General features: G+C 31.9%; 3 protein-coding genes across 4 annotated transcripts; 2 read left to right on the plus strand and 1 right to left on the minus strand.

The window, feature by feature from the left end:
• Nucleotides 1–15,931: 15,931 nt before the first annotated feature.
• On the plus strand, nt 15,932–34,744 carry LOC134725989 (L-xylulose reductase-like). The gene is made up of 7 exons (XM_063590338.1): nt 15,932–16,055; nt 19,280–19,377; nt 20,719–20,873; nt 22,596–22,638; nt 25,562–25,726; nt 32,033–32,141; nt 34,591–34,744. Exons 1-7 carry the CDS (start codon nt 16,004–16,006, stop codon nt 34,692–34,694), a joined length of 726 nt encoding a protein of 241 aa, XP_063446408.1. The 5' UTR covers nt 15,932–16,003; the 3' UTR covers nt 34,695–34,744.
• An 8,456-nt stretch (nt 34,745–43,200) lies between these two features.
• LOC134725990 (kelch-like protein 20) lies at nt 43,201–46,621 on the minus strand. The gene is made up of 2 exons (XM_063590339.1): nt 46,570–46,621; nt 43,201–45,083 (listed from the first exon to the last, which is right to left on the minus strand). The coding sequence occupies exon 2, from the start codon at nt 45,060–45,062 to the stop codon at nt 43,629–43,631; it is 1,434 nt and encodes a 477-aa protein (XP_063446409.1). The 5' UTR covers nt 45,063–45,083; nt 46,570–46,621; the 3' UTR covers nt 43,201–43,628.
• A 3,910-nt stretch (nt 46,622–50,531) lies between these two features.
• Nucleotides 50,532–96,427, plus strand: LOC134725991 (E3 ubiquitin-protein ligase TRAF7-like). 2 transcript variants are annotated; one of them, XR_010108617.1, is made up of 22 exons: nt 50,532–50,669; nt 54,091–54,148; nt 56,534–56,613; nt 61,082–61,216; nt 61,441–61,533; nt 63,237–63,276; nt 63,894–64,071; nt 64,304–64,379; nt 64,647–64,705; nt 65,335–65,552; nt 68,042–68,115; nt 68,516–68,570; nt 69,106–69,158; nt 69,450–69,518; nt 69,934–70,056; nt 70,683–70,799; nt 71,253–71,369; nt 72,464–72,583; nt 74,995–75,126; nt 93,312–93,431; nt 95,007–95,130; nt 95,190–96,427. XR_010108617.1 is itself a non-coding variant. In XM_063590340.1 (21 exons), exons 1-21 carry the CDS (start codon nt 50,625–50,627, stop codon nt 95,016–95,018), a joined length of 1,974 nt encoding a protein of 657 aa, XP_063446410.1. In that variant the 5' UTR covers nt 50,532–50,624; the 3' UTR covers nt 95,019–96,427. The 2 variants fall into 2 exon arrangements, 1 of the variants encoding a protein (XP_063446410.1); XM_063590340.1 differs by having other exon boundaries at nt 95,007–96,427.
• The last annotated feature ends 10,602 nt before the right edge of the window (nt 96,428–107,029 follow it).

Here is a 107,029-nt window from a genome sequence, read left to right on the forward strand (position 1 = left end):
GTTTATTGTTCAGGGTCTGGCTGTAATAAAGATGTTTCAAAACTGGCATAGAGTTTTCAAGAAACTAGCTGGTGTAAAGATGTTTCGAATCTGTAAAGTTGTCTAGAAATTGGCTGATATTAAGATGTTTTGAAAATGATGTTCTGTTTTCAAGAAGCTAGCTGATGGAAATATGTTTAGAACTGGCTGTTGAATAGATGTTTGGAAACTGATGTAAAGATGGCTAGAAACTGGCTGGTGTAAAGATGTTAAGAAACTGGTTTAAAGTTGTCTAAAAATTAGCTGGTGAAAAGTTGTCTAGAAACTGGATAGTTTAAAGATGTTTCTAAACTGATGTAAAGATGTCTAAAAACTGGCTGGAATAAAGATGGTTATAAACTGGTATTAAGTTGTTAGAAACGCTCGAATAAAGATGTTTAGAAACTGGCTTGAATAAAGATGTTTTGAAACTGTTGTAAAGTTGTTTAAAAATGGCTGGAATAAATATGTTTAGAAACTGGTGTAAAGTTGTCGAGAAACTGACTGGTGTAAAGATGTTTAAAAACTGGTGTAAAGTGGTCTAGAAACTGATGTAAAGTTGTCTAAAAACTGGCTGGAATTAAGATGTTTAGAAGCTGGTGTAAAGATGTCTAGAAACTGTCTGGTTTAAAGATGTTTAAAAACTGTTGTAAAGTTGTCTAGAAACTGGTGCAAAGTTGTCTAAAAACTGGCTTGGATAAAGATCTTTAGAAACTGGTGTCAAGATGTCTAGAAACTGGCTGGTGAAAAGATGTTTAAAAACTGGTGTAAATTTGTCTAGAAACTGGTGTTAAGTTGTCTAAAACCTGGCTCAAATAAAGATGTTTAGAAACTTTTGTTAAGTTGTCTAGAAACTGATGTAAAGTTGTCTAGAAACTAGTGTTGAGTTGTCTAGATACTGGCTGGTGTAAAGTTGTCTAGAAACTGGCTTGTGTAAAAATGTTTCGAAAGTGTAGAAATTGCTGGTGTAAAGATGTGGGGAAACTGGTGTAAACTAGTCAAGACACTGGCTGGTGTTGAGAAATTAAAAAAATGTTGTAAAGTTGTTCGGCGACGCGTGTCAAGATTATAATAGGTTATTTAGAGGCTGGGGTATAGATTATCCTTTTTTTGTGGAAGACATCTTTAAAAAGAGAATAGATACTTTAAAAGGCAATTAATCGAGCTTGTTTCCATTGAAGATCAAAGGTTTAATCGGAGGATATGCTTAACATAATTTTTAGCCGACGTTTGTTGCTATTCCACTTATCATTTTGAGAATAGGATCAAAGGCTGGATCGTGACTGATATATTCCAGTACAGTGGCATGCCTTGCTACGAACATAAGTTCAGTCTGCACTAGAACAAGATGGGATTTTACATATGTATTTCATTACATGATGAAATAAGGAGATGTGATAATAAGACATCTTTCAAATTGAAGATAAGAAGATTGTGTCAACATAAGGCCATCAACAATAAGCAAATAAACTCATCATAAATACCAATGCTAGTACCATATAGTAAGCTATAAAACACCCAATGTGACAATATTTGGAACAATTAAAGTAACTCAAACAAAAACCTTATTTAGGACAAAATAATAAATGAATACAAATATGACAAGTGACAAACAACGAAAACTTCTCAAGTAAAGTTTCACAATTAACGATTCACATACTGCGTTCATAGTAATGTGCATACATAAAGTGTAAATAGAGACACAATGTACATGCTGTGAAAATGGTAATGTGTGCACACAAAGTACATGATGTGTTAATGGTAATGTATACCAACAAAGTACATGATGTGACAATGGTAATGTGTACAAACAAAGTACATGATGTGACAATGGTAATTTGTACACACAATTCATGATGTGTAAATGGTAATGTATACACACAAAGTACATGCTGAGTAAATGGTAATTTATACACTTAGAGTACATTCTGTGTTAATGGTTATATCAAAACACAAATTGCATGCTGCGTTTAAGGTAATGTGTACACATAAAGTACATGCTGTGTGGATGGTAATGGGAAGACAACAAAGTACATGCTGGCATAATGGTAATTGTACAAACAAAGTATATGCTGTGTTACTGGTAATATGTATAAATAAAATGCATTATAATTTCATGGTGAAATACAAAAAGTACAATTATTCCTTACACCAAATGCATTGGTTCTATTGCAAATAGTACATGTATGAGAAACAAATCAAACCACAAAATCTTAACATGGACCAATGATCAATGAAAATGATGTCAATGTCATATGAACCATTTCAGACGGACATATACACATATATCTTTGATATATTTCTTATAGTATCTGATAAAAAATTCACAACAACACGTTTAATTAATTCCCAAGCGCTCTTCTGGATTTATCTTCTTCAGGAACGCTCAAAGCCAAACATTTGAAATCAAAGATATGTTTAAAAGAGGGACGAAAGATACCAAAGGGACAGTCAAACTCATAAATCTAAAACAAACTGACAACGCCATGGCTAAAAATGAAAAAAAGACAAAAAGAAAAACAATATTACACATGACACAACATAGAAAACTAAAGAATAAACAACACGAACCCACCAAAAACTAGGGCTGATCTCTGGTGTTCCAGAAGGGTAAGCAGATCCTGCTCCACCTGTGGCACCTTTCGTGTTGCTCATGTGATAACAAATCCGGTAAATAGTCTAATTCGGTAGGTCACATTCATTAAATGGAAGGGGATTGTAGTTACGACGTAAGGAACATATCCGATATCATTTGTGAAAGGGTTATTCCATAACGGTCAACCAACTCGTGATGGCGTCCGTCAAATTTACGAAGGGATGATTTCAACTTCACCATTTGGAACTCTTGGTTTAATAGCTTCCTTGTGAGCAGCAACCCTCTATCAAGAAAATCATGATAGGAAATGCAATCACGGGAATATAGTATCAATTGGGAGATATATACCCCGTATGCAGGTGCTGCTGGAATGTTGCTACTTAGAAATGGAAAGTTCACAATTGGAAAGCTGAAATCATCTCTTGTTTTGTTTTCAATCGAACCTCATTGTCAATTTCTAGATGTAAGTCAAGATGTGAAGTCGACATAACTGTTTCTGTAGTATCCTTTATCTCTAGTTCAATGGGATAGATGCGTTCCACATAGTCACCAAATTTTGAATTGTTTAGTGAAAAAACATCATCTATATAGCGGAAAGAAGAGTTAAGGATATTGCTAACTTCTTATCTTTCTTCCTAAGAAGTTCCTGCATGAAGTCAGATTCATAATAATGAAACAAGTTGGCAAGTAGAGGGGCACAGTTTGTTCCCATTGGAATGCAGACAGTCTGTTGAAAAACACGTCCTCCGGATGTAACAAATATGTTGTCAATCAAGAAATCAGGCATCTTGATAATATCAGTTTCAGATAATTTTTTGTTTGAATCAGAGTGATCCTTTACAAAGTAGGATTTATCCCCCCCTAAGACAAGATACTTGTATCTACGTTGGCCATTTTTTTTTATGAAGCAAAGCAATACCAACTCTTTTAATTTGTCTTTTAGTTTGAAATGTGGAATACTTGTGTAAAGAGTAGAAAAGTCAAATGTGTTAATACTGTTACAAGATGAAAGAGAGTTAGATTGTAAGTACTCTAAAAGATCTTTGGAACTTTTAAGTATCCACATCTTATTCACGCCACCTCTAGAATAGACAGTTTCACAATAACTTTGAAGCCTGTCTTTGATTGCTAATAAAATAGATGTTAATAATTTAAAAAGAGGTTTCGTTGAGCACTTGGAAGACCCAGCAATATACCGTTGTTTGTAAGGACACTTATGTAGTTTAGGTATCCAATACAGTAATGGAAAATCCAGTTCTTCATCTTTGGTTGAAATTCCAAAGGAACATAGAACAGACCTATGATTATCCAGGGATTTCCTCTTTGGTAAGTGTCGTGAGGGTATATGTTGAGTTTCCAAGTGAATTGTCAATACCTAATTCGTTTATCAAGCAGTTAATGTAATGACTTTTAAACACAAAAACGATGTTATTTGGGGTTTATCTGCGGGGACAACAACATAATTGTCATGGAGGTCGGATAGGTGTTTTGCAACATTTGGGTCTTTAAAGATTGACGTAGCATGGGCATTGATGGACCCATTCAGTTTCTTTATTCTGATTTTTATCAACGGCCTCACTGCCTTAATCCATTTGGAAGGAGTGTCTACGTCTTTCTTCTCGCGCTTAGCCCATTGCCTGGCATAATCCTCGACCGAATCCATCAAAATTTTAAAGTTGTATTTCCAATCGATGGATTTAGGCTCACGATATTTCGGACCTTTCGATAACACACTTCGTAGAGAAGTGTTATTAACAATGTTGAGGTCATCGGTAATTACGTGGCCAGCAGGATTATATGTGAATTGGGAACTAGCACAAGTGCAAACAGGAGGTTTAGACTTGAAGTTGTCAATATCGAGATCCTGCAAAACGTGTTTGTAATTGAAAATTTTAGTTGCAATAGGTTTGGTATAGGTATAAGAAATGATTGGTACAGACTGGTCTTTGAAATAAGGAGGTATTTTAAAGGTATATGAATAGTATTTCCATTGAATGGCTCTACATCTCCTTTGTTTATAATAAATAGGATGTGATATTTAGTTTAATTTGCAATTAGATCATAATTTGATGGTGATAGAGCTAAATTGCAAAACCTGATTTTTCCATCAGAGAACAATTTAAGGTCTTTCCACCGAAAAACAATGTTTTTTAATATAGAAGTTGTAAAATTAAGTGTAAAAGGTCATTTCAATCGTCAAATGATAGCATATTGTATGCTGATTCCAAAAATATATGGTTTCTATACAATATTTTTTAAATAAGGGAAATAATTTATTACTTCCAGTTTGAAAAATGTCACTTCCATATTTTTTTAATATTTCCTGGACACTGATTCCAAAAATATCTTGTTATATATACTTTTATATTACTGAAGTACAAAAAAAGCTACTTCCGGTTTACTCAAGGTCACTTCCGTTTTTTTCAAGCTTAATAAATGGTTTGATACCTTTTGCCAAAAGTCGAAAGGCTTTATCATGTATATATATGAGGTAAAAGCAATGGTCAAAATCTAGAACGTCAATTAAGATATGACCTTGAGATCAAATCAAAAGACCATAGGTCTTTATAATATTTGGTTAATGAGTTAAATCACCAAAACCGTATTTTAAAATACAAGAGTTGAGAAAACTCCCTTTTATGTTCAACGTACCCTTTCAATCAAAATTTACGTGTTACGACATGTCGCAACTAACAATTTAGTAAAAACGTTTTGTTGATATCTTATACGGTTTTTGTTAATAAGTGAAAATAAGCCAAATTCAAAATTAGAATATGCCCTTGACCTTGACCTTGACCTTATTTTCCTTTTTTTTTGGACCAAGGACATCAAATCGAAAGAACCTAGGTCTCTATCACTTATAGTTTACAAGATAGAAATGCATATCACTTATATCAAATGCATAAGGGGAAATACATCTCATATTGCTTCGGTCAAAAAAGGACAAATTATGCGAAGAATATAACGAGCAATTTTATAAAATAAATTTGTCGTATTCTTTTACGGTTGCGAAGGAGTAGTGGACACAAGGAAAACCGTGTTTGGGGAGATAACTATTACAAAGAAAAGTATTCGGTTAGGCAGGGTAAATTTCAAAAGCTCATAAACTGTTTGATATCATATACCAAATATCTTGCGACGTATTGACTTAATCCACTTCGTCCCATGGGGGACATAGGGCGACTACAGTAGCTTTCCATCTTTTCCTGTCCTTGGCTAGTTTCTTTGCTTCACCCCATGTTTTCCAAATTTTCTGAAGATCAGATGTTAAATCTCTGCGCCAGGTGGAATTTTCCAATCTAGTGCCTGTCTTGTTACATCTGTGTTGCTTTCACGTAAAGTGTGTCCAATCCCTTTCCATCTTCATGTTGTTATCGTGCTTTCTATTGGTTCTTGTCTTGTCCTTTTCCACAATTCTCTTTTTCTTGATTGGATGTTTTCATCTAACCCACTTTATGTACTGATAACACTTCCAAGATATGTTAATTCACGGACATCTTCAATTTCTGAATCTCTCACTTTGGTTTTGTTAAGTTGGTTTGTGTTTACCCTCATGGATTTTGTCTTTTTTGCATTTATATACAGTCCTACTTGTTTTGCAGTTGTTTCAAGGTTGGCTTCTTGCTTTTGTGAGTCTTCATAGCGATGGGAAAGCTGGCATATATTATCGGAAAAGTCCAGGTCTTCAAGGCATGACTGTAATGTCCATTTAATACCCAAAGGAGTACTGTATAATTTCCGACTCACCCAATCTATCACTATCAGAAAAAGGAGAGGGGAAAGTAAACATCCTTGTCTGACATCGGTTGATACAGGAAATGGATGGTAGAGTCTCTGCATGGCTCACTTGGCATGTAAACCCGTCATATAGCTGTTGGATGACAAATATGTGATTTGTTTCGGGTATTCCATAATGTCTAAGGATGTTCCATAGTACTTGATGCTCTAAACTATCAAAGGCCCTCTCGAATTCAACAAATGTTAAGTATAGGGATGTCTGCCATTCAATTATTTCCTCGATGATGATTCTTCATGTGGCAATTTGGTCAATACATGATCTCTCTTGTCTGAAACCGGCCTGTTCGTCTCTTAGTAACTTACCAACATCTTTTTATACCCCCGCTTTCAAAAAAGGGGGGTATACTGTTTTACCTCTGTCTGTCAGTCCGTCCGTCCGTCAGTCAGTCCGTCCCATGAATATTTTTCGTCGCATTTTTCTCAGGAACTACAATACAAGGATTTCTGAAATTTGGTTTCAGGATTTATCTAAGTCATTTATACCGTGTGATGCGTTTTCAGATTGATCACTTGACAACTTCCTGTTTACCGAACACTTGTATGATTTTACACATGATAGCCAAGTTGAAAATTTTCGTCACATTTTTCTCAGGAACTACAATACAAAGATTTCTGAAATTTGGTTTCAGGATTTATATAAGTCAGCTATACCGTGTGATGCGTTTTCAGATTCATTACTCGACAACTTCCTGTTTACCGAACACTTGCATATTTTTACACTATTTATATTATCCACTTGCGGCGGGGGTATCATCAGTGAGCAGTAGCTCGCAGTTTCACTTGTTTAACCTCTGTAGGATGATAAGACATAGGACTTTGCTAGGAATGGAAAGCAAAATAATTCCTCTCCAATTGCTACAGATTGATTTGTCGCCTTTCTTTGGTACTTTAATAAGGATTCCTTTACAACAGTCATCAGGTATATGTTCATCATTCCATATTTTGTTAAGTAGTTGGTGAAGTTTATCAATACATATGTTATCCACTGCCTTTATAGCTTCAGGGACGTATTGCGAAACAAATATTTATCGCAAGTACAAAATTAAGTGGAAGAAAAACAAATCAGAAGAAAAACAATAGGTATTCTCACAGAAAAGTGGAAAGCCCTAATTAAACACCACTGTCTTAAATGGAAAATAAAAATACATTGAAAATAAAAGTAATCATTTCATTTGTTAATTTCAGTATAGTGCTTTCAGCGTGAAACTGAAATTAAATAAACCACGTTTAGGTCTTTATTATTTTTTTAAGTCAGTTACCTGGGTATATTACTAGAAGAAAATGATCAAATATTTTATTAATCAATCAAAGATAATAAAAACTACTTTATACTGTAGTGTCTTATTTTCTTGTCGTGTATTTGACGAAATATGTCTTTTCTTTTGTATAACCACAGATACAGGTTAATTCTGTAAAACCAACTGCTGTAATGACGAAGATGACAAAAGGACAAGAGCATACAGTGACAAGTTTACTCGAATAACACCGATGGGGAGGTTTGCTGGTAAATATACTTAACCGAAAAATGGAAAGGTTTATTCACAGTTGATCATATTTCATCAATTCGAGGTACAAGAACAAAATATAAGTAAAAGCAAACCACTTTGTTTTTTGTTCTTTTAAACTTTATGATAGTTTAGAGAAATGAAGGTTTAAGATCAAATAAAATGTTATCTAAATAAACGTTGTCAATGATTTGAAATTTGAACACTCTTTCCATTCTATATTCTATGTAATATTCTATAGTGATATATTTCATATTTATCGTTCAAGTTATGACCCATGATTACAAGGAATTTTAGACTTTCAACCAAATTTTGAAATGGTTCTTAAATATCCAATACCTCCATTTTATTGTTGATCTTAAACACCATTTAAACTGTTTATTTAGTGCGTTTGTGTTTATAGCTTTTTTTGTTAACCTTTTCTAGATAGTAGGCACTTCAGTTTTGATGTTTATCTTGCTTTGTGGATTAATGAGGTTTGAACGCCGGTAAAAAAATATTGATTCTAATTTATCAATTAACAGAGGGACGAAAGATACCAAAGGGACAGTCAAAATGTGTTTTCAGGAATACTTTTTATTTAATTTCGAGAAACTGTAATAAGCATACATGGTGACCAATTTTACATCTTCAAAAGGTTAGCATAACCGTTACTTTAAAGTGAATCCTAGTATGATCGAGTTATTTCCCCTAGGTAGTTATTTTCTTTTTGGATACTTTCAACTTTTTTTTAGCTATTGACGACTTTTTGTATTATTCAGCTAATATTCTTATTACAGAAATAAAAGATGTTGTGAACGCCGTAGTATTTTTACTGAGTGACAAGAGTGACATGATAAGTGGGGAGTCTCTTCGTGTCGATGGAGGAGTAGGAGTATACTGAACCAGAGGGTGACGAGAGAGGCATGACAAGTGGCGAATGTATTAGTGTCGACACAGGATTAAGAGTAAACTGAACCATGTGAACCAAGGCTATTCATTCTGCATTGACTTAAAATACCTATAATAAAGATACATCTTACAGTATAAAGTATGTTTTAGCAATCCTATCGTTTTGCTCAATATTAAGAAGTAAATAATGTTTTGGAGCAAGGTCAAGTTAGGAACATTTTTTGATGCATTTAATGTTCCAAATGAGGCCGCATGCATCCGCCTTTTTAATAACCTAGAGAACTATTTTGAACTCTTGATTTACATGACTTATTAAATTCAAGGGGATAGATATAACAGCAATCAATGACAACCACTGAATAAAAGGCTTCTGACTTGGGACAGGCACATATACAATGCGGCGGGTTGTACATGTTAACGGGCGCAGAACACTTTTTTCAACATGACACAGTGATTTTAAAGCACAAAATAAGATCATTAGAACAATTTATAGATATAAATTAGGATTGAATTATCTGATCGAAACAACACTGTTATATATGACAAGTTTATTATGTAAATGTCGTATATATAAAACATGCGCTAGAGGCCTTGATCGAAATAACAAATATCCTATAACTAAATCTGACAGTGACCCAAGACTTTCCATTTATTCATCTTCTCCAAATCCTGAGATAATGAGACATGTCGTAACTATTACCTTGTCATATCTTAATAAGAAAAAATATAATTCCAATGTCACTGCGTTGCACTATCACAGGACAATAAAAAAATTTTTTTTTATCTTTTTCAACAAACAATTAATAAATTATCAATATCAGCACTTATTTTCGAAAGTGTCAAAGACAACGCTAATACAAATCTATTATATCAGTTTGATAAAATTTTGGCATGAATCGTCCACATGAACATATTATAACAATCTGTTGGGGCGAAAGATACCAAAGGAACGGGAAAAAGTCTTACCACGTAGTCGGATAAAAAAGGCCAAAAAATGACAAATTATGACACAAATCAAATAGAATAACCAACAAGAAAAAACTAATTTCTGACCAAATGATAAATACAAATATGATAGTCAGCAACCAATAACCATTAAAGTACAGTTTCATAAATAACAACTCGTATAAAAGACAGATGACGTTAAGGGCTGATCTTAGAGTATTCACAATTACTAGTACCAAAAGCTACTAATTTGTCGCTTGAATCAGTTAATTAATATGAAGTAAAATATTTTTCTCAAAAATATACTTCGATTTAAACCTTTTAAACAAAGCACGTACTGTGTGTTTTTTGTAATATGTACACTTAAAGTATAGGCTGTGTTTTTGGTACTTTGATATAGGAAGATGTGTTGTGAGTGCCAATGAAACAACTCTCTATCTAAACAAAAATTAAAAAAGTAAACCATTATAGGTCAATGTACGGTTGTAAATTTCTAAATAAGAAATCAACTTTCTCACAGGAATTAAGATTATTTTCTCACTAAAAAAAATATACCACGTTATCCGATTCGAATCTGTAAAGGGATCTGAATCCCACGGACCAAAGAATAAAAAATAATTAACGGTCTGGAAACATTTTTCACGAATGATTGTTTATTCGTAGGAATGAGATCCAGAGTTTTCTTGACTAATGAAACCGTTTTCGGACAATTGCCGTATTTAAGGTAGCCTTTACTTATGTATGTCTGTTTTTTATTTGAGAAATGACAAGTTAAACAGTAGATAGTATCATTTTCTAATTATGCTGTTTCCCATAATATTATAATAACCATTCTGTCCTCATATGACATTTAAATTTTCTCCATTACATAAATGACGTCCCACTTAATTTTTCAAGTATACAGATACAGATAATGATAATATACAATGATTATTACTGTATATAATTATTTACTTTACATTTCATATGTAATTTTTGTTAAGCCCAAATCAGTGTCAAGGCATTTTTAAAAATATAATAATCATTTCCGATAACTAAAAAGTAAAATCACAAAAATACTGAACTCAGGGGAAAATCAAATCGGAAAGTCCCTAATCACATGGCAAAATGAATGACAAAACATATCAAAAACGAATGGCCAACAACTGTCATACGCCTGACTTTGTACAGGCATTTTCAAATGTAGAAAATGATGGATTAAGCTGGTATGGGTTTCTTCCTCCATCTTGGATTGTAAAAAACAGAGAACCAAAGGTCAATATTTTCTATCAGGTTAGCAAAATTTGATGCAGGAATGCATATATTTAATGTGAATTTTCATTTTAAAGAACCAATTAATAAGAATATAACTTTTAAATAATAATATTTTGCAAATGTTTATTATTTTTGGTTGTTTTTTATTATTTTAAATTGGCATTTTAAGGGATGGTAACTCTGAAACAGTGCATTTTCTGAAGGATTCTACATGGAATTTTCCTATTTTGCACTTTAGCCGGGAAAAACTTACGGTGACCCTATCTTTTCTTTTGATATTCTCAAAGCACTGTCTGAAAGCTATCTTTTCCTTCAGTATTTAACAATTCTATCATTTTGTTTAGTTTCTAATCACAAAATGGTGTTTTTTCCTGTATAATCCATACAAAATTTGTCATTTTGTCACGTCCTGTAGCTCGAAAAAATGCGCGGTGACCTATCATTTTTATGATATTTTTCAACATTTATCAATAGATACTACGTTTTGGCAAAGTATGAACAAATTCTATCATTTTTATTTTAGACTCCAATCCCACCTTTAACCTGGTGTGTCTTACATAAGTGACATATAGTACGTAATGTTAATGTAAATATTTGTAAGTATAAAGGATAAAGTCCAGTCCATAGTATTACTTTCCGAAAAGATACAGTCTGTAACAGTGGACCTAACAACTATGTTTAGAACTTTTCATAATGATATAGTTAACAAGCGGTTATATGGTGAATGTTTAAATTAATAATAATTATATTCGAAATTTTGATGTTCCTTTCCAATACTAATAAGTATGATTACTAAATTCAAAAACTACACACATTTGTAGATAAACCAGCATTACAAAGGTGGTCAGTTATGGAAGAGAATAAACTTACCCCCTCCCCCCTTTTCCCCGAGCAACTTAGGGTACTACCGGATTTTGGTGAGGTCCGTGTTGGTTTATGTTTAGTTTTCTATGGTCTGTTATGAATAATGTGGTTTGTCTTTTGTTCGTTCTTATATCTTTTGCAATGTTGTTTCGAGTTTGTCTTCTGTTTGGTATCCTCCACCTTCACTATACGGGATGATTTAATATCACGTAAGTTAAACATTATTATGTAACTCTTATATAAGTGAAAACGTCTTTTATTAATCAAATTTGAAAACACATTCAAAAGTTTAAAAAAAAAATATTTATGTTGTTTAGAAGAGACCTGTCTTCTATCTATACCCAAATATTAACGTAGACTTTCAACTCAGGCTATCATATTTTACAGATTAAAAAAATTAAAGACCACTTTTATGATTTGGACAAAATCTTGACTTTAAAATCTGTCATTTGCAATAAGTAAATATTGCTCTTATCAGAGTCAAAAAACTTTTTATACAGTTTTTATTGATAATGTATCGTTATTACTATGTTATGTACTAGTTAATCTTCAACGATAAAACCCCAGACCGTATAGTCGGCTATAAATGCAAAAGTCGGGAAAGAGATCATTTAGTCTGTCCAGAATTTATATTTAAAGAACATCCGAAAATGTATGCAATGGATGGCCGTGCATTGAGTGCATCCCGTCAGTATGATATTATTCTATAATATGTCATTATGATATATTGCTATTATGAATTACAATATACGTTGAACCACAAACGTCAAAATCATTCAATCGCATATGTTTATGCTATATGTACAAACATGGAACATATTGTGTTTATGTAATATAGATGTAAGAAGATTTAGTATTTAAACATTCAAACGGGAAAACCACCATGAACGGTCTAATGCATATAAAACAGAGAAACGAGACACACTTATGAACCACATCAACAAATTCAACTACTGAACATCAGGTACTTTTAAATGTAACAAAGTACATGGTCATTGTAAATTTCTGAAATAGAGACTCGGAGAGTACAGTAGTTCTTCACAGAAATGCAAATACTTTATCTCCATAAAATAAATCACACGAGATACGAGATCCGTCGAGCGATCAATAGTTCCCGAGGAGCAATTAAAAAACGTGTTTAACGATTGGTAGTTTAAATCTGGAAACGGTTCTCACGAAGCTTAATTGCATATTTTATTCGTGGGAATCGGATACGTAGAGTTATCCTGAATAAAACAGTTTTGGAGAAATGCACCATATTAGGGACGCTTATCATCCGCTTATCTTTTTTGATTTGCAAACCAACAGTAACATCATATAATTATGTTAAATAATAGTGTGATAGTCATTTTGTCATCATATGACATTTAAATATTCTCTTTTTAATAAATGTAGTTACCCTTAACATTTCAAGTATACAGATAAAATATGATAATGATGATTGTATATAAATATTTCCTGAGTAGTTCATATATACATATTTGTTCTTATTCCAAATTAGTGTCATTGCATTTTTAATCAGTAAATATATAATAATAGTTGATATAATAAATAACTAAGAGTTGGTGTTACATAAAAAGATGGATACAACACATACTGTAAATATATATATATTTGTAAAGATACAGGATAAAGTCCAATCCATAGTATTACTTTCTGAATAATACTGTCGAGGCTCGAAATTATCGCTAGTCCGGTGGTCAGAGACCAGAAGATTTTGTCAGCTGGTGGACCATTTTGTCAGCTGGTGGACCAGCAGCTGACAAATAATAAAAGTAAAAGTAAAAATACCTACGAAATAATTTAAACGACACATGAGGGTTCAAAGTCTTACAACTGATCAAATTAATAAATATATATCTGGTGAGCGTCCTTCAATACAACGCAAAATGTGGAAATTTTGAAAGGAGTTTCTAGTAAATCGCCGGACAAAATAAGTAAAATAAGTGACATTTAAAAGAAAGATCGGAATTGATTTTTATGAAATTGACAAAAGGAAAGGTAAATGAATAAAATATCCTGGAAAAAAAAATTGCGAATGGTTAAATTATTTAGTCGATCACAATGTACCGAATAGTATGACATGTAAAAAATGACAGACCTAGATAAGAAATGTACTTTTGAAACATGATCTTCAAATATAAGTTAGATTCTGGACATGTTTATGAAAAATCAGAACAGCATAAAAATTCATTTTTTCAGAACCAGTATTTGAAGCAGGACCAGAAGATTTTTCAGTCAACTGGTCCGGCTGGCCAGAGCACTAGAAAGCTTAAATTCGACCCCTGAATTATACAGTGAACTTCAAAACTGTTTAGTTTTAATAATAACTTGTCTATCAGTATTGTGCAGCTGGATTTATGTTATATGTTGAAATCCATAGTAATTTTAGTAGAAAATATTTTGGCCTCGATCATCTTTGAAGAGGCATTTATTGTTGGTATGCACATATAGGGCAGAAAAATTAGTACCGTTAATATAATTACTTCCAATGTAGAATTGACGCCTTTGCTGATAAACTGTTAGTCCCCGAGGAACTTCGATACTGTCATGAAAATACATATTAATTTAGTTATTCAATATTCAGTTACAAAATGTTAGAATTTATTTTAAATTAAGGAATGTATCTTCCTCATGCAAAAATCTGATGCCTAACCCGGCTTTGACTATACTTTGTGTACTAGTGTGGATTAAAGCTCTTCATCTTTTAATAAATAAGCTTTTGATTTTCAAATATTTTAATCTCGAGCATCACTAAAGACATTTATTGTCGAGATACGCATCTGCTGCAGAAACATTGGTTAATGTTATTGTCAGATGTGGAGCAGGATATACGTACCACCCCTTTCCGATCAACTGAATTGAGATTACGTTTGGCTTTTGGTGCTTAGTGTTTTGTTTTCTATGTTCTTTTCTGAATAATTGTTTTTGTCTTTTTGGTCGTTTTTGAATTTTTGCAATGATATTTTTTAGTTTGTCTTCGGTTTGTGAGTCTGATAATTCATTATTTGCTTCCACCTTTTCTATACGTATTGATTCAATACAAAGTAGGTTGAACATTATTAGTTTACACATATTTAAGTGACCCCAATGTTAGACTTTGGACGCAAGTTATCCTAATTGACAGATTGTAAAAGTTCTTGACCCTAATTTTGACTTTTATCATTTCGACAAAATATTGACCTTAAGGTGGTATGGGTGTCATTCGCCATCTTGGATTGTAAAAAACAGAGAATCTAAGGTCCAAATTTTCTATCAAGTTAGCAAAATTTGATGCAGGAATGCAGATATTTAATGTGAATTTTCATTCAAAAGTACAAATTTATAAGAATATAACTTAGAAATATGAATATATTTACAAGTGTAAATTATTTTTGGTTGTTTTTGAATATTTTCAAATTTGCATTTTAAGGGGAGGTAACTCTAAAACAGTGCATTTTCTCAAGGATTCTACATGAAATTTTCCTATTTTGTCTTTTAGCCGGAAAAAACGCACGGTGACCCCATCTTTTCTTTTGATATTCTCAAAGCATTGTCTGAAAGCAATCTTTTCCTAAGTTATTTTACAATTCTATCATTTTGTTTAGTTTCTATTCACAAAATGGTGTTTTTTCCTGTATAATCCATACAAAATTTGTCATTTTGTCACAACCTGTAGCTTGAGAAAATGCGCGGTGACCTTTCATTTTTATAATATTTTTGAACATGTATCAATAGATACTACATTTTGACAAAGTATGAACAAATTCTATCATTTTTATTTTAGACTCCCATACCACCTTAAAAGCATTCCTTTGCATCAAGAAAATATCGTTTATATCAATTTGATTCTATTCCTTTGATAAAGTTTTTTATAGGTTTGGAGTTATTACTTTGTTGTACTAGTTAGAACAAAATTTGTTTGTGACAATTTCTAATTTTTCTATAATAACTATATAAATAACCAGAGAAAAAATTAGAATAAACATACTTATATACTCACACCACATCTTCCTATATCTATTATATAATTTAACTCAGGGACATTGTTACGTCTAATGATTTTGTTTTACTGCCATGATTGTGGAGCATGCGTGTGACTGAAACATATAATTCGCTGCGTTTACAAGTTGAACTTCGATAAGTCATCAAAATGGAGTACAAACTTGATGGCAAAAGAGCTCTCGTTACAGGGGCTGGAAAAGGTTTGTGAATACACTACTTAGTTTTGGAATATGATTATATATTATATAATTTTGGTCCTCAATGCTCTTCAATTTCGCGCGTCACTTTTGTAGACGAAACGCCCGTCTGTCGCATATACAAAATATCAATCCTAGTAGCTATGATGAGTTTATTTACAGGAACATAAAGACCGTGAAATGTATGTGTATATACAATATTCGATTGCTTATTATACTGAAATACAACGGGAATCGCAAAAGGTTTATAAAGAGTTACAAAGGGCTATGAGATATGAACAATTGTTTAATCCTAGGCATAACACATTTGCTGGTTTCTGAGTATGGCAAATATTTTTGAACTAGCTTTTAGTAACTGTGAGTAATCTTAAATGGGATTTTGTTTTGTGTTTTTTGTTGTTACTTTTTATTTGGTATTACTGTTGCATCGTTTTGACATTGTGGTGGAGGATTTTACGTTTGCAAGAATGTTTGGCTCAAGTGCATTCTTTGGGTGACTGTTCCGGGTCGGAAATTCACAGTTCTGTGGATGTTAAAAGTTGCTTTCTGTCATATATTTTATCGTTTATAGTTTTTTCATAGGAAAGGACTTTGGTTTTCTCTTATAGGTTGTTTAACATTTGTCGCGTCGGGACCTTTTGTTGTTGTGAAAGAAAAGGTCAATTGAACCATTCCTTACTTATCTATGCCTATGGTCTCTATGTTATTATATGCTGATGTTATTGCATTGATTGCACCTGCTGCAGAGAAACTGCAAAAGCAGTTGGATATTTTAAACAAGTGGTGTGAAAAGTGGAGATTAACTCTAGATAAAAACAAAACCAAAATTATTCATTTTAGAAATAAATCAAAACTAAGAAGTAATTTTTTAAATGTGGTGAACGTTGTCTTGAATATAGCTTGTTATAAATATCTTGGTGTACTTTTGAATGAATTTTCAGATTATTCTATAATTTCCAAAGAATTGTATAAATCAGCTAAAAGGTAAAATCACAAAAATACTGAACTCAGAGGAAAATCAATTTGGAAAGTCCATAATCACATGGCAAAATCAAAAAACAAAACGCATCAAAAACGAATGGACAAGAACTGTCATACTCCTGACTTGGTACAGGCATTTTCAAATGTAGAAAATGGTGGATTAAACCTGGTTCTATAGCGCTAACCCTCTCACTTTAATAACAGTCTCGTCAAATTCCGCTACATTTACATGATGCGTTAAATAAACAGTCACAATTAAAAAAATAGTCAAAATATGGGTACATCAGTCATCATCGTATAACAATTTAACAGGACACAAACACATCTACTATCTACGAACACATGGATTGATTTGAGTGTCTGACGTCAGAAAAATTATATACGTCACATAAATTTGTCGTTCAATGTGCATACAATAGTTATCAAAAGTACCAGGATTATAAACAATTTTAAAATTTACATAGGCAATGAACGCATACAGGGTTAAAAAATCAAAAGTATGTAAGAATAAATTACAGAAATAGACCGAGATTCACACTAGTCCAAAAGTTATACATAGAATTTATGAGAATCCAAAACTTTTAAAAGGAACAATTTAACAGGACACAAAAACCTATCTACGAACACATGGATTGATTTGATTGTTTGACGTCAGAAAAATTATATACGTCACATAAATTTGTCGTTCAATTTGCATACAAACAATTTTAAAATTTACATAGGCAATGTACGCATACAGGGTTAAAAAATCAAAAGTATGTAAGAATAAATTACAGAAATAGCCCGAGATTCAAACTAGTCCAAAAGTTATACATAGAATTTATGAGAATCCAAAACTTTTAAAAGGAACAATTTAACATGACACAAAAACATCTACTGTCTAAGAACACATGGATTGATTTGAGTGTCTGACGTCAGAAAAATTATATACGTCACATAAATTTGTCGTTCAATGTGCATACAAACAATTTTAAAATTTTCATAGGCAATGTACGCATACAGGGTTAAAAAATCAAAAGAGCTCTAATAGAGCTCTTGGTGTTATTAAAGCAAAATTTTGTAAAACTGGTGGTATGAATTTTGATGTATTTACTAAATTATATGACACTTTAGTCAAACCAATTTTTACATATGCTTCCGGTGTATGGGGCATTAATATACATAATTGTATAAATAATTTGCAAACCAATGCTTTTAATTTTATCTTAGGCTTAAGCAAAAGAAGCAGCAACTAAGCTGCTAGAGGTGATATGGTTTTTTTTTATCAGGTAATGCACTACTAAAAGTTGAAGTTTTTAAATTATGGAATCGTCTTAAAAGAGGGACGAAAGATACCAAAGGGACAGTCAATGTGACAATACCAGTAATAAATGTAAAAAGGTTCATACCTGGGCGATCAGAAGAAAATCGTCATGGGATTATAGAGTTTTACAGTTAGCTCGAAAATATAGTTTGATTATAAATGAAGAAGATGAAATTAATATGAGTAATGTATGGGACTCTACAAACTTTTGAAAAAGAATCTTGGCACCATGAATTATGGAATTATAAAAATAATATCAATGGTAATAAATTAAGATTTTATAGATTGTTTAAAACTTGTATTTGGTACGGAGCCTTATGTAAAGGTAGTTAATAATAGATGCCACCGACGTATTATGTCACTATTTAGAGTTCGTTACAACTTAAAGTTGAAACAGGTCGATATGCTAGACCACCAGAACCTCTACAAGACCGTTTATGTATTTTTTGTGATAGTTGCCAAATTGAAGATGAAAAACACTTTATTTTTAATTGTTGTTTTTACTCTGATATCAGACATGAATTATATGCCAAAGCCTGTCTTTAAAATGTTGATTTTGAGTATTTATGCGATATTGTAAAACTTCGTTATCTTATGTGTAATGATAATATGGTTCCTCTTTTAGCTAGTTCCCTTTATCATATGTTTTATCGACGAAAACATGTCATCTAGAAATTATATATGTTTTTTTTTATTTTATTTTTTTATTTACGAAACACTTTTTAGATGTAACAAAGCTGTCCTTTTATGTATGTATTATATGTTTGTTTTAATGATAGTGTCTGATAAGTCGTTTTCGGCTTGCATCCTTTTACTTAAATGTTAGGTTCTTATGACTTTATGTATATATATATATTTATATTGTAATGGATGGTGACACTTTAACAAAAACAATCTTAGCTTATCTAATCTTTTTCTATATATAAGTGTTTTCTTTTTTTAGGAATCGGTCGAGGAATCGCCAAAAGAATAGCTGAATGTGGTGCTGAAACTTTCGCACTAAGTAGGACACAAGAAGACCTTGATAGTCTGAAAGCAGAGGTAAATACAGTTCATAAATATTCATTTTAAGTAGGACACAATTAGAATATAACAGTTATTGTTGTTGTCCTTTCGATTGATATGTTTGAGCTTTTGATTTTAACATTTGTTTTGGGACTTTCCATGTTGTATTTTCCTCGGAGTTCAGTATTTTTGAAGCAGAAGTCTGAAAACAGAGGTTAAAAAAGTACACACTCAAAAACATTTATTCTAAGTAGTACACACGAAGACCTTCATAGTCTGAATACAGAGGTAATATTCATTAATATTCACACTAAGTTATGCACTAGAAGACTTAGTGGGAGAGGTGTCTCATTGGTTTCACATCTTCTGATATCTACTTGATAGTCTGAAAGCAAACACAAATACATTCACATTAGTTAGGACACAAGATGACCTGCATATTCTGAAAGCAGAATTAATATACATAAAATGCACACTTAATAGGACACAAGAAGACGTTGATAAAATGAAAAGCAGTTTCATACTCAGAGGTTAATAGTTAGCAAAGGTACCATGCTTATAATATGCAAAGATATCTCAGAAGAAATACAGATAGTGTGGCATAAGAGTTAATGTACATGGCTTGAAATGAGGGCTAATGTACAGAAAGCCTTAAATCAGAGATAATATATGACAGCCTATCATTACGAGAGGGTCACTCTCACGTCAAAATTTAGGTGCTAAGTAACCTATCATTATACAAGTCGGTAAGCAGAACTTTAAATTCAATCATACTGATTTTTGGATACTAAGTGCACGAAATGACGTTGATTGTACAATATGGTGCCGATGGAGATTTCATGCGACGCATATCAGCCTCCCGTAACCACACACACAAACACATGTACACACACCAATCTAGGTTATATTTCAGCCTCCTGTAAACACACACACACACTCACATATCTAGGTTAAATTTCATCATTATTGACTTGTCCGAATCTTGAAGAAAAGGTGACTTAAAATTGTATCAAGTGGTATGAGGATAAATCTCATAAAGAGCATACATTTCAGATCATCAATTAGACGTGTCTCTTTCCAAATACAGGGGGAATGTTAAGTAGCAAATTGCAATCAATGTAATAGCATAACTAAAATCATACCACAAAAGATGAAAAATGGCATTTAAAATTAGTAAAAGCACACACCATGAGTTTCACCCTCAATAGACTCATACTTCAATATTTTGCTTGGTACATCATTGCTCTGTTGATTACAGGTACCAAATAACAACATAATTAACGTGGACCTACAAGACTGGGATAAAACAAGAGAGGAAGTCAGTAAGATTGGTCACATAGAACTACTGGTTAACAATGCTGGTGTTCTCTATTTTAGGTACCCAATATCAACATAATTAACATAGACTTACAAGACTGGGATAAAACAAGAGAGGAAGTTAGTAAGATTGGTCATATAGACTTACTGGTCAATAATGCTGGTGTTGGCAGTGTATTTCCATTCCTCGACATACCAAAAGAAGAGATAGATAGGTGAAAATATATACAGAAATAATTACTTTACAGTCTTCATGCATACAGATATTTGTTCTGTGTGTTTGTGCAGTTTTGATTTCTTTACAGTCTTCATACAGATATTTGTTCTGCCTGTTTGTGCAGTTTTGATTTCTTTACAGTCTTCATACAGATATTTGTTCTGCCTGTTTGTGCAGTTTTGATTTCTTTACAGTCTTCATACAGATATGTGTTCTGTCTGTTTGTGCAGTTTTGATTTCTTTACAGTCTTCATACAGATATTTGTTCTGCCTGTTTGTGCAGTTTTGATTTCTTTACAGTCTTCATACAGATATTTGTTCTGTGTGTTTGTGCAGTTTTGATTTCTTTACAGTCTTCATACAGATATTTGTTCTGCCTGTTTGTGCAGTTTTGATTACTTTACAGTCTTCATTCAGATATGTGTTCTGTCTGTTTGTGCAGTTTTGATTTCTTTACAGTCTTCATACAGATATTTGTTCTGCCTGTTTGTGCAGTTTTGATTTCTTTACAGTCTTCATACAGATATTTGTTCTGCCTGTTTGTGCAGTTTTGATTTCTTTACAGTCTTCATACAGATATTTGTTCTGCCTGTTTGTGCAGTTTTGATTACTTTACAGTCTTCATACAGATATTTGTTCTGCCTGTTTGTGCAGTTTTGATTACTTTACAGTCTTCATACAGATATTTGTTCTGTCTGTTTGTGCAGTTTGATAACTTCGATGAAGAAAACAGGAAACTGTATGCCATACCCGTAGCCAGGGGGGGTTCGAGGGGTTCGGACGAACCCCCCCTTGAAAATTAATAAGCACTGTTAAAGTCGATGTTCTGTTCGAATTGTGACTGTTAAAGTCGAGTTTGTGAGTCAAACGAACCCCCCTTCGGAAATTCCTGGCTACGGGCCTGTATGCATTAGATCTCTCTGGAAGCCCCCATGATTTTATTTAGAAAACAAGCAGCATGATTTATATCAAAACAATTTATTAATGTATTACAGCATAACATAAGAACAAAGTATAACAATCATTGAAAACGACTTCATTCATCAAATTGATACAAAAAACAAAAACCTCTAACAAAAAACAGCGTTGACGTTGAAGGGTATTTATAAATTCCTAACAAGACACAGTATCCATGTTTAGCTATATTAAACACACTGTCCTAAGTGTAAAAAAAGTTGTAGTACGCATGTATATATGACAAACTGTTTCATATCTCTGAAAACGAGCAACATTTACCAACACTAACTGGGAGTGATATAAGGTACTCCGTAATGTACAGCAAAACCTGCTTTATATGTAATCCTTACAAAATAAAAACATAACAACATGCCAAATAAAACAAAACAAACATAAGAAATTATAAATAGAGCCTACACATTTCCCAATCATTGTCAATCTTAAATAAGGGGATGGACAAGACGCCCCCAACTCCCACTTTCTTTCCCCTTACTTCTAGACGAAAATCAATAAATTTTCGCCAAAATATCCCAATAACTACCTCTCTTATTTCACTTTCCACCCCTAACTTCCCCATTACTCCTGCTTCCCTCCAACTGACTCCAGCTTCCCTTATCCCTATGACCCCATCCTAAAGATAATGATAGTTTAAGGTAAAATGGTATAGGCTACTTTATCTACAATCCTTTTGCTTTCAATTTTATATTCTGTCATTGATACTGATATTGATTCTCAGTTAGAATTCATTTCCGCATTGTTTCAGGTTGTATGATATCAACGTAAAAGCAGTGTTCAATGTTTCGCAGGTAATTATTATGACCCGCAAACGATAATTTCCATTTCCAGGGCTATTCGTAAGTTCATTTGGCTGTACCGTATCAGATTAAAGTGTTGTTCGTATCAACTTGAAGATTAATACTAATGTTAATTATGACTTGACACTTTTGAATTGAAACTTAATGTGCTTTATGTTTTGAATACTACCAGGACTCGATATCATTACGTATTATGTTGTTGTTTTATATCTGTTACTTCCTAAAGAAAGTTATATGTAATATGTTTACTAATGAGATACGGCACACGGCGTATGCAAAACAAATTATTTTACATTGTCTTATCGGGCCTTTTATAGCTGACTATGCGGTATGGGCTTTGCTCATTGATGAAGGCCGTACGCTGACCTATAGTTGTTAATTTTTGTGTCATTTTGGTCTTTTGTGGATAGTTGTCTCAATACTATGTGAACGAAGCACACGTCGTACACGAAACAATACTGTGTGGACGTGGCTCACGCCGTACACCAACCAATACTATGTGAACGAAGCACACAGCGTACACCAAACAATACTGTGTGGATGTGGCTCACGCCGTACACCAACCAATACTATGTGAACGAAGCACACACCGTACAACAAACAATAATGTGTGTGCTTATCACACGCCGTACACCAACCAATACTATGTGAACGAAGCACACACAATACACCAAACAATACTACATGTGTGGGTGTCACACGCCGTACACCAACCAATACTATGTGAACGAAGCACACACCGTACACAAAACAATACTGTGTGGACGTGTCACACGCCGTACACCAAACAATCATATGTGAACGTGGATAGAAGATATATTATTTTTTACATTTCATCTACCTTTTTTCATTTATATACATATTTTCTTATTCTTTCAATAAGAGTAATCGTTAAACTAATTTCAAATCTTTTTTATTACTTAGTCCATGTAAGTGACATTTATAAATAATAGCAGAATTTGGGTGTTCGTCAATTAGGCAGCAAATAAACTACAAAAACAACTTATGAGTTGTATGGGTCAACATTAAGACTTTGAAAATTGACATATTATGACTGTATATACATATTATACAAGAAAGTAGTATTCATAACTTGCTGTTGTATATTTATTATACATAGGCGGCAGATCCAATCTCCCATACAGACAGAGTTATCGTCCTTTACTCCTCAATCTCTGTATGGGAGATTGCGGCAGATCAGAATAAACAATGTCATAAAAATCAAATGTGTTGTATATGATTGTCAATGAGACAATTACATTAGCGGTGAAGCTATTGATCACTGTACGATCTACAACAATGATGAAAATCCAAAATATATATAACTTTACCAAAAAAGTCTCAAAGCCTGTTTTAAGCTCTAAAGGGACTAGAAATCCTCAAGTCCTTGTATTGGTACTTTTCTTCATTTATTTGATCATTGTATTAAACCTATAATTTTATATGGTTGTGAGAACTGGGGCACTATTAATATAACCCCTAAGAGAAAATTATCATCTCTCTTTGATATATTTAAGGACTGTGAGTCTGAAAAACTTCACCATAAATTTTGTAAATATATCCTTGGTGTTACTAAATTGTGCACTAATATAGGAGTTCTTACAGAACTAGGAAGATATCCTCTTTACATAGACATGTTAAAACAAATCTTCATGTATTGGCACAGACTTGAGAATTCCCCATCAAACCTACTGAATAATGCATATAAGGAGTATATGCATTTACATAACTTAAACAAAGGTAATAATTCCTGGTACACTAATATACTCTTTTATGGGGAAAAGTTAAACTTTAATTTGGCTTATTGTAAAACCCTCAGTAAATATAAATTTAAAAAATCTCTTAAACAATGTCTCCGAAACAGTTTTCTTGAGACTTGGAAAGTAACCAGAGATTCTTATTTACAGGATAAAGGTAAATTGAGTACTTATTTCAAATTTAAATTTTCATTTGGTAAAGAAACCTATCTTTCCTCTATGAATAATGGCAATTGTCAAATTCTTAATAAAAGGTTAAGTAATCACATATTAAGAGTTGAAACTGGTCGTCATGAACGCAGGGTAAATATGTCAGGTAAATTAGAGAGTATTCCAAGATGTGAAAGACTTTGTCAATATTGTAATTTGAATGTGACTGAGGATGAACACCATGTTTTGTTGCAATGTCCTCTATATCTAACTTCAAGAACCATTTTACTTGATGATTTATTTATGGAATATCCAAAACTAAGAATACTTAATTCGCAAAACCTATGTATATGGATTATGACAAATGATGATGATAATTTTATTGAAAAATTTTGCAAATTTTTAACTTCAAACTTAGAAGTTAGAAATAATACTGTCAAGTGAATTAATACAGGTTTTAATGATAATATTTTGTGAAGAGTTATCTTTCTTTTGCTGAACTGACAATGTCATATATATATGTACTATTCTTTTGTTTTTATATGAATTATATTATAATGTTTAATTTCATATTATTTCTAAACATGTATTTATGTTTTGTCTATTATCATTTATTTGTTTGTAATTCATATGCCTATGAGGGCCCTTTGATTAGGAAATAAACATATTTGATTTGATTTGATTTGATATAGTCATCAACAAAGGTCAAGCTACTTCACTGTAATTTACGGTAGATTTACGTTTTAAGTTTCTATACTCGAAAACATCTTCGAAAAGCAGAAAACTCCCTTCCCCTCCTTCCAAAAAAGTTTACCGACAGTATGTCTGATTTTACATCTTTTACATGCTCTTACTTTACCGAGTACAAGGATGTCCTACACCAGAGCGGTAACCTATAGAAAATCATAAATAACAGAGTCAAAAGTTGGTACTATGAAAATAGTATATTTAGAGTATATAAAACGACCAAAAGGGGGTTGGGAACTAAGATTCTATTCTTGTTGTAGGTAATTGCCAAGCGCATGATAGAAAAGGGGGATGGCGGCTCTATAGTGAATATTTCCAGTATACTATCAAGGACAGCTCAGCCTAATACCAGCGCTTATTCTTCTACAAAAGGTGCCATCGATAATATGACCAGATGTATGGCTCTAGAACTTGGACCCCATAATGTAAGCTCAATAACTGTAGTATGGCTCTAGAACTTGGACCCCATAATGTAAGCTCAATAACTGTAGTATGGCTCTAGAACTTGGACCCCATAATGTAAGCTCAATAACTGTAGAACTGACTGTGTGTTTTATACAGCAAAAACAATTATAATAGAAATAAGGTGTTATAATGTTTTACATCCGACGGGGCACATTGAGGTGGGGTTTTTCCTAGTCTAAGAGTAATATATATATTTGAAAACAAGGGTTACATGAAAACAACATGTTTTCAAGGGAGTCAATTTGTTGACTCATTAGATTTTCTGTAATCTTATTATTCAATAACCATTCATTCCAGCTAAATACAGATATATTTTTTTAACCCATTTCAGAATTGAAACGGAAAATTAAAGATTAAAATATAGATTATAGTAAAAATTAATGCTTTAAGTAGATTTTATAATATAGGAAATATTGGAACTCTTTCATCAAAAGGGATTGGAACGGGATTCTGTATATTCACATGCTCTGTATTTCTGTCCCTTCTCTTTAATTTTCAAACCCAAATGGTTTGACAAAACAATTATTGTAAACAGTAAATAGTGACGAGGGCACTAGCAAACATTTGATTTAGGCAAACTTAAGTAAGAGAATGAAATCGAAAAGTTAATCATAATTGAGAAAGGAAATGGGGAATGTGTCAATGCGACAACAACCTGATTATAGAGCAGTCAACAGCCGAAGGCCACCAATGCGTCTTCAATATATCGAGAAACTCCCGCACCCGGATGCGTCCTTAAGATGGGCCCTTAAAATATGTATACTAGTTCAGTGATAATGGACGTCATACTAAACTCCGAATTATACACAAGAAACTAAAACTAAAAATAATACAAGACTAAAAAGGCCAGAAGCTCCTGACTTGGGACAGGCGCAAAATTGCGGCGGGGTTTAACATGTTTATGAGATCTCAAATTTCCCCCTTTACCTCTAGCCGATGTAGAAAAGTAAACGCATAACAATACGCACATTAAAATTCAGTTCAAGAGAAGCCCGAGTCCGATGTCAGAAGATATAACAAAAGAAAATAAACAAACTGACAATAATACATAAATAACAACAGACTACTAGCAGTTACCTGACATGCCAGCTCCAGACCTCAATTAAACTCATTGAAAGATTATGTCTTCATCATATGAATATCAGGCAAAATCCCTCCCGTTAGGGGTTTAGTATCATACTACCATAAAATATATGAGAAGAACATAACCTGTATCATGCCAACAACTGTGGTTTTTTTTAAATAAATGTGTTTAGTTCCGATGCAGAGACCCTATAAGTAATCAATAGTAATACCAAAATATCCAATCGTTAATGACCCGACAACAGTATCGTAACTATATCCTTTCTTGATAAGTCTGTTTAAAGGTTTCGTAAGCCTTTGAGGTGAATACTGACATTTTTGTGCTTTGTAAAGAATATTACCATAAAAGATTGGATGTGAAATACCTGAACGAATAAGATGTATGCATATTGAGTTATATTTACGAATTATTTTCTTTTACCGATGATAGAATTTAGTAAATGTTTTGACTAGTTTGTGATATAAAAAACGCTGAGTAATAGTTTTTCAGTAGTACATTAAAGGAGTATGTTCGATAAGGTCCTAAAATGGCCCCCTGTTTTAGCGTAAATTTCAAATTCAGATTTATCGACCAATATCACGATAAATTACAGCTAATACATTGACTAGCTAGAATATAAACCATTTTGTTGAAAATTTTACGTTTCTGCGTTTCATTATGTCGTCACAAATTGTACTCATATTGATTTTTCACGAAAAAATCAATACAAATGGGTAAATTTCCATAGATTATTGGACAGGAAACATAGAGCGCATACGTCGACAACAGAGATCTTTTAAACTAATGTTTGTGAAGACATTTAACATGTCTTCTTTGAATCTTAAGCTTGTTGACGCCTGCGCTCTATGTTTCCTTGTCCTTCATTTGGTTGAAATCTAGCTGATTTTGTCAAATTTCACCAAAATCCCTTATTTTGACCTATTTTAGATGTAAAAATCAACGTGTTAGAATTAAACTTGGACAAAAGCAGTTATGTTTAACTTTCTAACATGTCTTTCACACAGTGTGGGAACGGAACTGTACGGTTTTCTAATAATTTGGTCATTCGGGAGACTGTCAAGCGGTGCTCCGACATTCGAAAAATAACAAGTTGCTTGATGGAAACTTTGGCGAACTCTTATGTTCCTATATAACGTTTCTGCTTCAAGTTTTGATAGCTAAAACATTCTTTATGTAAATATGAACCAATAAAATAATAAGAAAGATATATGCATCGAAACGTTTTCCTTAGAATGGTGGAGCTCCGTGTAAAACAATCAAAATGGTCACACAACAGCGATCAAAAATGTCAAATAAACATCGAAAAATCAATGTTTGCTACCTGGATTTTCACATGTACCTTTTCTGAAATATAGTCTTACCTGTCTGAAAGTTTCAAAGCCATTGTCCCAGTAGAAATCCAAATATATTCATTTTCTCCATGTCGGATATTTTCATTGACTGTACAATCACTCGCAAGTTGACTGTAATATCACTCGGAGCCTTCCTGCACAATCACTCGGAGCTTTTCTTTTCATCGTTTGGCCAACTAGACTACTGTTATATGTCAGTTTGGTATGGCAAGTCGTTTGGTAAAGTTAACATACTTTTATGAGAGTTATCTCTCCTTAACCAGTCTTTGGTGTATTCATGCGGATTGCATTCCGTATTTGTATTATATGTTAGTTTATGTTGTTCTCTTGATTTATTGTTACTATACGATGTGGATGTGTTTATGACGAATATAGAACATTATTAACTTGAAATAGTTATATTATTTATGCCAGATTACTACATAAAACTACTCCGAAAGGAGGGTAACCTACTAAGCCTTCTTATGACTTCACGGCCCAGCTAGCAAGCAAGCTAGTCAATGCATTTTGTTGTAAAAGTTTCTAGTGGCATATTAGTCCAAATAATTATGACGTCTGGCAAAAAATAAAATAGCCTTGCCAGACGTCATAATTATTTGGACTAGTGGCATATGACTAATTATAACTCTTAAGTAGATAATGCTAAATAAAGGCAACAGTAGTATACCGCTGTTCAAAACTCATAAATCCATGGACAAAAAACAAAATCGGGTTAACAAACCAAAACCGAGGGAAACGCATTAAATATAACAACGACACAACACCGAAACGCAACACACACAGAAACGGACCAAGCATCAGACAAAACACCACGAGAATAACAATTATAACATGAAAACCAAATACATGAATTTGGGATAGACAAGTACCGTGCCACGTCTTATCTCAATATCTCAAAAATAAGAGAAAACACAAACGACTCAACGTTAAAATGCAACACACACAGAAACGAACAATAGTATAACAATGGCCATCTTCTTCTGCCACATTCATGATCAGTTTATGTTTTCCATGATACTTTTGTCATCTAAATATTTATTAAAACTACTGCAATCCAATACAATATATGTCTGGTATGATTTTTCTCTCCTTTTTCTGTTACGATTTTTGGTATTGTTATCGATTTTTGTTTTAACCTAAATTACACACTCAAAAGTGTTAATGATTTTTGAACGTTTTATTTGAATGGCTGCAGCCTGCATTAGCGGATCTGGTATGTGGGGAGAGGGAGTTTTTGGTGGTTGAAGCCTATTTTTTTTTTCGATTTTTATGGTGTTCCGTGGAAACGCGGGATCCGCACCTGGTCTGATATCGTCAATGATAGTATGATGATCCGATTATTCATCTGATTTTTATAGTTTGGTCTTGTGCTGTGATAGTTTTTGGGAGAAATGAGCGCACACAAACATTTTTACCCTTGCCAAATTCTTTATGTACCTGTTTTAAGTCAAGAGCTCGTAGTTCAGTGGTTGTCGTTGGTTCGTGTCTGTCATATATGTTTTTCGTAAATTGTTTTATTATGAATTAGGCCGTCAGTTAAATTCGAAAGGTATTGATTCTTATTTTTCTTTTCGGGACCTTTTATAGCCGACTATAATTGCTTAAATCCATTTATTTTTTAACTTTGACAATCATATCACATCTCCTTATTTTTATGTTGAAAATATAAATGTGGTTTGATAAAATGTTGTTTTCCCTAAATAAAAACAACTGTTTCGTTCGTTTGTCGGATGCTATAGTTGGGAATATTAAAAAGTTCCTGAATCGTGACATTGATATAAAAAAAAAATGTTGAAGAATTTTGTGTTTTCTCTGTCTTTCAGATAACAAGTCCTCTCCCATCCTTGATAAAATTTAATTTTACTGGAGCTTTTTCTACCAGTAGCTACATGTATAGCTTGTAATAAACAGACATCTCATTTGTAATTATACCACATCTTCTATTTTAATATCATGTTTATTGACATATACGTGTCTTTTCTTGGGTCAGTGGTTTGCTACCACAATTCCACATTCGAATTCCTTGTTATACCAAATTAAAAAGTGTTGGGTATGTGTAGATACACCATAAGAGAGGCTACATTTCACGATTAAGCTTTGCTTTGAAATTTAGTTCATCCTATGGTGTATCTACACATATAGCCAATCACTTTTTTATTTGGTAAATGACATTTGTCAAGTTTTCAACTGATATCACAGGAAAGAAAATGTGTTACAATGTAGTTTCTTGCTAAACGTGTGAGGAATCTTACATGACCATTTTCAATCTTCTGGTAAACCAATCAGAGGGTCGATATGGAACTGTGGTGTATGTGTCGATTCCCTCACACTTTTTCAAACAAACTATGGTACATATCAAGTTACAATATCCCGATCCTGTGCTGAAAAATTCTTTGTTGTATTGTTCAAATATGTATGTATTATTTTTCTAAAATTGCTGGTGAATAATACATTAAGTAAAATTAAAAATATGCCAATTAACTTTCCAGAGAATCTTTTCGGTATATATAAATATTTATTTTGTACGAGGATTATTTTCATTTTTATTTAAGATTAGATTCTTAACATATTTTGTACTGTCCTTTTCTTTTTGTCTTGTATACTTATTCAGTGGTTGTTTGTTTATGTGTTACATATTTTCGTTCATTTTTTGTACATAAATAAGCCGTTAGTTTTTTTAAGTCGTTTTACATTGTTATTTCGGGACATTTTAAAGATGCGGTATGGGCTTTATTCATTGTTGACGACCGTACGGTGACCTATAGTTGGTAATGTCTGTGTCATTTTGGTCTCTTGTGGATAGTTGTCTCTTTGGCAATCATACCACATCTTCTTTTTTATGTGTAGTGTACACGTTTTGTTTTTGTCTTTGATATAGTCACCTTAAAAGGGTTCCTTGATATAATCTTAATTGTCAAAATGACTGGTTTTGTGCTTATTTTCACTTCAAATACCATAGATGAACAAATAGGACAGCAATAAACAACCAATGCAATGCATATGCAATGTATTTAATAAATTTGGCCAAGCAATTCTACAGGAAAGCTCCAAGTGATTTACAGGAAGGCTCCGAGTGATATTACAGTCAACTTGCGAGCGATTGTACAGTCAATAAAAATATCCGACATGGAGAAAATGAATATATTTGGATTTCTACTGGGACAATGGCTTTGAAACTTTCAGACAGGTAAGACTATATATCAGAAAAGGTACATGTGAAAATCCAGGTAGCAAACAATGATTTTTCGATGTTTATTTGACATTTTTGATCACTGTTGTGTGACAATTTTTATCGTTTTACACGGAGCTCCACCATTCTAAGGAAAACGTTTCGATGCATATATCTTTCTTATTATTTTTCTAAAAATGAATCATTAACTATAGGAAATGAAAAATTATCTCTGTTATCATAAATGTTTGTATTAACATTTACATGTAGTAACGACATTATAGTCTTTGTTATTCAGTAATCACTGATTCGTAAATAACGTTGGTGGAATAAAACATGGACAAAAAGAACGACTTTAAAATATTTAAAATAAATGTACATGTGTACCATAAAACTGGATACCACCACACACCCTGAAAAAACATACGTTGAGAACGAAAACCAGTCTTTTTTTCGGGTAAATTGCAGTCAGGTATTTCAGCGTGAAACCGAAATTGAATAAACCAATTATTGAGTCAACTGGGTATATGTTCGCCAGAAAATTACAACAAAAATATATCTAATGACTTAACCAAAAAAAAAGAATAATAAATTACTTCATACTGTAGTATTGTATTTTCTTGCATTTTTTTGGCAATTCACTCTATTCCTTTCACCATAGATTCGGGTCAATTCAGTAAACCCAACTGTCGTAATGACGAAGATGGCGGAAGGACACGAGCATACAGTGACAAACTTACTCGAGAGAACACCGATGGGAAGGTTTGCTGGTATGTATACTAGGGTTTATACATTATGGGGAGGTTTGCTGGTATGTATACTAGGGTTTATACATTATGGGGAGGTTTGCTGGTAAGTATACTAGACAGAATACCTCATGGGAAGGTTTGCTGGTAAGTATACTAGACAGAATACCTCATGGGAAGGTTTGCTGGTAAGTGTACTAGACAGAATACCTCATGAGAAGGTTTGCTGGTAAGTATACTAGACAGAATACCTCATGGGAAGGTTTGCTGGTAAGTATACTAGACAGAATACCTCATGGGAAGGTTTGCTGGTAAGTATACTAGACAGAATACCTCATGAGAAGGTTTGCTGGTAAGTATACTAGACAGAATACCTCATGGGAAGGTTTGCTGGTAAGTATACTAGACAGAATACCTCATGAGAAGGTTTGCTGGTAAGTATACTAGACAGAATACCTCATGGGAAGGTTTGCTGGTAAGTATACTAGACAGAATACCTCATGGGAAGGTTTGCTGGTAAGTATACTAGACAGAATACCTCATGGGAAGGTTTGCTGGTAAGTATACTAGACAGAATACCTCATGGGAAGGTTTGCTGGTAAGTAGACTAGACAGAATACCTCATTGGAAGGTTTGCTGGTAAGTATACTAGACAGAATACCTCATGAGAAGGTTTGCTGGTAAGTATACTAGACAGAATACCTCATGAGAAGGTTTGCTGGTAAGTATACTAGACAGAATACCTCATGGGAAGGTTTGCTGGTAAGTGTACTAGACAGAATACCTCATGAGAAGGTTTGCTGGTAAGTATACTAGACAGAATACCTCATTGGAAGGTTTGCTGGTAAGTAGACTAGACAGAATACCTCATGGGAAGGTTTGCTGGTAAGTAGACTAGACAGAATACCTCATGGGAAGGTTTGCTGGTAAGTATACTAGACAGAATACCTCATGGGAAGGTTTGCTGGTAAGTATACTAGACAGAATACCTCATGGGAAGGTTTGCTGGTAAGTATACTAGACAGAATACCTCATGAAAAGGTTTGCTGGTAAGTATACTAGACAGAATACCTCATGGGAAGGTTTGCTGGTAAGTATACTAGACAGAATACCTCATGGGAAGGTTTGCTGGTAAGTAGACTAGACAGAATACCTCATGGGAAGGTTTGCTGGTAAGTATACTAGACAGAATACCTCATGGGAAGGTTTGCTGGTAAGTATACTAGACAGAATACCTCATGGGAAGGTTTGCTGGTAAGTATACTAGACAGAATACCTCATGGGAAGGGCGCTGGTAAGTATACTAGACAGAATACCTCATGGGAAGGTTTGCTGGTAAGTATACTAGACAGAATACCTCATGGGAAGGTTTGCTGGTAAGTATACTAGACAGAATACCTCATGAGAAGGTTTGCTGGTAAGTATACTAGACAGAATAACTCATGGGAAGGTTTGCTAGTAAGTATACTAGACCGAATACCTCATGGGAAGGTTTGCTGGTAAGTAGACTTGACAGAATACCTCATGGGAAGGTTTAATGGTAAGTATACTAGACAGAATACCTCATGAGAAGGTTTGCTGGTAAGTATACTAGACAGAATACCTCATGGGAAGGTTTGCTGGTAAGTATACTAGACAGAATACCTCATGGGAAGGTTTGCTAGTAAGTATACTAGACCGATTACCTCATGGGAAGGTTTGCTGGTTAGTAAACTAGACCGATTACCTCATTAGAAGGTTTGCTGGTAATTAAACTAGACCGAATGCCTTACGAAAAGGTTTGATGGTAAGTAGCTAGACCGAATACTTCATGGGAAGGTTTGCTGGTAAATAAATTAGACTGAATACCTCAAGGAAAGGTTTGCTGATAAGTATACTAGACGAATAACTCATGGGAAGGTCGCTGGTAAGTAGACTAGACAGAATACCTCAAAAGAGGGTTTGCTGGTAAGAAGACTAAACAGAATACCTCATGGGAAGGTTTGATGGTAAGTATAATAGACCGAATACCTCATTGAAAGATTAGGAAGTTTGTTGGTGAGTATACTAGACTAAATACCTCATGAGACGGTTTGCTGGTAAGTGAATTATATAGAATACTGAAAACTGTTTAACATAAAGAAACTATTAGTAGCACGCATGGTTTGTAGGGTTAGATCTTCAAGAAAGCAGCATAGTCGAATCTTTGAATTAACTTTTTTGGTTTTTGTGTTGAAGAAGTTGCCTTTAAGTAATATTTTTTTCCTTTTTTACTTGTGGTTTACGACCATTTTTGCTAGATAACAACTTTTTGTGTGGTTCATTTTGGCGACTTTTCGACACATTTAATTTAGTAACATTTTCAGATAATGAAGCTTCCGAAAAATCCGACACAATGTTTGTTTTCTTTTTTATGCACGAAACAAAATATTCTGAAATAAAAAAAACTATATTTATAGGTAATTTGAAGCTAATACTAGTATTTATATTGCAGACATAAAAGATGTTGTGAATGCCGTAGTATTCCTACTGAGTGACGAAAGTGGCATGATAAGTGGCGAATCTCTTCGTGTCGATGGAGGATTAGGAGTATACTGAACCTAGGCTATTCGTCCTGTATTGACGTAGAATAAATATGAATACAAATATATCTTCAGTTTTACTAATGGTGTTTGTTCTGTTTTGAAGGGAGATCTTATTTCTAGAATGAAATTGCCTTGAATCTAAGAGTCAAATATGTGTAGGTCCTAAATGAGAAAAACAAAAATAAAGTATAAATTGAAAATTGGTAAAATCGAATTTGAGTTTTTATACGAAGTGTTGAAATGGATAGCAATTATATGGTCATTTTTATGAATTTCCTGTTACAAATCTTTGAATTGTTTGAAAAAAACTAAGGATTTACTTATTCCAGGAATAGATTTGGCGTACTAATTTATACTCCTGGTACCCTTGATAACTATTTACACCACTGGGGCGATGTCACTGCTGATGGAAGTTTCATCCCATAGGGTATCACCAACCAACATCAGTGTTGACATGACTATCAATATTAGATTTAGAATTTTTCAAAAACTAAGGATTTTCTTATCCAAGGCATGGATATATACCAGTAGCCGTATTTGGCATTACTTTTTGGAATTTTGGATCCTAAATGCTCTTCAGCTTTGTACTTGTTTGGCTTCATAAATATTTTGATATGAACGTCACTGATGAGTCTTATGTAGACGAAACGCGCGTCTGGCGTACTTAATAATAATCCTGGTACCTTTGAACCTATATAATTACCTCAGCCATACTTGGCTCAATGTTTTGGAATTTTGGGTCATTAATGCTCTTCGACTTTGTACTTGTTTTGTTTATAATTCTTTTTTATCTGAGCGTTACTGGTGAGTCTTATGTAGACGAAACGCGCTTCTGACGTATTAAATTATAAAAATGGTATATTTGATAACTATTGACGGACACAACTATAACCATGTTTTCCCCCGTGCCAAATTTTCCAGTGGGACTGGATTTTTCTTGTCCTCCACTTCTCCTCCCAGAAAATGGCATTATCCTCCATTCAACCCTCAGCGATTTCCGTTACAATTAATTTTTCAAAGGGGCATAACTCGTTTGAAACATTTTATTAGCACTTATTTTCAAAAGTGTCAAAGACTTTGTTGATATTAACTTATGATCAGTTTAAAAAATACTTTTACACATGCAAGTGCTTACAACGCAATTTTCAATTTAAATCAATATTTCAACGGGGCATAACTCTTTCAAAAATAGTTGATAGGCACTGATTTTTTTATCTCGTCAAAAACATTGATGCAATAATGTAACTTTCATAAAAAAAATCTGGCAAGAATTGTACACATTAGAGCGCTCAAATGGTATTGTTCGATATATTTAATATTACATATCATCATGATCATACGTTTAACATAATTGATTGGCATCGATTTTCGAACTCGTCAAATAGTTATCAAAAGTACCAGGATTATAATTTAGTACGCCAGAATCGGGTTTCGTACAAATATTTATAAAGCGAAAGAAGTACAAAGTTGAAGAGCATTGAGGATTCAAAATTCCAAAAAGTTGTGCCAAATACGGCTAAGGTAATCTATGCCTGGGGTAAGAAAATCCTTAGTTTTTCGAAAAATTCAAAGTTTTGTAAACAGAAAATTTATAAAATTGACCACATTATTGATATTCATGTCAACACCGAAATATTGACTACTGGGCTGGTGATATCTTCGGGGACGAAACGTCCATCAGCAGTGGCATCGACCCAGTGGTGTAAATAGTGATCAAAAATACCAGGATTATAATTTAGTACGCCAGATGCGCGTTTCGTCTACATAAGACTCATCAGTCAAAAACATTTAAGATATAAACCAGTAGGTATCATATATATATATATATATTTATAAGGAACATAAAATTCTGAAAAGAATTTCACACATGAGAGCATTAAAGATTAAGTTCCAAGGGCCGCAATTTGTTTTTTTAAATAATTGATCGTAACAGAAGTTTGAACTCATCTAAGACATTGCTGATATGAAGCTGGCGTCAAACTTTCAAAAGAACTACCAACTTACTATGGAGCTTAACATCATGAGTCAAAATGATCACTTTGGCCTGAATAGTATTTCGTGACTTACCTTGTAAGTTTTGAACATTCAGCATGACATGTTTTATCTATATCTATTTATACATATATGAATTATTGTCTATACCAAACCAACAATGGCAATCTGAATCTGCCCAAGAGTTTTCATTTTTAGCTAATGTCTTCTGTTAAAACTTAGAATGGAAATGGGAATTATGTCGAGACAACAACACGAACAAAACAGCACAAAACAGCAGGCCATTAATGGGTCTTCAACTCATCGAGAAAATCACGCAACCGGAGGCGGGCTTCAGCTGATCTCTAAACAAACAATTGTACTAGTTCAGTGAATATGGACGTCTCACTAAACTTAGAAAATATAAATGAACTAAAATTAAAAAAACATACAATATTGATTTTGTGTTTCCATTGTATCATATGTCAAATGTATTCTTTCCGTGTGTGTGCACTAGTGTTAATATGTCTTTTGATTTTTTCTATGTTGTGATGTTACACTATTGTTTCAGATAAGGGTGCATGCATGTACCTATTTAAACGTTTAAACTCACTACAATTGTTGGCATCTGTCCCAAGCCAAGAATCGAATGTTCAGTAGTTGTCGTTTGTTGATGTGGTTCTCACGTTTTTCTCGTTTCTCTGCCCCATCGTTTGCATTGGTGTTTTCATATCTGAGTTGATACGTTAAGCACGTTCACACTATACGGACTTCATATACAGGAATGTACTCCTTACGCAGCAACTGCTCCAAAAACCTTGTGAGGAGGACAGATTAAAACTGACACTCCATAAATTTTATGAACTGGTTGATCCATACGGCATGTCTTTGTCTAAACTAACAAAGGAAATTTTTTCCACTTCTTAGATTGTATTTTATAATTTACGTCATCTGTTCTTTTAATTAAGTACCGAATCCGACCTATTCCCGAATATGACTGTTTTACTGAGTGTGAATCTGCATTTCTATAAGACGTGTCACGGTATTTGTTTAAACAACATTCATGTAGTTAGTTATGATGTTGTATCTGTAATTCTGATCGGATAATGTTAAATGTCTTATCGTTTGTAGTTGTGATTCAGTAAATCTATATTTTTTTTAATTTTCTATTCGTATGTAAAAGTAAAAGATAATCAATTACTACTAGCAAAATTCTATACTTATACTTTTGTAATTGCTATAAAATACATATAATACCATAATTACAAACCCGATCTTGAATTATATCATTTTTTTAGAAATTTACCTGTTACGTCATTTTTGTGGCGTCGATCCCGTCTTGTGACAGACAGATGGGATAATGCGTGGTTCTGTTGTGCTGTCCTACGTTGGTTAGTGGTTGGTCAGCACTTCGGTGTTGGCGTGAATATCAATTATATGTTAATTTTATAAATTTTCTGTTTGCAAAAGTATGAATTATTCTAAATAGTAAGGATTTTTTTATCCCAGTTCAGCCGTATTTGGCACATCATTTTGGAATTTTGGATCATTATTGCTCTTCAACTTTGTACCTTGTTAGTCTTTCTTACTATTTTGAACCGAGCGCCACTGATGAGTCTTATGTAGACGTCGTGTGCGTCTGGCGTATCAAATTATAAGCCTAGTACATGATAACTATAATAGCATGTCGAAATGTATTATTGTATTTTTGTGTATTTCTCTGTCCTGAATGTTCTTGCATTTATTTGAATTATAGTACTGGCATTTAGTTTTGTCATTTTAGTGTAATATTTAACATTGCTATAAAAGTGCGAAGTTTGGCTAGCCATAAAACCAGATCTTATAGTTCGTTTCTGTGTGCGTTGTATTTTCATTTGTTTTTTGTTTAACTTAATTGTTTCTGTTGTTTCGTTGATTTTCTCATATAGATAATAGTTTTCCTATCGGAGGTCAGTCTTTTACTCCGGGCATCCGGGTTTCCTCCGCAAATAAAAACTAGTCGCCACAAAAAAGCCTAAATGCGGTGCTAAAAAGAGCCGTCAAAATACAAAAAAATCAAATCAGTCATTCTTATAGGTGATGAGTTTCTCTCGGTTTTAGTTTGTAAACCGGTTTTGTTTTCTCTCAATCGATTTATGACTTTCGAACAGTGGTATACTACAGTTGCCTCTATTTACAATAGTCATTTTTGAGCCCTTTATAGCTTGCTGTTAGGTTTAAGCAAAGACTCCGTGTTGCTGACCGTACTTTAAACTACATGTAAAGTCGTGAAGATTGATCGTACCTGCAGAAAGACTTCGAATTTACGTTTCTAGTTGCAACTTAATAAAGCATATATTCAACTGTGACACAGTGTTCCATGTCTCTGAAGAACAAGTAAGAGTAAGAACAAAAAATCCAAGGAGGAAAATATGCATGGAAGATCACGTGTCGGTAAAACAAAACTCCATGCGTGATCGTCAAGTCATAGTGTTCTAACAAATATTGAAGCAGTCCTGGTGGTAGATGTCATCACATAAATTTGAGTACTGAATAAAAATAAGTCAGAAAATAAGCAAGTTTTATTTGTGAGTGGAAGACTGTTGACTTATTTATATTAAACTGACAACAAACAGTTACAAAGACTATGATTTATTTTGACACCTTCCCTATTTGCTAGGATTCTGTGTCTTGTTGCCGAACTTCGTTAGGAGATATAAACTGTGTCTCTTTCCCCCAAAGAAATCATGTGTTTTGTATACACTGATATTTAAATCAATTTAATCACTCTCTTTTCCATACTGTTATTTATCAATTTAATCACTCTCTATTCCATACTGGTATTTATCAATTTAATCACTCACTATTCCACACTGATAGTTATCAATTTAATCACTTTCTGATCCATCATAACTTGATCCCCAACTAGTCCAGCGGATATCAGAATAATTGATCACTTTATGGTAAAAGCATGAAACTTGGCATAGTGAAAGATTAAGGGGTTTAGAAAAAATTCAGATATGGAGCCACGAAAAAAATTCCAATATGGCCGCCAAATTCAAGATGGCCGACATAAGTATAACATAATTCACTTGATGAAGTATTCCATTTTTAATGAGTTCAGAAGATGTCACAAACTTAAGGAAATACACTTAAGATATGTCAATTATTATTTTTTTAAAACTTATAATACAGAAATCATCAAAATGGCGTCCAAATTTAAAATGGCGGGTCAAAATGTCTAGTTTGACAGTATTCGTATGTATACACCATCATTGTGTGATAGAAAGTTACCAAATCCGTGAAACTGATCAAATTGATATCGACAAAGGCCTACAATGTATCATTAATACCTGGGTGCATAGATAATGTTTCCAAAATGGCGGCAATATTCAAAATGGTGCCGTTTAACATGTCAAAAATTTGACGTTTGTTATAAATATGGTATAAAAATAATTGAAAAATAATGGATCAATTATTTCAATAAAAGCACGTATAAACAAACATATTATTATTCACTGTAACAGGTGACATTAACTATGACATAAAAATGGCCGATACAACTCAAAATGGCGTCTTTGGCGAGTTCTTATTTTTCACAGTTACAGGTAATGAATGACCTTAGAAAATTTCACAATTTTCCTGAAATGAAAACAAAATTCAACATATGCAGTATTGAATCTGTGCAAAGAGTATTTATTTTTTAGAAATGAGATAAGAAATAAAGAAAAACTAACAAGTAACTATTTAACATAACAACAGATTAAAATTATAATTAAAATATGATACAAATGCAGGAAAATCAAAAGAAAGCATAGTCTCAATCAATTTCTCTTTCACAGTCCGGTAAGAAGTTGCATAATGCTGTGCATTTAAATGCTGCTTTCAAGAGTTTACATGCATGACATTGAAACTTCAGCAAGCACAGACCAGAATGGTACCATCAAGTTTTTGCCAACCAAATAAATCTGGTGATGACATACTTGGATTTGCAACTAAACAATTGCCCCAAATAACACTACCTTGGTAAGCTGCACGTTTCGTATGTTCAATGAAGAAGTGCATCTCGTCTTGGAGGAATATTGTCAATTGTTCTTGTCTTCTGCGTGAATAATATAATTTAGTACGCTACTCATTCACCATATTAGCTGTACTAGACCGATCATACAAAAGCACAACATATCGTTCTATTACTTTTAAACACTTTTAAAATTTCCACTTCATTTGAATTCTCAATAACCTGCAGAAATGCTTCTGACTTGTAAGTCCTCATATACGGACCATGTATCCAAAGCTGATTTCTAACCTTTCCCAGAAAAAGCTGAGACTGTGTCACAACCGGTAAATAAATGGAACAGATGAAATAATCTCAATTTCAATGGTCCTAGAGCAAGGCACACTCCATTAATTGAAATATATCGAAAGTTCTTTCCAGTGCCAAATCCTATCCACAGCTGTTCAGCCATTTGAATTCCCCTTTTAATTCAGCTGGGAATAAGGACATATCAATGGAAAGTTCTCCTTCAACTAATGGGATATCTGGTTCACTAATCTTAGTACAGCTGGTGGAAGATTTGAATAACTCTCTGGTAAAAGAGACACTCTCTTTGACTGGCATTTCAACATAGGTTCAGATTGGTCAAATGTTTGAACAACGCATTGAGCACCCTCTGAAATATGTTAGAATAAAGATATACCTGTACCATGGTATGAATCTTTTAACAAGATACTGCTTGGATTGTGATAAATGTTGTCTACAGCATATGAAGTAAATACATTTTGTAGTATATTGGTAGGGCAAACAAAACCTTCTTGGACACAACGACGACAAGTATCATTGGCCATGAAAGTTAAAATTTCTAACACTCGGTCGTAGTAGACAGACAGTCCAAGTTTAAAGAAAGTATCTACTAGATCATGTTTTCTTGTCTTACAGTGGATCATGATTCCCAAATAAGCTCAAATTGGAGGTTCACGATCTTTCATGTGACGGTTGGATAGTTTCTCTGTACAACTATAAATCAGAAGTTGTACTATTGTTAATGTCGACTGAGAATATGGACGATCCTGAATGTTGGGTCCAGACTGAATCATACTGACCAAAGAAAGCAATGACTGGGATACAGAAGCTTCATGAAAACCCTTTAGGAAGGTTCCTTTAAATTCTGAATTTGATGCAAAAATATATTTACGAACAAACCTAGCTGCTTTTGATATGTTTACAAACTCGTTTTCAAAGTCTTCTAAGCAGACTCTCTTCATTGCAGGACCAATGTCATCTTTGAAAGCAATAATGTTTTCAAGGCCTTGTTTGTAAGCATTTAAGTAAGGGAAATTAGATACAATTCTGTGTTCAGTCGTGTACTATTAAATCGAGATGAAACATCTGCACATATACATGTTATTCTTTCCGTATAAAGTTTACATAGATCTGACAACTTGTAAACACTTATGGTCTCATTGCATGACCTTGTTTCATTTATATAAGAGACTAGTTCTAAAAATGCAATACCATGGATTTGACTTTGATCCTTCTTAGATTCGACATTATCATTTTTCATTTCAATTCGAGATGCACGATTATATAAGGAAACTAAACATTTAAAGTGGTACTTTGCTTCCTGTGGAATTAGATCACCACCATTTAACTTTGCAAGTAACAATGTGTCATTTAATTTTACTGCACATTATATCACAGGTGTATCTTGTTCAAACTTTGAGGACTCATGAAGAGCTTCTTGACCATTTTCATTACAGAAAAAGCACGCATACGGGTTACTGTTGGACTAAACTGAAAGGCTTTGTCTAGTTTTCTTTTAGATGTGGTTGCTTTATTATCTATTCTCTCATGTGAGGTTCGTTTCTCTGCTCTATTCAACTTTGTCATGTACAGTTTTAAGTTGCAAGATTTGTGCCAACATGTCTTTTGGTCAATGAAAGACTGCTATTCCAGATTCCTCATCTAAGTTTTCAATGCACACATTAATGCCTTCAGGCATCAATCGTTATTTATGAAACTTCTTAATATTGTCAGCTTAAGATTGATAACCAGCACCAACATTGAGACGTTTAGAATCAAATAGGCATATAAAAGAGGGACGAAAGATACCAAAGGGACAGTCAAACTCATAAATCTAAAACAAACTGACAACGCCAAGGCTAAAAATGAAAAAGACAAACAGAAAAACAATAATTTCTTGACATAGGATGCAATTTGCCCAATCAATATTATTTGATTTAGTCGGTTTGTCTTATTCTACACTTGATACCCTGTATATCTTTTCAGTAGCCATGTTGTAAGAACTATGACCGTAATTCAAGATTTCATGACCTGAAATCCTGAAAGTTTTGCAAAGCACAAATATTTGTTGATTGTTAATAGCTTTCTAGATATACACAATATAGTTTCTGATAATAATACTTTTGGCGGCCATTTTGAAATTGTCAGCCATTAAGGAATTATTTTTGATTGTTCAATATTAAGAAAAGATTAATTAGCATCATAACTAGCAATATGCTTTTATTTTCAAATGATCAATTATACCATTTTTTTGGGAACTCTGCCTCATGACTGTTGGCAGCCATTTTGAATTTGTCGGCCATTATGGAATTATTTTTAATTGTTCCATATACATGAAAAATTAATAAGCACCATTACTAACAATATGCAAAGTGTTGTGCTTTATTTTCAAATGATAAATTATACCATATTTTTGGACTCTGCCTCATGACTGTCGGCGGCCATTTTTAAAATTGGCGGCCATTATGGATTTTTTTTTATTGTTCCACATTCAGAAAAGATAAATAATCATCATGACTAGCAATATGCAAAGTTTTATGCTTTAATTTTCAAATGATAAATCATACTATAGTTTTGGACTCTGCTTCATGACTGTTGGCGGCCATTGAGGATTTTTTTTATGGCTCCATATCTAAAAATGTTTATAAGCATCATAACTAACACTGTGCAAAGTTTCATGCTTTTACCATAAAGTGATCAATAGTCCCAAAATATTGGACTTAGCTGCTGGACTAAACTATCAGACCCGTCACTGTCACTGTGTATGGTCATTTCATTACACTGATTTTCATCGTAACTCACCCATACAAATTTCAAACACGTAATTCCAAGATAACCCTGGGCCATAACTACCTTTCCATCCAAGGAATGTAAATAACTTATTCCATCATTATTCAATGATGCAGTAATTTCTGATCCACTAGAGCCCCCAAATGGACCAAATTCTCGTCCAAAGTTAGTGAAAAATTTTAAGCTGTCAATCATCCACCCACTTCGAACATTTATTTGAGTGATAACTTCATTTTCTTCCAGTGAAAATTCATGTTCTGACACAAATATTGATTCTAACTTTGGTTTTTCGCCGTAAATTAAAAGTTTCCCACTTCGATATTGTACATAAATTCCCCCTAAAACTGGTCGACCATCCCACCTCCTTATCCACAGCTTGAAGTTTATAGGTCTGTCATTTATATCCTTGCCATCTTCCCAAGCTTCAGAAAACTCTTCAAGAACATGATGCTCCTGCCCACCACAAGCAAAACCTTTTCTTCCAGTTTGAAGCGTTTTACGACAGTTTGCAAACTTGCGATCAAATAGATCGGATTTCGTGTTTGATTCAGCAGTTATGGCATTCTGTAGCAAATCACAATTTAAAATCGGATAAAGATCGGCAACTGATTTTAAATCTTCGGGGTTGTGTATATCACTGAAACGGATTTCCCCAAGCAACTCAGGTACGGTAGATGCTTTGAAATCAAAATGACTGACACTCGTAATACTAAGGTACACACCAACTAATTTTAATATTTCTAGTTCAGGATTTTCTACAGGGACATCATGATCAAAAACAGTCAAATGATTATTGTGTAGCACTGTTTTAAAGTCGTCTGTTGATAACTTCAAAAATGCTCCATTATCAATAAGGTCTTTAAAATCTTTAGAAATAAAACTGCATACTGCATCCAATAAACATTTCAAATTAAACAGATTACTGAAAGAAACTAAGGCAATCACATTGTCAGTTTCGATATTATGTGTCATGAACGTTTCACATTCAGTTAGAACAAATTTTATTTGCAGAAAACTTGCTGCCATAAGTAATTCTTGAACAAATCCAACTTCTATTTTTATTCTACCGGTGTAGCCATATCGGATAATTTGATTTAACGTGTCCTCTTTGAAAAAATTAGGATCTAAATCATACTCTTCAATATGAGTGTCACTTTGATTATTATGATATTTAAAAAGATTTTTGAAATAGTCAGATAATGACGCCAGAACAATCTTATGCGCTGTGATTTGTTTTGCTCCACATTTTAATGTAACATCACAATACAATCCTTCTTCCCATGCTTTTAGCATGTTCTGTACTGTGCTATCAGAATGGTTGTCGTCAACCACCTCTGCCATCTTGCATAGAAGTCTTGTTCTCTGAAATATAAACAATTATAAAATTAGTGTATGTTGCATGATGTATGTATAAATAGGAACATAACTTTCTTGTTTTAAACATTCTATACACTTGAATTGGTGGGGTTAGTTCATGCTCTATCTTTCGTTTTCTATGTTGATTGTTGTATAGCTGTTCATAATTTTTCGGTTTTTTGTTGAGTTTTATTTCGCTATGGCATTGCCAGTTTGTTTTTGACTAATGAGTTAGAGTGTCCCTTTTGTATGTTGTATGATCTATAGTATAAATGATCATGTAGAGACAGAGTTTTCTTGTTTTAAACATTCTATACTCTGAATTGGCGGGGTTAGTTCATAATTTTTCGGTTTTTTGTTGAGTTTTTTTGTTTTGTCATATTTGTTTTTGACTAATGATTAGAGTGTCACTTTGATATCTTTCGCCTCTACTCTACAGCATTTGGTATCAGTCTCATCATTGCCATTACAATCATACCACATCTTTGAGACTATTGCATCACAATACATACATGTAGTACACTACATGTTAAAAATTCAGTGTACTGGAACAAATAGAACAATGACATGATCTTAGTGCATTACAGCATAGACATTTGTGTTCTCTGAGGCCCTACATACCCCACATCTTCCTTCTATTCATACTTACTACATAACCTTCTTTATAACAATATCAAGTCAATATCTTCACACATGACGAAAAAAGTGTGGAAACTAAATATTTAAATGATTTTTTTTAAGTCCAAACACCATTACTCTTCACAAAATCATCAAACCGGAACAAAATTCAAACTTGAACTTAACTTCGTCCGTAGGGGGCTAAAACATTTATTATTGTTTATAGTTATACAGAATGATGTGATGTCTACAGTACAGTGCCATTTTATATCCTGAAAAAACTGTAATGATAATGGCAAAATAGTTGTATATATATTAGCTAAAGAAAAGTTGCTGTCAAAAGAAAATTTCTTCATTTTAGGAGAAATTACACCGAACTCAATCACAGACTTCCCTTTATGATATAAAACCTTGATGTATATTTCAGAGACATTCATAAACTTACACAGGCAATGGTATCGAAACTACAACTCGAGCTTAAACAAAAGGGGGGGGGGGCGGTTTCATTGTAGGGAGGTAAGATATTGTTTTAGATAAAGTGTTGCTGCAAATATCTTTATTAACATTTTTGTTTTCATTCAAGATACTAATTACAGCATTTTTATTAGACTAAAAAGCCTAAATTTAAGATAATCATGATGAATTGAAACAATCATCTTTATTCAGATGGAAAACTGGAAAGCTTAAAGAAGTAGAAGAAGCTTATACCAGGGAGGAGGGGGTAACTAAGGCCGTAAGTGGGCGTGGCATTTAGTGATCATAAAAGGGGCATTTTACAATAGTTAAATATCAGTGTGATTTGTCTTTCGTTATATTAGAGATACCGCCATAGCAAAACTAACAATACCAGTATTTACTATAACTTTAAACTTACCCGTCCTTCACATGATTTCAAAATATTGCGCAATGCCGGATATCTGGCAATAAGTTTTATATTGCTAAAATACAGAAACAAGTACGTACTTGAAAAATTGTTGATAATCGGTTTGTCTTTTTTTTAATTTATTTTTTTGTATCAACATTTCGCAATTCAGTGAATAATAAACCGTAAATGAATATATTGGTAAAAAATCATTATACAGTTAAATTCCTGCAAAAAATATCTATGTACAATTAAATCTGGATCTCAGTTTAAAAGATAAATTATTGATTAAGTTCAAATTATATTTAAGAATTTTTCTGTTTAACATTTAGATTGTAACACAAATGTATGTTATTTTTATTATTGAATGGAATATTGGAGAATGCATTTTAACATAAAGCGCGGGACAACAACACTGACCTTGTTAAGCCAAATGATTCTAGCGGACAACTCTTTTTAGATCAGTGGAGTCTATATCATAAGTTCCTGCTTTGTTCCTCAGGCTCTAGTGTTTGCGGAAAAATGTTAATCCTGATCGAGAATATTGGTAAGAGTCAGATATAGGACATTGATTTTCTCAGTTTTCCTATTTTGTTTACTGAGATCTCTGCTTTAATTTCTATTAATGTTAGAATATTGTCATAGACTGAAAGGTTTGAAAGAAGGATTATTATATGATGCATTTATATGTTGTTACCCATTACATATTTTACTAGACTAGAGTACCATGTTTTAACATAAGAATAAAATTGAGAAAGGAAATGGTGAATATGTCAAAGCGACAACCACCCGACCATAGAGCAAACAGCTATGTAATTGTCATTTATCTAGATATGAGAAAAGATTTCTTTAAGCTTGAGCAAAAAAAAAACTTCAGGAAAGTAATAATACATTTAAGAAAATTTGCCTTTTAAAGATGACAATTCAATAAAACGAACTTTTAGAAAATTTTAGAAAATTTAAAGTAAACTTAAAATGTACTTATTAATGATGAAAATACAATGAATCGAAATATATATGAGTATAGAACTTCTTGAAAATGAAATTTGAAGACACCTTATCTTGTCAAATGAAAAAATACAACAGAATACCATAATTCCATGATTGGTCAGGCATCAGTCGTCTAATGAATAAAATTGAGAATGGAAATGGGGAATGTGTCAAAGAGACAACAACCCGACCAAAATAAAAAAACACAACAGCAGAAGGTCACCAACAGGTCTTCAATGTAGCGAGAAATTCCCGCACCCGGAGGCGTCCTTCAGCTGGCCCCTAAACAAATATATATTAGTTCAGTGATAATGAACGCCATACTAATTTCCAAATTGTACACAAGAAACTAAAATTTAAATAATACAAGACTAACAAAGGCCAGAGGCTCCTGACTTGGGACAGGCGCAAAAATGCGGCGGGGTTAAACATGTTTGTGAGATCTCAACCCTCCCCCTATACCTCTAACCAGTGTAGAAAAGTAAAAGCATAACAATACGCACATTAAAATTCAGTTCAAGAGAAGTCCGAGTCTGATGTCAGAAGATGTAACCAAAGAAAATAAACAAAATGACAATAATACATAAATAACAACAGACTACTAGCAGTTAACTGACATGCCAGCTCCAGACTTCAATTAAACTGACTGAAAGATTATGATTTCATCATATGAACATCAGGCAGAATCCTTCCCGTAAGGGGTTTAGTATCATACCATCATAACATATATGAGAAGAACATAACCCGTGTCATGCCAACAACTATACATTACAGTTGCCTTATTTACCACCATTTGCAAACAGGGATTATTTGATGTTCATGCATTGTTTAGTTAACATATCGATTGTTGTCATTATCAACAGAAAATGTGAAAAAGAGATATTAAAAGTATAAAAATGAATACTATTGGTGTTGTAGTAGATTGATGACGTCACCGATTTAGTACATTTCAATGTAATATTTTTATTTCAATTTCAATGTAGGTTTTTTTATTTCAAATATAGTGTTTTTATTTCAATGTAATGTTTTTATTTCAATGTAATGTTTTTATTTCAATGTAGTGTTTTTATTTCACTGTAGTGTTTTTATTTCAATGTAGTGTTTTTTATTTCATTGTAGTGTTTAATTTCAATGAAGTGGTTTTTTTCTCTGAGTTTTTTCCTCTATCAGTATTTTTGTGATTTTACTTTTTTATTGAAATGAAGGTTTTTATTTTTTTTTATTTCAATGCAGTATTTTTGGGACTAGTTTATCAGTATTTTGATAACTTTTGGCAAAGTGTTATACAAATACAGGAACCGGCGTTGCAATTTTGAAAATATTAAAGTTAAGGATTTTTTTTTAACATTTTATATTTATTCTAAATTTTTTATCAGATTCTCTGAATGGTGATAGCAGTTTTAACTACATTGACTGGCTATACAACCCTCGCACGATTGGCCTTCTTTGAAAACTGTGTTTTTATGCTCATTTTTTAGCAGGTCTTTTAAATCGGTGCATTCTATTAAAAATTACATAAATGGAGTATGCATGGACTCTATACTACCATATACTATGTGTCATCGTTTCGTGTGTACTTTAGTACACACACCATTCAAATTCAACTATCGAGTTGACCCCGAATACTGCCGACGGTCATATTAAAGATATATAAACACTAACATAGATATAAATAGCCTCACGAATCTGGGCAATGAATTTTTCTATGTCTGTTTATGTGTATATCATTCAAACAACAACAAAAACAAACAAATAGTTTATTAGAGTCTCACCTCTTTAAAATATTTGATATAAAACACAATATAATATTAACAGGTCAATTTATAAAAGAGCCGATCTAAAAAGAGTTATGAGAGACTGCCTAAAACACAGATTAAAATACATTTATATTACATCTACAACATATATCAATATATATATCCTAGCATAAAAGACCACGCTATTAAAAACAATTATACAACAACAAAAAATTAATTAAAAAATGAATAAACAACATTACATACACTTATTACGAGTATAAAATACACTTTCTCTTAAAAAGTGCGTCATGGCAGATTTTGGCTGTTAAATAACAAACTCTGTCATCATGAAACATAAATAAAAATTTCCTCATTACTCAAATTACTAAAACTACTTTCGATATTACATACACTGTTAAAAAATATCGTTCGCAAATCTGCATATTCTGGACATTCTAATAAACCATGTTAATCATCTTCTACAATTAAAACAAAACCTTTCATTTACATCTATACCAGTCATATCTGCCAGTTTCAATTTTAATCGGAGCAACACCTGCTCTAAATTTAGCATCATTATGTACTTCTGTATTTACCTGGCATAGTAATACTTAAATAGTTTTCTGTACAATAATTTGATTTAAATAACCTAAAAGTACGCAATTTTCACAAGCTAGTAAATTTGAATGTCATTTAATATTTTGGTACATAATAAATATTTGTTTTCAATATCTTTTATTACAGACTTGCTCATAATACATTCGATACTACAATACAGATTGAGATCAAGTTATCTAAAGTTTGTATTCACTCTACAGTTCCAATATTTTACTTTATTAAATAGGTTGAAAATTTATTTAATCATCCTGTTTTACCCTATATATAAGAATTAGTTTTTGTGAATCAAATGAATGGCAATCAAATGATTTGTTTATTTTATACTTCCTCTTTGCTAGTGCCCCTTTTAAATTGGTGTGTGATTATTTTAATGTAATATGACTGACTGGGCAAAGTGGTACCCTATAAGGTAATTTATTATATGCATGTCCTCAGCCTAGGTCAGTAATATCAGTATTGGATATGCATTGTATAGTTTTTAACTTTGATTTACTTTTATGTCGGTTAAAAGCTCATTACAGCTTGTATTGTCTCTGTGTATATACCTTGCCGACTCTAATTAAAGCTTATTTATTATTATTTAGTTGGAATTATTCAAGAACATCGGGACTGCAGGGGGCCTTTTAATTTTAGGTGTACCCATATTATTTTACAATTCAAAACTTCCGGTCAATGTTACGGGATTCCCAAAAATGCATTTTCAAACTTACATGACTTATTATGGACAGTTCTGATCTCCATGCGGTTCCTGAGGTTAAAGATAATGTAAGACTTTAAATCATTCAAACTATTGATTGCGTTTTGAGTGCAGACGAAACGGATAAAAGCGCACCTGTTTAATTGGAAAAGTGGACCTAAACTGGCAAACTGATTTTAGCCTCTTTATTTCACCTGTTGTTTAGATACTTACATGTATAAACTAGAAACCACTTCCATATTCGTGTATTTCCCCCACAGTCACTTAGATCTATCTTTATTCTAATATGAGACAGGCATAACCTGTGAATGGGGACGAAGTCTGTATGTATTATTATTCTTATCAAACACGAGTTCGTGGTCTAGTGGTTAAGACCGATGGCTACAGTGCTGAAGGTCCCGAGTTCGATTCTCACTCGGGGTGCTAAAAATATCAGTACATCAGAAGGGTAATTTTCACCCTCTCACACACATCTCTGGTACCCAGACCGGAGTTTAAACTAGCTTGGGTCCTTTGGGGGCCTCGGTTGGTCAAAGTTGTCCCCTACTTTGACCTGGAGATCAATCGTCTGATATCTCTCTGGTTTGTCTGTTTCCACCGAGTGGCCCGGTGGTTTTCTCCGAGTACTTCGGCTTCCTCCACCATAATAACAGACTTCCCGGTGTCCTAGCACTCCCTTTGTGTTGGGTGGGGATTGAATTGTCCTTTAAAAATAATTGTCGTATAAATATACGATAGTGACACATCTCCATTAATCCCTATAGGGAGTGTACATGGATGCCACTGTACCCTCGCAGCTTTCGAGGGGTTCTTCGGATATCGGAGGCATTTACCAGTACATACATACATACATACACGTTGAAAAAGAAATCGAAATACTATATAGCATATTAATCTATTGCAATAAAAAATCATAATATCTAATAAAATTGGTAGATTTAGCTAACTGAGTCCTTATATTTGTATAAAGTAACATTCGTTAATAGTGGAAAATTGTTTTAAGGTTGAATAAGCTACATTTAATAATTGCTCGCCGGTCCGTTCCTGTGATTACCATTAGATAACACAAGTTCATTTGCCAATCAATCTATCTTCAAGAGCAGTTAATTAATCCAATTTTCGTTCATAGTCTTTTTCAAAAATGATGAACGGTTCTTTATATTGGTATGTAATCATTTTAAACGTTTCAAATTAATGAAATTATATTCGTACATCAATGTTTTTGATACACCAATAACAAAAACTGAAATATATTAAATGTATACATTTTGTAATTATTCAAAATTATATCAGAAACGTAAACTTATTTATAAAATAATGAACCTGTTAAGGGGAGTGAATACTCGCATAACTTTTTCGAATTGGCACATAATACAACGGAATGTCACTCTTGCATACAAATGGCACATTAATAGAATTAATTAACTGCGCAATCGTGCTCCACCTTCAATGATGATTCTAAATTATAAATATAACCAAAAGTTGTTAATCTATAGATAGTGAAGACTAATGAAAGCTAACCCACTGTAAAAATATTTCTTTGCAATTTTTTAAAACTTCCTCAGGAAAATGATCGAGTCACTTGACTTTTCAAGCTGAAAATTAACGTTTTTACACAATATTTGAATAAAGTAGTTAAAGATTATTCGCTTCTCAAAGTGTAAGACGCAATAAAAATCGTATGCTTGCACCATCCTACTGAAATACGAATTTAATTAAGTCCTGAACATTTCGACATTTCTTCGTATATTTATAGAAAAACCGGTTTAACCAAATCACAAGTACGTGTTAAGATCCGACTAAATACCTATTTCCCGATATGGTCAGGTAAAATTGCTATACTATATGTAACGTTCCCAATTTTGGTTCTGTTGTTAGGGATTTAGCTGTGACGTTCTTTTAATTATGACGTCATATTCAATAAAAACAAATGAAACGCTTTCATCAGGTAGCGTTTTTTTCCATATCAAACAATTATTTAAAATGAATTTCTATTGAGTTCCAATTTTATATTTTATTAGACTGATAAATTGTTTTGTTTTTAAAAGTCTCATGCAAACAAGACATATTTCTGCGCAAATGCGGGAAAAACCGGAACAGGAAGTAGATCGGAAAAAAAAGTTAACAATTTTGAGTTCATTAGTCAATGTTAGTTGAATGAAAAATTCAGGAAAATTTTCCCGATTTTTTTTTTTTATTGATTTTTCTACCGTAATTGGGGACTTTGTCCCCATATAAATGATAAGGTCGACTATCAATGTGTAATGAAGGGTTACTCAAGACTCTCAATTTGGCTCAATTGGTAATGTCCTTCACCATGTTCACCGGAAAAGATCATCAATTTTGCACATCTTTATGAGGTCATTTACCAGATACACATGGAGAAGTCCGCCTGTATCCCTGCTTTATTAAACATGTTAAAAGTTTCCAGTGCTTTTATAATACACCTTATCGCTTATCCCAGCTGACCCGGCCGCTTGAACTTTTGACGTCAGCAACAATTACTTTTCCATTGTGTTGCAGATTTTTTTTTATATGACGTCAAAATTTTACGGGAACCTGTGTTACAGTAATCACTAATGGCGGACAAATAGCGAAAAGGTGAATCATCATTCTGTAGGGGGTAGCATAGAAATTATTTATGTTCCGTAAGTAGAAATGTAATGACCGAGGGAGGGTGACCATCTTATTAGATTAAAGTTTCCCTGATATTTTGTTCAGTGTAAAAACAAACTTTTTCACCTGTTTGCTCAATAGGTGTTGGAAATTTCTATGCATACATTTTTGTCGTGTGGTGATGGAAAACCGTATCCCGTTACAAGTCTTTTGGGTATTTCATAAATTTGACGTTATAATACAAAATATCTGACACCCCAATAAATTTTCCAATTAGCAAAAAGATTTATTGCTCTGGTCTTTAAATTGATTCCTTTTAATCAGACGTCACACAATAAAAAATTTCACTACATGCACATGTATAATTGCATTTAGGTAAGATATTATGCACAGTAACACCTAATTGTTCACTGGCATAACCATGATAATCTGGTGAAATTTCATAAAAGTTGCCAGCAGCCTGAGCAGGATTCAAACCCTATATGTACAAAATGATGTACAAATAGATATAGGAAGGTGTGGTGTGAGTGCCAATGAGACAACTCTCCATCCAAATAACAATTTAAAAAGTAAACCATTATAGGTTAAAGTACGGCCTTCAACTCTGAACTAGGAGCCTTGGCTCACACCGAACAACAAGCTATAAAGGGCCCCAAAATTACTAGTGTAATACCATTCAAATGCACATATGTCAGATTCTAAAGGCTGATCAAGGCTTCACAAAGATATTCTCAAATATTATGTATCACAGAGATTCACAGTCATTAAATACCTCTGAAATTATACAAGTTTTAAACATTTGGGAGAATTGAGATGGTTAGAATATCATAATACAAACACTTAAATATGTATGTGTTATTTTTTTATCTTCAGGTTTTTGTAGAGACAACATTTGGTGCTAATAAACCTGTGACAACAGTTAAAGTTGTAGGTTTGTATTAATTATAATTATAATCTTATCAGGAACAACAGTTAAAGTTGTAGGTTTATATTAATTACAATCTTATCAGAAACAACAGTTAAAGTTGTAGGTTTATATTAATTACAATCTTATCTGGAACAACAGTTAAAGTTGTAGGTTTATATTAATTACAATCTTATCAGAAACAACAGTTAAAGTTGTAGGTTTGTATTAATTATAATTAAAATCTTATCAGGAACAACAGTTAAAGTTGTAGTTTTGTATTAATTACAATTAAAATCTAATCAGGAACAACAGTTAAAGTTGTAGGTTTGTATTAATTACAATTATAATCTTATCTGGAACAACAGTTAAAGTTGTAGGTTTGTATTAATTATAATTAAAATCTTATCTGGAACAACAGTTAAAGTTGTAGGTCTGTATTAATTATAATCTTATCAGGAACAACAGTTAAAGTTGTAGGTTTGTATTAATTATAATTAAAATCTTATCTGGAACAACAGTTAAAGTTGTAGGTCTGTATTAATTATAATCTTATCAGGAACAACAGTTAAAGTTGTAGGTTTGTATTAATTATAATTAAAATCTTATCTGGAACAACAGTTAAAGTTGTAGGTTTGTATTAATTATAATTAAAATCTTATCAGGAACAACAGTTAAAGTTGTAGGTTTGTATTAATTATAATTAAAATCTTATCAGGAACAACAGTTAAAGTTGTAGGTTTGTATTAATTATAATCTTATCTGGAACAACAGTTAAAGTTGTAGGTTTGTATTAATTACAATCTTATCAGGAACAACAGTTAAAGTTGTAGGTTTGTATTAATTATAATTAAAATCTTATCTGGAACAACAGTTAAAGTTGTAGGTTTGTATTAATTAAAATCTTATCAGGAACAACAGTTAAAGTTGTAGGTTTGTATTAATTATAATTATAATCTTATCAGGAACAACAGTTAAAGTTGTAGGTTTGTATTAATTATAATCTTATCAGAAACAACAGTTAAAGTTGTAGGTTTGTATTAATTATAATTATAATCTTATCTGGAACAACAGTTAAAGTTGTAGGTTTGTATTAATTATAATCTTATCAGGAACAACAGTTAAAGTTGTAGGTTTGTATTAATGATAATCGTATCAGGAACAACAGATAAAGTTGTAGGTTTGTATTAATTATAATCTTATCAGGAACAACAGTTAAAGTTGTAGGTTTGTATTAATTACAATCTTATCAGGAACAACAGTTAAAGTTGTAGGTTTGTATTAATTATAATCTTATCAGGAACAACAGTTAAAGTTGTAGGTTTGTATTAATTATAATCTTATCAGGAACAACAGTTAAAGTTGTAGGTTTGTATTAATTATAATCTTATCAGAAACAACAGTTAAAGTTGTAGGTTTGTATTAATTAAAATCTTATCAGGAACAACAGTTAAAGTTGTAGGTTTGTATTAATTATAATTAAAATCTTATCAGGAACAACAGTTAAAGTTGTAGGTCTGTATTAATTATAATCTTATCTGGAACAACAGTTAAAGTTGTAGGTTTGTATTAATTACAATCTTATCAGGAACAACAGTTAAAGTTGTAGGTTTGTATTAATTATAATCTTATCAGGAACAACAGTTAAAGTTGTAGGTTTGTATTAATTATAATCTTATCAGAAACAACAGTTAAAGTTGTAGGTTTGTATTAATTAAAATCTTATCAGGAACAACAGTTGAAGTTGTAGGTTTGTATTAATTATAATTAAAATCTTATCAGGAACAACAGTTAAAGTTGTAGGTTTGTATTAATTATAATTAAAATCTTATCAGGAACAACAGTTAAAGTTGTAGGTCTGTATTAATTTCAATTAAAATATTATCAGGAACAACAATGATCAACAAATAAGTAAATGATATTTTAATGTTGATGATGTAAATTACATATTACTCTTCAAAGTATTTATTAAATCTAAAGGGGCAAGGGTGACAAACTTTATTCACAAAATCACAACACACACAGGTCATTTTCAGGTACATCATGTACATTTGTACATAAATAAAAATCAGTTTGAAAATAACATATAAATATTGTCAATTGGTACATTTTGTAATCACAAAGGTGTATCCACATCTACAAATGTATGTTATATATTTATATACGGGTATCATATATATCTGAAATACCAACAATTCTTCATACACGCTTCATTCGTTGTCATTATTTACACGAAATTTCTGATCTACCAGAAAAAGGGTTATCAATCTGATCATTTTCTTCCTTTATTATTGCAGGCATCAGGACTGCATTTATAACATGTAGATATATAAAAAATGTTACATTATTCTTATAATATTATCTATTATATATGTAGACAATGTACAATATACATGTATAATTTATTTTTAGAGTCAGGAACTAGGGAAGTACAGATACCATCCCAGGTTAACAGTTTAACTCTTACTTCCTTAAATTCATTAGATATAAAGGTAATTCATGGTAATTAAGTCTGGTACGAGTTGCTATTTAAGTGTAAAAAGTGAATGTGCCAGCTATTCAGCATTTATATCAAGTAACTACACAAGTATTTATCACAAACAAGGAATGTACATGTCTAAATAACAACTTTCTTGGACAACTCAAAATGTGTTTGCCATTCTAACAGATTGAAACTGTCATTTATTTATCTTGCAAGTGATCATGAAGAATTCACCCTCATTGAATCAGTGATTTTAAATTAACCCAGTAGCTAGGGTTTCACATGAATTGGGCGTGTTCAGTTATTCAAAAGAAATAATAGAATATTTGATTGATTTGATCCACAAAAAATCATTCTTATACAGGTTAAAACGATGATTAACATATTTTTTCAACCTATATTTATATAGAATCAAACAACACTAAAAAAAAATCCAATTGCACAGGTTCCTTATCTATATATATTAGTCAAATGCGTTTTGTTTAAATATACTTTTTCACTCTTTTGGTCTTTTGGAAAATGTTGTTTGTGCTGTTTTTAGACCCTTCTACAACGAAATTTGTTTGACATGCACACGTATAAAAATTGCGGTTTTTATCCAACGCAGTCATAGGTTTGAACGTAGTTTTCAATTTAGACTCGTTTATATTTTTTGTTTGGGCATGTATCATATTTTCCCTCCGGTTTATATGATCCGTTCATCCTATATATTGACTCTTAAAATTCAAGAGTTAATCTAAAAATGAGGGTACTTTCTCTAAAAATGAGGGTGCTTTTTATATGGCCTTCCAAATACCGTTTCGATCCCTAACATCACTGAAGAGACATTTATTGTCGAAATCCGGATATGGTGTACTAAAGAAATATTGACACCGAATGTTTGTGGCACAACATCCTGTCCACAAGTTAACAATTTTTTTTTTTCTGTGACGTATTAAATTTATGATAAGATCCATTTTGTTACAACCTGTGATCAATTTTATTTGGCAATCGCCAATGGCAGTCAGCAGGGTTAAAGAACATCAGTTGTTCGACCTGTTAGTCAAATGCGTTTTGTTTAAATATACTTTTTCACTCTTTTGGTCTTTTGGAAAATGTTGTTTGTGCTGTTTTTAGACCCTTCTACAACGAAATTTGTTTGAAATGCACACGTATAAAAATTGCGGTTTTTATCCAACGCAGTCATAGGGTTGAACGTAGTTTTCAATTTAGACTAGTTTATATTTTTTGTTTGGGCATGTATCATATTTTCCCTCCGGTTTATATGATCCGTTCATCCTATATATTGACTCTTAAAATTCAAGAGTTAATCTAAAAATGAGGGTACTTTCTCTAAAAATGAGGGTGCTTTTTATATGGCCTTCCAAATACCGTTTCGATCCCTAACATCACTGAAGAGACATTTATTGTCGAAATCCGGATATGGTGTACTAAAGAAATATTGACACCGAATGTTTGTGGCACAACATCCTGTCCACAAGTTAACAATTTTTTTTTTCTGTGACGTATTAAATTTATAATAAGATCCATTTTGTTACAACCTGTGATCAATTTTATTTGGCAATCGCCAATGGCAGTCAGCAGGGTTAAAGAACATCAGTTGTTCGACCTGTTAGTCAAATGCGTTTTGTTTAAATATACTTTTTCACTCTTTTGGTCTTTTGGAAAATGTTGTTTGTGCTGTTTTTAGACCCTTCTACAACGAAATTTGTTTGACATGCACACGTATAAAATTTGCGGTTTTTATCCAACGCAGTCATAGGTTTGAACGTAGTTTTCAATTTAGACTCGTATATATATATATATATATATATATATGTTACAGTAAATAGGTGAAATTAGGAATTACACGTAATTACTAAACATTTCAGTAAATACATGTAATTACTAGTCAATTTAGTAATTACATGTATTTACTAGTTGTTTCAGTGATTACTGGTATTTACTGATTTTTTTTGTCGTTTTTACAGCTATTTACTAACTTGATAGTTTTGTTATAAAACTAAAGATATAATTCAAGATACCAATTAAGAAAGTAAAAGGGTGTGTATTTTAGGGCTAACTTAATTAGGGATTAAGGCATATAAAGCACATCAAAAGTGTATACTATTTAGTGTTTGTAAACTGAAACTGGAAAATGGTTGTTTTAACAGTTTTGAAACTCCCTAAAAATCATTTTCGGCATACAAGCCAATGATATCAATCCATTTTTGAGAAATGCATTAAATTGTGAGAAGTTTATAGGCAACTTCGTCACCTCTTTATGCTGATAGACATTCGATAATGCCGAGTTTGGTTGAATGATTTTGATAGTTCTTAAAATCTCATAATTTCCATTAACCTAAATCTCCATCAGGCATACTTGCCCAATGACACAAGTTAAATTCCTTTTACAAAATATGTTTATTTAAGACTTCTTTTGTCAGACTGTTGCGATGAAGCTGACATTCTTCTCAAACAAGTTTATAAATTTGATGGTGTTAAGAGTCACATTTCACATTTCTGTGTTTCTCTTATTTATGAGTTTTAAAGACCTCCAAACTCAGGCTTATAAACCTGCAACAAAATTTTATCATCGTTTTTACTTGTATAAGAATCATCTTTTTGTGGATTGTATAAGTCAACTAATTGGTCCATCCCTTTTGTTTTACTTTCAATGTTGTCATTCTGTTTCTTTTTGTCGAAACTGCGACTATTGTCGCAAAAGCGAGACATAGCAAACCATTATGTCGTCAGTGTAGCGTCCACACATATTAACTATGTGGTTAAAGTTCTTCACATTTTGATAACTTTCTTAAATTATCCTGAATTTCTATTAAACTTGAACAGAAGCTTGTTTATGACCATAAGATAATTTCAAGAAGTAAATTTTGTAAAAATAAAATAATTTTTTCCATATTTTACTTATAAATTAGTTTTTATGTCAGATAACATTACATACACACTGTGGTTAAAGTTTTTAGAATTTTAATATTTTCTCAAAATATCCTGGATTTCTACCAAGCTTGGATAGAAGCTTGTTTATTATCATAAGATAATACCCATAAGTAAAGTTTGTAAAAAAATCATTTTTTCTATATTCCTTATAAATGGAGTGACTTCGTTTTTTTCCCAGTTAATATCACGTACACTCTGCAGTTTTTTTAAAACATTTATAAGATTTCATAAACCATCCTGGATTTTAACCAAATTTGGACAGTGCATCTTACGGCACTTGTCAAAAGATAGTTTCTGGAGGAAAATTTTAATATTTTTTTTCCATTTTTGTTGAGCCTGCGACCTTTAGCAAAAGAAGGCGAGATACTGGTTCAGCGAAACCTTACAATTCTAAATCTGAATACATCGGTAATATATCTCCAGCTAGGGGTTGAATTTGGGTAACATGCATACGTATTCATTGAGGTCCAATTATTCACTTGCAAGTGCACCAGTAACAAATTGACTGCTAAAATGTAATTTCACTATATCATTTTCATTAATGATTGAACAAAAAAAATCATATTTCATTTTTTGTATATCTCGTAGCAAATGCTCCTATAGCAAAAAGGTACATTTTAGGCTAATAACTTTTTAAGAGTACTCACTGTTCTATAGTTGGTGTTACCATAACTTTTGATCAACTGACTATATTACAACATTGTTTTAACAGTTAGTAAATAGGTGTAATAATTCATTCTAAAATTAGTAATTACTGGTAATAACTGGGCCGTTTCAGGAATTACCTGTATTTACTAAGTGCATTGGGGATTACATGTAATTCCTAAATTTTAGTAATTACATGTAATTCCTAATTTCACCTATTTACTGTAACATATATATGTTTATAGTGGGTTATGTGACTATTGACAGTCATCAAAGGTCACCTTAAAAGTGTAGAAAATGGCGTCTAGATTAAAATATATATAAAATAATGATACAAATCATCTAGCCCATGCGTTGTAAATTGTTTATTTTAGACTTTAGAATTTGGACATACTTTTAGTATGTTATAAAGCAAATATGAGAATTTGAGTGAAATCAGTGAACATGAATTTGACAGCAAATGCCCCTTTAAAACATATGATTAAAGCAATAACTGTCTTTGACCTAAGTCTTATTTAGATTGGCATACATGTAGTTTGTCAGAACAATCATTGTAAAATAATTTATATACTGTCAAAAGTAGTAATTAGGTTATGATTTCTTCATAATTTCACTTTTGATTTTGTCATTTATGTGTAAAAGTTTCCTTTTGATTTGTTTTGAAGAAGCAGATAATCATCATTTTCACATTAGATATATATGAAGATGTGGTATGAGTGCCAATGAGACAATTCTCAATCCAAGTCACAATTTATAAAAGTAAACCATTATAAGTCAAATTACTGCCTTTAACACAGAGCCTTGGCTCACACCAAACAGCAATGTCTTCTTAGTTGCTATGTAATAATGCATTAAACACAAGTTTATGGATTAAATTGAATTTTCTTATTATTCAGGCACCCAGTACATCTACTACTAGTTCTTTATCAGTACCACCTAACAGTGTATCTCACCCATCACATACAAGGTCCTTATCAAATGATTCAAGTGAATTCACAGCCTGGAAATTCATGTCTGCTGAAGATAAAGAGGTAGGTGTTATACACATTAGCTAGAATTACCATCTATAAATACTTTATAAAACACACTTCTTCTTAACATAAAAAGGGAGTTTCTAAAGCGTCCCATTTAAATGTTTTTTTTATCAATCACATACTGAGACTTTATATAACAATACCAATACATTGACAAACAACAGTGGGGCCTATGTGTACTACACTGTTACATATTCTATTTCATCTTTTTTCAATTTTAGGATATCTGTGTTTTTGTTGATGAACCTAACAAGAAGTTATTTTGTAAACTATGTAATCAAGTATTCAGAGATCCAGTGATAGTATCATGTGGGGTATGTATATCAGGTCATGTGATCCAGTGATAGTATCATGTGGGGTATGTATATCAGGTCATGTGATCCAGTGAAAGTATCATGTGGGGTATGTATATCAGGTCATGTGATCAAGTATTCAGGGATCCAGTGATAGTATCATGTGGGGTATGTATATCAGGTCATGTGATCAAGTATTCAGGGATCCAGTGATAGTATCATGTGGGGTATGCAGTGCTCTAGCTAGAAATCAAAAGGGGCAGGGTGCCAGTGGAGGGCAGGGCACTTTTTATGATAAGAAAAGGCACTGCTAATTTTTTTGTCTTCGTTTCTGTGTGTATCACAAGTTACGAATCTCTTTTTTTACTGTATATGTTGTGGTTTTTTTTTTAAATAAAGATGCATTTCAACCATAGTCTTTATTTCATTGTGTATGTATATCAGGTCATGTGATCAAGTATTCAGAGATCCAGTGTTAGTATCATGTGGGTAGGTATATCAGGTCATGTGATCAAGTATTCAGAGATCCAGTGTTAGTATCATGTGGGGTATGTATATCAGGTCATGTGATCAAGTATTCAGAGATCCAGTGATAGTATTAAATAGGGTATGTATATCAGGTCATGTGATCAAGTATTCAGAGATCCAGTGATAGTATCATGTGGGGTATGTATATCAGGTCATGTGATCCAGTGATAGTATCATGTGGGGTATGTATATCAGGTCATGTGATCCAGTGATAGTATCATGTGGGGTATGTATATCAGGTCATGTGATCCAGTGATAGTATCATGTGGGGTATGTATATCAGGTCATGTGATCCAGTGATAGTATCATGTGGGGTATGTATATCAGGTCATGTGATCCAGTGATAGTATCATGTGGGGTATGTATATCAGGTCATGTGATCCAGTGATAGTATCATGTGGGGTATGTATATCAGGTCATGTGATCCAGTGATAGTATCATGTGGGGTATGTATATTAGGTCATGTGATCCAGTGATAGTATCATGTGGGGTATGTATATCAGGTCATGTGATCCAGTGATAGTATCATGTGGGGTATGTATATCAGGTCATGTGATCCAGTGATAGTATCATGTGGGGTATGTATATTAGGTCATGTGATCCAGTGATGGTATCATCTTGGGTATGTATATCAGATCATGAATGTAATTGAGTAATCCGAAGTCTAGGGAGTGTATGATATATGGTGAAAGTATAAGGTTATGTGATCATATAAAAAAGAAGTTTTGGTATGATTGCCAATGAGACATCTGTCCACAAGAGACCAAAATGACACAGAAATTAACAACTATAAGTCACTGTACAGCATTCAACAATGAATGAAGCCCATGTCTCATAGTCAGCCATAAAAGGCCCCCAAAATGACAATGTACAACATATCAAACTAGAAAACTAATAGCCATATTTATATAAAAAAAATTGAACAAAAAACAAATATGTAATTCATAAACAAATGACAACCACTGAATTACAGGCTCACAATATAAGTGTAGTTAAAAGAATGTGTGTAATCTAGATACTTCTTATACTTATATTGGATCATTGAGATTATTGAGAATTCAATTATTGATAACACCAGGATAAAACTATCTTTTGAATGGCTATAAACCCCACTGATAGTTAATAGGGACAATTATCCCAACATTCTAACTTCCATTAGTATCTACAATGACAATAATATAACCTATTTATTTCAGCACACTTACTGCAGGCAGTGTGTGGCATCACATGATGATGGTAAGTCTCTCGAGAGAATTATAAAAAAAAAAAGGAAAGGAGAATCGGGGTAAAGGTTAATGAAACAGCAGCCAAACAACTTCTGTAAAACAAAATATTTAAATGCATAGGCCATCTATGGTCTACACTAGTGTAATCTATTGATTTGGGAGGTGGAGGAAATTCCTCTTTATATATGTTATACCCTCAAAACACTTATGTCTTAACTGTGCTTATTACTATAAAGGTTAAAATTTAATATTTTCCCCTAAGTTTATGACTATGATGTACAAATTACATGCATGATGTTTTTAGAAGTAAATTTTGTGTCATTGAACGTTTTGAAATATAATATCTAAGATCATGACGATTTGTAACTAAAATAAAAATGGGCATTTATCCTGAAATGAGATATTATTGATAAAACTGCAATATGCTATTTACTGTAAATTTAGAAATTATTGTGTGCATTTATTATTGCGATTTTGCCAATTTGAAATGCCAGTTTAAATTATTTTTATTATAACTCTGTCGCATTTTTCGCAATGAAAACTGCAATAATTTCTGAATTTACAGTATACAATTAACCAAAATGTTTGTTTGTAGAATACTGTTGATTTAATTGTCCTTATTTACAGGTGTTTGTCCTGTTGATAATGCTAATATGCAGGTAGTTGTGGCCAACATAGCTGTATCTGAACAGATTGGGGAGATGTTTATACACTGTAAATATGGTTGCCAACTAGCAGACGACGGACAAACTTATGTTGTTGATACAGCCACCTGTCCTGTTACGCTCAAAATAAGTCATAGAAAGTAGGTCAAACTAATTATCAAGAGAACATATCAATCAAACATTTATATGGAAATATCAATCAAAATTTGGATTTATTTTTTTCAACTTTTTATTTTTTTTAAATTTTAAAATGTTGAATTATATAATTGCTATTTGGTTTAAGAATTATAGTTCACCATCCTTTGATTAGGCTTAAATCTAAGTCATTATAATTTATCATTTGATAATAGTATGTTCCAATGTTAATTTCAGAGAACATGAAGACATGTGTGATTTCATGAAAATAAAATGTCCCAATGGTGCTGGGTGTGCCCCTGTTTTAAGGAAGGTAAGATCCTGTGTACATTTTCCAAAAGATTAAATCAACACAACACTTATACAAAAAGAAACATACATTATATTGTATTCACTGTTAATAAACATGAGCATCATGTTTGGAAATAAGATATAGGCTATTTAATGATTTTGTCTTTATAAAGTAAAAGTTTTAATGTTTATTTTCAAATGAGTTAAACTTTTTTTCTATTTTTGTGAAATGAAATTGAATTTTTTTTTAAAACAAAACTAATTTCATTATAATTGTTGTTAATTATAGGATATAGAGGATCATCTTAGAAGTTGTAACAATGTCAGATGTCCTCATCATAAACACAGGTACACATTTTACATTATTTTATGGACACCAGAATTCAATCAAAATGTTGCTGATTCTTTATAAGAAATGCAGTTGTGCACCTGGAGGTGGTTTCACACAAAAACTTATGACTAAGATTGATTGCAATTCATGGACAATTCAGTATGCTTATGACCAATTTATGTCATAAAATTTATTGTGAAACTGACTCCTGCTATTTAGATTTTTGATCTGAATGAAGTTTGGTTTTTCCAATACACCACAAACACTTTGCCATTTCTAAAACACATGAGGAGCTTTATACACTCACACATTTTCTGAAATATTATTTACCAACATATGCTTGCAATTAAAGTAAAAGAAAAAAATCAGCTTTTCCCTCATTGGAAACCTTGAATATACTAATCTCATATCAGTATAAATTATTACAGCTATGTGAACTACTTCACTGATCTAGCTAGTTGCACATTTTTGGGTTACTGTGCCATTTCGACATTAATGACAATGAAGAAGGCTATTTGATCAGCCAAAATATTTGTCAGCACAGTGTCATTTATTTATGGACTTCTAGTTATGGCTCCTTATTTTGACTTCATTTATGATATATTATAAAATTTATTATAGTAATGATTTATTATTCTGTTTGTAGTTGTGAGTTTGTTGGTACATCAGATGAGTTAGAAGACCACCTCAGATCATGTAGATTTGAAGGAATGAAAGAATTTCTGGTCAGAATGGATGAGAAAATGACAGACATGCAGTTTTCTCTCAATCAGAAGGATCAGGAAATACAGTTCTTACGATCAATGTTAGGCAAATTAGCTGAAAGGTTGGAGGCATTAGAAAAGTCATCAGATATGAAAATCGGTATGTTCAAAAACCAAAGTCTCTTCATTTATACTTGAAAAATACCATAAACTTTCAATAATTACTGTGATTGCCAAAAACCATTGAGATTTTTTATACGACCGCAAATTTTGAAAAAATTTTCGTCGTATAGCTATCACGTTGGCGTCGTCGTCGTCGTCGTCGTCCGAATACTTTTAGTTTTCGCACTCTAACTTTAGTAAAATAGATTAGAAATCTATGAAATTTTAACACAAGGTTTATGACCATAAAAGGAAGGCTGGTATTGATTTTGGGAGTTTTGGTCCCAACATTTTAGGAATTAGGGGCCAAAAAGGGCCCAAATAAGCATTTTCTTGGTTTTCGCACTATAACTTTAGTTTAAGTGAATAGAAATCTATGAAATTTTGACACAAGGTTTATGACCACAAAAGAAAGGTTGGGATTGATTTTGGGAGTTTTGGTTTCAACAGTTTAGGAATTAGGGGCCAAAAAAGGGCCCAAATAAGCATTATTCTTGGTTTTCGCACAATAACTTTAGTTGAAGTAAATAGAAATCAATGAAATTTAAACACAATGTTTATGACCACAAAAGGAAGGTTGGTATTGATTTTTGGGAGTTTCGGTCCCAACAGTTTAGGAATTAGGGGCCAAAAAGGGACCCAAATAAGCATTTTTCTTGGTTTTCGCACCATAGCGTTAATATAAGTAAATAGAAATCTATGAAATTTAAACACAAGGTTTATGACTATAAAAGGAAGGTTGGTATTGATTTTGGGAGTTTTGGTCCCAACAGTTAAGGAAAAAGGGGCCCAAAGGGTCCAAAATTAAACTTTGTTTGATTTCATCAAAATTGAATAATTGGGGTTCTTTAATATGCCAAATCTAACTGTGTAAGTAGATTCTTAATTTTTGGTCCCGTTTTCAAATTGGTCTACATTAAGGTCCAAAGGGTCCAAAATTAAACTTAGTTTGATTTTAACAAAAATTGAAACCTTGGGGTTCTTTGATATGCTGAATCTAAAAATGTACTTAGATTTTTGATTATTGGCCCAGTTTTCAAGTTGGCCCAAATCGAGGTCCAAAATTAAACATTGTTTGATTTCATCAAAAATTGAATAATTGGGGTTCTTTGATATGCCAAATCTAACTGTGTATGTAGATTCTTAATTTTTGGTCCAGTTTTAAAGTTGGTCTAAATTAAAGTGCAAAGGGTCCAAAATTAAACTAAGTTTGATTTTAACAAAAATTAAATTCTTGGGCCTCTTTCATATGCTGAATCTAAACATGTACTTAGATTTTTGATTATGGGCCCAATTTTCAAGTTGGTCCAAATCAGGATCTAAAATTATTATATTAAGTATTGTGCAATAGCAAGTCTTTTCAATTGCACAGTATTGTGCAATGGCAAGAAATATCTAATTTCACAATATTGTGAAATAGCAAATTTTTTTTTAATTAAGAGTTATCTTTCTTTGTCCAGTATAGTAAGCAAGAAATATCTGCAAGAATTTTTTTTAATTGGAGTTATCTTTCTTTGTCCAGAATCAACTTAAATCTTTGTTATATACAATATACAATGTATATTCACTTTTTACTACCAACTGATAAATTTAAATAATCTTTACCATTCAGTGATAACAAGCAGTTTTTTTACATCTTAATATTTTATGATGTATTTAAATGAGTAGTAATTGTTGCAAACTCCATTAGAATATTTTAATTGAAATTAGTTTTGGAATAAGGGAAAGGGGGATGTGAATAAAAAATTGGGTTCAATTTTTCTCATTTGAAATTTCATAAATAAAAAGAAAATTTCTTCAAACATTTTTTGGAGAGGATTAATATTCAACAGCATAGTGAATTGCTCTAAGAGAAAACAAAAAATTTAAGTTCATTTGAATACATTCATTCTGTGTCAGAAACCTATGCTGTGTCAACTATTTAATCACAATCCAAATTTAGAGCGGAATCCAGCTTGTTCTCATTTGAAATTTCTTAAATAAAAAGAAAATTTCTTCAAACATTTTTTTGAGAGGATTAATATTTAACAGCATAGTGAATTGCTCTAAGAGAAAACAAAAATTTTAAGTTCATTAGAACACATTCATTCTGTGTCAGAAACCTATGCTGTGTCAACTACTTAATCACAATCCAAATTTAGAGCTGAATCCAGCTTGAATGTTGTGTCCATACTTGCCCCAACTGTTCAGGGTTCAACCTCTGCGGTCGTATAAAGCTACGCCCTGCGGAGCATCTGGTTTAGGATTTTTAAATGCCTACAACAAAAGTCATGAAATTATCAGATCATTTCGCCCGATATTTGAATGTTCAGTTGACCGTTAATGCAAATGATATCTTACATACATTAAAAACTATACTGATATTAAGGCAAAATTACAATTCTGAACATCCTTCAATGCTGCCAACTTTATACATTAATTTTCCAAAGTGTTCTATGAGTCTTGTGTTCAACCAAGTATTTTTTTACTATTTATCACTACTTGTAGATTTACTGGAACATAATCAAAATAAAATAATGACAACTATCATGGATTGTCAGAGAGATTACGCTGTTATACATGTAAGTCAATTAGATTTCCATCAATTGTTAATTTGTTGTTATTCACTTTTTCAATTTTCCAATACATCAGTTAGATAGTTTGATGTATTTTTTAATGTGCTGTTTATAATTTTTCCTATAAACTTCAATATGAATTGTTCAAGGAACTAATTTAAGTACAAATTTGGTGTTTATGTTCTTAAAATTATTAAGTAAGGCAACTAAAATGTGTTGAATGACTAAGTTGATGATTTTTTGTCTCTGTAAAGCCTATGTAATTGAATACACTATATATAATGAAGACATTCAAAAATTTAATTTTCATCTTCTTAATTTATATTGCTTAATTTCAGCATTCTCCTTGGTAACATAGCAATGTTATCACACCATTTCTGAATTGACACTGATGTATTTATTTCAGGATGATTTAGCACATCTGAACAGTATTGTAAATGGCCGTAATGTTACCATTGGAAGTAAGTTGAGATAACTGTATATTTATATTTTAGTACCTCAAAACTTGTCTTAAACAAACTCGGCTTAAACAGGATTCATAAAAATGATAACATGAGTTAACTAAAATAATCAACAGGACGACAAACCACAACATGTAAACTGAAATCTTGTATAAGGACATACAGGCACTGATTCAGCAAGGGTAATAATTATAGAATTTCTTAGTTAAAGTGCAATCAATTTTTGTATAAATTTATTCTCTGATCTCCTAATTCTCAAGAGCTTCTTAACCATTATATTTGTACTATTTATAAGTTTCGCACTTGAATATGAATAACAGTACTGTAAATGAAGAGTTGCAAATTGCAATTGAGAATTTGGACGTTACAAAATCTGTTTTACTAAATTTTGTGTAAGATTTCAATAAGACTTTTTTAAATTGTGTAAATTTGAACATCTGCCAATTATATTGACATGTTTTTAATGTCATAAATCAAAACACAATTCAAGATGTTTAATTTGTAAAATATATCTTACTTATAATGTAAATTTCAGCTTATGACCCACAACAGGTGATCAGATGTAGAGGTACCTTTGTAGGACATCAGGTAAATAATCTTAAGAGAAATTCATTTCATTTTAGATCCAATAAATTTATACAATATCAGTTTTAGAAAAGATTAAAATATAATAAGACCAATAGATAAATCATTTTCAATCCAATTTTCAAAATCAAAAGACAGAACTGTTAAAATTTGGCAACATTAAATAAATCAAATTTACATATTTAGAAAATACTTTATCTGCTATCTACTCTTTTGTGTACAAAAAGCTGAAGGATTCTGCAAATTTGTTGAAGAATGATTATTATTAAACTGTGTGTGTTTTGTTTATTATAGGGTCCAGTATGGTGTCTGTGTATGTCTGGTGATTTGTTGTTTAGTGGGTCTTCAGATAAAACTGTCAAGGTAAGATAAGTTACATATTGAACTTTTTAATCTTCTCAACTTTGTTCTATTTTTGTGTAAATACATTCAAAGTAATTTCACTACAATGACATGAATGCATATTCAGAACATATCAGTATGTTAATAGCACTATGTATATGCAATATCAAAATGAGCATTGTTTTAGAGAAATATTTAAAATAAACTCTTGCTTTCATATCATCAACGTATTACTAAACTTTGGTATTGCAACACTAAAATTTCAAACAAAACAAGGTCTAAGAGAAGTTATAGAATTTTTAGATATGAAAGACAGTGTCTTCTGTGCTTTACATTATTTTGAGTGTAAGTTGTTTTTATTAAAATCTGTTAAAGCTGATGTGAGATTTTTGGAGCCTATAGCATGTAAAGTTAAATATTTTATGTACTATTTTAGGTTTGGGATACTGGCAATAATTACAAATGTTTGAAGACTCTAGAGGCTCACACAGGAATTGTCCTGGCATTATGTACATATGGTAACAAATTATTCAGTGGCTCGCAGGATTGTAAAATTATAGTAAGTAATGTTTTTGCACACACGTTTTATAACTTGTTCAATAATCGAAAAAAACACTTGAGATCCATGTTTGCTTCTCAAAATGTTGTCAGTACAATGTACTCAGTATATTGATAACCTAATATAAATATGATGCTAATGTATATTAGATATTATGACCACTACCAACAAAAACAGACAGTTTTCATTTTCAATTGTTAATACCAATTCTCTGTAAGGACCATACTATTTTAATAGGAGCTTGATTTGAATTATAATGCATGTTCTTATAGATCAGTCATGCTATGTCAAATTACTCATCTCATCATAAAACATTAAAAGTATTAAATCCATGTTTTAAAGATGTCAGCCTATTACAAATGGAGGCTACTTAGACCAATGCTTCTTTCTCCAGAAGGATTATCATGTTAATCGAAACTCATTTAAATAATGTGGAGTTAAAAAAATAATATAATTTTGATATATGCTTTTTGTGCAGTGTTCACTATTATAAATGAAAATTGTGGTAATTATCATTTGTAGATTTTATATTCAGTTCTGATTTGTATATTCAAGTAATACGTTGTAGACTTACAAATTCAGATAAAAAAAATATATCTTGAAGAATATTGACTTTTTTTTTCCAGATTTGGAATATTGATACACTGGAAAAGGTTGCTGAAATTGAAGCTCATGAAAATCCTGTTTGTACTCTAACTGCTGCCAAAAATATGATCTTCAGTGGATCATTAAAAGTTATAAAGGTATGTTACATAATGGTTGTATGAATTAAGGTGAAAAGTTAATCTTCCACAGTGCATTTAAAACACCTGGTTGAATAAAACATAAAATGTATAACAGGAAGCACCACAAATACTGGACAGTACAACAGACCACATCAACCAACAACAACCATCTCCTAAACAAAAACAGATGAATAAACAAAGATGACAAAAACATTACATCAGACCACATCAACCAACAACAACAATCTCCAAAATAAAAACATGTATGAACAAAGACAACAGACCACATCAACCAACAACAACAATCTCCAAAATAAAAACATGTATGAACAAAGACAACAAAAACAGATGAATAAACAAAGATGACAAAAACATTACATTCAGATTATGTTCTGGTTCAATAGACAAACATGTATTTTGTGTTTCTCATCTCAGAACCGTGAAATAACCATGGTCTATATTATATTTTAGATATGGGATGTCCATACGTTGAAGTTAAAGTGTGAATTGACAGGTTTGAACCATTGGGTTAGGGCACTTGTAGCCACACAGAACCACTTATACAGTGGATCATACCAGACAGTCAAGGTAAACTCATACTTTGTAGACTACATCTGTATTTATATTATAATAAAATTGAGAATGGAAATGGGGAATGTGTCAAAGAGACAACAACGCGACCAAATAAAAAAACAACAGCAGAAGGTCACCAACAGGTCTTCCATGTAGCGAGAAATTCACGCACCCGGAGGCGTCCTTCAGCTGGCCCCTAAACAAATATATACTAGTTCAGTGGTAATGAAAGCCATACTTATTTCCAAATTGTACACAAGAAACTAAAATTAAAATAATACAAGACTAACAAAGGCCAGAGGCTCCTGACTTGGGACAGGCACAAAAATGCGGCGGGGCTAAACATGTTTGTGAGATCTCAACCCTCCCCCTATACCTCTAACCAATGTAGAAAAGTAAACGCATATAGCTATTTTACGATTTTTTTTCCTCACTGACTGACTCATGCCAGCTCAAGTGAGAAAATCGATCTTGTTGAGATAATCAATGATAATCTGTAATTATCATATATTTATAAGTTGATACATTTAATTCTAACTGCAGATATGAGAAGTCTCATTCTCATGCAACATAGTTTGTAACATCTATTTTGATTGGACAACATCTCTTATTTCCATGGCATCAATTCTCAATTGATGCCCTGGGACTTACACACAAGTGCAGACAATGTATGATAGATTTTAAATGTATGTTTAAACATTGTTTTCTATCAGTTTCATTAGGATGGAGATAACAATATTGTATTTTAAGTTCTGACAGCATCAATTGGTGATTTGTTGGTTGCAAATACCTGTTTACTAACTCTGCAAATGTGTCGCAAGTAAACTTTATTTGTGACCATCAAATCACCAATTGATGTTGTTGGAGCTTAAAATCCAATGCAGTTGTCTCCTAAATGCTGAAGTGCACCTAGGGATGTGGGATTTTCTCACTCATTGCTTGGATTGTTATTTCTAATACACATTCCCCATTTCCATTCTCAATTTTATAACATGTATATATATTAAGTTTTGTGTGTACATGAATTCCATTTTGGTGAAGTTTTTTTACCCTTTTCTTTATTTTTTGGTAATCACCACTACTAATTTTTCATTGTAATTTTATTATAGATATGGGATTTGGAGAAATTAGAGTGTGTTGATATCCTAGAGACTTCTGGTGGCAGTGTGTATAGTATAGCCATTACACCTCATCATATACTGTGTGGGACATATGAAAATGTTATACATGTAAGTTTTTCACGCTGTTATATCTAGTATCCCATTCTGTGTGATATTAAGGTGGTACCTAACACTACAGGGAGATAACTCTGTAAAATCAGCAGAACGTTTTAATGACGTTGTGTTCATAAGGGAGTATTAAGCATCTCAATGATCAAAATAAGTGTTTTCAAACTGCTATATAACCAGTGTAATTTTTCTGATAAAACGGTTGGTTCAAATTTTTATATTTTTGTCAAAGGGTCAAAGTAAATACTTTGTCAAAATTTTAAGAAAATTAAACGAGCCAAATTAATTTAAGTTAAAGTGTTGGGTACCACCTTAATGAGATTGAATAACATACTTATATGCATGTAAATAATTGCTTTGTAAAACCTGTCACTTTTGGAATTCTTAATATATTTTGGTATAATTTATATAAAAGATTTAAATTTATTACGTTCTGATCAAGTTAAAATAAAAACCTGTAATAACTCATTAATTTAAAAGAGTATAGGAAGAGAAAAAAACTGTCTTGACATTTAATATTTTTTAAATCTAGCCAAAACCTACACATTTAAAAAAAAATATAGAACTTTGTGATAGAACTTAATTGCAACTTTTTGTTTCAGAACCTTTTGGTTCATAGATTACACCAATATTTTCCGATTTGGTTTAGGTCTGGTAAAAGCACAATATCAAGGATTTTCCTGGACATCTTCAAAATGAGATGACTTTGACATCTTCATTATAGAATTATGAAAAGATTTGTTTTACTTTGATGAGTTTTTTTCGAAATGGATTTATTTAAGGTTGATTATCAGTATATATTTTCTCAGATAGAAGTTTTTAAAACTAGACAGAATGTAGAGTTAACCATAAAAAAATATGGGTCACTGTGCTATTTTTCAAGAAACGAATTGTTGAAAATTACCCAATTCTGCATAGATAATTCACAAAACGTTACTTTTGTAATCAAAATTTTGTAAAAAATGAAGAAGATAGGATTTAAAGGTCTGCTTTATGAAAGAAAAGTGAAAATGTTTTACCCATCTTGTTTTCTAGTTACAAGTAAAAGATTAAAAATTCATTGACATTTTTATAAAACTTTTACTGTTCTTCCTAAGTTGAAAAAACAAATCAAAACATTCTTTATAGAATTTATACCATAGAGTTATCTCCCTTAAAATTGTTTAATTGATTTGAAAAAAAACCCAAATTGGTGGTATTTATTAAAACAGTGTGAACAATGCAATTGTCTGCTCTATGGTTGGGTTGTTGTCGCTTTGACACATTCCCCATTTCTTTTCTCAATTTTATTAATTTACCACTTTTTTTTATTGAAGTAAATAGTCTTTCACCACATTAATTGCCAATTGTTCTGAAGATCTGCCGATTTATGACATAGACTGACTGTTTACTTCTATTTTACAAACTATGATGGCAGTATACAGTTAATTTACCTAAAGAAAGAAATTGTGACCTTTTTTTAAAAATTTATGATAAAGTTGAAATTAAAGGCCATATTTTTATTAGAATGAAGCCCATTTGAATTATGTGAAAATTACTTCGTAAGTCCTCCCAACCATTCAGTTTATGACAAAATATCTTTGATATTTGCGTGAAAGATTTTTTCATCAACAATAGCTTTTTGAGTATAAAACCAAAAGATACAAAAAAATAAATAAATTGGGGCATTACAGAAAATTATGTTATAAAATGCAGTATAACCAACTCGTTTCATAATTGATTTTATAAAAATATTAAATCAATAATATTTTAATTACACTGTATTATTGTTTCCATAAGCCAGTTAAATAAAAAACCTTTATGTTAATTGAATCATAGATATTTGGACCAAGTCTAAAAGCCAGTGCCAAAACTTTTAATTATAATTTTATGGATTAGCACAGAAGAAATAAAAGTTTTGAGCTCAATTGCATCTAAAATAATCTTTAGTTTAGTTTATAATTTCGGATACACTGAGTTCAAAAACCAATGCATATTATATATACTTAAACTGGTAGTTATGGGAATTTGAAGTGTAAATTATATTCCAAGTTGTGAATGTTATGTGTTAATTATAGGAAAATTAGCCTTATTAAATTCCTTCGTCACCTATAAGAGTTCAAGGTAAATAAGGCAGTGGGGTGATATCCTTTAAATAATAGATGAATAAAAATAATTTGAGATCACAGGATGACCTTGAGAGATGATATTAAAGCTAAACAATTACATGAATTAATCATAAAAAGTTGAACGAATTTGCATGGGTTATCTTTTGGAGGAAGGCTATATTTGATAGATATAATTTTAAGAATGTAACAAGCAAAGCTTGAATGAACAAATAAACATGAGTAAATTAATAATTTAAAAACAATAAGACATTTGTTAATCGGCCTTGAAATTTTCATGTTTTTACATCTGTAGTTATATTTTAGGTATGGGAGATAGATAGCAAAGAAAATGCCAAGACATTGAAAGGCCACAGTGGCACAGTGTATGCCTTAGCCACATTGCAATCACCAACTGGTATTAAAGTCTTCAGTGCATCTTATGACAGATCTTTAAGGGTAGGTAACTCTGTTGTAAATGTGTTTCTGTGCTATACCTGGAATAGGATACCAGTTACAGGATACCAGCTGTAGGTGTTATACTACCAAATCATGGTACGTCACATCCGGTTGTATACAAAAGTAGGTCTAAAAAAATATTTCCTTGAATTTGACAGTTGTATGTAATTTATCCTACATTTTATTGCAGTTAAACATTTCTGTGTCATACACATATGTCTTGGGTATTTCAAAACACAATTATTTTTTAATTGGGATTTCTATAGAATATTTTGTAATATTGAGGTTACATGGTGACTAAACCTTCTAAAACTTGTACACAATTAAAATAATGGGAGAAATTTGATTGCTTAACTTCCAATGATGGTTATTTTCTTATATGCAATGAAATGTTATGTGCAATTTTTTCTATAGTACTGGACAGGATAAAACTTTACTCATGCCAAGTATTTCTTTATTTAAAACAAAGTTAAATTCTGCACATTTTTTAAAAAGTCAAAATTTAGCAGAGACTAATAGGGGAAAATCAATGGTGGTATTACACCTGTAGTGTCCAGTATCCATGAATGAAGTCCCTTGATATATCTGAAATCTTAAATGGGATATTGTAGCATGAAGAAAATTATGTAGAGATGTTTTGAGATGTAGTATATAAAATCTTATTCAACTTCTTTTATATTTTATTTGATTCTGACATATATAGGGTGAATGACTCTCTTAAATGCTGTTCATAGCTCTTGAAAAAATTTCTAAAAAAATTATGAAGGGCTTTTGGTTTGAGAAATTAATTGAAATTTGGCTGTCAAATAGGGAATAGAAAATCTTCCCTTCAATTATTATAACGTTTCATTCAAGTAATTGGGGAAATGGTTGGGTCCCTATTCTACCTGTTATCTTCATGTTAAAAGTATGGTTGATCTTTGATGGTAAGAATTTATGATTGTCCTTATCATATTAGTCTCAATAACATTCATCAGTGGTGGATCCAGGATTTCTCTATCGTACTTGTTGCCCTCTGAACTAGACAGTATAAAGTGATAGTGGAGATTATCTCTTTGCTTTTAATGTACTGTGTATTAATAAATTACCATGTTATAATTGTTTCCTGTTCATTCATATGACATCTTTTCCTTAAAACTTGCTATTATTCATTTAATACTTTATCCATTACTTTATTCATTACATTATCCATTACATTAGCAATAGATTTGACTTATCTACCTCATTTGGTAGAAAGTTATCTCATTCAGCAGTCATATCACATCTTATTTTAATACTTAAGAAAAGAATCTCATTGATAAGAAACTTGACAATACAAATGGGTGTAGATCTGTTAATAATAATTGCTAAAGGTGTATATAATTTTTGGCATTTTTACAATAAAATAATTTAGTTAGACATTTTTACAGATTAACAATTTATTGTTTATATGATATAATAATGTTATCGTTTCTTTCCAATGTCCGCCAATAAGTAGACTAACTTATGCATGTAGTTGTCAATGTAGTTATCCTGCTGACTCTGTAGGAATGGATTGAACTTGACTGAAATAAAAAACAAAATATTAATTATAGTAACATCAATTAATGTATTTTCCATATTCTTAGAAAGAAAGAAATAATGTTTTCCTCATTAACAGCAAGTTTAGTTTTGTCTTTAATACAATGTTCAGCTCGGTAATGAAAAATAATATAAAACTCATGATCAATATTACAATAAAATAGGAATACATCTGGTACTGTGACTATTTCATTGTGGCTTGTAATTTATTGGTGGCTTGGTTGTCAAAAGCCACTATTGTCCTTTTCAATTATGGATTTTCACACATGAAATACACGAAAGACTGAACCTAATATCAGACAGAAACCAATGCTCCTATTAAGGACTTGATGGTACAGTATGTTTCATTTTAGATTTGACTAACTAAATTGAAACATACTGTACCATCAAGTCCTTAATATAACACATATTGATGAATGAAGCAAAGCTTTAGGTCATTAAATTGTTCAGAAAACAACTTTTTCTAAAGTCTGGTGGTCAGTATAGCAAGTTGTATTTGGTTGATTAATGAAGGAATTATGCACATTTACTATTAAACATTGCAACAAATAGCTATAAAAACCTATCTATTGCTTCTGGTAATTATAAATTTATAGAGCTATCACTGCATAATGACCATGTCTGAAAGATTAACCTTATTGGAAAGGTTTTGTAAGCATTTCTAAATTATTCCTGTTAAACCATTAACACTCTATTTATTCTAAGTTTAGTGTTTAAACAAGACTTAGCATAACTACATTATTGGTTTCTAGCTTCCTAAATGGTAAATTATGAATATGTTCTATTGATAGTTATACCCTGTCCCGAACATACACTGATCTTTAGTATATTATGATAGAGAAGGAGCATTTTACTAGACTAAGAGATAAAAAAAAAAGTAGTTTTAAAATAATTAAGGTCTTTCCTCTCCGTGAGGAAAGACCTTATTGTTTTTCTAATGTTTTTTTTTCTTTTTTTTCTTCCAGCATTTGTTTGGCTCGCCCTCCTACCGCTTCTATTGGAGTTATCAATACCAAAATGAAACCATCAATAGACCTCAACATGAACTTTTACCAGATGAACTTTTGTAGGATTTCACTTTCCCCTTAAGAAGTTATCTCCCTTTTGTTGATTTTTTTCAACATGGTCCCCCCAAAATGTGTTAAAAGATATCACGACTTTATTTGGACAAAAGGTAGATCTCATCATAATGTATTACCATATGAGGCTGCATAGGATTTCATCATCTACTTTGAGAGTTATATCCCCTTGAATCAATTTCTTTTATTTGCATTTTTTTCAAAAAGTATTAGAGATAGAATTTAATTGAAAATGACAGCATGTATTAGAACAGATGGCAATGTTTATAAACATAAACAATTTATTTGTTATTAACCCTTATAAGGAGTTATTTCCCTTTAGAAATTAAAAATATATTTTCAAAAATTTATATTCGAGAACCGGAAGTCATAGAGACTTGTAACCTTCACCAATAATCTTAAATTCATATGACCTTTAATATGCACCCAAGGTCAAAGGTCACCGAGTGCAAACAAAAATTACGCTGCAATTTCAAGCTTACATATTAGGAAAACGATAAGACTTTGCTGCATACATACAGCGTATGAAATGTTCTTCTCGACAAGCTCTACATTTTATACAATAAGCCCAAAAATGTCCGACCGTCTGTTACAAAAGTTACAACGGGATGATTCTTAAAAGTATAGTATTGTGTGAATATCTTTTTAAAGGTAACAGATATCAACCTACTATAAACTGCAAAGATGATCAGTAGTTCGAGACCTTCAATTTGAGGTCAATGTCAGGTCATGATGAAATTTCACCTTGACCTTCACAGTATACTATGACCTTGACCTTGTGATAGTTGAAAGGTTAAGTGGTCCTGAGTTGAATGGTGCTAGTCCCATGTTTCTACGACTTCCGGTTCTTAAGTTTAGTATTGCATCATATATTTGATGATAAATTGTGACCTTTATGAACTTTGAAATTGTCCCAATTCTTTTTCTATAATGTTGTTGTTCAACTGTATATCGTTTATCATTTAACATATTTGAAATATCTATAGTCCTTTTAGAGATAATGCAGTTTGAAGTTTTGCGAGCGGAGGCATGTATTTCTGAATCATCAAGAGTTTACCACTTAAAATGTCTTAGAAATTGAAGAGGTTGACATAGTTATATGTTTGACCAAATACCAAAAACATTCCATGGAAAAAAACACCAAAAAATCAATTTGAAATTTTCAAGTTTTGCATTGACTTTGTAAGTTTCATAACTTCTATTTATATAGTTGATATTGCATCATTATTTGCACTTTGTCAAATGGGGTCATCTGATATATCAAATTGAAGGTCTCAATAAACTCTACTTAAAAATGAAAATTTTAAACCTCCTTTTCATCCCAGGGGGACGGGTGGGGTCATTTAGTGCAAACATTCAAATTTCTCAGATGGTAAGGTTGTTGCATATCAAATGAAAGAACATAAAGCGTACATTTCAAATTTCAAATTGACGTCTCCAAAAAATTGGTTGGATGGGGTCATTGAGTGCAAAAAATAAATTTTCTTTTAAGGTAGGGTTGTTGTATATCAAATGAAAGGTCATGATGTGTACATTTGATATATCAAATTCCCGACCTCCAAAAATTAGTTGGATAGGGTTATTAAGTGCAAAAATCAAACTTTTTAGAACATGGTGTTGTCGCATATCAAAAGAAAGCTCATCTACTCTGTTCCATGTATCATAATTCCGATCTCAAAAATGTAGGCGGATGAGGTCATTAAGTGTAAAAAGCGAAAAGTTTCAGAAGGTATGCTGTCTTATATCAAACGAAAGGTCGTATAAATTACAATACGAAAACATCACTTTTACAGGAAAGACCTTTCAATTGTTTTACAAACAATTGAGATACTAGTTTGATTTGTTATTCTTCAAGGATTCTTTAAAGTATAACTCAAGTCTTGAACAGATTAATCAGATATGAGCATACTTTAAAGAGGTATAAGCTGCCATTTGTTTGTTTCAAACATTTATGAAAGTGAAATATTGAAATAATGTTTCACTATTAGCAGTCACATTTGCAAACTTGTAAGCCAATAATTTAACCTCATTTGAATCAATGATCATGTAACCTTAACTTGACCTTACGCTGAAGATGAGATATGTATGCCTTAATCATGTTCAGTTATTGAAAAAAAAAATATCAACATTGAAAATGAAACAAGGGAACCATAAAAAAAATAAAAATACTAAAATTGAGAATGGAAATGGAGAATGTGTCAAAGAGACAACAACCCGACCATAGAAAAAACAACAGCAGAAGGTCACCAACAGGTCTTCAATGTAGCGAGAATTCCCACACCCAGAGGCGTCCTTCAGCTGGTCCCTAAACAAATATGTCTTCTGAGGTCATCTCAACAGCTAACTAGATGGAGCCTGTTCTTAAATATGCGTGCAAATGCTGATATATTATCCTGAGTCCATGCATTGTTTATTGTTTATTTTGTTATTTGGATTGACATTTTAGTAAGATGTGAATCAAATATGAGAATTTAAGTCCAATAGGTGATCATGAAATTGATAGCTAGTGCCCCTTTGAAATCAATTGTTCACAAAGAAATGTTAAATGAATAATTGGGACATTGGGTCTACAGTTTGATTGGATGTATCCATTGTATTTGAAATAGTTATTATAAGAGCCTGGTTAACCTTTAGCTTAAATGCTGTACCTCTGTATCTTCGGTATTTTAGGGAGTTCAAGATTTTACCATGAAAATTATGATTTTCATCACTAATAAAATTGAGAATGGAAATGGGGAATGTGTCAAAGAGACAGCAACCCGACCATACAAAAATAACAGCAGAAGGTCACCAACAGGTCTCCAATGTAGCGAGAAATTCCAGCACCCGGAGGCGTCCTTCAGCTGGCCCCTTAAAAAATATATACTAGTTCAGTGATAATGAACGCCATACTAATTTCCAAATTGTACACAAGAAACTAAAATTAAAAAAATACAAGACTAACAAAGGCCAGAGGCTCCTGACTTGGGACAGGCGCAAAAATGTGTCGGGGTTAAAATGGGTTTTTTTAGAACAAGACTGGAATGTGTGGCTTAAAGAATATTGTTACACATTTAGTTGTTTATAAAGGTCCATGCATTGAATTGAAATTTTTTTCCCTATTGATAAACAGTAGCATTCTTGTTGAGAACATTACTTATGAGCTAAAGTGTCTGACTTTTACAAATGATATTACGATGAAAACTCATTGCAAGTTATTACTCAATAACAAATCAAGATATTATTTTATAAGAAAAACTCTAAATATGCTAAAATGAAAAAGTGGCCTCAAACTCCAAAGATCTATTCTAGCTTTTATATAATATGAAAAGTTTGCATTCAATTGTCTATGCCAGGATAAGTTTTCCTGTTTTCATAGCCCAGTATAAGTTGATAACTATGAAGAAAATGCTACATACACATGAGACATAATTTTATATTATTACAAAAGACGCAATTGATTTCAAATAATTGTTAGTACGAAACTGATTTCTAATTATTGTTAGTATGAAATTGAATTCAATAATTGTAATAGGTTCATCCAATTTTATTGACAACATTTATGTCTTCAAAGGAGAGTACAGAAAATTGTATTGGTCTTTCTTGAGAAATTTAACAGTTAATATATAATTAATATGCCTTGGTAATAAAATTCTGTTCATAATTACTTCTCAATGTCTAAATTACTAAATTATTGTTATTTGGGAGAACTATTGGAATTTATATCAATGAACAGAAATTATCCTTATCCATCTTGCATTCTGTCAGGTTTATTTAAAAATACCAATTCTACACTTTGGATGGTGTCAACAGTTATTTGACTGATTGATAATGTTGTCACATTTTCAATGTCCCCAAAGCTTATTGCAGCTGTTTCCTGGGTTTTCAGTGCCTATATCATTTACATGCTGATAATGTAAGGTCAGCATTTGGGATCATTCAGTTGTTGTGAATAAACAAATTTGTGGGTGTAACTCAAGGAGACAACACAACCAAGAAACATCTGGAGAAAAACTAGAGTGGGAACTGTATTATTGCCCTTATGATATATGATATATATGAAGCCAAATGTTAACAACAGTAATACCAAAGATTAGTCTAAGAATTGTAGGCAATCTCAAACTTCTTAAAAGTTCATTGAAACTAAAGCAAAGGTAAATCTCAGCCTTATCTTGGACAAGTTGCTAAATGAGTATAGCCTTAAGAATAAGTAATATGGACAATTGCAGTACAATGTACATGGGTGGGAGGAATTGGCTCCTTTGATTTGTAGCTATCATGATCAGTTTTAAAGCATGCCCCGTATGTACCTCATTGTTGAAACTTATATTTTAAATGGCTATATCATTTATATTTTTTAAATATTGAAAGAAAACAATTGTGATTTTTATAACCATATTTCAGTTATCTTGCTCAAATTCTGAATTAAGGCATGATCCCAATGCAAAGTAGCACAGAATTGGTCTATAGGGATGAGTAAATAAGATCACATTAATTTGTTAGGCCATAACTGGCTAATATGAATTACATTAATTTTTATACTAAGGTCATTATATACCACACCTAAAAAAAAAATTGTTTGTTACATTCAAGGTCTTGTCTTTCAAACAGTGCCACCTACATTAAATTAGTATTATATTGGATGGGAAAAACACTGCTTTTAATGACTGCTCCATAATCCTATATCAAAAATGATTTAATACCATCAAATAATCTTCATAACAGCTATATATGATGTCATAACAACATAAGATTATCTATAGAAATGTTGAATGTAACAGTTATACAATTAAGTATTTATTGGAATACATTATGATACCAGCAATATCGTGAGAAATTCATTATTATATTGTATACAGTTGTAATAATAGTGGGAATATGGTCCTGACAGTTTTACAATTTTATCTATTAAATGGTTGAAAGGTTCTACTATCACGTCAATGGGATGATTTTGGTAGGATAGATTTGTTGTATAGCTAATGAAGTCTTCAATAATTTATCATGCTGCGTTAAACATTGATATTCTTGCCATATTTTATGGATAGCCTGTGGTCATAGTTTGGACAGTCCAGCCTTGGATTCAAACTTTGTATGCATTGTTACATCCATTTATCTTTAAAAAATAGTTTAACTTAGGGTCATTGTGTTTGCCATTGTTTTTTTTCCAATAAAGAAATGTGTTGTACCTCCTTATATCAGAGAATGTCAGTGTATTATTTAAAAAAGCTTTAGCTTAAAGCTAATGAAACAAAACTTCCCTAGATGAGAGAAAGTTTAAGAGATAATATATATACAATGAAGGTTATGTTTTATCACATTCTCTACATTTGTGCAATGCTATTGAATTTAAAATTCACTGAAAAATGTGCATTGTTATATTGACATGAGCTTTTGTCATTATTTGTCATAAATTGTTGTTTGACAGTCATTCTAGGGTGGCTTATGAAAATCAAATAACAGGATTAAGTGGGTGATGAATAGAAATGAATTTTAAGGCTTCCAACATATATTGTTAAAAAAAACAAAAATAGCAGGCTTTTAGTATAAACTAGAGTATTAATTCGACAAGTTTTCTAATAACTTATTTAAATTCTCATAAATAATGGAATTCATCGCAATAAAATTTGTGTTACACGAAGTACAAATAGTAATCCCGTTTTCCATTAAACAGCATTTTTTATTTTTCAAGTTCTAAAGTATAATTTGAGTAATAACTTACTTTTATCTGCACTTTTTATTTTTCTGTTAAAAGGTAAAGTTTGAGCAAACATATCTCCAGGTCCGCCATACAGTCGAAAACCTGGAATTTATAATATTAAAGTAATCACATGTCCTTGTGAAAACCTGGAAATTATAATATAAAAGTAATCACATGTCCTAGTGAAAACCTGGAAATAATAATATATAAGTAATAACATGTCATTGTGAAGTGTTCAAGGAAGCTTCCAAAAACCTGGAAATTATAATTTATATATTAGTAATAACATGTCTTTGTAAAGTGTTCAAGGAAGCTGCATGATACCTAATCTAATAATAATATCGTAATTATCATGCTGTCATAAATTAATTTTTATACCAGCTGCTTAACTTTGGGGTGTTCAGTTTTTATACAAACGCAAAAATTAAAAACATTTTAGTCATAATTATTGGTATCCTGTTGTCATCGTCAGCGTCCTCCAAAGACCGATGGTTACCAGATAATGTCATTATTATTAGTGAATAGAAATCAAAAAAAAATTATAAAATAAGGCTTATAACCACTTAAGGATTAATAAGGTTGAGATTGATTTTTGGGGTTTTGGTCCCAACAGTTTAGGAACAAGAGGCCCATAAAGGGTAAAAAAAAAAGTATTTTTCGAGTTTCGAGACAATAACTTGTGTTTATGAAGTGTATGGATCTTTCTGAAATTGTACCAAAAGGTTCCATTTCAAAACAGGAAGGTTGGGATTGATTTTGGGGGTTATGGCCCAAACTGTTTAGGAATTAGGGGCCGAAAAAGGGCCATAAACAATACTTTTCTAAAACTTTGTATAAATTGCTTTATTCTTGACCAATTTCAGTGGGGTTTTATTCTTGAATTCTTGGGGTTAATGAATATGCTGAATCTAACAGTGTATTAATTTTCTGAATTTGATCCCCTTTGTTATGTTGGTTCACATGAGGTCCAAAGGGTCCAAAATTAAACTTTGTTTGATTTCATCAAAAATTGAATTATTGAGGTTCCTTGACATGCCGAATCTAACCCTGTATTTACATTTTGAATTTTGGGTCCTGTTTTCAAATTAGTCTACATTATGGTCCAAAGGGTTCAAAATAAAACTTAGTTTGATTTTAACTAAAATTGAATACTTGGGGTTCATTGATATGCTAAATCAAAACATGTATTTAGATTTTTTACCATGGGCCCAGTTTTCAAGTTGGTCCAAATTGGGGTCCAAAATTTATTTAGATTTTCGATATTGGACCATAATAGGTAAATTTAATTTTTTAAGTTCATTAGATGACATTCATTCTGTTTCAAAATAAAGTGTTAAGAAAAGGAAAGGTTAGTGACACAACACTGTATAAAATGCCAGAATATTTTATTTTTTAATCATTTTTCAATTAACAACATTTGATTACCTGCAGAGGGTAATATATCTGTCTCAATGAAAACAATTAAATTTCTACTCAGAAAGCTTTTCTCAAAGGATTAGTTTTAGAACAACTTTTGGACTTTGTATTAAAGATGCAGAATAAACTACCATTTAGATAATTTGTATTAAGTGCATCATTGTATAAAGTACAGCATTTACTGTCATATTACATATATAAATTGCAGTAAACCAACAATTTGCCGATTCTGTTTGTCATTTCAATCTCCATGTTTGTATTTTGATGTCCACATCATCAAATGAAATTTTATATAATCTAACAAGTTTAGCTTCTGGATTTGGAAGTTTTTATGTTGTTTTGAAATATAACATGATCAAGTATTAATGAAAAATATATATTCAGAAATCTCAAAATGTTGTTTCCTTTATCCTTTATTCTTTGATGGAATGTAATAATTCTAGCATGTAATATGAGAGTTTTTTAGTTGTTAAAATTAAATACATATAAAGGATATCAGAAATCACCATAAATACTGCACAGTACAACATAGATAACCAATATCCAACTCATTTTCCCTACCCCCCAATTTTGATTGAAACACGTAAAATATTTAAGTAGTTATTGATTACCAAGTAATTTGTAGTCATTTTATTTAAAAATCAAGATTCTCAGGGGAACTTTAAAATTAGTACAATAATTTAAAGTATTTTATGAACTGAGTGTATATGCATCTATTGTAAAATGAAATATGATTTTAGACTAAGAATTTGCTTTAATTTTTTACTTGAATTATTTTTCTTTTTTTTTCTTTATTATAAATTAACAGTGTCAAGACCAGTCAACATAAATTAGACATCAACTCAGCAATAATGCATTTTCAATAATTCTTAATCTTAGAACAAACTTTTGAATAAAAATTAAAATTTAAAAAGAGATAAATTTTTTGTATCTTTTTGTTCTGAATTTAAAATTTAAATTTTAGATATTTAAACAATGTCTTACCTTGTATTACAATACAAAGTGAAAGAAATGCTCCAATAACAACGTAATTCTTCATAATAATAATAGCGGGTATAATTTCTCCTGCAGGATGACCATGTGATTCTGTGGTTGACAACAATCAAGTTATTTATATACCATGTGTGGTTCTGACTTAATTAACCTTAAGATTGTATCATGTAGGCTGGAGGAACAATCATTCCATTTATATCCCTAATTTTAATTGAAGCAGAGTTAATTTGTAATTAATCCCACAATATTCAAAGATGGATGCCTTAATATTTGATAATAGAAAATTTGTAAGCAGAAAAAAAAGCAATATTTATTTTTAAAAAGTCGGAGTAAATGATTTACATTTGATTGGTCTCAGAAGAAAAGATCTTTTTTTTTTACAGCCAATGTGATTAAAGTGATAAAGATTTTCATTAATTCCAGTAACTAATAATTTTTCCAATTTTGTATAATTTAAAGAAGAATTTACTCTTGTACATGATTCCCTTCCCCTGTTGAATGAATACATTTTTATGTAATGATTAAACACAATATATCTGTTATGGAGAGTAAATAGTAACATTGATTAGCAAAACAAGTCAACATGACTGAAATCATAAGATGCACCTTTTAGGAGTTATTTCCCTTTAATGTCATTTAAGGTCTTGTCACATATCTTAAATACTATGATAGATATAATGACATCCAGGGGGGGGGGGATGAGATGATCAATGCATTCAAATGGGGACATGTTGTTGGACCCCCCTTTTTATCCTGGGTAAGGACCCCCCTTTTTAGCTCACCGGGCCCGAAGGTCCAAGTGAGCTTTTCTCATCACTTGGCGTGCGTCGTCTGTCGTCCGTCGTCTGTTGTCTGTCGTCCGACTTTAACTTTTACAAAAATCTACTTCTCTGAAACTAATAGGCCAAATTTAACCAAACTTGGCAGCAATCATCATTGATGTATCTAGTTTAAAATTAGGTCAAGATCTATCTGCCCTGAAATGTTCAGATGAATCAGACAACCCATTGTTGGGTTGCTGCCCCTAAATTGGTAATTTTAAGGAAATTTTACTGTTTTTGGTTATTATCTTGAATATTATTATAGATGGAGATAAACTGTAAACAGCAATATTGTACAGCAATTTAAGACTAAAAAATAAGTCAAAATGACCAAAATGGTCAATTGACCCCCTAAGAAGTTATTGCCCTTTATAATCAATTTTTAAAAAGTGAGCGACACAGGCTCTTTAGAGCCTCTAGTTAAAATAACTGGATCCACCCTCAACCCTTTAAATAACACAATTGTTTTAGAAGGGCAAGATCTACACATTATACAAAAATATAAGGCAGCATGGCTGAAACCATCCCATCCTTTGGGATTTCTTGTCCTTTAATTTTAATTACAATATTTTTGCATTTATTGTTTTGGGCTTTCGGCCTATTGTCTTGTAAATTATAAAAGATAGATTTACACTTTAGGTAAGAAAATTGATCAGCATGACAAGGTCTTTTAACAAGTCAAATTTTCTGAAAATGTTTTTAGACTTTTTATAGGAGCAAGCACGTTTCCTCTTGGAGTGTGGTTATTCAGTTGTTTTACTTGTTAAACAATTAAAAACGCATGGACTCGATAAAATGTACAAACATTTAGTGCTTGAAGTATTCTCATTACATCATATGAATTTAATGACAATTTAACAAGTAAGTGAAGCAGGATACATTATAGCCTTTAGAGGAAATCAAAACAGATCAATAAAGGAGGATTTTTTGGGGCATAAATTTTGAATTAGGGTTCATTGACCAATACCACAATGTATCATAGCAAAATACAGTAACTAGTTAGAAAATAAGCCTTTTGTTAAAAATCAGCATACCTGTGTTTTATTCATGACGTCACAAATAGTACTCATTTTGATTTTTCATGTAAAAATCAGTGAAAATTGGTAAATTTCCATTGATTATTGAACAGGAAACATAGAGCACATATATGATAAAAAAGATGTTTAGAGTAATGATTGTAAATACATTTTACATGTCTAACATGAATATTTAGTTTGCTGTCGCTTGTGCTCTAGGTTTCCTGGTCCTAAATTTGGTAAACAACTGGTCAAGATAGTCAAATTTCGCCAATATCTCTTATGTTCACCTTTATGGAATGTAAAAATCATTGCTTAAGAATAGAACTTTGACACAAAAAGTTCTATTTAACTTTGTCAAATGCCTTTAAGGCAACTTAAAACATTTGTGACATTAAACTTTATAATCGGGGCCAAATATGGCCCTTACAAAACTTACTCCTTTCAAAATCAAACTCTCAGCCCACCTTTTTAATGCAATTCTACTTGATAATATTTAGTGACATTTATTTGTTACAATTTTTGATTGAGAGAATCTTCCTTATTGATAGCTGGAATGACGATGTGTTTTATTTATTTTTGCCTTCTTGTACAAAATCAAAAATATGACACCTAATTATGTACGGGTAACCTGTTAATTCTATCATTTACTGACTGAATCTATAAGTGATGATATTTACTTCCTGGTCCATATACTAATATAATATTGTATAAAAATCATCACACCTCTAATAAGCTATTCCCTGCTAATATTAAGAGGATGGTGCTAAACTAAACTTTTGGAGAACCTTCGTATGCTACATTAATATTTCCAAATTGAGTTCTCAATGTCAGACAATATTATACATGTAATACGAAAAACTCTAAAATTATATTGGTAACTGGTAGTTTCCAGTATTATATAAAAGTTTTGATTGCCAATCTTAGAAGTTTCAAAAAAAAAATAAGGTTCATCTACCTTAGGCAATGTCTACCTTAGATGAATTTGGATATCTTTTTTTATCCTTTTTGGTACATGTAATATATTCTGTTCTTATACATCCTTGGCTGGTCCGAGTACACAGTTATTTCGTAGTGCATTTCTTTTAGACAAAAAATGTAAATAAAAAAAATCCCACCTGCGCTTTCTCAATAATATTTTTACAGTGTGTTGTACTACTTTTGGGACAAATTATATCAAAATTATAGAAAACTTCATCAGCTCTAACTCAAAATATGGACAATTTTGTGTTAAGGGGGGTTTGAAATCTTTTGACAGCTTCCGAAGTGCTAATTTTTGACCTTTTTCAGCTGGACCTAATCACTACTTTACCTAAATATTTATGACCCAAATTATTTTACAGTGTCATTTCACCCCTCAACTTGCTATATGAGGCATAAAACATGGAGAATTAAATTTGGAAGGGGTATAACAAAAATTGGCAAGTAACACACTGTCCACACTAAGGACTATATTCGTGGACAACGAAAATCCAAGGACGATAACTGTGTACTCGGACCTAATAGGATAGAAAAATTTGACCAATCTTTATAAAACTTGGTATGACAAAAGTTTAATATATTATAAGACTGCTTACAAAGTTTCATAGCAATAGGATATATATTATAGACACTATGATTAATTCTATATTCAACTTTACGTGTTAAATTTGGACGTTAAAATTGAGAAATTTCAACTATCAACATTTGGGGCTTTTAAAATTAAAAAATTGCAAAAAAATACTTTTAAAATGCCTTAATATATAATACATCATGTATTTAAAGCAATAGAGTACTCATTTGATATATCAGACTTAGCATAATTTTTCAAAAGTCAAATTTATATGAGTCTGTGCCTAAAAATGGAGGTTTTCCAATGAAGGGGAGCCTTACATGAAGATGTAATATTTTCCAGCAATTTTAAATTTGTGAAGTTTTTTTATTATAAATAATCCTTACATATGTACTTAATGTACTTTAAATGGAAAGAAAACTTACAAATAACATATCATATTAGTTTAAACGGGTCTTAGGCCAAGTATGACTAAAAATAATTTTGGGTCAATTTAGGCCGTAGCACATATTTACATTTAAAAATGCATATTGAAGCTATATGAAATAAAAAATTGTGTCTTTTCTATCATGTCTATACTCAGGTGACATGATACAATAAATCTGAGCACAAAAAGGCTCTTACATTCAACTTTTTGAGCAGACAGTATGGTCTGATACAAAGGTTTTTCACTTTTTAGTGAAAAACTTGCATGCAATTCTAGTCTCAACAGGCTTATATTTGAACCACATGGTATCCTACAGAGGTAAAGAAAGATATTATGTGAAATGAAACAGGTACAAAAGACATTGTTAAATGCTTTTTATACAAATTTAGTGAGGTCTTTATTATGGACTTCAACTTTTATGTGCCATGCTCCTCATATTTAACTTGATTCAAACAGGGCGTTAGATGAGGGTCATTTATACAACACACTTTGCTCATATTGTCTGAGATAATCTTCTTTTCTGTAGATTCAGAGTTCACAAATGAGTAATACAACTGGATTAAAGCATAGAAACACAAAAATTGACACATGAAAACATGTCAAATAAAAAGTCAAAATGCCACTTATGCATCAAAATTGAAAAAGCTATGAAATGCTTATTTTGACCATATAATGCCAAAATTGGTCATTTTTGCAGAAATTCTATCAAATACAAGTTTAAATCCTTTAGTTTTATGCTATTTGACAAATTGACACCATCAAATCATTCAGGGAAGTTGCCAAAGTACAGATTCTATATTTCCTGATTTCACCTCTTAGGTCCGAGTACACAGTTATTTCGTAGTGCATTTCTTTTAGACAAAAAATGTAAATAAAAAAAATCCCACCTGCGCTTTCTCAATAATATTTTTACAGTGTGTTGTACTACTTTTGGGACAAATTATATCAAAATTATAGAAAACTTCATCAGCTCTAACTCAAAATATGGACAATTTTGTGTTAAGGGGGGTTTGAAATCTTTTGACAGCTTCCGAAGTGCTAATTTTTGACCTTTTTCAGCTGGACCTAATCACTACTTTACCTAAATATTTATGACCCAAATTATTTTACAGTGTCCCCTCAACTTGCTATATGAGGCATAAAACATGGAGAATTAAATTTGGAAGGGGTATAACAAAAATTGGCAAGTAACACACTGTCCACACTAAGGACTATATTCGTGGACAACGAAAATCAAAGGACGATAACTGTGTACTCGGACCGGCTTGTCAATATTCAGATTTGAGCCTTCCTGATGAAACTAAATCCAGAAAAGAGCTTCAGACTCCCAAAATTTTTAAAGTTTTTCATTTTTTTAAGACCATAAAAGAAAAGGTTAATTGTAATAAATGGGGGTTGAATTATTTGTAATACTATAAACCAATTAAATTTCGCGAGCGATTGATATTTCGTGATTTTTCGCGAGTAGAAAAATAACGGGAAATTAAATTGTCGCAAAAATGTATAACTTGAATCTTTCCCTATCAAACTACATCTAGTACATAAGAAAATCGCGAAATTAAATCTACGTGAAAATGACTTGCTAATATAAGCGAAATAAAGTATCCGCGAAAATAAGTTGGTTTACAGTAGCTTAATGTATAGTATAAAAACAGCTATTCAATGTCAACATATAAATCAGATTTAATTCTATAGAAATGTTTTTTACAACATTCTGTTTATTTTATCTGTGTGAAAAACAATGAACTTTTTGTATTACTGTTTCCCCACCCACTGTTTAACAAGATTTATTGGACAGTCTTTAATGACATTACTGCTTTCCATCAAAAACCAATCGCTCTTTTTCACTAACTAATTAATGGTCATCAATAGGCAATCATTGAAAGCCAGAGGGTATGATGGTAGGACACTCACTTCTCCCGAACGTTTAAATCACTAAATGTTGCCGATTTACTCCATCAATAGGATTTCACAAATCACTTTATCATCTAATTTGGTTAAATTTTAAATTCAGATGCATATGAAGAAGTAAAGGGGCATGTTTTCTTGTGTCAAGTTAAAGTACATGTGTAAGCATTGCTATTTCCGCAGTGAGAATAATATTACTAGATAATTACACATTCAATAATTGCTGGTAAAAAATATATACCAGTGACTCAGGCAGTGAGAATAAAGTTCATGTTGACATATAGTCAATATATGTGTACATGTATATACATTTCCCATTTCCATTCTCAATTCTATATGCTATAGAAGCAGAAATTTTGGTGGAGGATTAAATTTCGTTTATTTCGTGGAAAGAATATATCCACGAAATTAAAACCACCACGAAAATTTAACATTTATATAATATTACTTCCATTTTTTTGAATCCACAAAATTAAATCTCCACAAAAACACGAAATTTTAACCCCACGAAAACTAATGTTTCTATTTAGTATATATATATATAGAGATGAGAGTGTAAAGAAAACAATGAAATAACAAATTTATAGCTGACTATGTGGTATGAACTTTGCTCATTGTTGGAGGCCGTACAGTGACCTATAGTTGTTAATGTCTGTGTCATTTTGGTCTTTTGTGGATGTCTCAATGGCAATCATACCACATCTTCTTTTTTATATTAAAACAGGTAACAGGCCGTCTAGAGTTGATGATATTGACACTAATAGCAGATATTATACAAGTCTAAAGATTGCACATTGACAATGATTTTCATTTTCTGAAAGATCTTTTCCAATTCTTATAGAATAGCTTTGAATTGTTAAATTTGACAGAGAATAAGGACAAAACAGATTTTTTTTTTTACTCTTTCATCTGTAATGAAGTCAGCAAATCCCACACAACCACTTGTTTGATATTTGAATAAAATCTTGTTTACAAGATCCAAGAAGGTTTGCCCAAGCAATTACAGAATTTCTATGTAGTTTAATCTAAATTACATGTGTTGATTTATTAATGAATTCTTTAAAAAAAAAATAGAATATAGTTTTGAATCTAAAATGAAATTTGTTTAATATTGGACAAAGGGCATTATTATGTATCATTTCAAGGTAGCTTTCAGCCACTGAATAAAATTTTGAGGCACCAAACGTAGTGCAATTCTATTACCTTTTTGTGTAACCAAAATAAAAGGGCTATCATGATACCTTTTGGACTATCTTGACCACCTTTTTTAGAACCGGATCCATCAGAAAAATTGTGAAATTTAACTGTCAAAACTATACTAGCCAAAAGCTAACCAAAAAACATTTAAAACTAAACAAAACTCTTGTGTCACCTCTCAGACTTGTTACACTCTGGCCATAGTGGGGTCTCTGTAAGTAGGTAGTCCCAAAGTTGGTTTCTGTGTGTACTCTTACTTTAAAATTAAGAAAGGAAATTTAGTTTGCCTCAACTGAATGTTATGAAACTTGTACCCAATATTTATTACCATAAAAACACAGATCAAGTTTGAGTTTTGGTGGCGTCACTTTAACTGATCTTCAGTTATGTACCTATTTAATGTTGTATGGAAGCAGGGGTATCATCTGTGTCACATTCCCTTATGTATATTGGCATTATATAACGTATTAATTGTAATAATTTCAAAGCTGTGACACAAACATGAAATTAGCAACTGAAACAAATGTTTGTTATTGTAGGTATGGAGTATGGATAATATGATTTGTACACAGACGCTAATCAGACATCAAGGAAGTGTGGCATGCCTAGCCACATCAAGGGGCAGGGTTTTCTCAGGAGCAGTAGACAATACTGTCAAGGTAATGAAGTGTGGCATACCTAGCCACATTAAGGGTTTGCATATTCTTAGGATCTGTAAATGATTTACTACATGGATCAACATCTAGGGACAGGATTGTTTTTAGGATCAGTTCAAAGAAAGTGTGACTTGTCTGGCAACTTTCAGTATGAGGAAATTTTCAGAATAACAAAAAAGCAGAATCACTGGAGCTGTATCAATAGCACCACCTCTAGCCCACAGGGATTTTTCCTGAAATTCTCTTTCTATATACCATAATGGCATATTCCCTTTTTTCAATCATAATTTCAATGGCAAGAAGTGGCACCCCACACATGAAATCATCAAAAAGGAATAACAATTATCCAGAAAAATGAAATAAACGAAATCCAATCCTTTTTCAGACTAATATATTCATATTATATGTTGCTGATTTTAAACTTTATATTTACAAAATAATACACACATATTAGATCAAATGAACCAATTAAAGTTTAAAAAAATTGACAATGACAGGGATGATTTTGGGGTTAATGCTTGTACTCCTTTAGCATGTTTAGAAGTAAGATATGTTTTGTACAGGTAAATTACGATAACTTATCATAAATAGTCTGAACAAAAAATTAACAGATCTTCATTGACTGCAAGTGAATTGACTGAAAATTTTATGTAATTCTGAAACAGGATTTAATTATTTATTGTTTACTATTTTAAGAGCTTTTCAGATGAAAATAACCCTTTCAGTTCAAAATCTGTATATAAAATTAACTACGCATAAAATGTTTTTTTTAAAGATTTGTGAATAACTTTTGAATTGGTTGGGGGATAGTTCCACAAAATCTTATTTTAGACTATAATTTTAATATTTGATTTTACTGTTGGTTAATTTGTCAAATTTCATTAAATAACCATGTCATCGTCTGCATCTTAATATTGATTGAATTTAATTCAAAATGTGGTGAGAATACGGAATAGAAATTTTTATAAAATCTATTTGGCAGTTTAACTAAATAAAACATTCTATGATGGCCTATTTACTTAAAAAAAATATTGAATAGCATCAAATTACATTTTGTAAGCTAAAATTTGTCACTATCTGAACTGTTATAAGGATTCATACACACTATATGATATTAATTTGCAATCCATGTTTTGTGGTTTCCTAAAAATGATCTGAAATTTGGAAGTTTGTTGTTTTCATCGACTTTATTGACGCAAGCAGAGATATATTTATATCTTAAAGGAGATTCTATGATCAGTAAAGATCAACTAAAACAGGAAAAAACTTTAGAACTAAATCACCAAATTGACTTTAAATTAAAATAAACCTGGAATTGAGCCTTATATTGAAATGTGTAAAAAGATCGTCTTTGTTTAATCTCACACTGGCATTAAATGATCAACTTTCTTTTACAATTATACAGGTTGAATAACCATCATTCAACTTAAAATAGAATTTGTAGATGAATGCCTACTGGTTTGAATGAACGTAAAATGCCATTCTACATTCAACGTATTGATACATTAATTGATGTTAAAATGGTTGAATTTGAAAGGGTAATCATTATATTTATATTTTTTATTTTGTTTATTGTAGGTCTGGCAGTAAATAGAGGAAGGAGACAATTTGAACAAAAATAATGACATCCTACCGTAAAATGATAATCTAATCAAAACATCATTAGTCTTCACAACAATGTTATATTGCCATTATAAACTGAGTTCTCATAGAATCAGCAATTCAGATCACAACATTGTTATATTGCCACTATAGACTGAGTTTCTCATAGAATCAGGAACTCAGATCATTTTTAGATGTAAATTTACAAAGATTGTTAGTACTGTTTTGTAAAATGTTAGTCTTGAAATATATCTTTTTATATAATGTTGATAAAAAAAAAAACAGAATTTGAAATTAAAGTACCAAGTTTTGTTAAATTAAGAACTTTCTACTGAGCACTGCTAAGTTTATTTTTAATGAAATAGAGAGTTGTTCCTAATTATGCTTTACAGATGTGAATGACACTGCATACAAACGTATAGTTTATTATTTAAGAAACTGATATGATTTTTGAAAACAAAATAAAGGCAACATTAGTATAACTGCTGTTCAATAGTCATAAATTGATTTAATAGAAATAAAATCTGAAGCCAAATTTTCCACTTCTGTAACCAAATACTTACCAATTACATTAAGACCAAAAAAATATGCAATTTATAAGTGAACCTAATTTCAAAGTGCTCATTCTTACATCACTATTAATTTCCTCAATCTTTTTATACTTCTCAAAAGAATTATTACATTAAGACATAGCAACCTGATATTTCATTGTTGGTAAATGAGAAGTAAGCAGTATTAATGGCAATAGGTTCAGCTAATTGTTAAAAAGTTTTAAGAGCTTATTCTAGGTTTAAAATTCTATACAGCAAATCATAAAATTGGGACAAAATTTACAGTTTCACAAATTTATTAACTTCTGTTTTTGCAAAGTTTAATAAAATAGAACATACTGATGAATGTAATACTCATACTAAGATTATCTATAAAGCCAGTAATTGATATTTTATTATTGATGAAAATCTGAACGCAAACAGATTCACTGTTAGGCATCATATAGAAATCTTAAACTTAATCATTTCTAAAGAAAACCATTAAAGTAAGCATAGTTTATATATCCTGTACATTTCTAAAAGCCCATTTAACATTATTCTAACTTTTGTTATAAAATTTTTAATCATTTTTTAAAGAAATTCCTTGCGCCAAAAATGTCTTAAATTTTTATCATAATGAAATATTGAATATTTAAGCAAAATTTAAACTGAAGAAATAAATATAAATCATGTTTCATCATGGCTAGTGAATATATTATTTTCTAGAAACTGATATATACAATAGTGATTGAATGTTATGTTTTTATATACTTTAAATGACTATACTTCATGTAAATATGATTGTGCTATGCAGGCATAGCATGTTATCTACCAATATTTTATCTGAATAAAACAAAATATTTCATAGTTTGTGTATTTTTTAGCAGATCAGCCTCAATTGGTTTTCCTTTTGCTTTTCTTACTGCCTCTAGTGTGATGAGTGAAAATGGGTTGTTAGCCCAATCCTCGAATTAATCTTTACTAAATTATAATCCTGGTACCTTTGATAACTATTTACGCCACTGGGTCGATGCCACTGCTGGTGGACGTTTCGTCCCCGAGGGTATCACCAGCCCAGTAGTCAACAATTTGGTGTTGACATGAATATCAATAATGTGGTCATTTTTATAAAATTCCTGCTTACAAAGCTTTGAATTTTTCGAAAAACTAAGGATTTTCCTATCCCAGGCATAGATTACCTTAGCCATATTTGGCACAATTTTTTGGAATTTTGTGTCCTCAATGCTCTTCAACTTTGTACTTGTTTGGCTTTATAAATATTTTGATATGAGCGTCACTGATGAGTCTTATGAAAACGAAAAGCGCGTCTGGTGTACTAAATTATAATCCTGGTACCTTTGATAACTATTATCATAGTCAAACTAAAGACTTTGCCGTATTTGGTCATTCTCTACTGTTCGAGGTTAATTTAAGCTTGATGTTAATGAGAGGTTATATCAAAATGGGATTTATATACTTCAACAACTTCGGCTTATAATTTAGTGACATTCCTCAGTTGAAAATAAAGGCAACAGTATTATACATGTGCGCTGTGTATTATCCAATGTGAATGATCAGGCATGTAAAGCAGAAATAACTTCCTCTCCTGCAGCTACTGATTGGATATAAGCTGTGTATTGCACAATGTAAAAAGGGTGTCATGTAAAGAAGAAATAAACTTACTCTCCTGCAGCTACTGATTGGAAATAAGCTGTGTATTGCACAATGTAAAAAGGGTGTCATGTAAAGAAGAAATAATTACATTAGATGTATGTTTCATCATAATACTTTATTTTGATTGGCTAACTGCACATTATCTGTTATTCTGTAAGCAATTGCATCACTCAATAAAACTTTTCATTCATGATAGCACGTGGTCCCACAATAAAGTGCACAGGTGAATAAAATACAAAATTTATAAAATTCGTGTTTTCATGATCATAGCTAAAAAATGTAATTATAAGTATTGAATGCTTCTTTTTGTAATTTTATAGGGTTGTAAAAGCGTTGACCGTGCGCACATTTTTAGTATGAAGCGCTTCTGCGCTTCATACAAAATGTACTTCGGTCAACGCTTTTACACCCCAATAAATTTACAAAAAGAACCATTCAATTCTTAAATAAACTTACTCTCCTGCAGCTACTGATTGGATAAAAGCTGTTTATTGCACAATGTAAAAAGGGTGTCATGTAAAGCAGAACTAAACGTACTCTCCTGCAGCTACTGATTGGATATAAGCTGTGTATTGCACAATGTAAAAAGTGTGTCATGTAAAGAAGAAATAAACGTACTCTCCTGCAGCTACTAATTGGATATAATATGTGTATTACCCAATGTAACAAGGGTGTCATGTAAAGCAAAATAAACATCCTGAAGAGCACTTGATTTTAATGTCACGTATTTGACATGTAACGCATGAAATATATCATTCTTCTAGAGCGACTGATATGATGCGAGGGTGGTTTGCCCAATGTCACATTGTATCTTGTTCAGTATGTTATTCATTCTAGAGCTTCAGATGAGATATGAGCTGTGATCTATTTATGACACAGGGGTGACATGTAATATAGGATATTGTAGCATCAGTATATAAGTTGAAGTAAGTTGTGTGTTCCTCAATATCAACTTTGTAATAAAAGAAGATGTGGTATAATTGCCAATGAGACAACTATCCACAAAAGACCAAAATGACATAAACATTAACAATTATAGGTCACCGTACGGCCTTCAGCAATGAGCAGAGCCCATACCGCATATAGTCAGCTATAAAATGCCCCGATAAGACAATGTAAAATAATTCAAGCGAAAAAACTAACCGGGGGCCTAATTTATGTAAAAAAATGAACGAAAAACAAATATGTAACACAACCACTGAATTACAGGCTCCTGACTTAGGACAGACACATACATAAATAATGAGGCGGCATTAAACATGTTAGCGGAATCCCAACCCTCCCCCTAACCTGGGACAGTGGTAAAACAGTACAACATAAGAACGAACTATAAAAATCAGTTGAAAAAGGCTTCACTCATCAGATAGACAAAAAATAAAAGTGGAAGGCAGGATTAACATACCAATCTAGACTACTTAATTAGACATGAGTTGTATATTACCCCATGTCAAAGGTGTGACATATCAAGTGTGATATGCTTGTATTATCTAATGTCAGAGTTGTAAATGTTGTGAGATTCCATACTAGAGCACCAGATTGGATGTGATTTTTGAATAACCGAATGTCAAAGGTTTGTCATATAAAGCAAATTAACCTTAACCATTAAAACACCTGGTTGGATTTAAGTTGTGAATAATAATTATGTGTCACAGGTGATACATGTAAAGCAAGATAAAAATGTGTAAGGGTTCCGCGGAACCCAGTGTCTCGCCTACGTTTGCTGTTAATCACTGGCTCAACAAAAATGGGGGAAAAAAATCAATAAAATTATTCCATCTGTCCAAGTTTGATAAAAATCCAAGATAATTTATGAATCTAATAAATGTTGTGAAAGCTTTAACTGCAGACTGTATGTAATTTTAAGAAGAAAAATTAGGTCCAAGTACAATACGGAAAAAAATGAATTTTATGTTTACAAAATGTACTTCTAGATACTATCTTATGATCATAAACAAGCTTCTGTGAAAGTTTGGTAGAAACGGTATCAGGTCCGTTCGCGCCCAATACACTTTCGCACCTCGAACGTTTGCACCCAAGGTCCGTTCGCACTCTACACGTCCGCGCCCAAGTTTTAATTCAAATACCAGTTGAATAATTGGAAAATCATGATTTTTGTTTTTAAACTGCTTTGGTGTTAATACTGAATGTTACTTGTATTAAGCTTGGTATGAGTAAAACATTGAAGATTTTAAATGAAAAACACAAAAGGTTAATGTTTTTAACAGCTTGGTCCCTTTCATCTGAAACAATAAAATATAGCAATACACTATAATAACCAAAACATGATAAAAATTTATTCAAGACAACACACACAAAAAAACGTATTCAGAATCTCACTTTATTTTGAAACAAGTTAATGAAACAAAGTTATCATAGTAGCAATACACTACCAAAACATGATTTAAAAGAGTTATTCAACACAAAATAAAACGTTGACAGAATCCCACTTTATTTACATAGGATTATCATTTTGTTTAAAAATACACTATCCAAACATGATTTAGATTTATTCAACACAAAAAAAATGCTGTCTCACTCTATTTTGAGACAATGATAAAAAATATACTTATAAGAATACACTTGCCAAAACTTAATTTCAAAGTTATTAAACACAAAACCAATCAAAATTGGGCGCGAACATGTAGGGTGCGAACGGACTTGAGTGCGAACATTTAGGGTGCGAAAGTGAAAGGGGGCGAACATGAGTGGGTGCGAACGTGAATGAGCGCGAACTTTAATACCCGGATTCGGTAGAAACCCAGGATAGTTAAAAAAAAAAGTAATTAAAATTAAAAAAACTTAAACCACAGAATGAATGTAATGTTTCCCGACAGAAGAACTAAGTCCATTTATAAGTAAAATACAGAAAACGGGAATTTTATTTTTAAGAAATTTACTTCTGGATACTATCGTATAATCATAAACAAGCTTCTGTCCAAGTTTGGAACAAATACTGTAACAGTATAATTTAAGAAAGTTCTAATAATTAAATAAACTTTAACCACAGAGTGAATATTTGTGGACACTGCCAACGACGACGACACCGACTAAATGTAGGATCGCTATGCCTCGCTTTTTCGACTAAAGTCGAAGGCTCGACAAAAATCATTTAGAGCACTTGATTTGAAGTATTTTAACCCTATGTCAAGTTTGGCCTTAAAAGGAAGATATGTTATCCTTCCAGAGCACCTGATTTAATGTGATTTGTGTATTACCCAATATCTCGGATTTGGCATAATTAGGAAAATATATGTTACCAAGTTAGGAATATGACCATTGTCCATTTGTTTGATGTGTTTTATCATTTGATTAGGGATTTTCCGTTTTGAAGTTTCCTCGGAGTTCAGTACTTTTGTGATTTTACCCTTCTTGAGCACTTGATTGGATGTTTTTGTGTATTACCAAATGTCTCAGTTTTGGCATGATAAGAAAGATATATGTTACTCTTCTTGAGCTCCTCGTTTGATTTGATTTGTGTTTTACTCAATGTCTTGGATTTGGCATGAAAAGAAGGATATATTCCTGGCGTTGTCAGTTTTATAGCACTTAAGCTTATACGAGTTTGTAATACTTAATGTCTGAAGTGTAACATGCTAAGTGGGATAAGTTTCCCTTCTAGACCTCCTGGTTGCATATCAATTATGTTATACTTATTTAAAAAATGTGACAGTGACTCAAATTAGGGTATACCTACCATTTCAGAACAATTGCTTTGAAGCGAATGTTGAACTGCCAATATCAGATGTACATACAAACACGGCTATTCTTACCCTTTTAGAGTACCCGATTGGATGCGAGTCGGTAAAAACCCAATGACACAGATATGACATGTCAAACAAGATAAGCTTTCCCTCCTAGAAAATCAGATAGGATTTGAGTTGGCTACTTGATATCTAAAATCATATTTGTGAAAATATGTACTCTTCAGATGACGATGTATATATGTTCCAATTGTCATAATCTAGACATTGTTCTCTATATCTCGACTACAACTTATTGCATTGGACTTATTAGTTTGTACTAACATGAACAGCAGTAAACTTCGGTTGCTTTTATAAATGACTTTAAATTTTAATGTCCCTTTCGGTATCTTTTGAATCAACTTAGTTAAAGAGGTTTTTTATGTTACCAAATGCCATTCAAATGTGACATGCCGTTACACGTATAGTAGGATATGACCTTCACTGGCTCTATGAGCACACATCTTTTTTGGAAAGTTTGCTAACAAATTTTAATATTGCGACATCTAAAGACGTCGTATATACTTGCCCTTTTAGAGCACATATAATGTTAACTGTGTTCCACGTCCACTTGTATATTTTGTCTATCTGATGAGTCAAGCGTTTTTCAACTAATTTATAGTTCGTTCTTATGTTGGTGGGGTTCGTGTTGTTTATTCTTTAGTTTTCTATGTTGTGTCATGTGTACTATTGTTTTTCTGTTTGTCTTTTTCATTTTTAGCCATTGCGTTGTCAGTTTGTTTTAGATTTATGAGTTTGACTATCCCTTTGGTATCTTTCGTCCCTCTTTTGGTACTGTTATACCACTGTCCCAGGTTAGGGGGATGGTTGGGATCCCGCTTACAGGTTTAACCCCGCCACATTATTTATTTATGTGCCCAAGTCAGGAGCCTGTAATTCAGTGGTTGTCGTTTGTTTATGTGTTACATATTTGTTTTTCGTTCATTTTTTTTTTTTACATAAATAAGGCCATTAGTTTTCTCGTTTGAATTGTTTTACATTGTCCTATCGGGGCCTTTTATAGCTGACTATGCAGTATGGGCTTTGCTCAATTGTTTTACATTGTCCTATCGGGGCCTTTTATAGCTGACTATGCGGTATGGGCTTTGTTCATTGTTGAAGGCCGTACGGTGACCTATAGTTGTTAATGTTTGTGTCTTTTTGGTCTTTTCATTGGCAATCATACCACATCTTCTTTTTTATATCCAACATACGTCAGAAGTGCAACTTATAAAATTTGAAATACATGCCCTTATATTGCACTTTTTATACGACCGCAAAAATTGAAAAAAAAATGGTCGTATATTGATTTCACGTTGGCGTCGTTGTCGTCGTCCGAGGACATTTGTTTTTCGCACTTAAGTAAAAGTAAATAGAAATCTATAAAATTTAAACACAAGGTTTATGACCATAAAAGAAAGGTTGGGATTGATCTTGGGTGTTTTGGTCTCAACAGTTTAGACATTAGGGGCCAAAAAGACACAAATAAGCATTGTTCTTGGTTTTCTCACAATAACTTTAGTATAAGTACACAAAAATCTATGAAATATCATCATAAGGTCTATGACCACAAAAGGAAGGTTGGGATTGACTTTGAGAGTTTAAGTCCCAACAGTTAAGTTAAATTAGGGGCAAAAAACAGGTCCCAAAAAAGCATTTTTCTTGGTTTTTGAACAATAACTTTAGTATAAGTTTATAGAAATATATGAAATTTTAACACAAGGTTTATGACTACAAAAGGAAGGTTTGGATTGCTTTTGGAAGTCTTGGTCCCAATAATTTAGGGGCCAAAAGGGTCTAATATTAAACTTTGTTTGATTTTACCAAAATTTGAATTCTTGGGGTTCTTTAATATGCTGAATCTAAACGTGTATTTAATTTGTTTTATTAAGGGTCCAGTTTCCAAGTTGGTCCAAAATTATTATATATTAAGTATTCCGCAATAGCAAGAAATTTTCAATTGCACAGAATTGCGCAATAGCAAGAAATTTTCAATTGCACAGAATTGCGCAATAGCAAGAAATTTTCAATTGCACAGTATTGTGCAATAGCAAGAAATATATAATTGCACAAAATTGCGCAATAGCAAGGAATTTTCAGTTGCACAGTTTTGCACAATAGCAAGAAATATTCAATTGCACAGTATTGTACCAGTATTGAATATATAGGGTTCTTCAATATACTGAATCTAACCATGTATTTAGATTTTTAATATTTGGGCCCGGTTATCAAATTGGTCCACATTGAGGTATAAAGGGTCTAAAATTTAACATTTTTTTTATTTCGTCAAAAATTGAATTCTTGCCTTCGGGTTCTATAATATGCTGCATCTAACCATGTATTTTAGATTTGGGATATTGGACCATAATAGGTAAATGTCCAATTTAAAATTTTTAAGTTCTTAAACCACATTCATTCTGTGTTTGAAACCTATGTTGTGTCAACTATTTAATCACAATCCAATATATTTTTGGAGCAGTTCGTTCAAGAATGTATGTCATTAGTGTGTGTTGATGTGCAGGCTTTTTCAATTAGTTTGATTAATTAATTGAGTATTGATACAATACTAGTTTGATTGACAACTGTCATTTTCATTAAACAATCAGAGACAAGGTTGACCTTTAACTGCAATGCACCACCTACTAAACTGCCAATCAAATTGACCACATTACTTATCAACCTCAGTCTTACATTATTATACAGACCCTTCAATATACCTCTCAATACATTAATATTTGACCTCAAAATTGAATACACAAATGTATATATTGGGTGTTTGATATATGAGATGATAGATTTATCCATTTCCTACTACTTTGATCTACACTACATAAAGTGATTTTGTAAATTATGTCTGAAAGATAAATGATTAATTAAGAATTAACAAGATCTTTAAGAAAATGTAAATAAAAATATAAATATGAATATATAAAAGGTATTCATGTAAGGTCTATAATTTACTTGATAAAATTCCAATAATCATCTGTAATTAATCAACAATTTAGGTTTGTTCACTTATCATTTTTTTTATCAGTAAATGGCTTGAAGCAGTTAGTAAAATTTGATTTTTTTTAATTACATGTATAACAAACCATTTTCTTTTTAAAAATATTACTCCCCTTCAAATTGTTAATTTTTATAGTCTTTTGTAGACGAAACGCTATAAAATTTCAGTCCTGGTTCCTATGATGAGTTTATTTACAACCACGGGGTTAATGCCATTGCTGGTGGAGATTCATTTCCCCAAGGCTATCACAAGCCCAGAAGTCAGCACTTCTGTACTGAATTGAGTTATCATTAATATGTTCATAAATAACAATTACTGTTAACAAAATAATTTCCTTCCAAAGACCTGCTGTTTATGTTATTTTCAGCATAAGTGCTTTATTAATTGTTTTTTTTTTGTCCCCACAATACCTAAATAAGAAATTATTCAAACTACTCTTCCAATCTTTCCATGAGTGATATCCATAACAATAAATTTCCACAAAATAATAAATGTATAATATTACATGTCAGCACAAATGTTACAATATTCCAACAAATGGTCAAATCCCCAAACTACTGTAAAAAGTTACTTTCAAATGATTGTGAATGCAACTCCACTCAGAAAGTTTTCACACTTGGTAGTTGTAATTGCCAACATGTGTAGTTGACCATGAAATTTGTTATTCTCAATTGATAAATTTTATTTAATAATAGGACCATTCTTAGTTTTGTAATAATTTCATGTTAACAAGTAAATGATATGAAACAGGAATACTTTTCTTAGCCCTTAGGAAAGGAACTAGAGGCTCTAAAGAGCCTGTGTCGCTCACCTTGGTCTATGTGAATATTAAACAAAGGAAGCAGATTGAAAATTGACTACAAAGGTCAATAACTCCTACAGGGGTCAATTGACCATTTCGTTCATGTTGACTTATTTGTAGATCTTACTTTGCTGAACATTATTGCTGTTTACAGTTTACCTATATCTATAATAATATTCAATATAATAACCAAAAACAGCAAAATTTCCTTAAAATTACCAATTCAGGGGCCGCAACCCAAAAACAGGTTGTCCAATTCATCTGAAAATTTCAGGGCAGATAGATCTTGACCTGATTAACAATTTTACTTCATGTCAGATTTTCTCTAAATTATTTGGTTTTTGAGTTATAAGCCAAAAACTGCATTTTACCCCTATGTTCTATTTTTAGCCGTGGGGGCCATCTTGGTTTGATGGCCAGGTCATCGGACACAATTTTTAAACTAGATACCCCAATGATGATTGTGGCCAAGTTTCAAATAATTTGGCCCAGCAGTTTCAGGGGAGAAGATTTTTCTAAAAGATTACTAAGATTTTACGAAAAATGGTTAAAAATTGACTATAAAGGGCAATAACTCCTAAAGTGGTCAACTGATCATTTTGGTCATGTTGACTTTTTTGTAGATCTTACTTTGCTGAACATTATTGCTTTTTACAGTTTATCTCTATCTAAAATAATATTCAAGATAATAACCAAAAACAACAAAATTTCCTTAAAATTACCAATTCAGGTGCAGCAACCTAACAACGGAATGTCAGATTCATCTGAAAATTTCAGGGCAGATAGATCTTAACCTGATTAACAATATTACCCCCATGTCAGATTTGCCCTAAATGCTTTGGTTTTTGAGTTATAAGCCAAAAACTGCATTTTACCCCTATGTTCTATTTATAGCCATGGCGGCCATCTTGGTTAGTTGGCGGGGTCACCGGACACAATTTATAAACTAGATACCCCAATGATGATTGTGGCCAAGTTTGGTTAAATTTGGCCTAGTAGTTTCAGAGGAGAAGATTTTTGTAAAAGTTAACGCCGGACGCAGACGACGACGGACGACGACGACGGACGACGGACGCCAAGTGATGAGAAAAGCTCACTTGGCCCTTCGGGCCAGGTGAGCTAAAAATACATCTATTACATTCTTGGTCTTAACTTCCAGTGATGCCCTCAATATTTGAGCAAAAGCTTAAGACACCTGTTATAACCTTTAAAACATTTTACTCTTTTAAAGTCATCTCTATACATGGAATTATGTGTATGAACTACATCTGGATAAATTAACAATAAAAGGCAGACAATTCTATATTTTATTATGCTATAAAAAAGATTTACAGAAAATCAAATTTGTTACAAAATATTTGATTGCAGTATCAGCTGTTTTGATAATTAATATGTCAATAACATCAAATAGTAAAGCGGTTAATGATAAAAAAAAATATTGGTAGATCATAACATAAAAGGAAGATTTTTCTACCAAACATTATAAAAGACATTATTATTCTGTCAATTTCAGTACCTATAAGACTTTATTGTATACAAAGTTTTAAAAAGTTTTTTGATATTTCAACAATAAGTAAACACAACATGAAAATAAAAAAAGAAAAAGGATATTTTTTTTATCAAAAATATTTTCCTTGACAGACCTATTAAGTATATCTGCCAAACATATAAAATGAGAATGTTACATGATTAATCATTTTAAGACTGTTCTTGAATCTATTTGTGGAATACTGTCTTCTTTATCAATTTATAATCCATAAATAATAAAGGGTACTTAATAAATTGTTCCTTTATTATGGATATTAGATTAATATAAAATCATATACAGATTAAACTAAATTCTAGTATGACAGACATTTTTTGTCATATTGGGGAAGTTTTAATTTATCATAATCAAAGAATAGCACTGGTAAAGAAAACTGATATGGAGTATTAATACATTACACAAAATCCTTACAAAACTCATAAAACAAAACAGTTTTATTGCTGTTCTTCATCTCAAACTCACAATGAGGCCTCTCACAAAAACAACATATGAAAATCTACATCTACAATTTTGATGAGATTTTCAAACTGGATTTCAACATTTACAAATTTCCTGAATTTTACTAAAGTAAAAAACTAAATGAATAAAATATAAAAACAATACATAATGCAAATTCTTGTGATCTACATTTGTACTGTCAAAAATATTGAAATAGAAAAATAAAAATTTAATGTATCCAGAAAGTCTATCCTATTTATAA

Source organism: Mytilus trossulus, chromosome 7 (genome assembly GCF_036588685.1).
Source record: "Mytilus trossulus isolate FHL-02 chromosome 7, PNRI_Mtr1.1.1.hap1, whole genome shotgun sequence".
Lineage (NCBI taxonomy): Eukaryota > Metazoa > Mollusca > Bivalvia > Mytilida > Mytilidae > Mytilus > Mytilus trossulus.

Bases quoted from the DNA above. Each gene is read 5' to 3' on its own strand.
- LOC134725990 (XM_063590339.1), bottom strand. From the start codon at position 45,062: ATGGCAGAGGTGGTTGACGACAACCATTCTGATAGCACAGTACAGAAC.
- LOC134725991 (XM_063590340.1), top strand. From the start codon at position 50,625: ATGGACAGTTCTGATCTCCATGCGGTTCCTGAGGTTAAAGATAAT. The intron at 54,149-56,533 runs GTTTGTATTAAT...ATTTATTTTTAG, and splicing joins GACAACAGTTAAAGTTGTAG to AGTCAGGAACTAGGGAAGTA. The intron at 63,277-63,893 runs GTAAGTCTCTCG...CCTTATTTACAG, and splicing joins TGTGGCATCACATGATGATG to GTGTTTGTCCTGTTGATAAT.
- LOC134725989 (XM_063590338.1), top strand. From the start codon at position 16,004: ATGGAGTACAAACTTGATGGCAAAAGAGCTCTCGTTACAGGGGCTGGA. The intron at 19,378-20,718 runs GTAAATACAGTT...TCTCTATTTTAG, and splicing joins TTGATAGTCTGAAAGCAGAG to GTACCCAATATCAACATAAT. The intron at 22,639-25,561 runs GTAATTATTATG...TTCTTGTTGTAG, and splicing joins CAGTGTTCAATGTTTCGCAG to GTAATTGCCAAGCGCATGAT.